Source organism: Chrysemys picta, chromosome 1, assembly GCF_011386835.1.
Source record: "Chrysemys picta bellii isolate R12L10 chromosome 1, ASM1138683v2, whole genome shotgun sequence".
Taxonomy (NCBI): Eukaryota; Metazoa; Chordata; order Testudines; family Emydidae; genus Chrysemys; species Chrysemys picta.
Genome location: NC_088791.1, coordinates 58,981,670 through 59,125,848, shown reverse-complemented (window position 1 = coordinate 59,125,848; position 144,179 = coordinate 58,981,670). Strand labels below are relative to the sequence as shown.

General features: G+C 41.8%; 2 protein-coding genes and 1 long non-coding RNA gene across 18 annotated transcripts; 2 read left to right on the top strand and 1 right to left on the bottom strand.

Annotated features, from left to right (window-relative positions):
- The first annotated feature begins 12,056 nt into the window (after positions 1–12,056).
- On the top strand, positions 12,057–15,385 carry LOC135983787 (uncharacterized). Its single transcript, XR_010601597.1, has 3 exons — positions 12,057–12,219; positions 12,879–13,012; positions 14,938–15,385. It is a non-coding gene; the product is annotated as an uncharacterized LOC135983787 (long non-coding RNA).
- A 66,965-nt stretch (positions 15,386–82,350) lies between these two features.
- On the bottom strand, positions 82,351–96,410 carry ATP23 (ATP23 metallopeptidase and ATP synthase assembly factor homolog). 7 transcript variants are annotated; one of them, XM_065557928.1, is made up of 8 exons: positions 96,134–96,410; positions 95,682–95,756; positions 94,726–94,895; positions 93,659–93,704; positions 93,472–93,553; positions 89,719–89,856; positions 87,554–87,637; positions 82,351–82,894 (listed from the first exon to the last, which is right to left on the bottom strand). In XM_065557928.1, exons 1-8 carry the CDS (start codon positions 96,337–96,339, stop codon positions 82,691–82,693), a joined length of 1,005 nt encoding a protein of 334 aa, XP_065414000.1. In that variant the 5' UTR covers positions 96,340–96,410; the 3' UTR covers positions 82,351–82,690. The 7 variants fall into 7 exon arrangements, with proteins under 7 accessions (XP_065414000.1, XP_023956384.1, XP_023956383.1 ...); XM_024100616.3 differs by lacking the exon at positions 94,726–94,895 and having other exon boundaries at positions 96,166–96,306; XM_024100615.3 differs by lacking the exon at positions 94,726–94,895 and having other exon boundaries at positions 96,138–96,277.
- RPAP3 (RNA polymerase II associated protein 3) lies at positions 96,402–134,989 on the top strand. 10 transcript variants are annotated; one of them, XM_005297966.5, is made up of 17 exons: positions 96,402–96,489; positions 103,306–103,464; positions 105,256–105,396; positions 108,208–108,330; positions 112,313–112,440; positions 113,700–113,821; positions 114,258–114,328; positions 115,688–115,822; positions 117,154–117,281; positions 118,547–118,668; positions 121,430–121,500; positions 121,628–121,744; positions 123,663–123,874; positions 126,057–126,252; positions 127,100–127,197; positions 131,091–131,191; positions 133,708–134,989. In XM_005297966.5, exons 2-17 carry the CDS (start codon positions 103,312–103,314, stop codon positions 133,797–133,799), a joined length of 2,010 nt encoding a protein of 669 aa, XP_005298023.2. In that variant the 5' UTR covers positions 96,402–96,489; positions 103,306–103,311; the 3' UTR covers positions 133,800–134,989. The 10 variants fall into 10 exon arrangements, with proteins under 10 accessions (XP_005298023.2, XP_065413984.1, XP_065413981.1 ...); XM_065557912.1 differs by having other exon boundaries at positions 96,437–96,473; positions 108,208–108,435; XM_065557909.1 differs by having other exon boundaries at positions 96,437–96,489; positions 108,208–108,435.
- Positions 134,990–144,179: the final 9,190 nt, after the last annotated feature.

Here is a 144,179-nt window from a genome sequence, read left to right as displayed (position 1 = left end):
CCTTTTCAGGACAGGGCGTTGCCTATCTTGTTCTGGTCTCCTGGGTGATAAGTAATGGTAAAATTAAAGCATGTGAAGAACAGGGTCCATTCAGCACTTTTGCCCTGTGGAGATACTCCAAATTTTGATGATCTGTGTACACCTGTATCAGGTGTTGGGTACCTTTGAGGTGGTGGTGCCATTCCTTAAAGTTAGCTTTAATTGCTAGAATCTCCTTGTCTGAAATCTCATAATTTTGTTCTGCCCACATGAGTTTGAGAATAATAGGCACAAAGGAGTGGTTGCTGTTGGGGTCCACATCCTTGGGAAAGTATTGCCCTGATTAAAACATTAGATACATCAGTCTTCACAACAAAGACCCATGTTGGGTTGAGTTGGATCAGGATTGGAGCACAGGTGAAGGCCATCTTGATTGGTCAAAGCCAACTGGCGACCATGTCAAGGAGACATGTTTGCAAAAGAGCACTGTCAATAGGGCTATTTGGTCCAAAATTCCAGGGATAAAGTGCCTATAAAAATTAGCAAACCCCAGGAAGTATTCCACTCCTTGATGTTCTAGAGGACCGCCCAGGTCTGAAGAATGTCCACCTTCCTGGGATCCATTCAGAGGCCCTTAGAGGACAAGATATAACCCAAGAACTCCATGGAACGCTGGTCAAAGCTGCACTTCTCAAGCTTTGAGCATAGGCCATGTCAGCAGAGCCAACCCAGGACTGACCAGATGTGTTGAGTGTGCTGCCAAGGGATCTCTGAGAAGACAAGTACATTGTCAAGATATACTATGATGTATTCATCTAGAATATCATGAAATACCTCATTCATGAAATGTTGGAATGTTGCTATGGTGTTTATAAGACCAAGGGCATCATCAAATATTCATAGTGGCCATACAAGGTTCAAAGTCTGTTTTCCACTCATCCCCTGCACAGATTCACATGAGGTGGTAGGATCCTCACAGGCTGAGCTTGGTAAACACCTGCGATGATTGTACAAGGTCCAGCAATTCCAGAATGAATGAGAGAGAGTACCAGTTTCTGATGGTTACTTGGTTGAGGCCCCAGTAATCCACACATAAACACACGATTCCATATTTCTCTTTAATGAAGAGAAGGGGAGGTGGAAGTGGAGATAAATCCCTTGGTCAGATTCTCCTAGATGTACAATTGCAGAGCAGCCAGCTCCAGCTCTGACATGGCATAGACATAGCTAAAAGGGATCTTTGCCCCAGGTTGCAGCTCAATTGGACAACCATAGTCACAGTGCAGTGGTAAAGCATCTGCAGTCTTCTTCTCAAAGACATCCACACAGTCATGGTACTTTGAAAGAAGAGCAGGAGTCAGTTCTGACGGGGATCCCAGCCTGGTCCCAGGGGTTTCTCTCATGCTGGAATGGTGCATCTTGAAGCCAGGAATCATCCAGTAGTGTGCACAGGCAAATTTATTGACAGAATTCAGATTTTCCTTTCAAGCCATAAGACACGTGGTTCATGAGTGGCCAGTCCTAAAATGACTAGAATTATGGTGAGGGGATCACTCAAAACCATGAGATCTCTTGATGGTCCTGGTTAACAGCTTCTAGTGGTACCATTTCCAGTGTTACCAAGCCTGAGCACAGGAGCAAGCCATCTATAGTCTCAGCGAGGTTGGGGCTGTTTTTTGCTGCAGCAGAATGCTTGTGTTATATTGGTGTCTATAAAATTGTCTGCAGCCTGAGTCCATCAGTGCCCACTCCGGTATTGTTGGTATATCCCTGGTACATGCAAGCAAATCTGGACTTGTAAGTGTGATAAGGGATCACCACATCTTGAATGTGCTTCAGTAAGAAGTAGGGGGCAGACTGCAGGATAGATATCCTGGAGTCTGCCCAGGCCAGTCCTCCTTGCATCAATGGCAGTCCTGCTCCTTAGGGGTCACATGGCAACAAGCTGTGTCAATTTTCATGGGTTCTGGAAGCAGGCTGGAGACAGGTATTGGGGAACATCAGCTAGGTGGCAGCACAGCCCCCTTCCTCTCTTTGCTTCACTCACGCAACCTGTTGTCAATGTGAATGGCAAGGTTGACAAAGGCATCTAGGTGGATCAGGGGTTTGGGGTTTTCACATAAGTTAGCTCATCTTTGATCTCTTTGCATAATCCCCAATGGAAATGACACAGCTGGGCCACTTCATTGCACTCTGTATCAAAGATAAGCCTCCTAAAGAGGATGGCATAGGAGGCATCCAGTCCCTACCCTAGATGTAGTTTTTGCAGGGCTGCTTCAGCCAAGTCTGAACAGTGAGGATCATCAAAAATAGAAAAGGTCTGGGGGGAAGGTGTGCCAACTGGACAGTGGCTGGCTCTGTTTTATTAGGGGTGAAACCCAATCCAATCCCTCTCATTTCAGGCGACTAATTACGAATCCGACTTTGGCCTGGTCAGTAGAGTAGAACTGGGGACAGGGCAGGAACAACAGGCAACACTGGTTGAAGAAACACCTAAATTTTTGGTGGTTTCTGTTGAAATGTTCCATGAGGGCGACTGTTGGTGTAATGGAATGCTAAACTGTATTGTACTGTTTAGCCAGTAGGTGGCACTGCATAAAATATCTTGCTTAATCTAACCTCAGCCATACCTGGCAGAATATTAAAGGATTTTATGATTAATACAACTGAGGTGTACCTCACTAAGAATGAAGCTTTCTAAGCAATCCATAGCTGATACAGGAACATGATCTAGTGTCAGAAGTAAACTAGTGCCAAAGGAAAACAGAAACAGAAGGAATGAAGCAACAAAGGTTATAGACAGAAGGAACAGCAACAAAAGTTGCAGGATCTCATCAACATGCCATTCTTTAATGTCCCACAAAACTTTAGCTTTGACAAACCTTCACAGTGGATAGAGTGGAAGCAGTGCTTTGCAAGATTTTGCATTGCAAACAAGTTTTACAAGGAAACTGGAGATACACAGGTATCTTCTTTAATTTATGCTATGGGGAAGCAGGCAGAGCATATCTTTAAATCCTTTGACTTTACTGAATTTAGTCACAAAGATGACTATGAAAGGGTTCTGGCTACATTTGGTGAATATATTATATTCAGATGTAATTGACAAAAGATCATGTTTTCACAAGATATTTCAAGAACTAGGGGAAATGTTGAATGTTTTATAAGAGCTCTGCATACACTGATTGAAAACTGATTTGGGGAATGCAAAACATGAAAATATCAGACAGGCTGGTTAGTGGGTTAACAGATGAAAATCTTTCACAGCAGCTACAACTGAAGATGGACTTAACCCTAGCCAAGGCAACAGAGAGAACAGAGTAGTCTGAACTAGTCAGACAACAAAACAAAAGACAGGAGCAACTTGAAAAACCTGAAACTAGTTTAGAAACTGTAAACAGCCACTGTGAGAATTAAAAGTCATTATCATAAAAACCCCAAGGCAAGGAGAGAGAACCACCAGGCTAATAGGGACAAATTCCAACCTACATGCACCAGGTGTGGAAAAAATCATATCTGAAGAGATGATGCATGTCCAGCCAGAGATTCAGTGTATAATAAATGCATGAAATATGGACATTTTGCAGCTGTTTGCTGTACCAAAGCAGTCAGGGAGTTGACTCATATTACAGAAAATCAAGAACCATTGTTTCTGGAATATATCATTTGTGATGACACAGAGCCTGGCTGGAGAGTGAAACTGAATATTCATGACAAGACTATTGACTTTAAAATTGACTCAGGAGCAAACACCAAAGTCATCTCAGAAGGGTCTTACAATCACCTTCAAACCCTCTTACAGCTGATGTCACCTGACACAGCTCTGACTAGCCCTGGAGGTATTCTGAACAGCATGGGCCAATTCATCACAGAAACAACTTACAAAGCAAAAGCTGAGTTCAGACTGTGATCAAAGGACCACAGACCAACAGCCTTCTCAGCTGCAGCATGGCAGCCATGATGGACCCAGTGAGAAAGGTGGAAGAATTTGATTGAATACTTGGTGATACTGGACTTTTGAAAGGAGAGCCAATACAATTAACCTTCAGACAATGCTGTACCATATAGGGTACATACACATCACAGGATTCCTATTCTATTGCTTCATAATGTGGAAAATGAATTAAAGGGAATGGAGCAGACCTGAAGTAATCGAGAATCTCTGAACCAACAGCATGGGTACCAGTTATAAATAAGTGGAAAAATATTGAAGCAATTGTGAGAAAAATATATCCTCCCAACACTGGTTGGCTTCCTCCCCGAAGTGAAATGAGCTACAGCATTCTCCAAGCCAAAAAAAGTGCTAAACTGGCTAGATGTATCACATCCTCCAGAAGAGAAGAGGTAGAGCCAGAGCCTCTTCCAGCCATGCTGCCTGGAATGCTGCCTGGTGCAGCACAGCATCCCGGCTGACAGAGTGCCTGGTTACTGCAGCAGGCTGACCCCCGCCCAGGCTCAACTTCTGGGGACAGTGGCCAAGTGAGCCGGAGTCCCCCCGCCCCCACCCCTCCGGCATGCTCAGAGTCGGCTCCTGTCCCCAGAAGTCAAGCCTGGGCAGGGAGCAGGCTGCTGCTGCCCCCTCCCCAGCCAGGCTTTCTCTCAGCCAGCTACCACTGCACACAGAGCAGGCCAGGGGGGATGGTAGGGTGGGGCTTCGACTTGCTCAGACACTATCCCAGAAGTCAAGCCCAGGTGGGAGGCCGCCCACTGCTGCCGCAGCCAGGCACTCTCCCAAGTCCCAGGCAGCTGCTATGCTGCACCAGGTAGCATCTTGGAGTGGCTCTGGTGCCTGGCTGCTACAGAGAGCACAGAATAGCTGAACATGGTGGGGGGAGCCGGCGCAGTGGGAGGACAGAGCCCCCAGGTAACGTGGGGTGAGGAGGGGACAGGGAGAGTCTGGAGGTCCCAGGTAGGGGGCAGGATGGGGAGGAGACACGTAAGGAGGTCACATGTCCTCCCCTTTAGCTGGTGCTCCCCCCCAGTATGGAGAGGCAGCAGTTGTCTCCTTGCCCTGAGAAAGTAAAAGCAATTTGAGAATTGACTGCATCAACTAATGTACCAGAACTGAGATGCACACTGGGGATGGTAAATTATCTTGGTCGATGGTCTCTTCCAAGGTCTTCTAAGTATCTGCAGATTTATGCAAATTCAGAGGACATCATTATCTGGCCATTATGGATTATTTTTCCAGGTATATAGAAATAACATACTTGAAAGACATAACATGTCACAGAGTTACTGAGAAACTGAAGTGCACTTTTGCTAGCTTGGGCATTCCATTACAACTAGTCACAAACAATGGACCACAATTCACTGCAGCAAAATTTCAGTCTGAACCAAATATGATTTTGATCATATTACTAACAACCCACATTACCCGCAAGCAAATGGAGAGGTTGAGAGAGCTGTACAAACAGCAAAGAAAATCCTATAACAGTTCTTCTGAGCTATAGATGAACATCAATAGGAGCCACGGAATATAGTCCAGAACAACTCCTAATGGGAAGACAATTCGGAACTACTGTTCCAACTTACATTCTTTTCCAGTCTTCAACATGGCCAGACATGAAGAGAATAGCCAAATCAGATTTAAAAATGCTAAAGGCGCTTATGAACACTTTTTAAACAGACGTCACTCAGAGTACTGCTGGGTCTAGAACTTGGTGACTGTTCATGTCCAATTGGACAGAGAAAAAGGCTGGATGGCTCCAGCTGTCGTAAAGAAAAAATTCAGCACCCAGAGCATATGTGATCGAGACTGACAGTGGAGAGTTCAACAGAAACAGTCAACATCTATTGTTTGTTCCTCAGAAAGAACAATTAATAAAGTGAACTCTACAGATGGCGGATGTAGAACAAGATGTCACCTCAAAGATTCTAGGACTGACCACAGTCAGGCATTGTGACCAACAGACAGTCAGATGACCAAGTTATACATGTTTGAGTCATGTAATTAGAAAAAAAATTACAATTCAGAGATACTTAAAGTAGTTACATGGTAGTGTAAATATTATAAATGGTAGGAATGCAGAACCTATGTATGTATGAATGTAACCTATGAATGTAGAAGGGGGAGATGTAATGGAATGCTGAACTGTATTATATTTAGCCACTAGGTATAAAATACCTAACCTCTGCCATACCTGGCAGAGCTAAAAGGATCTTATGGTGAACACATCTGGTGTTTACCTCATTAAGAAGGAAGCTTTGTGGCTAGTCCATATCTAGTACAGGAATATGACAATTGGCCTGGGTTCCAGGTGCTCAGTCATGGCGCATGGCTGGAGCACCATGTTCTCATTCTGCAACCAGGCAGTCTGCTCTCACAGTGTCTGGTTCTTGGTAACAGAAAGCATCAGTTTGGCCTGTAGTGCAGTGTCTGTGTTGAGCAGCTAGTGGCTTGCACTCACAGGGCCTGGTTCTCAGACAAGCTGTAGCACTTGTGTCCGCAACATGGGAAGTTCCTCCTGAGGACTGTCAATCCATTCAGGCATGTCTGATGCCCTTTGGGACATGCTGGGTAGGGGGCAACCTGCTGCCTCCATGTCCCACAGACCCCTTTCTCCATGTGTTAGGGGTGATCCAGGCAAACTGTCAGGATCTGGGTGAAGGTAGGCATGACTAGTGGCAAGAGCTTGGGAGCCGGGAACTGAAGCCGGTGTCAGAGTCAGTATCAGGTTTAAGCTGGAGTCAGACAGGAAAAAACCAAGGGTCAGAGACAGTCAGGAATCGCCAAGGGTCGATTCCAGGTATCAGGGTCCATGTTGGAATTCCAGGGGTCCATCAGGAGTCAGAATCCAAGTCAAAGTTGAGGTCAGTACTAGAAGTTCAGAAAGAAAGAAGCAAGACAGTCATGGCAGCTAGCGAGGGATCCACATAGGTACCTGGATACTTCCTGGTATGCTCCATTGGCTCCTAGATCTTATGTAAGCCTATCTGGGATCGCTAAGGCAACTGTCAATCAGATCACTCAAGGGGGAACTTCCATGGCATACAACCTCTGCAGATTGTGGGTTACAGGGAATGTCCAGGTTACAGCTGCTGCCAGATGACAATGTGAGGATGTTTGTTGCCTGGTAGCCCCATGGGCCAGGATTGAAGTCCCACTGATCCTTACACATGGTGCATCATATCCTTATTCTCCTCTATAGACCAGTCTCCCTGGCCCTATTATGTGGTATATTATTAGAGTCACTGGTCTGGGTGCATTATAGGAGATGTAGTCTGGCTTGGGACTCTGGCTCGTAGAAGGCAATGAAGACATGAGTCATCCATAGTACAATTCTGATGAGGTTCTGCAACAGCATTTACAAACTGAAAGCTAATGGTTCTGAAAAATGTTGGCTGAAAGCCAATTTCAGTTTTTGCTGTTCAGTTTTTCAACCAAAAGTTGAAATGTTCTGCAGAAAGCAGATCCTTTTCAAAATGTTCTTAGTCAAAAACCTAATATTCTATCACAAAACAGTTTAGATGGATAACTTGTGATCAGCCCTACTCAAAATCCCTTTGCTCTTTGCCCAGTCTTTCACACCTGGAATTTACAAAAGTAATCTGTACTTTATCCTTAGACTGATAACTCTAAAAAAAATACTAAATCCATTCCAGATAAATATAAATTAAATGTATAGGTTTGGATGTGAGCTCTAGTTGTCTGAGTAAAGTGAAAAGGTTGGGTTTTAGGAACATTATGGAGGAAGAAGTGGCAAGACTTGAGATTGCACAGACTTGTGAGCTGAGGAGGTGGAGGAGTTGAAAGTGAATCTCTGATTATGAGGCCAGCTGACAGGGAGGGCAGTAGAATTGCCAACTGTGAGATTGGAGAAGCTTTCTGAGCAAACATCCATAGTTCCATTTTGGCAGTGTTAAGTTTTAAGTGGATGATGAGGCATCCAATAGGAGATAGAAGCTGAGGTGCTGGATTGGATGAAGAGACCAGTGAGGTGTGGAGAGGTAGATTCTGACAGTCACCAGAATAAATCTGATTGAAGTCATGTGAGTGCTGAGGTCACCCAGAGGTTGAAAAGGAAGAAGAGGGCCAAGACCAGAGAGGAGAGGAAAAGAAAAGGCACTGCCACAAAAGATCATGTTCAAGGAACTTTATTATTAAACTGTTTAAAAAAGAAATAGATTTATAAGATTCCAAGCACCATATTCATGATATGACCATAATCTGATCCAAAATATTTCCATATGTAGGTTTTTGGTTATCTCTAGAATCCTGAAGCACACTGCCCCTGGAATTAACCAGAAAGGCCTTGTGACGTTGTGCAGTCTATATGGTTTTATAAAAACATGATAATAAGTGAATATAATTTAACTGGAATATGCTTCATGCAAAAGGTCTCTTGTAAGGTATCATTACAAAGCTTATCTACTGAGTGGGATCATCCTATTTGTGTAAATGTACCACTCTTGTATCTAAAATGAGAAATATAAAATATAACTCTGAGGGCCTATTGTAATTATGCAAAGTGTGGGCCATTAATGGTGGTTTGGAATCTTGATGACTCCCATTCTACAGGACCATTGTCTGTAGATGGCTCTGTTTTACCTGTGAGTCTTCCTGTATATGTGTGTGCTGGCAAGTGGGTAATGAAGTCTTGCAGTGACATGTGATCATGTCACCTGAACTGGAATCCATCTTTAACCTGGTGCTTTTCCAGTGGGGGGGGTGTGGAAACCCAGAGGGACAAAGGGTTCCCGCCTTATGCAAAAGATATATAAAGGGGTGGAACAGAAGAGAGGAGAACCATCTTGAAGAATCCCCTTGCTACCACCTAAGCTGGAACAAGAGCTGTACTAGGGGAAAGAATTGTGCCCAGGCCTGGAAGGTGTCCAGTCTGAGAAAAAAATTACTGAAGCATCTCTGAGGGTGAGATTATCTGTATTTAGTTTGATTAGACATAGATTTGCACATTTTATTTTTTGCTTGGTGACTTACTTTGTTCTGTCTGTTACTACTTGGAACCACTTAAATCCTACTTTCTGTATTTAATAAAATCACTTTACTTATTAATTAACTCAGAGTATGTATTAATACCTGTCAAGTATCAGAGGGGTAGCTGTGTTAGTCTGGATCTGTAAACCAGCAACCACACACCGCACCATAACAGCTCTAACTCAGGAACCAATCCATGCAACAAACCTCGATGCCAACTCTGCCCACATATCTACACCACCACCACCATCACAGGACATAACCAGATCAGCTACAACATCACTGGTTCATTCACCTGCACGTCCACCAATGTTATATATGCCATCATGTGCCTGCAATGCCCCTCTATGTACATTGGCCAAACTGGACAGTCACTACGTAAAAGGATAAATGGACACAAGTCAGATATCAGGAATGGCAATATACAAAAACCTGTAGGAGAACACTTCAACCTCCCTGGCCACACAATAGCAGATATAAAGGTAGCCATCTTACAGCAAAAAAACTTCAGGACCAGACTCCAAAGAGAAACTGCTGAGCTCCAGTTCATTTGCAAATTTGACACCATCAGATCAGGATTAAACAAAGATTGAATGGCTAGCCAACTACAGAAGCAGTTTCTCCTCCCTTAGTGTTCTCACTTCAACTTTTAGCAGAGGACCTCACCCTCCCTGATTGAACTAACCTCGTTATCTCCAGACTGATTCTTGCCAGCATATTTATACCTGCCCCTGGAAATTTCCATTACATGCATCTGACGAACTGGGCATTCACCCACGAAAGCTTATGCTCCAATACATCCCTTAGTCTTAGACTCTGTTGCTATAAATACCTGGGGGAGCAAACAACTGTGCTTATCTCTCTATCAGTGTTATAGAGGGCGAACAATTTGAGTTTACCCTGTATAAGCTTTATACGGGGTAGAATGGATTTATTTGAGTTTAGACCCCATTGGGAGTTGGGCATCTGAGTGCTAAAGACAAGTGCACTTCTGTGAGCTGTTTTCAGGTAAACCTTCAGCTTTGGGGCAAGTAATTCAGACCCTGGGTCTTTGTAGGAGCAGATGGGAGTGTCTGGCTCAGCAAGACAGGGTGCTGGAGTCCTGAGCTGGCAGGGAAAACAGGAGCAGGGGTAGTCTTGGCCCATCAGGTGGCAGCTCCCAAGGGGGTTTCTGTGATCCAACCTGTCACAGGCCTTACTAAAAGTTCAGCTGGTTTTGCACAGCAGCCTGCCTTTTGGAAAGACCAACAAGAACCCATCATCCCAGTGCTCCACACCTCTTTGTGGATTTGCTTCAAGATCATAGAGCATCAGGAGGTCATCTAGTCCAACCCCCTGCTCAAAGCAGGACCCATTTCCAGATAGATTTTTTTTTGCCCCAGATCCCTAAAGGGCCCCTTGAGGATTGAACTCGCAACCCTCACTTTAGCAGGCCAATGTTCAAACCTCTGAGCTACCCCTTCCCCCTCCGCCATGGTCATGATCTTGATCTTTAAAGCTTTGAATAGTTGTGTCACAGGATGCTCCACTTGCTAAAGGGTGGTGCCCCCTTCAGGTGAATATGGGGATTAGCTCCAGAGTTCATTTTCCCTTTTTCCCCCTCTTTCACTGTTACAGCTCTCCTCCCACTCATGGAGACTCACTATGGCTGCTTCATGACTCAGCCCTCCAGCCAGGTGACACCATGATTTCTCCTTCTGGGGGAATCTTTCAAAATCCTTCTACACCAGCAGTATCCGGCAGTCCTCACACCCTGTCCCCTGACTATGTCACTCCCTCAGTGATTCAGGCAGTCTTCCCATTCACTGCCCCATGCAAAACCACTCTGCAGTGGATGGTAGAGAATCCCAGGCCTTCCCTCTACTCAGGCGAGGCTCTATGCCTGCAGGCAGTCCGCTGCTCACGCAGATTCGGCGGCGTTTCTGCGGGTGATCTGCCAGTCTCGCGCCTTCGCCATACCTGCCACCAAAGCCACAGGACCAGCGGACCTCCCGCAGGCATGCCGCCAAAGCTGTCTCATTGCTGCCTTCACGACGAGTGGCAGGCCGCCCCTCCCCCCCAGCTTGCTGCCCCAGGCACGCGCTTGCTGTGTTGGTGCCTGGAGCCGCCCCTGCCTCTACTCTGGGTTTCAGTCTAGGGTCCTATAGCAAGCAGTTAAGGTCTGGGATTTCCCTAACCATGCTGCTCTCTTGCCTGGACTACTTCCTACCATGCTGCTTTAAGTTTCTCCATCAGCCTTCCTAGTCAGACCTCTCTCTTCTAGGCCTACTAAGTAAATCCTTGCTCATGAGTTCCTATCCCTTTCTCACTATTGACAGTCTCTTGGCTTTATAGAAGCCCCACCTGTTCCTTCACAGGTGAGCTTGCTTCTCCACTCATTCTAAATCTCCCCTGTTTGCCACTTATTAGGCTCACCTGGCCTAATTCAGCTCTTTCAGGAACAGAACAACCCATTAAATGCTGCCAAGGCTTAGCTGTGTTAGAGACAACAGTGTTATGTGCCAGTCACTCACAGTTGCCATCAGTGAGGATGTCACCGATAATGTTCCCCAGCAGGGCATCTGAGAGCCAGAGGCAGGAGGTTCCCAATGGATTGATCTCAGCTGAGGAATTCCTACCACTGCAGATCAGAATGAGACTGCTTTGCCATTTTAGAAGTCTTTACTGTAAATAAAACAATAGAAACCAACCCCACACTGGAACACAATAATGAGGTATGACATTGGGTCCATTAGCTGTATCAACTTAATTTTTATCTGACAAGTGATTTTCCCCCTTCACCTTGCATATGTATGAAGAATAGGTGTGCAGACTCTGAGAGACCATAATGTAGGACTATCAATCCTTCATGGGAACTTTTGTCTGGTCCTCACTGCAGCAAATCTATGCAGCTTTGTCCGTGTCTGAGACAATCCCTCATTATGAAGGATATTCCCTGTCCAATGCTCTAAATTTATTTCTAATGCACCACAAAGCTGGTATTATCTCACTTTCAGTATTGCAAATTCATGACATCAGAAGTGATGAATCGCAAAATAGAGGTCACATACAATGTAAGTGGTAAAAGGATGAATGTCAGATCATTTTCAGCTTCCTATATTAACTTCTCTTACACATTTCTCTTTAGGTATCTTCTTCAAAATTTGGACCAATTAGACTAAGGTCTGTTTTGGAGACCTGCACATAAATCATATTTCAAGAGACCAGACCAAAACTAGATACAACCATCCTTAGGTGGTCTGTGAAAGGCAGTATTTGAGGTCATCAAGCTTTTGAAAGACTGCTATTAATCATCGTTAAAGGTATTTTGGATCCTCAGTGGCCCATCTGCTAGAGAAAGCAATGAGTCCAAACCTGTGGGGGAGGGGGGGGGGAATCTTGTTTGGAAAGAAGGATTGAGGAGTCATATCTAGACATGCAAACTAACCCAGACTAGGAGTTTGATAAGTGGATTGGGGACAGCAGTGCTATCTGGACAAGAGTAGTTGACAAGCAGATGAGAGGGGTCAGAGGGGATTGTTTTCAGGAGATGTAAGCTACTGCTTTTTAAAAAAATCTGTAACTACTCTCAAAATGCTTTATCTAGATTCATACTTTTCATAAACTAAACTATGTTTGTTAAGCAAACCATTGCTTTTGTTATAATTTTATTTTCTGTTTTTACTACATTGGGTTCTTTAAGATTACTTTTATGTGCTTGAAATTATCCACATATCCCCAAATAAAAGACCACCTTGAAAAAAAAGGTGGTCTCAGCACATCTAACCACTTTAAGTGACAGGTGTGTCCCAGATTAACCTAATTAAGAGGGTGGGGCAGCATTTGGGGCTAATAAATAAGAGGAAGACTCCTATCCAGGAGAGGAGGTTCCTGGAGAGAGATTTCCAGACAAGAAGGCCTGGGTGTGGGCTGCTGTGGATAAAGAGACCACTGGAAAGGCTAACATGCTGACTTTTCCCAGGCAGAGGCTTGGAATCCTGGATAAAGCTGGAAAGGACTTCACCTGGAATGGTTGGAGTGACTCTTGTGATAAAGAACAGGTAGAGACCAAAGGAAGCCCAGGTATGGCAAAAGATGGTGGAACTGAAGTATGAGGTAAGTCATTGGACTGTGTCTTGGGATTTTTTTATAGACTATATACATGGTATGTGGGATAAGTGGACTGTGGCATTATCCCACTATGTGGGATAATAAACAGTCCTCAGATAAGGGGTAATATTGGACACAAGTGAATGTATGGTGGAGTCCTTAAGGAATGTGAGAGGGTCAACAGAGAGTAACTCCAGGGTTATTACACCCAGCCACAAGGGGGCACTTGGGGGAATCGTGACAAAGGTTCTGAAGGGAAAATAACTTCTGGAACCTACACTTCCATTGTCAGTTTCATCCAATGAAATGGTATGGATAAAGGTATCTGACCCCAGGAGTTCTGTTGCTATTGAGCTATGGCAGGTGAGCACCACGGAGACGACGAAAGACCAAGGAGTAAACAAGAGGTGATGGTGATGTTGGTCACAGGGTTGAAGCAGCACAGGCCGTAACAGAAAATCAATGGAGAGAGATTATGGTGGACAGCACTAATTGGGGAGGAAATGTAGTCAGTGGGTGACTTATTATTGTATCACCATAGCAGCCTCTACAGAACTTAAACCTGCCCTTGCCTCAAGGATGTGAGTTGGGGAAGGCAGCAGTTTCCTCAGCTGAAATACCACCCATCCTATTAGCCAAATGGCAAAAAGACTTCACTTAGCTCCACTTCCTCTTTTGTATTGAAATTGAATAAAGGCCAAATCTTTCCTGGCAAGATTTACTAGCCCTTCTCCTGAGCTACAATGTAATTAGATATACATACTGTGATGGAATACACCCCTCTATTCACACCCAACACACTACTGTAATAATCTTTGTACAAAGTATGCTTGTAAGGTGTCATTTGAAAACTCATAATTGGCTGGCCAGTATTGTCCTGATAAAATGTGTGGCTACATCATATGTAAAGTTATAAGAGTCCCCTGTATGATATTAACACATGTTCGAAACCCACAGCCTTACCCTGACAGAACTCAAGTCTGTCCTAAACAAAGGAAGGAATGTGTGCTTGTCTTGATTTGCATTTAAGCAATAAACAGGGCCATCAGGCAGTGAGGGAAAACAAAGGACGTTTGAACAGGTGACACAAAAAACAGCAGGAAATATCCTTCCACATAGACTTTTTGTCTCCAGGATCTCAGCTGGAAATGTTTTTCATGGGGGCGGGGGGAGACTGAAACTATAAAAAGGAGGGACAAACACATCCCTAGCTACTCCCCTCTGTCTCCGTACCCACCTCATTCTACGCACCTGAGAAGACAAAAATAAACAGCTGTTGGACTCTGGGGGAGGAGTCCTGACCTAAAAGTTTGGTCAGTAATCTGCTGGCACACATGGGAGAGAGTTTGCTTTGCAACTAAGATTGTATTTAAACGTATTAAGTGTGTTATCTTTATTTTTCTTGTAACCATTTGACTTACGCCTCATTATTTGTACTCAAATCTATTGTTTTGTAGTTAATCAATGTATTTTACTGTTTTATCTAATCCAGTTTGTTTAAACTAAAGTGTCTGGGCAACTACTTAAGGCAATAAATTGGTATTTATTCCCTTAAAGAAATAGGAATAATGGACTTAATATATTTGTACTGTCCAGGAGAGGGCTGGGCAGTACAGGACATACATTTCTGGGAGAAAATCCAGGACTAGGGGTGTATGGAGGTTGGTGAGAGCCAGGGTGTAGCTGACAGGCTGTAGTTACACACAGACACTCAGGGTGTGGCTTCCATGCTGGAAGGCTACTTGTGGGCAGTCCAGGTGAGAACAGTTACAGCAAGGCATTGTAAGGCACCCAAGGTTTCAGGGCAGCATGACGCAACCCCGCACTGGTCTGGAGTGTGCTCTGGAATATCATATATGCGTTAACTCATTTAAGAAAACAATAAAAACTGGAGTTTCTAATCAGATTTTCTTTCTCTCTCTTCTGCCTAGCTCCAGTGCTCTGCTTCTAAACCAGGCCTGCACGGCAGCACCACAGAGATTCCTCACTTTCAACACTGCATCATACATTTCCCCTGTCTATTTCCAGTGTTTTCTTTTCTCTTTAGTTCTTTCTTCCACAGGGCCGGCACTTCCACTAGGCAACCCTAGGCAGTTGCCTAGGGCGGCAGGATTTGGGGGGCGGCATTTTGCCGTCCTCAGCGACAATTCGGTGGCGGGAGTCCTTCCACTCCGCGTCTTCAGGGCACTTCACTCACTCCGGGACCTGCCGCCGAAGCGCCCCAAAGACGTGGAGCAGAAGGACCCCTGCCGCCGAATGCTCTGAGGAGGAGCGCTGCTGCCTAGGGCGGCAAAAACACTGGCGCCGCTCCTGTTCTTCCATCATGATGTCACTGTCATTCTTATTCTTCTTACTTAGCAGCATACACAACCAACTTGGTCTTAGTGATGTAATTATGTGATGTACTCATTTATACTGAAATTAAATATGATTATTCATAGAATTCTCTGGTCTCTCTCCCATTTTGTACTGATATTGGTGTAGTCAAAAGACACAAAGCATGTATGGCCTGATTCTAGTTTACACCAACGTAAATCAGTCAATGGATTTAAACTGTGTCTGAAATTGATAGTTTTACTAGGCTTCATTGATTTCTTTGTAGATAATCTTTGAGGTGAGTAACAGAGAGAGATGGAGTCTGCAATCTTGGGAAAACTTCATTTATGAGCCTGCTGTTGTTGTCTTTGCTGTTTGTCAGCAATTGAAATATGTTGTTTTCAATATCTTGGGCTGTGTCCACAGTGGCAAAAATGGATCCTGTAATTCACCACTGTTGCCCACGAGAGCAATTCTAAGGGAAACTGCAACCTAGACAAGGCTCAGGCAGGCTAACTTTTTTTACCATCATGTCGTCTAACTCTGCAAGCAGAATTAAAATGACAATGGTTAAACACCTGTGCCCAATCTACCATACAGCTTCCACTATTGCTACTGTCATGGTATCTGCATTTATGGTGAACTATGGGGCGCTTTTTTTTTTTTTTTTTTTCGGCCAGCTTTGACCTTGGGCTAGATTTACCATAAGCTGCTGCTTTCCACCACTCTGATGCAAAACAGTCGTAAACCCACTTTAACCAGCCTGTTAAGCCTGGTTTATGGCTACTTTGTATCATAGGCACAATGCAAAGCTTAGATGTAGTAATGAATTTGGTACTGGTTGATTCTTGAGCATGTTCCAAATTTAGTCATATCTACCAAGTCTGTTTCTAGAATGGGTTTTGTGATGCATATGATTTTTTTTTAAATCTAATTTTGTGTATCTAAAAACCCCTCCCTTCCTTTTTCAAATACAGGTTATTAGCTTTGATTGGCCAAGGTACAGTGGCTCTGCATATAGCATGCAACCCCACCTCAATTCAAGTGAGGGAGAACATAAACTCAGGTTAACAGAGTTCAAATCCTGGTTCTGTCACTGCTTTGGTAGTTAACTTGGGGCAAGTCACTTCCTTCTCTGTGCCTCCATTTCTCCATCTGTAAAATGGGGGTAATGATACTGATGTTCCTTTGTAAAGAGCTTTGAGGCCAACGGATGAAAAGCACTATACAAGAGCTCAGTATTGGTGGTAGTATTGCCTTTAAACAATCCTGAGAAACTGATGTTAGGGCTTATCTTCCCAGAGGAACTGACCAGAATAGCTCACTATGTAGATACACTCTGTTCTGGAATAAAAGTCACATTTATTCTGGAATAGCATCCACACAGGAAGTTATTGCAGAATAGTTTATTCCTCAATAGCCATTTCTGTCAATATACCTGTGTAGACAAGTCTTCGGTGAAAAAAGAATCAAACCTTTGGGTTTAATTAGTATGCCTCCTTCATAAATGAGTTGCTCCCAAAAAGTGAGGTTATTTCAGACTAAACCAATAAAGGAAGCCTGACTCATGTCATCTCATTTAGCAGTGAGTTTCCCAGAGAAAAAATAAAGGTGCTCAATCAGAGGGAAAGCCATACTCCCCTTTGTTCTCCCAGCATCCAGATGCCCTGATCACTAGAATATCCATGGCAGGTTTCTGGCTGCTATAAGGGATAGCATGTGGGGTTTGAGGTGACTAAGAGGAGTCTGTGACAAACCATAATGCTTTTTGGAAGAGCCTTTTACACACAGTTAGTTGCTATTGACAGAATCCTGGAAACACTTACACACCCACTTAATGTTATGAAAATGCTTAAGAACCTTCAGGATTGAGGTCTATGTTTATTATGCATAAGTAGTGAATAAACTTCCAGAATCACATTTGCAAGAGGATTACTAGCAAATATTAATGCAAAATGAAGAACAGCACAAAAGCCAGGCAATATAATACTGGTCATCTAACTGTAAATCAAACCATGTGCTATAAGGATTAGTGTTATGGTACAGAGGGAGAGTATAACTAATCCATAATTTGACTGTGGTTGAATCCCAGTAGTTCTGAGAAAGAAGTAGCCACAAGATTTTGTACCTTTAATAAAATGCATAAGTAACCAAAGGGTGAGGGAAGCTTTTGCTTCATTACCTCAGCAGTTGTGTTCTGACCCTGTGACTGCACTTTATAAAGGATTTTGATAGGGTTTTTTCTTTCCCCACACAACTGGAATTAACATTTCTCTAAACTCCATGAGTTTATACTATGTGAATGCCTAGTAGTTGGCAAATAGTTTTTCAATGTCACATTTCTATAACAGTGTTATGGAACAAAACTAATTGCTGTCTGTTATGGATGCAATTCTATTCACAGCAAGATAAATTGGATTTCTAAACTGTGATTTTCATTGTTACCTCCATGTATCATGAGTTATCCTGATGTGCACAGCAGGGGGCCTACTTACTTATACGGTGAGCTACAGCTTTATGCTGAATCTATCAACTTGCTGTGCTTTTAGGAAAAGAGAAAGAAACCTGAAGTATAATTGTAGGCTGCCATCTATTGGGAGGGGTTAATGAGGACACAGGCTTTCAGACAATTTCTACACCCAAGAGTAGAAAGTCAGTCTCCTGTTCAAGAACTTGGATATCACTCCAGACAATCCAACCAGTTGCTGGCTGTGTATTTTGGCTATGGGGGACTTTGCTTATCTGCAAACTTCTTTCAGTTTTGTTTCCTAAGTGGAAGAGCAGTATTTGTTCCAGAATGTTAGCACCTATCATTATAAAAATTAAGTGTCCAAGCTGAAATTTTTTTATTGAAGACTACCTTGTAATTATGAAAATAATGCATACTAAAATTAGAATGCAAGGTAAAATAGAAAAATAATAAAAGCTGCTACACTTGATTAAGTCATGAATTTAATTAAAGTACTATTTGTAAATTCCTCAAGACAACTGAAAAATATTTAAATTATGTTCATATTATCCAACTATTTTCAACTATTAAAGCCATGTAGGATTCTTATGAAAATAAGGGTCAAATGAATGAAATAAAACATTGCAAAAATATCTGAAATAAAAACATCAATGGATAGAACGCACTATTTAAAAACAAGTGTGGTTTCAAAAGGCTGGAAGAATGAATTATGGCCCTAATTTTAGAAGATTAGTAGAACAGTGAATCAGGAAAAAAGTATACTGCATGTAGTGAGGGGCATTTTGAGAGATTTGGCTTCAGTCCTGTGGTCTGAAAAATGTGTATCAACTTTTATACTTCAGACTATAATTTACAGTCAAGCTGTAAAGGTCCTGAGGGCTACAAGATTCCCTTTGAATTCAGAGCAAACTACTATGTCATGTTCAATAACAGAAATGCTATACTGAGTCTCAGCATTGAGAATGAAATGGTTGAGGGACTGGATGGCCCAAAGAATTAGCAATGAGGATAATAGACCTTTTTTGCTTCTAGGTTGTCCAGGGTGGTAGTGAATTAAAGTTGTCAATTTCATAGCTGTGTGCTCACCTATGAGGTGAATTGATAGTTTCATTCCACTTCCAAGTGGACAACTGTCCACATCACAGAACCATTGTGGGTGGGTGGCAAGGGTGCTGGAACTTTTGTAGAAGTGCAGGGGCTGAGGTCAAAGTATCTCTTCCCTCTCAGCCACTGACTGCTCAGGCGGTGACCCAGCTGCCCTCTCTTTTGCTGTCACAGCAGCCTGTGGTGGGCAAAAGGTGTAATTGCAGTGTCTCCCCAGCAGAATCTATGATTCTATAGAGAGAAATATGTGGGGGACATGAATTCTGCACTGAGGGTTCTTTTGTTAAAAAGGGGGAGCCACAGCCCCCTGCCTCCCCACCCATCACTGGTGCCAGAACTGGGGGAGGGGATATCTGGTGCAGGAATTGTAGCATTTACCTTTCTGCATGAATTAGGTAGTTACACAAATTGGGGGTGGGGGAGGGTAATATATTCAAAGAGACAGCACAAACTTGAAAATCTCGTCTGAAAACATTGTACTTGCTGTTACTTGTAACACATGCCTAAATCTGAAAAGTTTATATAAAAATATAAATCTCTCTATTTGTTTTACCCTGTTTTTCTGGATAATCAATTAGCAAGGAAGAAGCTGACTCACAGAAAAGACCCTAAAAACATGGGGAGCAGAGAAGCCCATGTCACTTTTTAAGGGTTTTTTTTTTTAATGGGGCACTATCAGTACCAGATTATTCCCCAGCTCTCCTGGTGGTGTAAAGTACCCCTTACTCCCTTGTGCTGGGTACCTGCAGGGAGCAGAGTAATTTCCATAGGGCTGCTATGTCCCCTTTATGTAAGCTAATGGTGTGGAAGTGGGATACAGCCTCGGGTCTACCTCGTGTCTACCTCCCTCCCTCCCCATTGAATCAACTAGCATAGTTTGCTGGGGCATTAGGTCTATCAATGGCTATTAGGATGGAATGGATGGTCAGGGATGGAATCCCATGCTCTGGGTGTCCCTAAACCTCTGACTGCAAGATGCTGGGACTGGCTGACAAAAAATTGCCCTGTTCTGTTCATTCCCTCTAAAGCATCTGGCACTGGCCAGTGCTGGAAGACAAGATAGTGGACTAGATGGACCATTCAAAAAAATGGTCTGACCCAGTATGGTCATTCTTATGTTCTTAATATACGCTGCCCCAGGTATAGAACTGATGCTGAGTAATTGCCCCATAGAGAGGGGGAAAGCAGAACAGATTATGATGGTCAGTCACAATCTGTCTTGTCCCTGCTACAGAGTTAGTACAACAACATGCTGCCCCTTGTTCTGGGTTCATGGCAAAGCCACAACAGAACCCTTAGAAAATAATTTATTTTTCTTAAATTGGTCAGCCTGAACTAAATATCCCTTTAACAATAGTCTTTATGGACCAGCTCTCCAGTTCATTTAAATCAGCATAATGTGAATGACTTCAATGGAGGATTTGGCCTGTATATTTCCAGACTTAAAAGAAAATGCGTTTTGTTTAAGTCTGGAAATATCATCTGGGCTATGGCTTTCTACTTCTGCATTCTTTCTTGTGACAAAAGTGTAGCTACATAACAGAGCCATGCAAATAGCTGACTTTTAGTGTGGTGGCTGAACTGAAAAATTGGGGTGAGGGGTGGGAAACACGGCAGTATTGTTTCATGTCAAACAATGTTTTTGTTTTCAGGTTTTTAAACTTTTTTTTTAAAACAAGTCTTTGAAGTAAAATTCTCAATGAAAAGGAATTTCAGAACAAAACCCCAAAATAGTGCAAATTTCAGTGCAAAACCCCAAAAGGTCAAAACAAAATATTTTGTGTGGGGTTTTTTTTCAGTCTTTTTAACAAATTTGACATGGATTCACAATATATTTTGGTCAACACAAATCTTTTTTTGGGGGGAAGGGGGTGAAATTATAAATCAGCACTTCCTTCATAGCAGGACACACATCCATGCCAACAGTTCTGACTGTTGATTTACCAACATTAAATTGGTTAGCCACTGACCGGTAGCAATCAGAGGTGACAAGTTTCCAGATGGTGATAGCCACATACCTCTCTATGCTGGGGAGAGCTCTCATAACAGTGTGGTGGAGTTGGGTAGAGTTCTGTGCAGATATTTGGGAAAATGTCCTTTGTCATCTGGAACTTCTGCCTCCACTGCTGGTCATCCCAGGACCACATCACTATCCTTTGTCACTTGTCAGTGCTAATTTCCCAATCCAAGAAATGCTATTTAGTCAAGTGAAGCTGCTCTGGGAAAACTTCCACAATTAGCTGCTCAATTTCTACCTCCACCTCTTTCTCTACTGAAATTGACTTAGCAGCACAGTGGCTGGCTTCTAAAGCCACCTAGGTGCATGGCTTCAAATACATGTGCAGCATCCTCTGTGTATTAAGGTTTCTGGACTGCAGTGTGAAGCTGTGTTCCACCCTTGCTTCTGACAGAAGTTTGAAAATGGCACTGACTCACAAAAGAATCATGAGGATGCCAGGAGAGGAAACATTGGAAACATTGGTATGACATTGGAATTTGCTATTTTGACCCCAAGTACCAGAATTCTAGCCACTTCTGGTAAGTATCCCTCAATGCACTGCAAGAAAATCTCAATGCATAGAAGCCAGCAGTATGCTAAACCACCAGGCGAAACCTGAATGCTGAATACTTACTCTGAAAAAAGTCACTCCTGTATGTCTGCACTGATTCAGAGGGAAGAACGTAAAAGCCAGCCGTGTGAATGCAATTATTTTGGAATAGTTATTCTCTGACAGTGCACACAAAGCTAATTCACAAAAGAAGTAAAAAGCCCTTAGTCTACAAGGTTAATCCAGAATGCCATCTAGATATATCCACCCTGAAGCCTTGGAGGAGAAGCATGTTTCCCTGAAGTCCTTTGCTATTATTTGAACACACTTTCCAGTCTTCTGTGCCAAAAATATATATTGTTTCTGGATTCTTTTCAGAGGTCAAAACTGCTGCCAGAGGAATTATGAATTCATTTTACTTTTATCCTATATCTGAGTTCTAAACAAAATTCAATCTGAGGTAGATTTACTGATCTAATCAAGAATTATCATTAGAATGACTGTCTCTGCTTGATGGAGAGAATGCTACCAAATGCCATTCCACAGGGTATTCTTGTTAATCTCTTCATTAATCTCCCTCAGATTTTTGCATCCTTAAACAGTTTTGTTATGCATATGAATGTCCTCTTCTAAAGAACCGTGAATATGTTTATAGATTCATAGATTCCCAGACCAGAAAGGACCACTGTGATAATCTTGTCTGACCTACTGTATAACACAGACCATAGAACTACCCCAAAATAATTCTTACAGCATAGCTTTCAGAAAAACATCTAATCTTGATTTTTAAAAAAATCAGTAATGGAGAATTCACCATGTAAATTGTTCCAGTGGGTAATTATCCTCACTGTCAAATGTACACCTTATTTCCAATCTGAATTTATCTAGCTTCAACTTCTAGCAATTGGATTGTGTTATATCTTTCTCTGCTAGACTGAAGAGCCCATTATTAAATATTTGTTCCCCATATAGATACATCTGGATTGTAATCAAGTCACCCCTTAACCTTTTCTTTGATAAATTAAATAGATTGACTCAAGGGGCTCAATCACTATAAGGCAGGTTTTCTAGTCCTTTCATCATTCTTGTGGCTCTTCTTTGAACCCTCTCCAATTTATCACCATCCCTTTTGAATTGTCAACACCAGAACTGGATGCAGTATTCCATCAGTGGACACACCAGTGCCAAATATAGAGGTAAAATAACCTCTCTACTACTACTTGAGATTCTCCTGTTTATGCATACTGGGATCGCATTAGCTCTTTTGGCCACAGTGTCACACTCGGAGGTCCTGGTCAGCTGATTATCCCTTCTTTCAGAGTCACTGCTTCCCAGCATAGAGTCCCTATACTGTATGTATGGCCTATTTTCTTTGTTCCTAGATGTATACATTTAGACGTAATAATATGCATATTGTTTGCTTGCACACAGCTTACCAAGCAATCCAGACTGCTTTGAATCAGTGGCCTGTCCTTTTGTTATTAACCCTGCCCCAATTTTGTCATCTGCACTTTTAATGATTTTTGTTTTCTTTTAAGTCACTGACCAAAATGTTAAATAGCATAAAGCTAAGAACCTGTAGGGCCTCACTGGAAGCAAACCTGCTTTGATTCCCCATATACGGTTACATTTTGAGTCCTATCAGTTAGCCATTCTTTAATCTGTTTAATATGTGCCATGTTAATTTTATATCATTCTAGTTTTTTAATCAAAATGTTGTGTGGTACCAAGTCAAACACCTGACATAAGTCTAAGTAATATTATGTCAACATTATTACCTTTGTCAACCAAACGTATAATCTCATCAAAAAGAGATCAAGTTAGACAGGATCTATTTTCCACAAACGCTTGTTGATTTGCATTACTTACCTTGCCCTACTTTTAATTCTTTATTAATTGAGTCCCATATCAGCCACTTCGTTATCTCACCTGGAATCAATGTCAAACTGTCAGGCCTATAATTATCTCGGTCATCCTGTTTACCCTTTTTAAAAAATGGCACAACATTAGCTTCCTTCCAGTCTTCTGGAACTTCCCCAGTGCTCCAAGACTTGTTCAAAATTAACATTAACAGTCCAGAATGTTCCTCAGCCAGCTCTGTTAAAACTCTTGGATGCAAGTCATCTGGATCTGCTGATTTTAAAAATATCCAATTTTAGTAGCTTCTATTTAGCATCCAAAAATATTAGTGGACTGGAAAAAGTTCTGTCCTCACCATATGATGAGACTATATTATCTGAGGTTTTTTCCCCAAACACCAAACAAATATTTATTGATCACTTCTGCTTGGTACCATAGAGTTGGCTTGTATTTTTTTGTTCTTAAAAATGTTTAAATCTCACCGCCAAGCCAGTAGTATTAATGAATTGGGATCTGTGCTAAAACACAAGTCACGTCAAAGGCTAAATCTGGTTCACCAAATTCATGGGGCTAGTCCCACTGAAGTAAATGCAATTTATATTTGTGACTAAGGCAAGTAGTATATGGATCAATTACTATTGTGAATTGTTGAGTGATTTTTTTGAAAGGTGTTGGACAGAAAGCCAGGGAGACTGACATCTTTTATTTGTCCATAGAATAAAACAAGGACAGCCTGATCAGAGGCAATGAAATCTACACCCTAAAACCTAATATGTGCAGAATTCACTACAGTCAATATGCTTTGGCAATTTTGGGCTAAAGGCAGGAGGAGAAAATCACAAGGTTGAGGGCCCTTGATTGACAATTTCCCACTGGCAACCTCACTCTCTTGTAAACCAAGGGGAGCTTAGCCTTGAGTGCCACCATCTAAGACTTCAGCTGTGGCAGTATCACACAAAGAGAGCTGGTCTCTTAAGAAGACTTTTCTAGGCCATTTAGGGTTTATTAAGGCAAATCCAACATATTAAATTCTACCCAGAATCCAACAGGCAGCCAATTGACCACTTAGAGATCCTGATTACCAAATGCATTACCCCAAGCTTCAACAGCTTCAGTTTTCAGATTGATTTAAGAAACCAGCCCAGTAATCTAGTCTCAAGGTGACAAAGGCATGGATGAAGGTAGCAAGTTCCACATCTAATATCAAGGAGAAAAATCTCCTGGCCAGCTACAGTTTAGAAGTTGGTCACTGCTGCTAGAGGCTATGGTGTTATAAACAGAAATAAAAGTCTGGTCAAATGAATCCCTGCCCTAAATGTAATCCACTAGACTATAGCTACCCCCAGACTAAATGCTGCCTTCCTTTTATTCATGGATGTTGCATATGTATTTGAATGGGAGTTGCAGATATGGATATGGTGGCAGAATTAGGTCTGTTGTTTGAATGTGCAATCTTATATGAAGGTAAAAACATTCAAAATCACTCCGATAGGAGACTGATTTTAAAAAAATCACCCTTATGTTCCACAGACTTCATTTACTATATCTTTTGTGCACCAGACTCAGGACTACTGAGAAAGAAAGTGCATATTTTCTATACTTACTGTTTTCAGATGCAAAGGTCCTTAGTTCAGTTTCTTGTAGGAATGGATTAGTCACATACAAAGAGAATCCTTCGTTTGATGTTTACTGACTTAGATGTCCTTCTATATATTGACTGTCTACATCTGAGTTTGTATTTTTATTTTTTGCCAGTATACATTTATTCATTAATCTTTATTATAGTTAGGGTTGAACTTCTTCTCTTGAAGCTTTAAATATATGCATTTGTTCTGGAAAGTTTTAAGACACTGAAAATTGGAGCATACTGTGGAAATGCCATTTCAAGTATGACCCTCAAACAACATTTAAATAAAAAGGTGCAAGATTCTTTTTACTTTTACAAAAATTTGTATTGACAGAGTGTGCACATTTATTTTTTCCCTCTTCTGGAAACTGAATATAAACATTGCCCCCTCACTCCATTTCTCCCACCCTCCAAACGAAAAGGAGAGGGGGAAAAAAAGCTGAAAAAGACACCAACAAAAATTAGTATCAGAGGGGTAGCTGTGTTAGTCTTTAAGGTGCCACTGGAATCCTCGTTTTATTTTATTTATTTTTTCAACAAAAATAAGGAAATGTTGAGTTAAGGTTACAGAACAATTTTAAATCTATAGCTCTTTGCTTTTATTGTTCAGGATATTATGCTATGGTTTCTCATTAGGGCCCTCGTGCAACTCCCGCCAGTGACTGGAAGTCTTTCCTTTGACTTCAGTGGGCGTTGAGTTACATAGTTTATGATCACGCAGGCCTTGACCTTTCAGCCAGGTGCCAATGGCAACAACAAGGGCCAACTTCAAACTATCGAAGGGTCCTTCTCTAAAATAAATAAAACATGGGCCAGAGCCAGCACCCAGAGCTGTGCTTCTACTTCTGGCTCTAGGAAATTAAATTAGAATTTCCCTGGTCAGCTTTGGGGGTGATTCTTCCCCACTTACAGGTACTCAGCAGTGCTTGGGAACATGAAACCACGAGTACCTTTCCCCTAAATACAAAAAACAAAACCAAATGAAAAACACTAACACTATATTTACATGCTCTGATTTGGTTTTATTGGATGGAGATTATGGCTAACATCACAGCTCCAATCTATTAATTGTCCAGCATGCTGTGTTCCAGAATTCTAAGCACATGTCTACATGGGGACACTTAGTAAAAATCAGGGCAAATCAAGGAAAGATGTGAAGACAATGTGCATAAGTTAAAGCATGTTAACCCCATCTGGATGCTCTCATTTAGGAGTAAAGTGGTTTTAGTTCAGTGTACCTTAATCCTCCAAAACTAGTTTTGGTTATGCAAGGTTCTGGGAGAGAGAACTGTGGGAGCAGCAGGGGAGTTTGCCCTCTTCATCTTTGGCTAGAGTCAATTCTTGCAATAGTTGCTCCCTGGGAACCAAGCACTGGTGTTGGGATGGGATTCTTGAAAAAAGGTATTGCCTGCAGGTTGTGGGTGTGTGTGTGTGTGTGTGTGAGAGAGAGAGAGAGATTTACACTTATGGCAGTGTGTAGAATGCAGTCACTACACATGTAGCTATATGCCACAGTGAAAGGTTCTGGAAGCGGGACACTACAAGTAGCGGTGTAGGCATGGGAGGCACTGCTTAGCTGTGTAGTGAGCCACAGAGTATATAGCCTAAGCGTTCAGGCTTGTAGGGCATTCTATTCTCCTCTCCATGGTGAAGTCATGCTACACTATCTACGCTACTATTTATACCCATGCCAACTGGACATGCAGTGGCTGTACTCTATGCACTGAAGTAAATGTAGATGTACCTTTAAAATACAGCCAGATCCCATGTCACTGATTTCTCTTCCACTGGGAATCCAATTTGCAAGCCCTGGATAACTAGGGAGGCAACATCAGTATTTTGAAGTCCTGGGTTTTTAAATTAAAACGGGGGGCAAAACAAAAGCCCTAAGAACTACAGATTTAAGAACATTTTAATAAAAGGAAAACCTAAAATACTTCAAATTTACAATTTCTGCACAGGGTACTGGCAGGCCTTCTTTTTGTGTTCATTGGGATCTCAGTCCTGGGAGCACAGCGCTCTATCAGATTCAAACACCCCTCTCAGAACAGTGCTAGGATTTCACCCCTCATATATCTGCTTTCATAAATATTCACCAGCATCTAGAACAATGGTCCTTTAAATGCTGCTACAATACAAATAAAATTAATGGTAAATTAATATGGTAAAATGGTGTGTACATAACCACATACCTACAGAGCTGAGAGCAGAAGATAAAGATGATTATTCACAGCAAGAGTACTAAATTGAGATACACTGCAGTATTATCCATAAAGAAATGAGCACTAATTTAATTAGAGTGTGAACTTTGTCTAAATACAAAGTAATTCAAGGTTATTAGAGGTTATGACTAATTGGGATGCATTAACAAACCTAAACCGAAGAGACATGTGACATTTCAGTTCCTCCCGGACTGTGTCCACAGGTGAACTGGATGTGATGGTTATGCTAATCATTTAATTAATATCATGCATAAAATTAGCAAATGAAGATTATCATTGGCAAACATTAATTACAAAGGGATAAATTGCAGTTGCCAAGCCCTGAAAGCTAACTACTCAGCCCTATTTCTTTGGGAGTACTTCTCTCATTTGTTTGCTAATTTATTAATACACAGTGGGGGAGAATACTAGGCAGTGAGTGCTTAGCTCATTATATAAATAATACCTTCATTATAATTTGACCTCATCATATCCTTGATAGTGCAGGTTTTTGGGGAAGTGTCTATTTATAACAGCCTCATGTGACCTATCTGAAGAAAGTTATGCAATTGTAAAGAGTAAATGACTCCCATTAAATGTGAATTGCACACAAGTTTTATTTTTCCCCTTTCTTAATAATTTTATTATGTATTTCTAATAGAGTAGCACCAAGAGGCTGCAATCAAAATTGGCCTCATTGTGCCAGGCACTGCACAAACATAGGAAGACACATTCCCTGCCCTTAAAAAGCTCATAATCTAAAACAAAAATATAAAGAACAGGGGAACAGGATAGAATCTACAGGCAAAGTAATCATGGTGGTCACTGGTACAAACCATGGTAGGTCCACTCCTTTTTTCATATTTTTTTGGGGGGGACAGATGTTGATACCTTTACCCATGTACTGCACAAGTGGTTTCATGGACTTCAGTGAACTTCTTGGATTATTCAACATGGGGAAGGGCCCATGTTTAGTTTATTTCTATTATGTTATTGGCATTTAGCTTTCCAGGGGCCATGCCCTCAGATGAAGTGAAAAACTAGAATGAGAGGGGAAGGGATAAAAGAGGGAAAGAGATGATGAGGCAGATAGTTAAAGGGCTGTAGTATTAGGGGAAGAGTGGGATGAGTAACGACCAACATCCAGGCATATAGAAATGAGGAGAAATATATATCCACACGTGCAAGGGGAGCCTTTAACACACAGAAATCCAAACCACATATTAAATACATATTGAAGGATGACCAAAGGAGAACGAGAAACATACAATAAGACTGAATTGGAACTGTAATTTACAAAATACAATGCTATTTATTTTTTTAAGTGATTTCTCTATTTTTTAAATTCCATAAATGGCATTAGAGGGATTCAGAGCAGTTTGGATGCTAGAACAAGGTACTGTTCTTGTACAGCCAGACCTACGCTTAACACAATTAATCGCTTCATAGGACTGGCCATAATGAATTAGGGTGTGACCCAGCAAAACAGAGGAATAACCCCATCCCTATTCAGCAAAGCACCTGTGCAGGGGAACTAATTCAATGTCAGAGCACTTATTTACATAAACTCTTGTAGAGTAACATGACATCACAGGGAAAAACAAGAAAAATACATGTAGAAACATCATGTGCAGTGATATCTAGGCCATAACAAATAGAAGATTGTGATTCATTGTTGGAATAAGCAGCAGAAGATGGACTGTATAACAGACACTGTTCAAAAGTTAGCATTTGTAGCCCAAAAGGCCAGTTTGCTAGCTTGCTAAATTGCATAATGTGTTTTCTTCTTTGGTCTGATTCATATTATTTTGTTATCATATCCTATTAGTGAATGATAATATTTTTGGGTAGTTTATGTTTAATTCCAGTTTATGGTATTCATAAGAGTTATTCAGAATAGTTGGTTGTAACGCAAGTAACCTACAGGCTTGTATGATTAGCTAGAGCAAGTCAGTCTGAGTGTTTGTAACCTTTGGCATAGATAAATGGACTACCGGTGGCCCCTCTTAACTTTCGGGGAACCGAACAAAGAACTGAATCTATTTACCTTAGGTCTGGAGCAGACCAGTAATCGCAGGGCACATTGCAGAACATGGAAGTCGTGAGTTAGGCCAAAGATAACTGTTTCAGGGATGAGATAATCAATATTAATACATGTCATAATATGTTAATTTATAGAGTAAGTGTACCCAAAGATTTGTGGGTAAGGAAATAAGATTTGGGCATGGTAGTTTGGGCCTAGATTCCAGCAGTCGGCAGTACTGGGAACCCTATAAGAGGGCAAATGGATATGCAGGAGGGGTTGCTTTTTCTTTATCTTCTATCAAGCTATCCGCTCATCTTTGCAATACAGCCTAGCTACTCAACACTCAAACCTAATCCCTACTGAGTTGGAAAGCCTGGTCCATCAGTTTCTCAGGCATGCCAGAGACAAGGCTGGTCTTCTGTCTCCTACTACCAGGTCTTCAGGGAAGGGTGTGAGTATGCTAGCTTAAATAGTCTTTTAGAATAGAAATGTTACCATTGGGTCATAGAATTGTACTTCTACTTTGTAACTCTGTGTTAAATAGCATTTATTGTTCTTTCATTCATATTAATAAAGATCTTATCAATTTGGCATTGTCCTCAGTGTAAGTGTCCTTGCCACATACCCCGAGAGTCCTCTCACGATATTGAACTCTGTGTTCTCTAACCCTGTAGTCTGAATTGGAACAAGAACCTAAAATATCTTCGGATCAGATCAGTGGCGAGCCATAATAAACTATCCCATAAATTCAGGTCAACACATCTCACATGATAAAGAACATTGCAGCAGAAGTACAGAAAACATAACATAGAAAGCTTTTTATCCCATATCTTTGTTAGGCATCAGCAGATTGTAAGCTCTTTAGAAGCTCTAAGGGACTTAATTGGTTTTGCTCTTTTTTTTTTTTTTTTTAAACAAGCAGCAGCAAGAAACTTATTAAGGGCTTAAGCATTACACAGATGCTGTGGCTTTGTCTCTCTTGACTCCCTTGTATCTATTTTTACCAACTCTGTGACCGTTCATGTGTAACCACAGCCTCTTGCCACTCTTCAAGTGTCAGAGTCCTGGGGACGTTAAATCCCTTCAAACAGGTCTCTCTTCATTTCCTTTCCCGATGCTCCTCCCTTCTTTGCTGCTTCTTCTCATTGCATAGGGGGAAAAAACAGTTAATTTAATACAAGCTACAGTCTGTCTGCTAAGGCATTAATGCTCTTGGCCTTCTGCCCTCCTTGGGAATTAGTGAAGAGCAGAATGTATTATTTTAAAAGCTGCAGAGAGGTTTTTGAAGCTCTGCCTGGTAGTTGTTTGGCAACATACATCTATACTGGGTATTAATCTGTCCTAGGTCCCATATAACAGATACCCATCAGTGTAAGAGATGAAGTCAGAATGTTATCTGACCCTTAGCAACATCTGAACAGCACAGATGACACCACAACATAAGAAGTAGGTGTGTGTGCAGCAGTGGCCTTTACCCAATTTGAGGGGTGTTGGGATGGTTCCCCAAGTCAGAGCAGCCTGATTTTTCTTCTTTAAAAAATTTGCTTTAGGGACCAAAACACATTTTAATGGCAAATTTAAAACAGATAACACTTCTTAAGAAGATATATAAAAATCCAGGGAACTTGCTGTCACAAAATATTAAAGGTTTTTGTTTTTTCTTTAAAAAAAAAAACATTATCTAGGTGCATAGGAATAGTGTCCACTAATACAGTCAGTGAGGACGAGACTACAATCATTATGCATCAGGTTGTAGACACAGCACCAGCTGGGTTCAGAATAATATACCTCCTCCCCAGGGCCAGTGCAACCTATTAGGCGACCTAGGCGGTGGCCTAGGGCACTAGCATTTGGGGGGCGACATTTCGGGTCCTTCAGCGGCGACCGTGGCAGCAGGATCATTGGCCGCCCCGGTCGTCATAGGCATTTAGGTGAAGGGAGCTGGGGCAGGGGGGCGTGGGAAGGGCCGCCTGCAGCAAGTAGGGGGGGGGCGGCATGCAGGGGAACTCCCTGCCCCAGCTCACCTCTGCTCCGCCTCCTCCCCTGAGCATGCCACCCCACTCTGCTTCTCTCCCTCCCAGGCTTGCGGCGCCGAACAGCTGATTGACGTCACAAGCCTGGGAGGCGGGAGAAGTGCAGTGGCAATGGCGTGCTCGGGGAGGAGGCGGAGCAGAGGTGAGCTGGAGCAGGGAGCTGCCGCACGGCTCCCCGGGACGGGGGGAGCTGCCACGGAGGGGGCACCTCAGGGCGGAGGGCGGGGGTGGAGAGCTGCCAGAGGGTTCGGGGAGGGGGGGCGCAAGGTGGAAGTTTCGCCTAGGGCGCAAAACATCCTTACACCTGCCCTGCTCCTCCCCCACCACCCCTCCTGGCCCTGCATGATTTACAGGTACATTACTGGGGATTTAGGAATTACTCTTGGAAAATTCACTGACAACTGTTGGAGACGTGACCGCATGGACCAATGAGCTGTTTCAGTATGGCAATCCTTATGGTCCCATTTTAAGCATTGTAGATTTGTAAACAGATAAGAAAATGGATAGGTCCAATTTTAATGGGTCTTTGATCATTTGTCGCATGTCATGCTGCTGCAGGGGATAGTCCATTTCACTCAGCACTTTTTGTTCTCTCAAATATAAAGCTTTGGGAGATGGTGTTGCTGAATCCACTCGATAGCTCCCAGACACTCCAGAAGCACTTTCTCCTCCCTCATCCTCCTGCCTTCCAGCTACTTCTAACCACTGTTTTGGAGTGTTGCTGAAGAGAAGACACTGATAGTTTAGCATTCCATTACCTCTCCCCCTTTAAGTTCTACATTCCTTCCATTTACAATATCAAGCTGTCTTTGAAGTTCAGTTTATTAAATGTCTGTGACATTCCCCTCTGGTGTTATCTGGACCGGTGATCTGCTAGGTCACTCCAATCCTTACCCTGCTCTGCTGTGAGAACCCCCACTCCCGGGCTGTTCACAGTAGCAGATCCTGTTCAATTCCCTTCTCCTCATTAGGCAGAGAGGGGACTTGAGCTGTCAGAGGAGTTTCCCACATCCTAGGGGAGTATCACAGACCACCTCTGGCATGTAAGCTGCTCCTTGTATTGTGCAAACATGACACTAGCAAATATCTCCGGCCCCAGACACAACCCTAGGAACCTCCATCTTTCAGTGTCCAGTTATGCCTGCTGGACACAGCAAGCTTATGAGTTCATCAATTCAACAAAAATGGATATGCACCAGGCTTGTTATCCCAAGGGGAATCTGACATGCTTTAAACCAAACTCACTGCTTCAGGTAGAACAAATAAATAGATTTAACTACAAAGATTAAGTGATTTCAAGTCAAAGCATAACGAGTTGGATTTGGTCAAAAGAAATAAAAGCAAAACACATTCTAATCTGATGTTAACACTTCCAGTGCCCTTATAAATTTAGATGCTTCTCACCACAGGCTGGCTGGTTCCCCTTCAGTCAGTCTCTCCCCTTTTGATCAGCGCTTCAGTTGCTTGGTGGTGGTGGTGGTGGTGGTGTCTGTAGAAGTAGGTGGAAGAGAGAGGAAGAGTAAGGCAAAAGTCTCTCCCTTTTATCATGTCCTTTCTTCCCTCTTGGCTTCCCCCCCCCCAACCCTTCAGAGTCAGGTGAGCATTACCTCATCGCAGTCCCAAACTAACCAAAGGAAGGGGGTGACTCACTCAAGTCCAACAGATCCTTTGTTGTTGCCTAGGCCAATGTCCTTTGTTCTTATGAGACTGGGCTGGGTTTGTCCCATACATGCCCTGATGAGGTGTGAACTGCTTCTGGAGAGTATTTGCCTGGGCTTGCTTTAAGCCATAAGGACACATTCTCAGCCTCATAACCATATACATGAAATTACAACCTATAACATTACTATAACAACAATGCTCAGTACATCATGAGCCTTCCGAAGACACCCAACATAACAAACTTTGCATTAGATACTACACCATCATATTATAAGGATGAACATGGGGGTGCTGGGTGTTCCCCCGAGGTACAGAACGTCAGTCTCTAAATCACATTTTCTAATTACATTACTTGAATGCATAACAACTTGGTCATCTGGCTGTCCATTAGTTGCAATGACTGGCTGTGGTCTGTCTTGAGTTGGAATTCTTAAGTCATCACTACTTCTGCATCTACCATCTGTGGAGATAGTTTGTTCTTTCTGAGGAACAACGTTGACAATTCCTGTTGAATTCTCCACTGTAAGTCTCAATTACATATCAGCTTGGCTCTGAATTCTCTCTTTATAACAGCTGGAGTTGTCCATCCTTTCTCTATCCAATTTGACATGATCTTGGTATCCAGGCTCTAGACCTGGCAGTTCTGAGTGAAGTGTTCATAAGCTCTTTAACCTTTATATCTGATTTGGCTATTCTTGTCATGTGTGGCCACTCTGTTTTCTTTTCCAAAGTTGGAAGAGTAGTTGAGTTGTCTTCCCATCAGGAGTTATACTGGAGTATATCCAATAGCTGCTATTGGTATTGATCTGTAACACAGAAGAGCAAGTAATGAATATTCCTGCTGTAGGATTTTCTTGGCTCTCTGTACAGCTCTTTCAATCTCTCTATTCACTTGCGGGTAATGTGGGTTGCTAGTAATATGATCAAAATCATATTTCATAGGGAATGATAAATTCTTCTGCAGTGACTTGCGATCCGTTGTCCATCACTAGTTCTGGAATACCAAAGTGAGCAAAAATGCACTTCAGTTTCTTGATGACACTGCAACATGTTAAGTCTTACATGTATATTATTTCTAAATAACTGGGAAAATATCCAGGATGACCAGGTCCTCTGAATTTGCATAAATCTGCAGTTAGTCTCTTCCTCTAGTCTGGGAGAGGTTTTGTTATTAAAGGTTTTTTGTGTTGTGTTGGTCTGTGTGTTTTGCAATGTTCACATGCGGATACTTCATTGTTTATGACCTTGCTCATGCCTGGCCTCTACACTGGCTGGTTGACCTTTTCACTGCATTTAGTTAATAACTTTCATGGATCAGGATTAGAATTTCTCCTCTTATTTTGTTTGGAATTACAATACAATTGCCTTTAATCAAGAGTCCATTTGACTCACTTAATTGTCCATGCACCATAAAAATAAACTTTTGTCACTCTTGGTGTCCTTTAGACACTTGTACCAGCTGCCCCCAAAGTAACATAGAACTGCCTGAAGTTGCATGTCTGTTAAGGCAGATTTTTTTTGGTATCTGAAGTAGTGAAAAAGTTATCTGTTAACCCAATAACCAACTTGTGATATTTTAATGTTTTTCATTCCCCTAATCAGTTTTCAGCCAAGGTATGTAGAGCTCGTATAAAACATTCAACATTTCCCCCTCATTCTTGAATTCTCTGGTGAAAACATGCTCTTTTGTAAATCATATTTCTGGGTATAAAGTATCCATCAAGCATAGCCAGAACCCTTTCATAGTCATCTTTGTGACTGTCTTCAGTAAAGTCAAAAGATTTAAAGATCTGCTCTGCCTGTGTCTCCATAACATAAATTAGAGATACCTGTATATTTCCAGTTTTCTTGTGAAGCTTGTTTGCAATTCAAAATCTTGCAAAATACTACTTCCAGTCTGCCTATTGTGAAGGTTTGTCAAAGCCAAAGTTCTGTGAGGCATTGAAGAGTGGCATGTTGATGCGAATCTATTACCTTTGTTGTTGTTTTCCTTCTGTTTATCATATTGTGTACTTCTGTTTCAGATAGGGACAGTTCCGATATTTGGGGCCTTTTCTTATATAGGCTTTTATTACTTTCTGGTCACCATAGTTTCAGATATGGACTGGTCACAGAGCTAGCTTATACACCCCAGATGTGTGTTCATCATAAGATCCTTTAAGGCTCTGCCAGGAATGGCTGAGGTTTATTTAAATAAAGTATTTTACAGACAGTGCCACCTAGTGGCTGAACAGTATGACAGTTTAGTATTCCATTACAGGGGCCAAGTTTGTTGAATTTCAGGAAATACTTCAGGGGGTCAGGTAGACTGTCCTGTTCACATTGGGTCAGTTTATATTCTTTGCATTTTTTTAAAAGTTGGATTGTACCTGCCTTAGAGCTACTAAACAAGTATATTTTAATAAAACTATAGTAATCAAACAAGAACTAACAATAGTGCAGACAGTGAAACAGTGAAAGTTTCCCTACCTCTGTCTGTTAATACAGTTAAGCTCTCTATTTACAGAAAAAAGAAGAACAGGAGTACTTGTGGCACCTTAGAGACTAACAAATTTATTAGAGCATAAGCTTTCGTGGACTACAGCCCACTTCTTCGGATGCATAAAGAAGAAGTGGGCTGTAGTCCACGAAAGCTTATGCTCTAATAAATTTGTTAGTCTCTAAGGTGCCACAAGTACTCCTGTTCTTCTTTTTGCGGATACAGACTAACACGGCTGCTACTCTGAAATCTATTTACAGAGCTGTTCAAAAAAAGAACATTTCAAAATTTAATACAGTAGTTTTGAAAGGAATGTTTTTCATTTTGAAATTTTTCACAAAATTTTTAATTGAAAATATCTAGTCTGTTTTTTTATTTCCCCACAATTTTCCCCCCCACCACCACTTTTTTTTAGTTCTCCCCACCCCATTAGTACATTTCCTCCCACTTTGCCACTATAATAATACACAGAGATTTACACCCATCTCCTAGAATTGGAAGGGACCCTGAAAGGTCATCAAGACCAGCCCCCTGCCTTCACTAGCAGGACCAAGTACTGATTTTTGCCCCAGATCCCTAAGTGGCCCCCTCAAGGATTGAATTCACAACCCTGGGTTTAGCAGGCCAATGCTCAAACCACAGAGCTATCCCTCCCCCAACTGAAACAGGTTAGGGCAGGAAAGGGTAAGTATAGGGGGAAATGTTTTGTTAACCACTAGGCTAAAAGCTATAAGTTAGGATACTCCTCTAGGATGTGGGAGACTCCCCTGACAGCTCAAGTCCCCTCTCTGCCTAATGAGGAGAAGGGAATTGAACAGGATCTGCTACAGTGCAGGTGAGAGCCCTAACCACTGGGCAATAGAGTCATTCTAACTCTGTGCCCCAATTAATATTTAATTATTCAACTATATAATTAAAATGGAAAAACTTCAATAGGAGAGATTGAGGGACCCTTTCCCTCCACCCTGTCAAACTATTCCATAGCCCAGGGGCTATGGCACAAGGTAGTAGATCACTATTCAAATCCTTTCTTCTCCTCTGGCAGAATGGGGAGTTGAATGGGGGCGGGGGGTCTCCTACATCTCAGCCAAGTGCTCTAACCACTGGGCTAATGGCTACTCTTTCTCCCCCACCCCTTGCTGCTTTGTGTGAACTCACCTGAGGGACCTGATGCACTAGGCAGCCTCTGAGCACATTTCCCCTGGTTTGTGAATCACTCTGGGGCTTAGGCGGGACATAGACATGAGGCTGCCTAGAGTGAGGCAGCAGTGTACATGTGCACAAACTGAAACTGAGGCTAGGTCTACACTACCCGCCTGAATCGGCGGGTAGAAATCGACCTCTCGGGGATCGATTTATCGCGTCCCATCGGGACGCGACAATCGATCCCCGAATCAACGCTCTTATTCCACCAGCAGAGGTGGGAGTAAGCGGCGTTGACAGAAAGCCGCAGAAGTCGATTTTGCCGCCGTCCTCACAGCGGGGTAAGTCGGCTGCGATACGTCGAATTCATCTACGCTATTCACGTAGCTGAATTTGCGTATCTTAAATCGAATCCCCCCTGTAGTGTAGATGTACCCTTAGGGAATGAGTGAGTTTAGGTGCAAGCCAGGTTAGGTGGCAGCTGGGCAGGAATTTTGTGGATCAGTTTTTGTGTACAAATGGCCACTATGAAATGGTGCGAGAGGATTAGGACTACATTAGGACCATGATCTGCTACTTTTTCCCTGTAGGCAGACCTCTGTTCCCATGAAGCCTCCCTCTCCCCCCTTAAAATCACTGAGGATCCATGCAGGTGTAGGGATCTATTCATGAAGAACAAGTTTTGCAGGAGTGAGGCACAAGGTCTCAATTCTGGTCTCTAGAGGTGAAGGTCTAGTGTGTTAATCCACCACTCTGAGTAACCCCCTAATGTAATTCTGTTAGTCAGAGAGTCAGAGTTTAAGATCAGAAGGAACCACTAGATTGTTTAGTCTGATCTCCGTATATCACAGGGGAACACCTCTGTGACGCTCTGTACCTCGGGAGAACATCCTACACCCCCATGTTCATCTTTATAAAATGATTGTGTGGTATCCAATGCAAATGTCATATTGGGTGTCTTCGGAAGGCTCATAATGCACTGAGCATGGTTGTTATAGTGATGTTACAGAAATTGTTACAGTAACATTATAGTAAGGTTATAGGTTATAATTTCATGTAAATAGTTATGAGGCCAGAAATGTATCCTCATTGCTTAAAGCAAGCGCATGCAAAAACTCTCCAAGAACAGAGAGGCAGTTCACACCTTGTCAGGGCATGGACGGGACAAACCCAGGCCAGCCTCACAGGAACAACAGACTCTAGCTTAGGCAGCACCAAAAGAATCTGTTAGACCCTCAAGGGAGTCACCCCCCTTCCTTTGGTCAGTTTGCGACTGTGATGAGGTAATGCTCACCCTGACTCTGAAGGGGCGGTGGGGCAAAGCCAAGAGGAAAGAAAGGACATGATAAAAGGGAGATATATTTTGCCATGCTCTCTCTCTCTCTCTTCCACCTACATCTACAGACACCACCACCGCCAAGTGATTGAAACGCTGATCAAGGGGGAGAGCCTGACTGAAAAGTAATCAGCCAGCCTGTGGTGAGAAGCATCTAAGTTTTTAAAGACATTGAAAGTGTTAAGATCAGCTTTTTGCTTTTATTTCATTTGACCAAATCTGACTTGTTACACTTTGACTTATAATCACTTCAAATCTATCTTTATAGCTAATAAATTTGTTTGTTTATTCTACCTGAAGCAGTCCGTTTGGTTTGCAGTGTGTCAGAGGCTCCCCTTGGGATAACAAGCCTGGTACATATCAATTTCTTTATTAAATTGATGAACTCATATAAGCTTGCAGCATCCAGCAGGCATAACTGGACACTGCAAGATGGAGGTTCCTAGGGTTGTGTCTGGGACCAGAGATATTGACTAGTATCATTCGGTTGCAAGTAGCTGGGAGCAGCTTACATGCCAGAGACCGTGTGTGAACAGCCCAGGAGTGGGGGTTCTCACAGCAGAGCAGGGTAAGGCTGGCTCCCAGAGTCAAGGATTGGAGTGGCCTAGCAGATCACCAGTCCAGATAACACCAGAGGGGAACGTTACAACCTCCCAGCACCTATACGCTAAATCCAACAACTGAAATGAGACCAAAGTATTACAGCCCATAGGAAACTAGACTGTTTTGTGCCACAAGCAGGGAACAGGAGGGACAGAGGGGCACCAGTGCTTGAGACGCCCCCACAGTGGCAGATAAATGATTAAGTGAGAGATGCCCAGATAATCCTGGCAAGTGACCAACACCCAAGTGCTGCAGAGGAAGATGAAACCCCCCCCATGTTACTGCCAATCTGACCTGGGAGAAAATCCCTTACTGATCCCACATGTGATGATCAGTTAGACCCTGAGCATGTGAGCAAAAATCAACCAGCCAAGCACCTGAGAGAGAGAGAGCATGCTTGATGCCACCTCAGAGACCTGACCCACCCTACCCAATATCCCATGTCCAGCCATGGTCATCCCTGGTGCTTCAGAGGAAGGAGATTTTTAAAAAAAAACCTCCTCTCACAATACATTGGGTTGAGACGGGAAATCCTGACTGGAACCCTGAAGCATGAGATTTAGGAACATAAGACAAACCAGAAGTGAGTCCCGGGGCTGTTGAGCCCTGCCCCCTACCATCACAAACAAGCCCATCATACAATTGCCCTCATAATTTTTTCCAGCTCTCTTCAAACTACCGTAGTTAAATTGTTTGCTCCCACAAATCCTATTGGGAGGCTGTTCCAGAACCTCATCCCTCTGACACTTAGAAACATTCTTCTAATTTCCAGCCTGAATTTGTCTGTGTACAGTTTATATCCATTTGTTCTTGTGCCAACATTGTCCTTGAGCTTGCATAATTCTTCACCCACCCCGCTATTTACCCCACCTAATTACTTGTTCACTAATAATTCTTCATTTTGCTCTTATTACTCCTGGGCTCAAACAATTACGAATATCAAGCTTTTCTCAATAAATGGTCTATTTTGTCTGCTCTATCACCCACTTGAGTCCTTCCTGACTATCAGTAAGCCTTACATAAACAAATAAAACTTCATGATAATTAAGCCTGGACACTAACATTGATTTTTTTCTTAGTGGAAGTAGTCTGATTTTGGTATAAATATGCATTAACAAAAGATGTTTGCATACCAATACTATTTAGCTCATGTTACTCTGGCATATCCTATTTGCTTTTTTGTTTGAGACTCATAATTCTTGAGGATAATAAAATATTAAGGAGATTAATACAAGGCAGCTTGCCTACTAAAGTTCATTCCTTTTTAGCATCTGTCAAATGAAGGCAAAGATCTGTGAGGAAAAATGTTTTTATGCCTGGATAACAGAGTACACTTATGATAAGCTGCTTGGTAAACCTTGCCAGAAATTAGTTTAGAAGTTTCTTTTCCCGGTTTGGCTATTCCACCATTCATTTGTGCCCTATACGTGAACTAACACCTTTTTGACATATCATTAAATAGCACAATGAACACGTACCAGATATTAGCCTTTCATCCTTTAAGGATCAAGCCTGCCTTTACTCCCAAGTAAAAGTAACTGTTGGTAGCCTTTACCTCATTCCTATTTATACAGATTCCCATTTTCTCAGAAGCAGAGTAGAAGTTTTGAAGCACTCATTTAGTGGATCAATAGAGGGCTTCACTTTCTAGGGCTGTCAATAGGACAGCTTTTACAAACAAATATACAGGTAAAAACTATGAACAGGATGTAATAACGGAATAATAAGTAAGTTGTTGCACTGGTGACTGGAAATCAAACAGATATTTGGTGTAATAATTAGTTTGTAAATAAGTAGCAGACGAGCCAACCTATAAACAGAGCTTATAATGACATTACTATAGATAAGTAGGCCCTGAAAGTGACTGGTGTGGCTGTTTCAGACTGCCCTGGAAAGTAAGAATGCTTATGTACTGGCATTATAGGATTTGATTTCATGGCCAAGGTTGTGTAGCCAAATATTAAAGGACATGGTACACCAGTTTACCATTTGCCAGCTTTCAAACCATCCACAATCCTCTAAATACTAGCTCTTGTCATAGAAAAAGAGATATGGTAAGAAAAAAAAATTCCTAGGATATTTCTAGCCTTTGCCCCACGTGGAGTCATGCAAAGCTATGACTCTAGAGAAACAGATAATATTAAGCAGATGCTGTCAGGAAATAAATGATTATTGTTAAGTTGGTGAGTTTATCATGGAGGTCATGGATTCCATGACTTTCCATGACTTCTGGAGTAGCCAGTGCCTCTGGTTCAGGGGCAGCTCAGGCAGCCCCTGTGCCAGGCGCACTGGCCACTGCTGGAGCAGTCTCAGGCCCCCGCCTCCTCTCCCCAGCAGCAGACTTTGGGCGTGGGAGGGGGCAGAGGCACCAGACGGGGTGAAGCGGGCTCTGGGCGGTGCTTACCTGAGGGGCTCCCCTGAAGTGGCGACATCCCCCTCGCTCAGCTGCTAGGCGGAGGCATGGCCAGGCAGCTCTGGAGGCTGCCTCCGCCCAGAGTGCTGGCTTCGCAGCTCCCATTGGCCAGGATCCGTGGCTAATGAGAGCTGTGGGGGCAGTGCCTGCAGGCAGAGGCAGCACACAGAGCTGCCTAACCACGCCTCTGCCTAGCTGCTGAGGCCGCCCCCCAGGTAAGTGTCACTCAAAGCCCGCCTCCCCCATCCAATGCCCCAACCCCCTGCCACACCCAAACTCTGCTGCTGCTGGGGGGGAGGCACAAAGCCAGGTAGGGGCAGCCCTCCCCCCCCCCAGGGCCAGCAGGGGGCCCTGGGCAGCCCCCCTCAAGTTTTATTCAGTGGTATTTTTAGTAAGTCATGGACAGGTCATAGGCCGTGAATTTTTGTTTGCTACCTGTGACCTGTCCCTGACTTTTACTAAAAATAAGCGTGACTAAAATGTAACTTTAATCATTGTAAATTAACATTGCCTTATTCACTCCCTTATCCCAATCAAGTTTAAAATCTTATCACATATACCAATATATTAGTTTCCATTATATTTCCTGCTGACACTTGATCATGCATTAGAGATCCTTGATATTAAGGGAAATGCCAATTCCAGTTTGAATGTTCTTTCCTAGCATATTAAGGACCAAATTATGGCTCTAAGAGCCAGTGAAGTGTAAAAGGGTGTATGGGAGAGCATCTTAAGAACCTGAATGGTGTTAAAGGGAGGAGTAACACCTGTGTAAGGCATTATGACTCCTTGGACACCAGGGGAAATCTGCTGAGCAGTGGTAATGCTACATCACCATAGTGTAGTGTAGAGTGTAGTGAACTTCTGTGACACTCTCCAGAGATACCCAGGGTTGTGAGGCACCTCCACCGCCACCTGCCCTTAGCATGAGGCAATCTCTTCTGTACTTGTTATGGGTCTGCTCCCTGAAATCCACAGCCTTGGGCAGCACAAGTACTACCTTCCAGCACCCCCTCTCCCGGCCTTGCTCTCTGTGTACAGGGAGTGATAGGCACATACCAGTCTCCAAGTACTTGGAGCATTCCCTACAGTGTCCAGGCCCTTATCCACTGAACACTCATGGAATTTCCATGCCTGCTGTTCCCAAAGGAACAATACATAGCAGCTTGTAGGATTCAACTTGGGATCGTCACTTTGCTTAACACCACAGCACTGAGTTACATTTATAGTGAAAACAAGAAAGTGTATTATCAAAGAACAGAGATTCAAGTGATAGTGAGTAAGAATATTGGAAACAAATGGTTACATATAAAACAAAATCATAACATACTTTCTAGAGACTAAACTTAACTAACAGATTAACCTCCTGTCTAAAAAAATTTTTCATCCAACATTCTCTCCAATATTTTCAGGTGAGCCTGATTGAGATCCCACTTTCATGCAGCAAATTTGCTGTCCATTTACTTCCTAGCTGATGGATGCCAGGGTATCTTATTTGACCCCCAAATAAGTAGAGCAAACCTTTGATGTGCACCTCAAGATAAGGTTCTCCCCTTCCACTCTTTTTTTCCCTTCCTTTCAAAGGTCTTACAATCCTTCATTTGCATGAGTTCAGCTGGTGATAGGAGGCCCATTGTGAATGAGAATACTCAATTTACATGTAAACAGATGGGTAAACAGAAAATTTGTTTTTACCTTTGCTGGTGACCAGTCTCCATATACTAGCTTTATGAATATATTTTATGTTTGTATACAAACACAGACACACATACCTCCTTACAGAATATCTGTGCCTACATTTCACAATCAGGGGGTAGCCGTGTTAGTCTGTATCTACAAAAACAACAAGGAGTCTGGTGGCACCTTAAAGACTAACAGATTTATTTGGGCATAAGCTTTCCGAAGAAGTGAGGTTTTAACTCACGAAAGCTTATGCCCAAATAAATCTGTTAGTCTTTAAGGTGCCACCAGACTCCTTGTTACATTTCACAATGACATTGATGACCATTGTGACACTAGCTTTTATTTAAGATGACATTTTGATTAATTAGAATGTACATACCAGACTGAGGATTCCTGTAACCTCTATGCACCCCCTCTGTGTCCCTTGTCAGATAATACTAAGAGGTTCCTGGATCACAGTTTCCTCTGTCACCTCCCTATGCTGCTGCCAGTGCTAGCTAGTATGCAAGGGGCCAGGGACATACCTGCACAGCATCAATGGTGGCACTGAGTGCCCCCCCCATTACAATCCAGGCTGCAGCATAATGGCTGCTTCCTCTGTGGGTTTGCTGCCCCCTCTTAATATACACCACCCAGCGTACCCATTCAGGGAAGTTAAAATAGGGCCTTAAGTATTTAGGTCTCTGTTGAGCTTTTAAGGCATTAGCTGGAGTGGGAATGGTGGGTTCTGCACTGCTCCATTAGCAACTCTGAGGCATGATGTTGCTAAGGGCAACATACCACATCCTGCTTCATTTCCACCAGTGGCTGGGCTCCCCCTCCACTACTCTATTCTCCTAATCCAAGCATTTTAATCATTCTTAATAGCTATAAAAGAGGAGGAGAGAACATCTTAAGCTTCATTCATGGCTTTGTTCCCATCTATGCTATTTAATACAAAGGAAGACACATGAGGTGGAATTTGTATAGGTGACATTAAAAATACCTGATGAATCCTTAGTGGCCAAATCATTTTTTGTGACACATGCCATGCCCATCAAACTAAGAGAAGCACAGTTCCCTGATGTGGTCTTTCCCCCACCCCCAATGCACATTAAGTAGATATATTAAACTGTCTCTGAAAGGTTTCATTTGATAAGAACATAAGAATGGCCTTACTGGCTCAGATCAATGGTCCATCTAGGTAAAATCCTTGCCCCATTGAAGTCAATGGTACACTGCCAAGATTTCACCCAAGATTCCTTCCTTTTGTTTTACACTCTACCCAACAGCTCACCTGACATAAGGGGACTCCATACTGGCCCAGAAGTCCACATTAGTGGCTCACATTACATGAGACACATTGTTTTAAAGCAAATAAGTTGCTCTTACAGCTCCACAATGCCTATTTCACCTGAGCTGAGCACTATAGAAAATGGCTTTTAAAACAACCTGCATGAAGCGGATCCATTGTACACCGAACTCAGAATTGAGCTTTTGACTACAGATTAACAACTCCTACATGGGTTCCTTCAATATGCATAGATGACAAACTTTTCTTTCAACACATATGAGAATATTTTGCAGCAGAGAAAATATTTGCTGTGCAAGAGCTACTCCCCACAAAAAATGTGTTAATCAAATTGGGAATAAAATAAATCATCCTCTTTTATGCAAAAACACTTGGGCTCCAATTCCAGTGTTTAGATCAATGGAAGCTGTGCACGTACATACCTTGGCAGAATTTGTCCCTAAGGTCCCAATCCTGCAATGAGCTCCACACAAAGCCCTAATAAAGTTGGTCCACTCATACAGAGCTCATTGCAGGATTGGGGCCTTAGGGACAAAGTCTGCATATACACAACTTCCATTGACTGCAACAGCGGGTTTATAATTTCCTACTGCACTGGGCAAAATATTTAAGCAAATAAAAACAGGTAATTAAAGGTAAAACTAAAACCAGAAAACATTAAAATAAGAGATCTAAAATACAGAGGAGGCTGTCCCTTGAAACAAGATCCTCGAAGTATTGGTGTGGAACTGAAACCAGTATTATTAGTTGATTGATAGGCTAATTTTTAATTCAGCTAGTCTTTCAATATGTCCATATATTTTATTCATTCTGTACATTACTGGTCTTTGCTTTAGGTTGATAATTGCCTTGTTCTGACCTGGGGTTGATTTTCCAAGCTGTGATTGAGGTTTTCAACTTGGTACGGTTTTGAAATGAGAGCCTAGCTGTAATACTCCAAAACACTGAGTCATAACTCACCCTTCATTAATACACAGATTATGGAGTCTCTAACTCAGTTTTCTGTCTTCTTCATTAGTAATGGCTTAGGGGCGACGGAGTCAGAGTGTGTGATCTATCTTCAGGTCCTCGTGCTTTGATGAGGAGGAGGAGGCATACAAAACCCCTTAGCTAGTTTGCATGTTAAAGGGCACTGCTGGCAGGTGGCTGGTTGAAGATCAGAAACCTTCTTTCCGGTGCCAGCAAGGGCAAACTCTTCTCAGTGACATGAATTGGTAATACAGAGCATATTAAATACACATAAATAGTCCCTTATTATTCTCTTAAACTCAATTTCAGAGTCTGTATTAGCCAAAATTGTGAGCACTGTATTTCTCATTGTGTCACTTTGTCCTGATTCCTCCAGTCCCCAGCAGCTTGAATGCCTTTGACACATCACTACTCTTTAATTCTAGCTAAGCACAGAAATCTTCAAGGTTTTTTTTTGCTAGGGGGAAGCTAGTTTTCTCTAAAATATTCAGTTTTAGATTGTACCTGCATATCACTTACCTACTGTATTTCCTGTGCAGAATGGAACAAAAGTGCTTGAATAATGCATAAAACCTCTTAAAATGCATTTTGGAATAAAGTGCTTTATATTAAGTATTGTAAAATTATTACTGCACATCACTTTTATTATGTAGCTCATCTTAAATGGGGCAGAATATTTTAATAGTCTGAGAAAAGTCATAGTTTATAGCTTAAAACTGCAGATATATCTAATTTTTTCCCCATAAAATATGCATACATGATTTTCAGCCCCATTTAACTAATGTGTTTTGGAAAGACTTTACAATAGTAAATGTAACAAACCTCAGTCAAGACAGAAAGTAATAGATAAGTATGATTAATAGTAACTGGTTTTTTTTTTCATTTTACACATTCAAATTTTGAAACATGAATCACTCTAGGTAGGTTGCCTCAGTATTATCATGCAGCGTTACAGAGCTGTGCCGGTTAAAGGGCTAGGTACAGAACTGCAAATTGTCAGAATTAAACCGTCAAAACATTATAAGCTATTCACAATGTATTTACCCCATAAATAAATAAATGAAAGAATTTTAAAAATTACATCCACTCTTGAATTGATTATTAGCTGCTGTATAGATACCTGCAGTATTGGAGTGTTTCTGTCACAATGTAAATTTACAGATCTGATTCACTCCTGAACAGAGATCTGTTAAGAGCCTAGTTCCTGAATAGGGGGGTAGGCTATCAGGAAGCCAGTTATGGCTCCCTGATTCTCTGTTGCAGTCCACACTGACCCATGCCTAAGTGCAAGTTAGAGCAGCCCTTAGTTTGCTAACAGTCCCAAAGGTCCATATGCCAATCAGGGGTGGGCAGGGTGCCTCATACTCTGACACCTAACAGGCTTCTTATGCCAGAGCTAGAGGGGAATGGGGACAGCACTGGAGCTTACACTAGCTGAGAGCTTCCCCATAGAGCTGGTCTTAACTGACCACATCTGGCTGCTTTCTGGACCCTTTTGGACATGCCAGAACACAGGAAAGAAACTGGCCCAGAGATACTATCTTGCTCTCATTGAAGTCACTGGAGATCGGAACAGACCCTAAAATTGAACAAACTGCAGCAAAAACAACACCTTTGCAAATCATTGATTAGACAGATTGAAAGTGTTCTGAAAAAGCTAACATTTCAAATTCATCTGATCAAAATGGCTAAGCTGTTAACACATTTTCACCTTGGAAGCAGATGGCTGAGGGTTCAAATCACAAATCAAGAGGTACTGTGGAGAAATCTCTTAACTGGTGTTAATGATGATAACTAGAACTCATGAACTGGGCAACTAATGCATTATTAAGAGTTGCCTTCTTATATAGCAGACATGGGGGGAAATGCTGCTCGTTTTTCTCAGGCTAGAACCACTGAGTTCAATTAAAATACCAATACATTTGGTCTATTATGATTCACTGGACAACACTTTTGCTACCAAAAATGCTACATAGCAAAATTATGCAAATCTGTAAATGTGGAAGATATGTATACATTTTTTTAAATGGTTGAAAGGCTGCCTTGATATATTCCGTTTATAATAAAAAACTGAAAACATGGTCTTGGAAACTTAATGTTATACTTCACATGATTGATCATACTGGAGTCAAAACATAGTTATGTAGTCATCTTACTTCATTTAAAAAAACTGAATATTACTATTCATGGAAAGATGGGATTGAAAGTAGGGGAAGTTGAAGTCCTGTATCTGTAGAAGAAATATAGCGCACACAGTGGCAGTGCAAGCTTACTTATTAAACTGCCCCATCAGCATGACTTTACAATGACCTTGATGTAGCACCCTAAAGGCAAAAGGGCAGTTCTATCTCCAGGCCTGTTCCATTCTTGCACTCCCTGAGGAGATTTGATGGTGCCAGTTACTATGGTGGTCATCTGACCACTAGGACTGGGTCTATTGAAACAAATCCATGAACACATACATACTTAGCTAATAACTATGCTGTGTGTAACACTGGAGAGAGGCCAAGTGGGAAGTATTTGAGTAGGTTTAGACTAGGGTTTGGGTCCAAAATTCCATTTTGTAGGATCAGGAGAATGGTTTGGGGATCAAAAGGATATAAATTCTACCAAATTCCTGTAATATGGGGGAAAGAATTCAAGATTTTTCTGCTCCTGTCAAGGCTGCTTCCCCACTTTGAACTTTAGGGTACAAATGTGAGGGCCTGCATGAAAACTTCTAAGCTTAACTACCAGCTTAGATCTGGTCTGCTGCCACCACTCCCAAAATGCTAATTCCCTTCCCTGGGTAGCCTTGAGAGACTCTTCACCAATTCCCTGGTGATTACAGATCCAAACCCCTTGGATCTTAAAACAAGGAGAAATTAACCATCCCCCTCCTTTCTCCCAACAACTCCTGGTGGATCAAGATCCAACCCCCTTGGATCTAAAAACAAGGAAAACAATCAATCAGGTTCTTAAAAAGAAGGCTTTTAATTAAAGAAAAAGGTAAAAATCATCTCTGTAAAATCAGGAGGGAAAATAACTTTACAGGGTAATCAAACTTAAAGAGCCCAGAGGAATCCCCTCTAGCCTTAGGTTCAAAGTTACAGCAAACAGAGATAAACACTCTAGCAAAAAGGTACATTTACAAGTTGAGAAAACAAAGATAAAAACTAACATGCCTTGCCTGGCTGTTTACTTACAAGTTTTAAATATGAGAGACTTGTTCAGAAAGATTTGGAGAGCCTGGATTGGATGTCTGGTCCCTCTCAGTCCCAAGAGCCAACAACCCCCAAAACAAAGAGCACAAACAAAAGCCTTCCCCCCACCAAGATTTGAAAGTATCTTGTCCCCTTATTGGTCCTTTGGGTCAGAGGTCAGCCAGGTTACCTGAGCTTCTTAATCCTTTACAGGTAAAAGGATTTTGGAGTCTCTGGCCAGGAGGGATTTTATAGCATTGTACACAGGAGGGCTGTTACCCTTCCCTTTATAGTTATGACAGCTCCAAAAGTACAGGTTTCTGCTACAAACTAAGCACTAGCTCTCTGTTACTAAAGAACTCAGATTGGGCTGGAAGGCACCAACATGGCATATCAGCACCTATTTCATGCTGCCTGCTTGTTCTCCAGAACCTAACCTTTATTTTTTTAAGTGAGTCTTTGGCTCCAGTGGTTATTGAGATACACTCCATCCACATTGACTTAATTGATGCGGTGACCTCTCCCCCATTGAGCATATTATTGACTTTAATGGGGGCCAAGATTTCACTCTTGATCTTTGCTACTAAAGTAATGCTTATCTGTAGTTATCATAGAGAGAGCATTTTTTTCAGTCAATGTATCGGAACATAACAGATTGATTATAACTGTGTATTTTGTCCTTTTCCCACCGCATTTTTAAATTTGAAAACTGAAAGTCCCTGATACTGCAAATAGCTATCCACATGAGTAATTTCCCTCAATCTCATGGTGTCCCATTTGCTACTGTTGATAAAGGGCATCTTGGGTCCAACAAGGGATTACAATAACACCAAGTTCTTAGGTAGTGCATTTCATCAGTAGATCTCAAAGCACTTTCCAAAGAGGTAGGTATAATTTTCCCCTTTTACAGATGGGGAAACTGAGGCACTGAGAGGAGACATGTGTCACAGCAGGTTAGTGGTAGATGTGGGAATACATCCCAGATCTGAGTCCCAGTTCAGTGCTCTGTCCGCTCAGCCACGTTGTTACAATGCTTAACAGCTAAGTGTTGTCCATGGTTTCTTGTCAAGTTATAATTGGCTTACTTCCATTGGAATAAACACCTTTAAAAATATTTTAACCTTTTCTTAAAGACACAGAAAAAAGAATAAAGCAGTTAAAGCACTTAAACTTAAAGCATCAAATAAGTCTTTCATTTTGGCAAATTTCCATATCTCCTTTCCCTGTAGCTAGAGAGTCTTTTCTAGGGACTGACTGTTTAAGATGCTCAACTGTCGTTTTGGAGGAAAAGAGTTTGTTTAAATAGTCTTGAGGTGTTTTTGATGTTTTTGAATCCAGCTGATTCCTTTAAGACAAAACAGAACAAACTTACATAAAAGTGGAGAAAAACAAATCACAAAGATAGAAAATACAGTTTCGGTCAGTGGTGCTGACTTTCATTTGAGGTGCACTTCAAAGGTTTGCTCTACTTATTTGGGGGTCAAATAAGATACCCTGGTGCTGCGGGGTGGGCATTGCTTTTTGCTGCCTCTTAGGGCACACACTCACATCAGTGTTGCAAAGGTAGAGTTGTCTTGGTGATTAAGCCAGACTCTTCTTAAACAGAAGGCAAAAAGAAAGCAAAGTGGAGAAAAAAGAGGAACAGGCAACTGATGTGAAAGAGGGGGGAAAACAACAGAAAAGTAAGGCCTGCAACCCAGGTGTTCAGGATTTAGCCCAAGCAACTGAAGGTAGTGGTGTCATCTGGTTCCTTTGTTCTGGCCCAGTCTGGTCAGGATGACTATCAAATGGTGCCATGGTAATCCCTGGTCTCTGCAGACAAAGGGGTAGCAACCATAATGGTTAAGCTTGCTTATTCCAGTCTAAGTGTCCCATTGTTCATCTGAGGGTCACTCAATGGGAGCAATGTCCAAGAAGTGTTAGCAACAGCATCTCATTAAAATTAATCAGTCAAAACACATTTTGGTAATTTCAACCAGAAACACTTCCCCCCTTTCCCCCATTTCTAGAATGTTCCAACTCATTCTCATGCCAACCCAGGACTTTAATAGGAGTCTTCAGGGGAATGTGCACAAGAGGGGTCAAGCAGGGGAATGCCCTGCCCCCCCAATTAGTGGGGACATGGAACTCCTCTGGGACCAAGATAGAGCTCCTCCAGCTCTGAGGCCATGGGGGGAGATCCTGCTCCTCCAGTTGCCATGGGAAAGCAAGCTCCTCTGGCCCCAGTGGGGGGAGATGACAGTCCTCCAGCCCTGGGGCCGCAGCGGGGAGAACCAGCTCCTTCAGCTGCTGGGAGACAGCGAGCTCCCCCAGCCGAAGGGGTGTGGGGAGAACCAGCTTCCCTGGCTACGGGGGGCTGGGGAGAGGGGGAGAGTCAGCTCCTCTGGCAGTGGGGGGTACAGGAGATGCCCCTCCGAAAGCAGCTAAATTTTTATTCCTGTGCACACCGCTGAGCCTTGAAGACCACTTATCACAGTTCTTTTAAACTTAAATAATCCAATTTGTACCAGTCTGTTTTCAACTTTTGGTGGCTTTCAAAACAATGGTATGTTAGGCTGAAAATTTGTTGCCTTGGACAACTTAAAATATAGGCTTCTGTACAACACCACTCACCAAAGTGTTTGGCGAGTATGAGCTGAAGTTTATTTAAAATTGGTTTTGCTCTGCCCTTTCAATTTTTTGGAATCTGAACTAGTATATAGAAACTAGTTATCCACAAATTTGCAGCTGACAAAGACTAAATCAGTTGAAACATTTATAATTCATAAAATTCCTAATTAAGTAAGCCGCCTTTCTAATGACCTAATTTTTGTCAGTATAATTTGCTATTAATAAAGCTATGCAGCTGACATTCAGTAACCAGGATTTGATTACATAGGCTTAATTGCAGATAGGTGGTTCAAGTTATTTATGAGATTTCACTTAATGTTACACTTTATTTTTGTGTTTACAAATGTTTTTTCCAGTAAATTAAGGAAGAAAGCTACATGGTGAACACACCAGTAAATTAAACCATTGCACTACAGGTTTCAGTGATAGCCATGTTAGTCTGTATCAGCAAAAAAAACGAGGAGTCCTTGTGGCACCTTAGAGACTAACAAATTTATTTGGGCATAAGCTTTCATGGGCTAGAACCCACTTCATCAGATGTATGAAGTAAAAGATACAGGAGCAGTTATAAATACATGAAAGGATGAGGGTTGCTTTACCAAGTGTTAAGTCAGTCTAACGAGACAAATCAATTAACAGCAGGATACCAAGGGAGGAGAAATAACTTTTGAAGTGGTCAGAGAGTGGCCCATTACAGACAGTTGACAAGAAGGTGTGAGTAACAGTAGGGAGAAATTAGTATTGGGGAAATTAAGTTTAGGTTTTGTAATGACCCAACCAGGGTCTTTATTCAGGCCTAATCTGATGGTATCTAGTTTGCAAATTAATTCCAGTTCTGCAGCTTCATGTTGGAGTCTGTTTTTGAAGTTTTTTGGTTGAAGAATTGCCACTTTGAAGTCTGTTGAGTGACCAGAGAGATTCAAGTGTTCTCCTACTGGTTTTTGAATGTTATGATTCCTGATGTCAGATTTGTGTCCATTTATTCTTTTGCGTACAGACTGTCCGGTTTGGCCAATGTACATGGCAGAGGGGCATTACTGGCACACGATGGCATAAATCACATTGGTAGATGTGCAAGTGAACGAGCCCCGGATAGTGTGGCTGATGTGATTAGGTCCTATGATGGTGTCCCTTGAATAGATATGTGGACAGAGTTGGCACCAGGGTTTGTAGCAGGGTTTGGTTCCTGGGTTGGTATTTTTGTTGTGTGGTGTGTAGTTGCTGATGAGTATTTGCTTCAGGTTGGGGGGCTGTCTGTAAGCGAGGACTGGCCTGTCTCCCAAGGTCTGTGAGAGTGAGGGATCGTCCTTCAGGATAGGTAAAAAAAAACATATATATATATTTTACTCTTGAATTTTGCACTCCTTATGCATTGGCAATTTTAGGGCCTACAGAATGTTCCTATTTAATTCTGCTTAAAATAGGAATTGCCTTTCATTTCACTTAGAACTTTTTTTTTTATTCCTGCTTAATGTCTAAATGGCCTGACAGCTCTCTGTTGGATGCAGATGCTTCATGTTTGAATCTTATCTCCACAGAGGTTTCAAGTTTAAGCATTTTGTAGCCACGTCACTATTCAAATTTCAAATTTTACCTTGTGTTAAACTGTTGTTTCCTAGGGCAGAGTATGTAATATGAGAACAGTATAAACCTTTACTGAGCCTTAGTAAGTATTTAAATAATGAACTTTTTAGGACTCACTAAACATAACCTATTCCCTTCTTTCATTATAGGACAGGAGAACCATGTTGACACTCATTTGCTCACAGGTTGTTAAGTTTGTTCTTTGATTACATTGCAAATTGCTTGGCACCAGTAGGACAGCAGTTACTGTGAAAGAAAATAAAAAGGGCTATTGCATCATCATGAAATATGCTCTTTGTGTTCTTTTATGTTGTAACGTTGCACAGTTAAAACATTACACTTAATTATCTCTAATTATAGAGTGGTTATTAAACCATGCCTAATATTTTTTTTAATTATTCATTCTTGATAAAAGAAAAATGTGTTCTCTGCAAGTGCACTTATCTAATAATTACACAGTTATTACCTGAATACACCATAGAGCAACCTTCATGCAAATACTGGATTTTTAAATAGCTTTGGGATAGCTTTACCCCCATATGCATTATCAATACATTTGCCTTTATACGTTGTTTAGCTGAATATTAGAATTATTTTGCTACATTATATCATGTTACATAAGCCCAGTACCCATTTACATCCTCCATGTGAAGCAATAAGGCTAAAGCAACCAAGTCTCAAAGTAGCATAGCAAAGAGTTCAAAAAGTCATGTTTCTTTCAAAACTTTTGGCAAATGGCTTTTAGGGACCGGGGGAGACACTGTTTTGAAAGATAAGATTTTCTTTCTATTACTAACTGACACTTTTCATCCATAAGTTGGATAAGTAACCTTATTCTCACTCTTTTTTAAAATAAAGAAAATGAGGACACTGCGGTGCAGAGAAGCTAACTTGACTTGTTTTGCAGTGCTGGGCACTAGTAGAACCAGGAATGAACTCCAGATCTCCTGGTACTTATCCCTTAAACAATGCTGCCTCCAGAATGTATTTTTCCAAGTAATTTGTTTGGAAAGGTATATATTGCACCTTTAGTCAGTTTGCCAGTAAGAGGATTGGTTTAGGTGATCTACAGTTTTTTTTTTTTTTTTTTTTATTATGGGCAAAATTCTCCCCTCTGGTATATGTGGGAAACATCCATTAAAGTTAATGAGATTTGCACAGGTCTAACTGAGGGCTGAATTTCTCTTGTATGCACTTACTTTGTAAACACACACCAAACTATATGTGCTGTAAGTAGGTGTTGCAAGGTATTCTGTCTGTCCCTTTAACGCACGGCTCAAGGGTGAGCATGTCCTGATCCTAGTTCTGTATGGAATATGGGAGATGTAGCTCCCTGAGGGATGCCTGGGAATTGTAGCCTCAGCTGCAATGCCAAATGTTAGCGGAAGCAAAATGTAAGAAGCTGCCTCTTCCTTAGAGTGGAAGAAGATCTGGGGAACAGTAACTTCTTGCTGCTTAAGATCCTTGAGGAGACCAGGACAAGTGAAACACTCAGCCCAGGAGGGTCTGTAGGAGAAAGCTATGAGGAGGCAGGACACAGAGGAGTGCAACAAGAGAAGGAAAAGGGACAGCATAGTACTGGGCAGGCCAGGGCCGTCCTTAGGCATAGGCAGACTATGCGGCTGCGTAGGGCACCTGAAAATTTGGGGCACCATTGGTTCTTAGTGCCCACCCTCCCAGCTCTTCCTATCCCTGTTCTGACCCTTTCTGCAGGCTCCTGCAGCTGGCTGCTGCAACCTGGTGACTCCTACTCCGGAGGGGATCTAGTAACTTAAAAGTGAAAAGAACAGGAGTACTTGTGGCACCTTAGAGTGCCAAAAATTTATAACAAATTTATTAGAGCATAAGCTTTCGTGGGCTACAGCCCACTTCTTCGGATGCTGTAGCCCACAAAAGCTTATGCTCTAATAAATTTGTTAGTCTCTAAGGTGCCACAAGTACTCCTGTTCTTTTTGCGGATACAGACTAACACGGCTGCTACTCTGAAACCTGTCTTAAAAGTGAAAAAGCCTCCAGCCTGCCAGACCTATTAGCACAACATTGAAACTGTTAAAGAGCCATTCAAGTGGTAATAAAGCCATTTAAAAGGCATTTGCCAACCCTCAGGTATATACTGTCAGTTTCTGAATTTACTGACAAAAACCGTTGTGCATGACTGTAATATTTACTCAGAACATGTTACTCTACAGGACCTTAGTTTAAAATTTGCTTTAAAAATATTTCAATGGTGAAGATTATAAAATCACATCTCTAAAAAATCCTTGCATAGATTTTTAGATGCACAATCATCTTTAGCCTTACATGCTTGGATCTTCAGACATATAGTTTTTTAAACAAATCCTTCAAAAGACCACCCTTATCTAAAATATACATTTTAATTTGAATTACTATAGGACAAAAAACTTGCTTCCAAAGTCTTCCTGCCCTTTCTGTCCATTCCTTTTTCCCTGGACCTCCCTTCCCGCCCCCTGTTGAAGAGACCTTTTAAAGGAACAACACCCCTTTCCTTCCAGATAGCTGGACAAAGAGTTTCCCTTTCTTTACATCTGACTATCTGATGAACTAGTTTTAAGAGAACCCTCCAGCAAAATCAGTTCCTAGTAAGATATAAAATCCTGTGTTATGCCTAAAATCTTTGGAAACATATTTTTTAAAGTTGGTGAAATTTCATAAACATGTCTATTGTTATGGAGATTACACAAAATAGTGTTCCCTTTTTCTAAAAGCAATGAACATTGTTATGAACACACTAAATCTCTGACTGATTAATTTAAAATCTTGTCTTGGTTTCAAAGAGTTAAATATGTAGTAATCTGGAATTATTACTTTATGAAGGTTTAAGAGTACATTTAAAATATAAAATCAGCTTAGTAATACTGATTAAGAAAATGTAAAACAGAGAAGAGCTGCATCATGTATTCCATAGTATTTAATGTTGTATTCAGCAAGACAGCTGATTGGCCCTTACTACAAAGATTTTGCAAATAAATCTCTGATAAACTTCAGGGCATATCAAAAAACCTGTGACTGACATTTTTTATTCCCAAATTTAGTGCTTTTAATTAGGTACCTTCTGCATGTCCAGTCTTTGCCCATCTGTCATATAGTGGAAAACATGCCCCATTTTCTTTAGAAAGAATTTGCAGAAAAATATTTTTTTCAAATTTCATTTGCTTCATTTGGGTTCATGGATTTCGCTGGAAAGGGGTGAGCAGGGTGGGGGAGGGAAGAGAGGAGGGAGACAATGGGGAGAGGGCGGAGCCTGGGTAGAGTGGGACGGGGCCAGGGGCAGAGCAGGAGTAGAGTATGGGTGGGGTCACAGGCAGAAGAGGTGGGCTGGGGAGCTAGCTTCCCCAAGTGGCAGCTACACCCACTGCCCATGACAGCAGGTAAGAGTGGGTTGGCTCCCGCACACCCAGCATGCAGTGCAGTCTCCTTAGGCAGGGGCTGTATTCACAGAGCCGAATGCGCCGGTGCCGTGCATTCTGCGTGAGGGAGAGGGTATGGGGATCTCTGCGGGGAACTGTGACTCTCCGCCGCCGTGAGGTGAGCCGGGTGTCTCAGTATCCTTTACAGCCTTGTGCCTTTCCATCCCCTCTCCCCCGCCCAGGTTGCAAGCCTGGGCTGTTGTCGGGCATAGGGGCACCAGTTTAATAATACTGCGAAGTCAGTGGTGTTTCGAAGATAGCTGGGAGTGCTGGTAGCGTAGGGCCTGAGGAGACAGTCCACATAGCCAGACAATCCTGGAACCTATCCTTGCAACAAAGCCCGATGCCAGCTCTGTCCACATATCTATTCAAGTGACACCATCATAGGACCTAACCACGTCAGCCATACCATTAGGGGCTCCTTCACCTGCACATCTACCAACGTGATATATGCCATCATGTGCCAGCAATGCCCCTCTGCCATGTACATTGGCCAAACTGGACAGTCTCTATGCAAAAGAATAAATGGACACAAATCTGACATCAGGAATCATAACATTCAAAAACCAGTGGGAGAACACTTCAACCTCTCTAATCACTCAGTGACAGACTTGAAGGTGTCAGTTTTGCAACAAAAAACCTTCAAAAACAGACTCCAAAGAGAGACTGCTGAACTTGAATTAATATGCAAATTAGACACAATTAACTTAAGCCTAAACAGAAACTGGGAATGGTTGGGTCATTACACTAATTGAATTTTTTCCCCCCCATGTTAAGTTCTCCTCACACCTTCTATGGGTCATCTCGATTATCACTTCAAAGTTTTTTCTTCTGCTGCTACTGATAGCTCATCTCAATTGATTGGCCTCTTACAATTGATATGCGTACTTCCACCTTTTCATGTTCTCTGTATATATAAATATCTTCTGTCTGTGTGTTCCACTCTATGCATCTGAAGAAGTGGGCTGTAGCCCACGAAAGCTTATACTGAAATAAATTCATTAGTCTCTAAGGTGCCACAAGTACTCCTGTTCTTTTTGTGGATACAGACTAATACGGCTCCAGCTGCTCTGCTCTGGCGGCGCAGGGTCCGGAGGCACAGGGGCTGCCCGAAGCAGGTAGCGCTGGCTCGGGCAGCTTGGCTCTTAAACAGAGCCGAAGTCTGAGTCCGGGGAGGAGCAGAGCAGCTGGAGCCGGGGAGGATAAGTGCCCGGCCGGCGGCTGGGATCCGGAGGCGCGGGGGCTGCCCGAAGCCGGTAGCGCTGGCTCGGGCAGCTTGGCTCTTAAACAGAGCCGAAGTCTGAGTCCGGGGAGGAGCAGAGCAGCCTCAGGAGAGGAAGTGCCCGGCCGGTATTTTTCCTGGACATGTTCGGCTTTTTGGCAATTCCCCCCGGATGGGGGTTTGATTGCCGAAAAGCCGGACATGTCCGGGAAAAAACGGACGTATGGTAACCCTACAGTTATAGTATATTGCTTGTATGCATGCTTGGCTCCTGCTATTGGCACTGCATGTACTCACCAAGAGTGCTTGTGTTGATACACAATGCAGTGCACCATGGACAGGAATCACAGTGTGCAACCCAACACCATCCAGCACACCGTCTTTTGGGAAGTTTTGGCAATGTATGGTAGGGGAGAAATGTGCCACGCTGGGATGATTGGGAGCAAGGGGCCCCAGTGTGCAACTCTCTCCATCTTATAATGTCATCTATATCCCATATTTTTCCCAACTTTCCCATCTCTGACAAAAGCATGGATCCTTCACAGCTCAGCACTGTAGATAGACCTGGCCTGACATGAGTATTTAAACACATGGGGGAGGCTTCATTCTTTGGAGGATGGGACTGAGGTAAATGAATGATCACGCTGAAAACAGGATGATTGTGCTAAATAAGTCAGTAGGGTAACGAGACAGAATGTCTGAGCCAGCTAAGATAAGAGGGAGAACACTCAGGGAACCACTTACAGTAACTCCTCACTTAAAGTCATCCCGGTTAACGTTGTTGCGTTGTTACGTCGCTGATCAATTAGGGAACATGCTCGTTTAAAGTTGCGCAATGCTCCCTTATAACGTCGTTTGGCAGCCGCCTGATTTGTCTACTGCTTGCAGGATTCTCTGGATGAGCAGGCCCTGCTTGTGGGGATTAGAATGGGGGGGGGGCAGCAGTCCCCCCCATCAGCTCCCCTAAATTCCCTGTAAGGTATGTGGCTCGGCAGCTGCCCAGCAGCAGTTCAGCTGTCCCTCCCCCACTGCAGTGCTGCTCCTGCCCTCTGCCTTGGAGCTGCTCCTGGGAGCTTCCTGCTTGCTGGGGGAGAGGTAAGAGGGGTGCTGATATCAGGATGTCCCCCAGCTCCTGCCCCTCGCTCTGTACCCCCTCTCCACAAAACAGAGGAGGGGGACAGGGCTCAGAGACAGAAAGGAGGAAGCTTGCTGGAAGTTGTTGCTTCCTGTCTGAATTGGCTGATCTGCTTAAAAGGGCATTGTACTTTAAGTGGGATCAGCATACTTAAAGGGGCAATGAATGTCTCTCTCTCTCTCACTCATGCATGCACCCCCCCCCCAGCACTTTGGAAAGTCAGCACCTGTGCAGCCGTGCTTGTGCTGTCAGGAGAAGCGAGTGGGGCGCTCCAGCTGGATAGCGTAGGCTCATCATCATGTTCAGTTTTTGCAGGGAAGTGTTTGCGGCTACTGCCCTGCATCTATTGTGTTTCCTCCCTCCTGCCTCAGTCCATGCTGCCTTGTAGAGTGTGAGGCTACATTAACAACAGCGTATTAACCCTTGAGGGCCCAGCTGAGTGCTAGTCATCATTTAGCAGCAAGGCATTCCCTGGGAAATATTCCAACCTCTAACTCCACCACCTCAACCAAGCTTCACATTCATTCATTGCTGTGTACAATATTAAACTGTTTTTTAGAATTGTTTAAAACTTATATTGTATATGTATATAATGTCTTTTGTCTGGCAAAAAAGATTTCCATGGAACCAAAGGCCCCCCCCATTTATATTAATTCTTATGGGGAAATTGGATTCGCTTAACATTTTTTCTCATAGATTCACATTTTTCAGGAATGTAACTACAACGTTAAGTGAGGAGTTACTGTTCTATGAACAAGATAACAACGGACAACAGAAATTAGGAATGTAGAGATGACAAAGTGTGTCAAATTTGGACAATGCATGGACGGAGCATGCGGTGCAAGGATTGATTCCTTCAAAGTAACCAGGCCAAGACAAAAATGTGTGATGCAACGTATAGTAAATGCAATGAGATGTATAACAAATATAAAGGGGGAGGGTTTCTGCATAGCTTTGGAGCTGTAGTGTGCTCTGCATCCAGCCCCATATGTTTGAGTGCTGAGATGGGGCTTGCTAGACTCACCAATCAGCAGCGCCTCCTTATGACTCATCTGGGGAATTAGCTCTGTCACCTGGTCTGACTCAGCCCGTTGTTCCATTCACTCCATGGCCTCTCATGTGCCTGGAACTGCTGAGCTTTCCTCTTCATGGCTTAAGCCTCCAGCTAATTCACATAAAAGTTCTCCTTTCTTTTGGGGTATCCTCAAAATCTGCATCTAGCCATCTGCAAATGGGCTATCCCTAGTGTGTCACACTGGCAGTGACTTGTCAGGGAACCCAGGCCCACTCTTTATACCAGTTTCCAGTCCAGGGACCCTCAGTCCAGCAGCTCTGGGCTTTTACTTTCCCAGCCCTTAGTGTTCCTTTCCTGGACTGCTTCCTGTTCTGTTATTACAATTTCCTGCTCTTCTCCCTTGTATCAGGGAGTATGGCTGCAAGTTTTCCCCCTTGCAGCCTGCCAGCTTCCCCTCTTTATAGATCTGCCTAGCTCTTCCCCAGCTGGAGTTCATCAACTATTAGGCCCTAGCATGCCTTGGGTTTCCTCTAGGTGCAGCCTAAGGTTAATTTGCCTAATTTACCCCTTCAGGCCTTGTGGGGGGGTGAACACCTCATTACAAGTCTGATCAACTCAGCATAGCATTGCTGTATGCCAAATAAAGATACCTGAGTGGTGATGTCTGTGGGAAGTCTAGATTGCTGTGGGACATAGCAAGAGCCAAGTCAAGGTGGTGTTCGCAGAGCATCTGCAGATGGTGGAGTGCCAATTCTGGGCCCAAGAAACAAGCACTGATTGGTGGGATCACATAGTAGTGCAGGTTTGGGATTTTCTGATGCACACAGCCACGTTTCTGGATCTGTGTGCCAAGCTCGCCCCAGCACTGGGACACCAGAATGAGAGCTGCAGTAACAGTGGAGATGCAAGTGCTGATCACACTGTGGAAATTTGCAGTGCCGGATTGATCCCGGTCAGTGGGAAATCATTTTGGAGTTGGAAAATCCAGTGCGGGGGCCATTAATCATCTCCTGCTACGCAGAACTGTGAATCTTGGAAACGTGCAGGACATCATGCATGGATTTGCAGCAATAGGGTTCCCAAACAGTAGTGGAGCAATAGATAACCATGTCCCTGTTATGGCACCAGACCACATTGCCACAGAGTATATCAACAGAAAGGGCTACTTTTCTAGGATTATGCAAGTGTTAGTGGATCACCAGGCATGTTTCCGCAACATCAATGTTCCTGGTCAGGGAAGATGCATGATATTTGCAACTTTAAGAACACAAGACTGTTCAGAAAGCTATAAGCAGAGACTTTTTTTCCCGACCAGTAGATTACCATTGGCAATGTTGAAATGCCAGTAGGGATCCTGGGGGACCCAACCTATCGCTTGTTCCCCTGGCTCAAGCATCAAGGAAAGATTCAACTACTGGCTCAGCAGCTGCAGAATGTACTTTGGATAGATTGAAAGGACACTGGCATTTTTTTATTCACAAGATTTGATGTCAGTGAAAACAACATCCTAATAGTAATAGCTGTCTGCTGGGTCCTGCTTAATATCTGTGAAGCAAAGGGGGAAAGTTGTCACTGAGGTGGACGTGGAGCAGCTGTCTGCTTAGTTGGAACTCCCAGACAAAAGGACTATTAGAAGAGCTCCACATGGAGATATATGTCCCGCCCCCAAGCGCAGAGTGGGCGGTGCACAGCCCCCACACCCATGAGTGCAGAGCGGGAGGCCTCTAGCCTTCCCCCCACCCCAGTGCTGGGTGGCCCCAGCCACCCCAAGTCCCAGCCACCCTAGCCCCAACAGCGCTGAAGAGGACTAGCCTGCCTGGGCTGGGGCCAAGGTGGAAGGGCAAGCAGGAGGGGGCTTTGGGAAGGAGCATGGGCAGGGCCAGAAGGGGCTGTTTGTTTGGGGAGGCACAGCCTTCTCCAGCCTATTGGATGTGCTGCCCATGACAACTGGTGTGGGAAAGCTCCCTACCACAGAGGAAGAAATAAGACTGCCATACCTAGAAACCTTTGGGAGAGGATTGCACAGTATGTCCATGGAAGTTTCATCAAGCTCTCTCAGGAGGATTAAAGGTACTGTAGGACTGGAATGGACCTCGAGAGGTCATCTAGTCCCCTGCACTCATGGCAGGACAAAGTATTATCTAGACCATCCCTAACCTGCTCTTAAAAATCTCCAATGATGGAGATTCCACAGCCTCCCTAGGCAATTTATTCCAGTGCTTAACTACCCTGACAGTTAGGAAGTTTTTCCTAATGTCCAACATTGCTGCAATTTAAGCCCATTTCTTCTTGTCCTATCCTCATTGGATAAGGAGAACATTTTTTCTCCCTCCTCTTTGTAACAACCTTTCATGCACTTGAAAACTGTTATCATGTCCCCTCTGTCTTCTCTTCTCCAGACTAAACAAACCCATTTTATTCTATCTTCCCTCACAGGTCATGTTTTCTAGATGTTTAATCATTTTTGTTGCTCTTCTCTGGACTTTCTCCAATTTGTCCACATCTTTCCAAAAATGTCGCGCCAAGAACTGGACACAGTACTCCAGTTGAGGCCTAATTAGCATGGAGTAGAGCGGAAGAATTACGTCTCCTGTCTTGCTTACAACACTCCTGCTAATACATCCCAGAATGATGTTTGCTTTTTTGGCAACAGTGTTACACTGTTCACTGATATCACTGGTCTACAATTTTTGAGAAGTCTTCCGCTTCAGAGATAAAATGTGCTATTTATTATGTATTTTGATGTGCTGAATTCAAATATGACAATTAAAACAACTGATTGGCTACAGTTTCTAAGATATTTAAGTTTTTACATTTTATGTCTATGTATATTGTGTAGATAGTAGAGTTTTAATCATAAATTGTAAACCTAGGTCTTTTCATGTGTTTATGGTTGCTTTACATGATAATATTTCACCTGTCCTGTTTATGTAACACTTTAAAATCAGCAAAAGGGTTATATAAATAAAATGTATTATGAAACAAAAGGCAAAAAACGATTATGTATCTAGTTTAGTCCTATTCAGTGTCTACTCGGCGCTTCTTGGCTTGTCTCTTGTATTCATTAAATGGAGCATCTCTTGTCACTGTCCAGCAATAGTCTGCAAGCATTGATGGGCTCCATTTGCCCTGATAGCATTTCTCCATTGTTGCAATGTCCTGGTGAAATCGCTCGCCGTGCTCGTCGCTCACTGCTCCGCAGTTCGGTGGAAAAAAATCTAGATGAGAGTGCAAAAAATGTATCTTTAGTGACATTTTGCAACCAAGGCTTTTGTATGCCTTGAGGAGGTTTTCCACCAACAACCTGTAATTGTCTGCCTTGTTGTTTCCGAGAAAATTTATTGCCACTAACTGGAAGGCTTTCCATGCCATCTTTTCCTTGCCACGCAGTGCATGGTCAAATGCATCATCTCGAAGAAGTTCACGAATCTGAGGACCAACAAAGACACCTTCCTTTATCTTAGCTTCACTTAACCTTGGAAATTTTCCATGGAGGTACTTGAAAGCTGCTTGTGTTTTGTCAATGGCCTCGACAAAGTTCTTCATCAGACCCAGCTTGATGTGTAAGGGTGGTAACAAAATCTTCCTTGATTCAACAAATGGTGGATGCTGAACACTTTTCCTCCCAGGCTCCAATGACTGTCGGAGTGGCCAATCTTTCTTGATGGAGTGGGAATCTCTTGCACGACTATCCCATTCGCAGAGAAAACAGCAGTACTTTGTGTATCCAGTCTGCAGACCAAGCAAGAGAGCAACAACCTTCAAATAGCCACAAAGCTGCCACTGATGTTGGTCATAGTTTATGCACCTCAAAAGTTGTTTCATGTTGTCATAGGTTTCCTTCATATGGACTGCATGACCAACTGGAATTGATGGCAAAACATTGCCATTATGCAGTAAAACAGCTTTAAGACTCGTCTTCAATGAATCGATGAACAGTCTCCACTCATCTGGATCGTGAACGATGTTGAGGGCTTCCATCACACCATCGACGTTGTTGCAGGCTATAAGATCACCTTCCATGAAGAAGAATGGGACAAGATCCTTTTGACAGTCACGGAACATGGAAACCCTAACATCACCTGCCAGGAGATTCCACTGCTGTAGTCTGGAGCCCAACAGCTCTGCCTTACTCTTGGGTAGTTCCAAATCCCTGACAAGGTCATTCAGTTCACCTTGTGTTATGAGGTGTGGTTCAGAGGAGGAGGATGGGAGAAAATGTGGGTCCTGTGACATTGATGGTTCAGGACCAGAAGTTTCATCCTCTTCCTCGTCTGACTCAAATGAGAATGATTCTGGTGCATCAGGAACCGGCAGTCCTTCTCCATGGGGTACTGGGCGTATAGCTGATGGAATGTTTGGATAATGCACAGTCCACTTTTTCTTCTTTGACACACCTTTCCCAACTGGAGGCACCATGCAGAAGTAACAATTGCTGGTATGATCTGTTGGCTCTCTCCAAATCATTGGCACTGCAAAAGGCAGAGATTTCCTTTTCCTGTTCAACCACTGGCGAAGATTTGTTGCACAAGTGTTGCAGCATATGTGTGGGGCCCACCTCTTGTCCTGATCTTCAGTTTTGCAGGCAAAATAAAGGTGATAGGCTTTCTTAACCATAGTGGTTATACTGTGCTTTTGTGATGCAAAAGTCACTTCATCACAAACATAGCAGAAGTTATCTGCACTGTTCACACAAGTATGAGGCATCTCTGCTCACTTTGGCTAAACTAGGGTTACCATCCGTCCGTATTTCCCCGGACATGTCCGGCTTTTGCGTCTCTAAATAGCCGTCCGGGAGGAATTGGTAACATGGTTAAAATGTCCGGGGTTTTTTTCTCCCTCGCCTCCCTCCCTCCCTTCCATGCAGAGTGTGGCTGCTGATTGGGCGGCTAGGCCGATTGACCCACTCCCATTGGCCTCCAGCAGCCAGAGCCCTCCCCTGCTTCCCCCTCCCTCTCTCTGTAGTCCTCTGTAACACACAAACCGACCCACGTGGAGCCAGAATGGTAAGAGGAGTGAGGGGGGGCAGTCAGGGAGTGGGGGAGTGTTGGATGGGTCCCCAGCCTCCACCTGCCACCCCCCCTCCGTGCATCCCCCCCTCGGTGGGTCCTCCCCGTCCCTGTCTGCCTCTCGCTTGTCTGCTGTGCTGGCTCTGGCAGTACACGCAGACAACTGCTGTCTGCTGCCCCCGGGTCCTAGTGCCCCCATCCACTAATGGGAAGACAGGCTGCCCTTACCCTGCCCTTCCACCCTAGCCCTGAGCCTCTCCAACACCCCAAACCCCCAAGCCTTCATCCCCACACACCCTAATCCTCTGCTCCATCCCTGAGCCCCCTCCTGCATCATGAACCCCTCATCCCCAGACCCACAGCCCTCATCCCTGCATCCCCTCCTATCCCCAAACTCCCTCCCAATCCCCCTCCCTCTTCCCACACACCCCCTCCTGCCCTCAAACTTCCTCCCAAAGCCTGCACCCCCTCCCTTTGCACCGCCTCTCACCCCCAAACTCCATCCCAGAGCCTGCACCCCTCACCTCCTCCTGCACACCCACCCCCTGCCCCAGCCCGGAGCCTGCACCCAGCACCCAAACTCTATCCCAGAACCTGCACCCCTCCTGCACCCTAATCCCCAGCCCAGGACCTGCACCCCAGACCTCCTCCCCCCACCCAACCCCCCTCCCAGAGCCTTAGGCAGGTGGGGTGGGGGGTTCTGGGCACCACCAAAATTTCTACAACCCTGCCACCCATGCGAGTGGATAAGGGTCAGGGCAGTCAGGGGACAGGTAGGGTCCTGGGGGGGGGGGCAGTTAGGGTAGGGGTTCTCAGCAGGGGACAGTCAGGGGACAAGAAGCAGGGGGGGTTGGGGTTCTGAGGGGAGCAGTCAGGGGGTGGGAAGTGGGAGGGAGTGGATGGGGCGGGGCGGGGCTAGGGCGGGGCTTCCCCCCCCGCCCAGTGTCCTCTTTTTTGTTTGTGGAAATATGGTAACCCTAGCTAAACAGAAATGTGTCCCTTTGCAAAATCAAACACTGACTAATAAGAGAGCACGACACTGTATGATTTCTAGAGCTGATATAGGGCAATTTGTTCAGCAGAGTGATGTAAGCTTCGTTATGATTGCATCATCCATGACTTCGAGGAATAACATGATGCAATTTATATCATGTATGACGCAATACCAGCTTCAGATTGCATCATTCATTGTTTTCCCTAAAAAGCAAGTACTGTCCAAACCCAGTCATAGATTTAGTCATAGATCCAGTCAAAGATGTGTATTAGTCATTTCTGGTTTAAAGTGAGATCCCTTCCCTTTATAACTCACTTATCCTCCGCCATTCCCAAGTCAAGGGTCGTATATACTGACCCAATAGCATATCTTGAAAACTAGAGCCAATCAACAATTTTAAGCATCATTTTCGTTCTCAGTGACCCAGAATTAGTAAAGTTTGACTATATTTATTTCAGAAGCATTTTGGCTGTAGAGCAGTGTATTTAGCTTGTGATCCACTATGACCTCCAGATCCCTTTCTGCAGTACTCCTTCCTAGGCAGTCATTTCCAATTTTGTATGTGTGCAACTGATTGTTCCTTCCTAAGTGGAGTACTTTGCATTTGTCCTTAATGAATTTCATCTGATTTACTTCAGACCATTTCTGCAATTTGTCCAGATCATTTTGAATGTTAATCCTACCTTCCAAAGCACTTGCAAACCCTCCCTGCTTGGTGTCGTCTGCAAACTTTATAAGTGTACTCCCTATGCCATTATCTAAATCATTGCAGATATTGACCAGAACCCGACCCAGAACTGATCCCTGCTCTATGTGACCCTCCTATCTCTTCTACTGCAAATAAATTAATGGAAAGTCAATAGCTGTGTCATGTTAAGTTGGGGATGCCATCAGTACATCATCTTAATGGGACCTACAATTACACACTTATCCAATATTCCTTCCCCTGCATCAGGCTCACCCATGCTCAACTGCTAGGACTAACTGGACTGCAGTGGAGTCTAAAACAGCTCCTGTATCATGGCATAGCTGGACCTTCTGGTTGCATACCCCTCTCCTCATCCTCACTGTTCACACCAGGGGCTTGTGACATGGGCTCCTTGGAGGTATCCATAGTGGTCTGCAGTGAGGTAGTGGGATTTCCGCCAAGTACAACATGGAACTCTTTATAAAAGTGGCAGGTCTGCAGCTCAGCACTGGATTGACTGTTGGCCTCCCTGGCCTTCTGATATGCCTGCTGCACATCCTTAGCTTTCACATGGCACTGCTGCTGATCCTTGTTGTACTGCTTCTGCCGCATCTCCCATGCAATCTGCTCATCGATGTCATTTCTACGGCTGGTCTGTAGCTGTGCTTGCACAGCCTGTTCTCCTCACAAGATCCAATGTCTCCTGTCTACTCCAAGCCAGAGCACATCTGGAGCATGTAGCCAGCATGGTCAGTTGGGCAGTTGCACACAATAATGTAGAGCTGCTAGTCTGCTCAGCAAGCTGGACAATCAGGAAAAGGCATTAAAAAAATTCATGGGGCTTTAAAGGAGACAGGGCCGGCTCTAACTTTTTTGCTGCCCCAAGCAGCAAAAAAAAGCACCGCCCTGCCGAGCCCCCCCCACCCCCGCCGAGCGCCGTGCTGCCAGAAACCCCCCCCCCCGAGCACCGCGCGCCGCGCCGCCCCCCCCCACCGAGCGCTGCGTGCCGGAGCACCCCCCGCCGAGCGCCGCGCCGCCAGAGCGCCCCTCCCCCCCGCGGAATGCCACGCCGCTCCGCACTGCCCCCCGCCACCCCAAGATTGGCCGCCCCTTACCAGGTGCCGCCCCAAGCATGTGCTTGGTTCCCTGGTGCCTGGAGCCGGCCCTGAAAGGAGAAGGGAACCTTCCAATCTCCATGACCCATGGACAGTGGAGTTCACAATTGTGACAAGAGCTGACAGTTTGGGGCATTGTGGGACAGCAGCTACTGACTGTTAGGGTTGACATAAGTAACACAGTGTCTACATACAGTACATCAACATACTGCATTGACCCCAGTACATTGACAATGTCTCAACTCCAGTGGTGGAGGTGGAGTTACTGCATCACTGTAATAGGGTTCTTACATAAGTGGGAGACAAATTTAAGTGTAGACCCATGCACAACTAGGTCTACACAAGACAGCTTATGTCAATCTAACTTTGTAGTGTAGACCAGGTTATAGTTATAAGTGTTTCACACTCTCTGTGTTTTCATAATCATTTCTGCCATTAAAAAAAAGGTAAGACATTTATTTTTCATTTGATTTCAAATACTATTTTTGATCATTATACTGTGAAATAAGCACTGTAAAAGGTCTGCATGTATTCATTTTCAGGCCTGATCTTGCAAGATGTAGAGCATCTAACCCCAATCAGAGTGAAGGGTGCTCAGCAATTCTTGGAAGTACTCAACATCTTGCAAGATCAGAGCCTTCTTATGTAAGAAATGTGAAAAATAAGTTTCTTGCTTAATAAGACATGGAAAATTCCAACTTGCATTTCTTGAATCATTTATTTCACATGCAGAGATTAGAACCAAATCATGTAATCCTACTGAAATTACTTGATATGACATTCCAAGTGCAATCCAGACCAGAGAGGGACTGTGTCACACCTGCCCTGCAAACTTGGGTCCCTCACAATGCTCTCCTGCTGTAGTTCCCACCTGGGCCACTCACAAACAGCTTTCCAGCATGCAGGTCATACGCTGAGAGTCTGTGTATAGCTGCAGCCTGCCAGCCACACATCCGTCACACTGTGGCTTCCATCAGCCTTGATTACCACTTGCAGGGTGACACCAACACACTCCCAATCCCAACTTCCCCCCCCCCCCCAATGTGTGTTCTGCACTGTCCAGCCCTCTCGTGGACAGTCCGTTGCCCCTCTAAGGGGATCAACATACAACAGTTGGCCACCCTTAATGGAGTTACCCACACAGTTCAAAACATTGGATTCGTTTTGATTAAAGAATAAAACAAGTTTATTTAACTACACGGAGATAGGGTTTAATACAAGTATAAGGCATTAAAGTTGGAAATGGTTAAAAAAGAAAAAAAGATAAAATGCTTCCTAGTACTAAAACTTAAGAAACTAGACTTGGTTCATGGTGAAGTCCCTTACCACATGTTTCCAGATTTTCAAGCCAGGATCAGCTCCCAAAGTCCAATGGCTGTTTCTATTGTGGTGTTATGTGAAAGAAAGAGAGATGGATAGAAAGAGATAATTTGAGGAGTTCTTGCCCCTCACTTTTATAGTTCAGTCACCCTTTGAAATTGTATTTTCCTGAGGGTTACCCTTAGAATAGATAAAGTTCATGTCCACTGTGAGGACAGAGATAAAGAGTCTGGTAGTGGAAAAAGGTTCCATGCTGTTGTTTGCTACAATGAAGATTTGTTTGTTCCTACATCCCTTTCTTGAAAATGAATGGAAACTTAATAGGTGTTATCTTGATAACTTTGATGACACCTGGCTAGTGGTGTCAACTTGTCCTTTGTTTTAAAGAAATAGGTTTACCCACTACCCAGACTTGTCTGGTAAACACACTTCAGTCATGATTTCAGCTTATGTTCATAACTTTACTAATAATATTGCTATACACATTTCATCATGATATTATTGACCAGCAAGTTAGTAGTTTTCAAATGATACCTCGCAAGCCATGTTTTGTACAAAGATTATTACAGTAGTGTGTAGGGTGTGAATACAGGGGTGCATTCGGTCACACTTGAGAACAGTGTTATTGTGTGATTGTTTTCTGACTAGGAGAGGTCGTGCACTCAAGACATGCCTGCCTATCCTATATGATTCCTACTGGGAGTATGAGTAATCTGTACAATGGGGATAGGCTCCAGTTCAGGAAAACACATGCCTAAATCCCATTGGCTTCAATGGAATTTAAGTACGTGTTAAAGCATGGTCGTGAATGGAGATATTTTCCTGAACTGGAACCTGGATCATGGGTGAGGAGCATAGGTCTGCAAATGTGCAGGCCATACCCCCAGACACCTACACTACATTGTGTAATGTTATCCTTAGCTCCTGTGTAAGGGGATCTGAGGAATAACCTCTCCAGGTTTTGTGAGCAGCAGGAATAGGGGAAGAAAACCTCGACTCTCACTTGCCTTCTGTCCATGGGTTTTATGTACACTTGTGGCCAGAATTTGGACCCTAGGATATAATTAAAGTTATAATATAAAACCATGTTACATATAGCCATGAATATTTGTTCCCATTTTGTACTACATTGAATGGTGGTTTGAGACAATCAATATATCAAAATCTGCATCTTTCGCTGAATTAATGTCTGGCTAAATTTACATGCCCTGGATTTCAACAGAGCTCATCTGATCAGTGTGTAAAGCATGTCCTGACCTAACACATCTCCTTGCTGCCAAGAGCCCTCCCCTGGCTCCAGCATGCCTTCGCCAAGTGACCTGCCTCCCAGCTGCCAGTTCACAGCCCATCAATTGGAGCTGGAAATCAGCAAATGGAAGAGGGCACAGACACTCCCAGCTGACCCACACGGGCTTAGGAAAGGAACTGACATGGAATAAAGAAAGAGACAGACCTACCTGAGACAGGGAATAGCAGCAGTTATAGGGTGAAATTGTGGGAGGGTTAGGAGGTAGGCGAGGGTCTGATCTCCTATAGGGAAGAAGAGGGAGAGATCAGCAGCTGGAAAGAAGCCTGTTGCATAGTGGGAGGACTGACAAATTTAGAATGAGTAGCATACTTGTCGTTAGTTCCACAGGGTACCTCACAGTGAAAAGTATAGGATTAATTTAGGCACCAGCTGCCTGGATAATATTTCTTTGAATTACTAGATGAAATGTCAGATTTTGTATTAACAGTAACAGTAACAAACTTGAAAGATCTGCCCAAAACTTGAAATGTAACAGCTATCCCCTTGCTAGCACCATCCTACCTTAATTATTCTTGATACTGGTGAATTTTAAAAATGCATTTACATTCACTGTTAAAAGTGTCATGGTGTAATAAATTCACATTAGAATTATCAGGATCAGGTAACTACTTATGAATAGTATTCTATGGGTATTGCTGAAACAATTCATAGTTTACAATGGTCCAACAAATGGAATGAGACACTGTGCCTGTGGACCATAAAGATGAAGTAAAAACCTGAGATTGCTACTGTCAATTTGAAATATCAATATCAAATCAATCTCAAGGTTAGCACCATTTAGAAAAGTGACTGTAACATACACTTATTAGGAAATCTGGATTTAGAGAAAGTTTTGTGTACTTTCTGAACTCTGATAGCTTCAAGTGAAAAATAGACCCTTGCCCATCTCAGTGATTTTTAGTGTAAAACAAAAATGTTGTTCAGAGTGAACACGAGTAGTATATCCGTTTTTAAAACCAGTTATCAATGGTAGCCGTTTATTTAATTGCTATTTAGACAAAGAACTGCAAAGCTACCTGTAAATCAAATTACAATCTCAACACATGACAAGGCAAACACGTATAATGGAACCCAGGTGTTAGACTAATTTCTAATTTAGCCATAAATGAAGAAAAGAGAAATATTAATCCTCAATACAAGTTGTTGTGGTATTACAGAATCCATCATAATGAAGAAGTGACCCCACTTTGCATAAAGGTTAACTGTACAAATGGTACTGCATTGACAAAAATGTTAATGAGTTTATGTGTGGCAGCAGGTAAGCAAGAGATGGCAGAAGGAAGCTATTGTGATAGGCAGATAATTACAATGGAAGTCATGTCTTGGATAATGACTAGGATTCACATCACATATCTTTTCAGTCACAGTACAATTTCTCTAGCTCTGTTTATGGTAATCTATGGGATTATTTGACAGCAAGGTGACATTTTGACTTTGGAACAAATTTCTTTCATAGACAGCGCAATTACTCACTGATATTGTGACATTCAATTAGACACAGCCCTGCTGTGTAATTTAGATTTTAGAAAATATACAAATATTTAGTATATTTTTTCATTAATACATTGAGGTCCTTTTGGGTTTTAACATTTTGATCTTTTTATTCTAAATGCTTTGGTTTTACTACTATGCGGTAGTTGAGAGAAATTAAACAATTGTGAATATTTAACCATTGGAATGCTAGGACTTTAAAAAAAAAGGAAAATATTATGTTTCCAATACTTAGACAGCTTAAGAACAAGGAATATGGACTCCCAAGTAAGGCTTATCTGTATTTTAAACTATACTGGGTAACAGCAAGTGTGCTTTTTCAAAGAGTATAAGGTATTCAGTCTGTTTTTAGGATACAGTGGGCCAGATTCTTGGCCTTAGACCCTGCACTCCCAAGCACCCAAAAAACAGCTCTAACTGAGCAAGCAAGGATTATCCCTGACACAGGGAATATTCAGATGGTGTTGTAAGTCTATTCCACTGACTATTCTCCACGTAGGGGGTATTTCAGGAGCAGGGAGAGGGCATCGAGGGCAGGAAAGGAGGTGTGGACCTCCTGATGCTCCACTAGATCCTTGATCTTCTGGGACCACAGCAGAGCTGGTATAATTTAGAGCAGACATTGCGGGGGACTGTGTGCGTTTTGATGCAGAGTCAAAGCCAAACAGTGAGCCTCAATGGTGAACAGTCAGTATGTTAAAGGGTAAGTAATGTTAAACCTAGTTCAGTGAATTGTTCATAAGTGATAAACGATTTACTTGGCAAACAGATTGCAATTTTTAAGAATTATGTTTGCTGTTTGAAATTGTTCAAGGAATGCATTTTGCAAACCAAATTTCAGCCTCTGAGTTGCTCATGAACTGTTCCCTACAAATATTCCTGTAAGTGTTTGTTTGATATTTATGATTCAATATCTGAACTGTGTGATTGGTCACCTAAATCACATTGTATTGCTTTTCTTCCTTTATTGGATGACCTAACCTTCCAACACCGCTTCTACTCAAAATGTGTCTTGTTTCATAGTGTTACAGGCCTGAAATTCACTTTCCACAAACTATATGAATAAAATATTGTTTGCAAAAAGAGTACAAAAGGGGGTGTGAACACAGTCAAAGCAAAAATCTATTTAGAAATCACCAAAATGTCTGCAAATATCTTTTCTTACTATTGGTCCAGCTCTTGTCATTCTACTGATTTTTTAAATATATTCTACAGTCTAAAATTCACATATCTATCATTTTTGTAACTATGGATCTTTTGGAAATGTCCATTATTTTAAGATACCCAAAGCGTAAATCAGTAATCAGCATAATGAGAAGGTAACCATTCTTAATAATGCCTGCATTATTCCTTCCACTGAGTTTAGGTTTAAACTGTTATACTGAAATTGGCTTCAGAAAAGTTGACTTAGGTAACTTATTTATAGTCATGATGTGGAAAAAACAATTTGCTACCAGTAGCCTATTATTTCCTCTTCTGCTCAGTAATTTGTGACCTGAATGAATAAAGCCTATGGCTTTAATAGGATGAGGAAGTTGCTAAGATTTGTGAGAGCAGTGAGACTGTCACTTTATTTCTCCTTACAAGTAGATAAGTTACAGTGATGATGATCTTACATTTATATAGTAGCTTTCATGCCAAAGGATCCCAAGTGCTTTACAAATGTTACAAATTATGCAATGATCTTTTCATCCACTACTGAAATTCAGCAACCTCTGTTGTGAATCAGTATTTAACAGTGCACAGCAAAACTCGGCGTCTCTTTAGGACAGGAAATGAATTCCTCCTCCAAAATGCAGGGAGAATATAGGAAGACAGATTTAACTATTCAAGTGGGAATTCAGCCAGGACATGAAGATTAACACCCCTCTTCTTAGAAAATGCGTCACGGGTTATTTAATGATGTTGCTTTTATGCTTCATCACAAGGACAGAGAGTTCAATAGTTCAGTGCAATGACTGCTACCTACTGAAGCACTTAGGGTTCAGTCCTACACGATGCTGAGTATTCCGGCTCCGATCCAGCAAAGCACTGGAAAATCATTCTAATGAGGTGCTTAAACTTAAGCATGTGGTTAAGATCTCAGCCAGAGTACTTGACACCTTGCAAATTCAAGCCTCATGCCTCTGACCAATGGAAATATAACAGACTGTCCTAAAATAAGAGCCTTTTATCTTTTAAGGCTTATGAGGTCTAACTCCCCCTGTAGCAGTGGCTTAACAACTACCTCCCTAGAGCTGGGAGCTCCAGTCAGAGTGAGAGGCACTGACAGAAACCACAGGGGAGTTTGATCTGAGTGAAAGTTTGGCAGAAAGAAAGAGAGAGAATGCAACTTAATTAGTTGAATATAGTTTGTAAAAAATATGGTAAATTATATCAACAGCTAAGATACCATAGCTTCTAACTTAAAAGGAAACATAGTACAGCTTAATAAGCAATCAATCAGAGAAAAACCTGTTGCACCATAGAGAAAGTCAGCAGATTAATTTGGTGGAGAATACCCAATTTATTGCACAAAGTGCAGAATGTGCGGCTACCTATGCACCTGATGAAAGCTTCTTGAGCAGCTTATATAGACGTAATTATGTCGATGTCTACACTACAGCCTTTCTCCCGCTGATGTCAGTGCCCTACTACACTGACATACTAGCTCCACCTCCACAACAGGCGTAAGGCTTATGTCAGTGTAGTTAGGGCAACACGTCTGTGTAGACACAGTGTCCGTTACATGTGCTGTTGACTGTCTTGTCAATTTTCATGGCAGCGCAGGACCATGACCAACCCTCCAACAGAGGTAGATGAGTCTACTCCATCCTCACCCATTAATCAGGTCATGCCACGAGATGGGGTTACAGCTGTGAAATGTAGAAAACTGTGATGATAGGAGATTTGGTCATTGGAGCTATTGATAGCTGAGTAAGCTGTGACAGTGAGAAGCATTGGGTTATTTGCAAAGGTTGCAGGATTTCATGAATATGTTTTTAGGCAATTTTCTAGTGAGTTTTGGGGAGGAGTCCATAATCATGGTACATAGTAATATAAATGATATAGAGAGGACCTGGAAGTTAAATTTATATGACTAGCTAAAGACATAGGTCTTTATGGTAGCTTTCTTTTAGATGTTTTTAGTTCCATGTGCAGAGCCAGCTAGACAGTAGGAACTTCAGTCTCAATGCATTGATGAGAAGATGGTGTAAAGAAAGGATATTTAAATATATTAAGCACTGGGGAAAGGGAGAGCAAATACATAAGGGATGAGGTAAATTCCAGAAAAAGTAGGAGGGTATCAGACTAAAGAGTAAAATAAAAATTGCCACATAGCAAAACATAAACCTATAAATGGCTATATACAAATGTGAGAATGGTAAAAGCAAAACTAGAATGCCTGACAATGAAATAGGACTTTGCATAATAGATATTACTGGAATATGCTGGAGTGACATATTAATACGATGCTATAACATCTGCTCATAAACTATACAGGTAGGCCAAATTGGATGCGAGGAAGTAGCACTATGTTTAAAAGATTCCATGGAGTCTAATGAGATATTTCTGAGTGGAGAGGTCTAGACAGTAGAATCTGTATGGGTACAAATCCCAAGTCATAAGAATACAAATATACTAGAAGGATTATGCTACCGGCCTCCTGATGAGGAAAGGCTATTGAGTGCACAACGTTGACGCAGAGGAAAGCATTAGCGAAGTCTAACGAAACAGTAATTACAGCTTATTTCTACTATTCACATCTAATTGATGTTTGTGTTGGTGTTGTAGCCATGTTGGTCCTGGGATATTACAGAGACAAGGTGGGTGAGGTGATATCTTTTATTGGTTCATCTCTCTCACCAACAGAAGTTGGTCCAGTGAAAGATATTACCTCACCCCCTTGTCTCTCTATTCATATCTAAATTAGTCAAACATCAAAATGGGACAAGGTTTAGAGAAGCACTTTTTTGACACTTTAAATGATTACTTTCTGGGTCAGCTAGTTGTAGAAGAGAAGCTATTCTCTGCTTAGGCCTAAGTAACACACAGGAGTTGGTCTAGAAATAACTGAAGTTGAGCCACTAAGTAAGAATGACCATAATATACTTACGTTTCACGCATCCAGAGGTGAAGGAGGAAATCATATAAAAAACTAGCATAATGACACTAAACGTCAGAAAGGGGGATTATTAAAAAAACAAAAAGGAAGCTAGTCAAAAAGATCCTGAAGTCCAAAGTGAGGAAAATTAAAATCCTTAGCCCCAGCATGGGGCTACTTAAGCTTGCCATGACGGATTCACAGAAGGTATGTGTATGACTAAACATCATAAAAGGTTAAATGGCAAAGCCCAGGAAGTTTCAGCCAAGCAGGTAGGTATCCTTCAGAAAACAGAAATCCAACCACAGTGAGGCAGGTAGAAAGGAGCATGTAATGTAGATTCAGGTCACAGCAGAAGTAGAGAGCTTGGAGCTAAAACACCCCCCACAAGCAGGAGGTTCTGATGGCCTTATGCATTTCCCACCATCAACATTTGCACAGAACCAGCTGTGCTGGCCAGTGCAGGAGGGGATATCCCCAGCCACTCTCTGGGAAATCTAGTGCCAGCAGCAACACTAGCTTGAAGCAATCCTTGCACTCAGGGAAGGACAATGTGTGCTTAGTTTCTGCCTGGGTTCAATAGGTGGGGAGGCACCATGGGTGCCCTGCTTCCATTGTGCTTCTCACAGGACCAGACATAATCAAGCCCTTTAACCTTGAGTAACCTGAAGTAACTTACCAAAGTGCAATAAAGGACTGGGGGGGGTGGGGACACATAGTCCCCTTGAACAAACACTGTCGTTAATAGACAAGTGTCTTTTTAAAAAAATCTTTTTTAGTATTTTTTTTGTTTGCAACTGACTTTTGTTACTTACACTTGCAGTCACTCTCTTCTACAAAATAACCTTGGTGGAACCCCCCACCACCACCACCTTCTTATGGTATCTCTGATATGTCCCCTCCAGTAATGCATTTTTGCAAGAGAAATGTCAGTGAGCTATATGTCAGAGCTATCACTCCGTCTTTACAAAGCAACATAAAACTGCTCACAAAATTATTCTTTAGACCCCTGGCTATTTGAACAAATACTGTCTCAAGACATCCTTTCTTTGTTTTTGTTCACCTAGCAAGTGAATGAATGAAATAGCGTGTGCAGGTGTGTTTCAAAAAGAAGAATGCCAGTTACCTCAGCACAGAGATGTAGGAGGTTCATATGCTTTTACATGGAGTTTAGTCCTAATAAAATCTGTATATGCTTGAAACTTTTTATCCCAAAATCCTGAATCATTCAAAAATGAGAGGAAAAAGTAATAATGTAATTGCTTTTTAGTCAGGATGAATAAGGGATTAAGTAAAATGTGACGTGAACTCATAGATCGGTGATTCTCAGCAACAGATTTGTGTAACCAGAGGGTTTAGTCCTGCAATTCCCATCCCAGTAGTTCCCCTACTTCTTTCACTGCCCCCTCAAACACATTCACACTCCAAAATGCTACAGATGGCAAAATATATTCCATTTGCATCCTCCACATGATTCGGGGAAAGTAAATATTCCATTTTGAACCATATAGGAGCTGAACAATGTCAGGGAAATGTGTTTAATTTCTCATCTATTTTAACATTAGAGTTATGTAAATTTGATTAAAATAGAGATTTAAATAAAAATGGAATTGCACAATGAACTACATATCTTTGCCATTCTACTTCCATCTGCCTGTGTGCATCATGGTACTCCAGCTCCCTCTGCTGTTTAGTTGATTGCTTTAATATTTCAAATTTGCAATGAGTTTTACTGTATTTTTAATCATCTCTGTGTTTTGCTGAGAAAAAAATGATGCAGATTAAAATTGCACCTAAAGCAATGAAATGATTGCTTGAATTGATAAACAGAGTGTTTAAAGTTTCATATAATTACTGTCCCTCGTCTTTTCAGGGACTAGCAAAAAGCCCCAGTCTTCTGATTGCTTTTCAATGACTTTGCAGTGCATATTTTGTCATTATATTTTGAGTCTGATTTGGTGTAACAGGAATTTATCAGTAGCTTAGGCTGGCATCACGTTACCTTGTTATGTAAATTCTCACTAATTGTTCCTTCCTGTACTTTGTACTATTTTATTCCCAAGTGTCACTTTCAGCTGTATCTCTGGAATATTTTACCTCTTAATGCTTTACAGTGTACAGCCACGAAAAATGCTAAATAAAATCAAATGAGCAGTTTGCATACCTGTCTGTCATTGTTTCTGCATTTCTAAATAGGTTCTCTACAGCTTCCCCTATGCCAGCCCGCCATCAGAATACAGCAGTAGACACTCAAAACAATGTATGTTGCTGTCAAAGTGCAATATTAAAATATACTTATCACAACAGAACTATGTTAAATAAGGTGTAAAAGGAAGGGAAGGAATTACTGGAATTAATACATGTTATATGCATTATGAAAAATGCAGCATCACATCACACTGAGTAAAATGGGAATTTGAAAAAGAAGCAAAGGTTAAGGGAGTATTAACACACAAGATTATGCTGTACCAAGGCATCTGTGATCCACAGGGGATTTTAGAAAATGCAGAAGGTCTAGTTAGATTACATCAAAGAAGGAAAGCTTAGAATTCAATGTGTAATTTTCTCCATAGGAGTATACGTATTATGTCCTTTCTTTAACCATTTTATTCTGCTGGATATTCAACCACTATGCAACCTGTGGCTATGCAACAGCAAGTCACTGATAGAATTACTCGAAGAAAATAAGATTAGTAGCTCTCCACATGAAATTCTGAAAAATTATTGAAAACACAGGTTTTGGGGAGTCTTGGACTAGATTATACCATCTCCAAGAGAGCTAGGATGTAATCGTGAAAGGACTGCATCAATGGGCAACGCCAGCAGCAATGTTACCAACTAACCACATATGCTGTCTTTGAGAATGTGGGGCAGCTTCTCATCATACTTGCATAGAACAAAAAACTTAAATAAAATCTCTTGACATTCCAATGCCATTTTAACCTGCTCCATTGTTCCTCTGGATCAGCACTGACCATGTCTGTGGCCACAATCTCTGAATCCTGCCCTCCAAATGCTTTGTTGCTGAGGTTTAAAAAAAAAAAAAAAGCCTATATGATACAGAATCTGCTCCTGCTAACTGGTGAAGTTGCTGTCTTCTCTAAATGCTTATTACTGCAACCTTTTCTCACACTGAGTAATACTTGTGGGAGTAGTCCCACTGAAGGTGATGGGACTACTCACACAAGTGAATGTTACTCAATGTAAAAGTTGTAGAATTAGTCCATAAGTGATTCACTGGATGATTAATGGTGAGCTTTCTAATTTGAAGTGAATTAGGATCTGTAGCACAGATTTGATTCTTAGCAGTTCATCTGAAGAGTTTTCTGTGGAGAACACATTTGACCAACTGGTCAATAGCCTTGCATCCTACATCAATCTGGAGACTGATTCTCCACTGCCTTGCCCCTGTGTAGTCTTTTACATCTATGAAGCGTGTGCAAAACAGGCATCAAACACTACTAAGACCTCTACTTTGCATAAGTGTAAATGACTAAACTGATTGGAAGGCAGCAGGGAATCAAGCCCAAGGTATGATGGTCCACATAGACTACAGTGATGGCATCTCTCTTCTTGTTGAAAAAAAAATGCTATTTTTAAATTTAAGAGGTTATTACTCTGTGTGTGTCATACCTACTGCAAGAAAACTAGTTTGCAGAGATATTTTCAATTTAGTTTTAAATACTGTGAAACCTGTGGTCTTTCTCACCTCTTGTGGCAGAGAGTTCCATGCCTAGGTCCAGATCCTGCGAAAATTCTGTAGTTGCTGCTCATGAATCTCTTACTATCAAGCAATAGTGTCACTAGCTGTGGTAGTACAGAGAAGTGATCTTTCAGGCCCTGATTCAGGACAGCACTTAAACATATGCTTGACTCCCATTGATGCTTTCCTGAATTGAGGCCTTAAGTAATCTGAGTTTATTCCACACAGGACTTGAAAGCCAGGATGAAGACCAGGACTCCTAACAGATCAAGATCGGCCAGTGGCTCAAAGGGAGTAAATACAATAACCCCTTCTAATGGTTAAGGCCCCAAAATTGAGAGTTATTATTACTTAAGAACTGTGTTGGCATCGAGGCTTTATAGAAAAGACAAGACAGAAAGCTCAGAGAATAAAAAAACAATTCTTAATGGCAAGGTTTCTTCACTTTCCAAATAGCCTAAGGAAACTCATAGTTTCAGCAGCCTTTCACAAGAGTACTGTTGACACAGCTAAAGAGACTTCCTTTTCCCCCCATGTGTGAAATAATGAATTGGAATATAGCTATCAAATATTAAGATACTATAGTATATTGCCATATAAAATAGTGGGGAGGGGGAATAGGGAATCAGATTGAATCGACTATTGTGATTACATAAAAGTTATATGTTTTAAAATGGAAGTTGGCTACAAGGGATACAGCTTGGGGCAAAATATTGCAAACTTTAATGACAGGGTTTACCTCTTGGGCAATCCTGTTAAGGAGAGAAGCAGGTTGCATTCATATTGAGTTCTTTTAGTTTAGTGATAAAGTGAAGAAACAAGGCTAATATTTGCAATCAAGCATGTTTATGCTATCAAGTTGGTGAAATACACATGTGCTGAAAAAAGCAATAAATAAAAAGGACTGAAACCAAATAGCATCTTATAAAGACACAATGAGAGTGGAATAATCAATCAATAATGTAGAGCTCTAGCTCAGCTATGCATAAAAAGGTTCCTAGAATTATTAAAACAAGGAGCACAGAAATGGAAAATTTATACACCTGTTCCAGTTTGCTGGAGAACAGTTCTTGAAGTGACTTTGAATTGTACAATGGACTGTTTAAGACCAGTTTAAAGAACATCAAAGAATGCATTGGGACTTTATAAATTATATGAACTTGAAACTTCACATGTCAGCAGCTAGTAGAGTGCTGATGGAAAAACTGCACCTTGAACAAGCACAGCCTGTAAAGTTTGCCAAGGAATGCACCACAGAGCAGCCCACGGAAAGCGAATTGCAGAAGTAAGTTACTGACTAGAGCAACCCAACCCATGCTCAATGTTTGTCCCAAGATGGTTGTACCAACAGCTATGGCCTAACTTGTCTTACACAAGCTGGTATGACAAGATGTTTTGTATGAAGAGACTGGAAAATTTTCAACCCCAGTTGCAAAAGCCCAAAGATGATGTCTCATTCCCTGATTAGATGATGAGAGGACAACTCTCATTTTGACTGAATATTTCAAATCTTTGGCAGAAGTATGGGTCATCATCTAATTGGTCCACAGCAGCACTCCAACCAGAGGAGCCAAGTTGGACCACCCGACAGGAATGGGATAAAATGGCTCCTTCAACACATCACTTCCTGAAAGCTGAAGACACCTGGAAGGGAGAAGACAGAGCTGGCCACCTAAGTACTTGATGTCATCGGCTATCTTGGATAGGCACATTTAACTGTCTTTTATTTTTCAGGAATTCAGATGTCCTGATGTGCTAGCAGGCAAAGACTATAGTCATGTCCATTCTTTGCTCCGCCTGTATTTGCGGCATCAACTCCTGTGGTGAATAGTGACTGAGCTGAAAACTGACAGCTGAGCAAAGATCTGTTGATAAGTAACACACACTTTCTTTTGGTGACAACCCAAATCACTCAATTGATTACTTCCTGAAACTGGGTACTTAATTAGTAAGGGCATGTCCATGTTTGTGTATGTGCTTTAAAGACTGTCACAGACTGTTAAAGACTGTTAGGCTTTGTCTCCACTGACAATTGAATGACAAACTTTTTGTCTTTCAGAGGTGTTACCCTGAAAGACAAAAGTTTTGCCACAAGTGCCAGTGTGAACAGCGCGTTGTCAGCAGGAGAACACTCCTGCCGACAACACAAACGCTGCTCGTTGGGGATGGGAGTTTTTTGTCAGCAGGAGAGCCGACAAACAGCAGCTACACTGCTCGACTTTTAGCGGCACGGCAGTGGCGACACAGCCATGTCGCTAAAAGCTGTGTAATGTAGACAAAGCATTAGTATGTGTTCTTGTTTTGTAATAGGTTCCAATCAAAATAGTTGTAAAATAGCTTTGAAATTGAACAAGTTACTGTTGCTAAGTAGGATTGTGAAACAGTTTGCATGTGTATATTATAGTTAGCTTTGGAAAAGATTAGATTTGTATTTGTATAGCTATCTTCTCTTAGCATTGCAGTGTCTACATTGGTGGTTATGCTGGCATAGCTATGTCTCTAGAGGGCGTGGGGTTTCTCACACCCCTGACTGACACAGTTATGCCATAAGAAGTTTTAAGTGTAGGACCAACCTTTAGGTTGCGATTCAGTAATTTAATATGGGCAGATAGATTCCTACATCCGAGAAGAGCCCCAAAAGTCACGGCATGGAGCACTCTGCATGGGAGAAGGGCCAAAACTGTATATTTGTAAAGCAATCCCCTGAGATGAAAGAGTATCTTGTTGGCCTCTTTAAAAAATGTAGAAGAAAAAGTCACTATTTTAAACAACCACTAACAGCATAAAACAGACTAAGATTTGTAGAAGTGGGTGCCTAAACTTAAGTTAAATACATGGTTAAATGTTCAAAAACTGAATGCCTAGAAATTCCCCTTGACTTCAGTGTGAGCTTTTGTGCTCATTTGAAAATCTAGTCATTTATTTAGGGCTTGGATCTTCAAAGGAGTCTAAGGGTTTGTCTACATAGTACATTATTGCCCACCAGCTAGGGTGTAAATTCTAGCATGCATAAGTGAGTTGTGCACTAACTGACACATGTGGACCCTGCTGCGTGTTGACATAGTCGTGTTTCAAGTAGGACTCTGTCAATGTGCTCTAGATAACTTTTAGTGCACACAGCAGGGTCCAAACAGACAGTTTGTGTGCAACATGCTGGTGCACACTAGAATTTACAAGCTTGCTGGTTCTACACTAATGTGCCGTGTAGACAAGCCCTAAAGGGAAGATTCACAAAGGAGACTTAGGCTCAGTGTTGCAACACCCATGTTTGGAATCACACCACCACCACCACCACCAGCTGTGTTTTGTATGGAGCCCAATCTCGTAGGCATCCTCTAAGGACTACCACTGCATCAGCGAGTTAGGCAGGGGAATGCCTAGTTTGTGAATCCTGCCAGGGCTTAGGTGTTGAGTGTCAAAATTTGAGCATGGGCACTGCTGCCTACCAGCAAAAATGTAGGTGCCTAGCAAATTTAGGCACCTACAGGGTTTGGCAGCAGCTAAGCAGAGGTTTTGAGGATCTAAATATTGGACTTAGGTACCTGAAGCAGCAGTTAAGCACCTAAATCCCTTTGTGGATCTAGCCTTAAGTGCCCATATGTGGATTTAAGATCCTGACTTTAGGTACCCACTTTGAAAAAGGAATGCTCAATTATCACTATCATATGCAGACATAGCTACACAACACAATTTGTAAAAATCTGAACATCTTAAATCACTTTATTCAGTAAAGATAAGACATTTTGAAACGTTCTTAATTGGACTGAGCAGATTTACACATGAATTGAAGTGTGTGGATTAAAAATTTGATATGTCAAAAGAAACATTGAAAAACAAGCGAGGAAATATACGGTTTACAGCTTTGTTCATTTACACCAATTATTTATAACTCATCAGTGGAACTTGGCTTTTGTGTAAGCTTTCCATACAAAATTGTAGTTTACTTGCCAGAATTTCCTCTCTCCACCAGCACCAGGTATATGCGCTATGTTTTCAGTGTGACAGCACTGCTAATGGTTAACAGTCACCTTTACAAATTTGCATAATATCGATCCCGGTTCTGAAAGTTTCTGTAAGCATACTTGGCATCTGATTTACTATGTGGGACTCTTCCAAATGGTTCATGATCATTGAAACAGGAGTCAAAAACTCCATCCACAGCTTTTTCTGCTGTTTCTTTGCTAACTTTTCTAACAGCCAAAATGGAGCGAATGGCTCTGTCTCGTACACAGGTCTAAGAGAAATGGAGAAAAAAATTGTAGTTACAATTTGAGGATTTAAGGTCACAAGTTACAAACCCTTTTGTACAGATCTATCCAAATGTTAGTTCCTACTGCACGTGTATCAACATAAAGGTTACAGTTAATTATGTATCACAGAAAACTGACACCATTCCAAATACAGTAACTCCCCACTTAACGTCCTCTCGCTTAACGTTGTTTCGATCTTGCGTCCCTGCTCAATTACAGAACATGCTCCATTTAAAGTTGTTCAATGCTTCGCTATAATGTCGTTTGGCTGCCTGCTTTGTCCACAGCTGGCAGCCCCGCCCCCCCCCCCCCCATCAGCTCCCCTACGCCCCCCCCCCCCCCCCAACGCCTCCTGCCTGCCAGCAGACCCTGCAGATCAGCGCTTTCCCCCCCCTTCTCCCCCTGCCTCCTGCCCGCAGCAATCAGCTGGCTTGAGGCGTTCAGGAGGGAGGGGGAAGGAGCGAGGACTCGGCACATAGGCTCCCCCTCCCTCCTCTGCCTCCCGAACGCTGCAAACCAGCTGATTGCAGTGGGCAGGAGGCAGGGGAGGGAAGGGGGAGCCTGCACTCCAAGTCCTCGCTCCTCCCCACTCCCTCCTGAACGCTGCAAGCGAGCTGATTGCTGCAGGCAGGAGGCAGGGGAGTGAGGGGGGAGGAGCGAGGACGCGGCATGTGGAGTAAAAGGGGAGGAGGAGGCAGGTTAAGGGTGGGGGTTTGGGGAAAGGGGTGGCATGGGCGTGGGCGGGCCGAGGGTTGAGCTCCCCGCCCCTGGTGCTTGCAGAGTAGGGAAAGCTGCCACTGCTGCTGCGCAACGTGCTTCTCCTATCCTACAGCATCTTCAGCCTCCTTGCCTGCCTCATTGTCTCCAGTGCCAGTGGGCTGTGCCTGTGTGGGGTAAGGTGGGGGCACCTCCCAACTATAGTACTGTACTGTATGGCAAAAAAAAATTTCCATGGAACCTAACCCCCCAATTTACATTAATTCTTATGGGGAAATTGGATTCGCTTAACATAGTTTCCCTTAAAGTCGCATTTTTCAGGAACATAACTACAATGTTAAGTGAGGAGTTACTGTAGACAGATCTTAAAAACAAACTTGTGATCATTTAAATGTATTTTTCTTCAATCTAAAATTAACTATTTAATTTTCATTATGCATCTAAATCTTCATATAATAAGAAGAAATGCTATTTTTCTTTGACTAGCAATAATTCAAATGCAGTTTAAAACTCTGGCTTTATGTAAAAAAAATTGTAAAACTTAGACATTCACACACGAGAAAATCTGCTCAAAGTTGAACAGCCCTTTTTCAACTATCATAACATAGAAGATGTAAAGGAATCGACTCCTCTGCCATCGCTCTCCTCTCACGTGCTTCTTTTCCTTGATCCCACCTTTCTGTAGCAACTGCTACCTATTAGGCTTTTCCTCTTAAAAAAAAGAAAAGGATACACAAGATCCTTAAGCCACAGTCAGTAACTGCTGCTCTAGGTCAGCCAGGAATAGATTATTCAAATTCAGTCCAGTAATCTGTACTTAAGTAAAAGTCCCACTGAAGTCTAGGGGAGCCTTTCCTGAGTAAGGGGAGGCATGTCTGATTCTATACTAAATTTATATTCTGAACTGGCTTTAATTTATTTTTAATCCTTTTGAGTCTTTCCATACATAGCAACTCAAAAGACACTTCTGGTCAACCCTAGTCATTCTTGTTCTGTTCTTACTGACTACCCACTGTAATTAATGTATTAAGCAGTAATTGGAGCTGGAAGAACCATAAGCCCCTAATTTAGCCTTTTTTTAAAAAATGCATTGGCTCTACCAATGCAAATATCTTTTTTTTTTTTTTTGGGTGGGAATTTTTCTTCTAAAAAATGTAACCCTTTTAAAAGTGTGTTCTCCTTTCAGTTTTGTCCTTCATTGAGAGCCCTTCCATCTTCAATGGCACAGCTCTGGAATCTGTTTTCAGGGCCAGAGGCTTCCTACCCAAATTAGAATGATAGAGGAAAACAAAAGCTGGTAGAAAACGGACAGAGACAATGCAAAGGTTGCTGAGGGAAGGGAGCAAATCCCTGGTATGTTCCCAACCTCTGACCCAGAGAAGCCTCTTGCACAATCACTGAGTGGTCAGGCCTCCACGGCTCAGGGCATTCCAGGGACTGGAGTAGAGACACAGTAGTATTCCATGCCAGTGAATGTAAAAGGATACCAAATGAGAATGCTATAACTTTGCACAGGTGTAAATGACTAGACAAAGAGTTGAACAACAGAATCCAGGCTTAATTATAGGGACAACCTGTCCCTGGAAGCTCTCAAAGTAGGATGGAGGGAATCAACAACATATTTGTCTCCCAAACTTTTGGCTGGCTAGAAAGGGAAGGAGCAAGGATAGCAGGATGGACAGAAAGCAGTCAGGCTGCTGCTTTGTGCAGCAGCATTCAGCCATCTCTCCTCTTCCTGCCAGCTGCCATTTAGCTCTTGGACAGAGTAGGAGTCTCACAGGAGCCTACTGCCAGAAGGCGCTGCTCTATCCTGACCAGGCAGGAGAGGCTGCAGCCAGCTCAGCTCCATCCCTGCCTGCCTCTGCCCCTCCCCTGGGAGCAATAGAAGCAGGGGACAAAGAGGAGTTGGGATGTTGCACCCCATAATGCTTTATGAGATATGCTTATGAATGTATATATGACATATCTGGAATATGTTTTATGCTACATATGCCATGTAACATATTTCTGTAAAGGTTATGAATATATTCATCCTAGTTGCATGCATGTGTCATTTTTGTACTTGAAGTTATGAATATGTACTGTATGCTTGTTTAATTTTAAAATAGCTTCAGTGAAGCAGTTGGTCAGCTTCCTGAGAAAAGACTATTCTCGGTAAGTGCCCAATCAAGACGCCAATCCACATCCCAGCTTTCACAGGAATGTGGCTTGGCTGTTAAGGAACTCAGTCATGCATGGACATGTGACTCCAAAACTCCATTTTGTAGCTGGATTCTACACAGGGGGAGGGAGGGGTGTCCACCCACAAGAGAAAGTCTATTTAAACCCCAGGAGACCCCTCCATTTTGTCTTCAGCTGGCTCAAGAGATAGCCTTTCCACCCCCAAGGATACCTGAAAGAAACTGGAACAAAGGACAGTAACCACAGGGGGGGTCTGAGTAATTGCTAGACCCAGACTAGAAGGAGACTAGTCTGCAAAAGGCAGCTAACTGGAACACCTCTGAGGGTGAGGTTTTATCTGTCTTCAGTTTCATGTATCATGTATTAGGTTTAGACTTGCATGTTTTATTTTATTTTGCTTGGTAATTCACTTTGTTCTGTTTGTTATCACCTGGAATACTTAAATCCTACTTTCTGTATGTAATAAAATCACTTTTTACTTATTAATTAACCCAGAGTATATATTAATACCTATGGGAGGCAAAGTGCATAGCTCTCTCTATCAGTGTTATAGAGGGCGAACAATTTATGAGCTTTATACAGGGTAAAACGGATTTATTTGGGGTTTGGACCCCATTGGGAGTTGGGCATTTGAGTGTTAAAGACAGGAACACTTCTTAAGTTGCTTTCAGTTAAGCCTGAAGTTTGTGGGATGTGGTTCAGACCTGGGTCTGTGTTTGTGCTGCTAAGTGTGTCTGGCACATCCACGCAGGGCTCTGGAATCCCAAGCTGACAGGGAAAGCAGGGGCAGAAGTAGTCTTGGCACATCAGTTGGCAGCCCCAAGGGGGTTTTTGTGATCCAACCTGTCACAGGAGTCATTACCAATCAGGCTTCCATCCAATAGCAATTTCTTCTCTCCCTCCTCCTTAGGAGACATATATAAGGAAGGAGAGGAGCCAGGTACAAGGAGAAACTGTAAAGAGGACAATGGATGGAGGAGACACTGGAGGCATGTCTGTATTAAAAACTTAAGTCAACCTATGTTAGGTCGACTTATAGCCACTGCAGTAACTACTGTTGTGGCTCATGTACACACAATCCTCCTTCCGTCAGTGGTGTGCATCCTCACAAGGAGTGCTTGCACTTACTTCTTAAGAAGGGCAGTGTGCGTATGGGGTGAGGTGGGCTCTCAGCTCCGCATGCAGCTCCCCGCCAGGAGCCCAGCTGCCTCCCACCAGCTCCCCGGCTCCCCGCCTGGGATCTCAGCTCCCTGTGCTCTTGGCTCCCCACCAGGGCACCCTCCTCCCCATGGCTCTCAGCTCCCCACTCCTCCGTGCAGTCAGGCTCCCCCAGCGGAACCATGAAATTGACAAGAATGACAGCCAACACCTCAGATACAGGAGTGAGCTAAGGGAGGTGGGTGGGGAGTTGGGGAGTGTGGGACAGTGGTACGGAGGCAACTTAGACAAACAGATGTAGGGATGGCTTGAGGAAGGGGAAGCTAGGAGAGGCAGAGAGGAAAAGGACTGAAGCCGAGGGGAAAGTCAGATATGAATGGGTGGATGGGTAGGTGGGCAATATAAAGTTATACAAAAGATTAAAATGATTTCCAGTCATCTACTCGCTTTCCTGTGGTAAGATTGTGGCTAGGAATTTAATAGGAGGTGGTATATTGCTTGATGGACTACAATAATAAAGTCCAAAGCCATGCAGTACTGTTCCTTAACGTAAGTCAGCATTATCTACAAGGCACAGTCTTCTTTACCTGATGGTGTTGTTTTAATCCAAATTTAAATCTGGTCATTTCATTTATGAGTGAGCAGTCTCCACTTAGATTAGCAGCTCGAATCTATCATGAAAACAAAAGACCACAGAAAATAAATGGAACAGTCAGAGCATTACAGTAATTCTTAATATAATGAAGTAGTTTCCAGTATTTTTCTCGTGGATTCTCCCTCATTGTGCTGAACTGGGAAAGACTGAACCCTTCTTTGCCCTCTTGGTGTCAGCTATGCCAGGGCACGGTTCATTGACCACCATCTTTTCCCCTGATTTTGCTTTCTCCTGTACTTTTTTGCCTTTTTTTCTTTTCACAGTAACCCCTCCCCGCCCTCATTTCTATACAAGGCTACATATTGTTCTGGAGGGAATATCCACTGGTGACTCCGGGGGGCCAAGTCACACATGCTCTTGCAGCTGAAATGAGTGATCAGGGAGTAGAGAAGAAAAAATTAGCTCTGTGAGCCATTGCTTGAACTTGAAAACCCTGTGAAATGCTCCTGTTGCCATGTGCATTAGGGGCTGCTATAAGAGCAAGGAAGGCAGGCAAGTGGCTTTCAAAGAACCACTTGCTGCATTTTCCAGTAGCAGGAACACAGCTGCATTAAGAGAAGTACAGACTTAGAGACATGCACATTTCTCTACCCCTCAATGTTCTCTTCCTCTGCTTTGCACTTTCCCTCCCTCCTCCAGTCTAGTCTGGGGCTTCCCTGGTATAGCCTACCTTCTGGGATGGGAAACACTGCTCTAGTAGGTTTAAAAGATTATAGAAATCAGGTGTAGAAAAAAATAAATCATTGTTTCATAAGAGGAAAAAGCTAGTATTTGTACTGGTGAATTTAAAAAAAAAAGATTGAAATGGCAAAAGTTGTTTGGATACAAAAAAATGGGCCAAAAAGTACAAGCAAGCAATTCCCAGAAAAGCATGAGCCCAATCTTGTGTTAAATCTTAAGTTCTAATTTTTTACATTCAGCACGTAGACACTTTGATTGGCACTCTATAATTCCCTTAGAGACAAAAAGCAGGTATGCAGATAATGCAATTTCTGAATTCCAGGGTGGCTTTAATGATTTTGTATATGTGGCTACTAAACCAAATTCATTTCTAAGAAGAATTAAATAAATCACAGCTGACTTCCACTTAAAGTGCATCTTCTCCAGGTAAAACAAATGCAAACATGATATACAATTTCATGTACCTTTATAAAAATCTGACCTTTTTGTAGCAATTACGTTACGTTACTTCTCTCATTAGGGCAGATCACGGAATCTGCAGTTTTACAATGAAACCTGTAAGTTTCTGCTATCAACTCTAGATATCATTCTTTACAGTTCTTGGAAAGTATTCCTAAATGTTTTAAACTAAAATGACAGACACCATTTAGCTCTATATATTTACATTATCTTTATTGGCATAGAATAATTTTTTGTGTTACAGTGAGGAAATTTTCTACTTTATCAAAATGACAGAGATGACATTTACATGGAAATATACTTCACATATTTCTAGTTCATATTCCAAAATCAACTATTAGTAACCTGTGTAAGTAGCTTAGTTTCGTTTCATAATCCATCAAGTTCTCCATGCTACACAAGCAACTATGTGCCACTCAATAATGATCTGGTAATAACCACTCTCCAGGAAAGGATTAGTGTCATGAACAGAGGTTTATGATTATTAAGGCTACAGTCAATAAAATAATAAGTACATATTTTTACAGGAAGAGTCACTTTTGTTAATAACCTTACTTTTGAATTCTAACATACTACTATGAAGATTATGCAAAATATCAATATTTGTAGAAAAAGGAACTTTATAAATACTGTACTATCATCTACACGTTTTTATTCTGTAGCTATTGAAACGTGATTAAATGAACATTATTACGTATCAGAAGCAGATAAATATGTATTACATTTGTTGGTTAAACTCCAAAACATAGTATTTCAACTTGTACTTTGAACAAATCTGGTCTCTAGTTTGAACCAACAGAAGAACAAAAAAAAAAAAGGAAGAAGGGAGTTATACTGAATTATGTTTGGATAGAACAGAATGTTTGGCTTAGCACCAAAACCTCTAATAACCACCAGTAAGTAACACTCAGACTCAAGAAAGAAGCCTACTCATGTGTGACAAGCACGTTGACTTACCTCTGAACAGGCTAAATGTTTGACATTGCTGAACCAGTCAACATGTGCACGACAGTGATCAAAAGCATGAATCAGTTCATGTGTAACTACTCGGTTCATATGGGATTGTTGATGAATATTGTTCTGGCATAGAACAATCTGTAGAACAAAAATATAGGAAGTCTTTAGAAAAAAGTTAAAGGAATTTTCATTGCAAGAGTATATTAGCTTTGAACAGTATTACTGGCTTTCAATTTCTCCCTATCCTGTTGGAATTATTTATGCAGGCAACCACAACAACACTAACTTAACCATAATTCCTTTATTAAATTCAAAGGTCAAATAGTATTTATATAATTGCTCTAAACATGCCTGAAAGCCTAACTAATAAGCCCTTTACTATATCCCTATAGTAAAAACAAAAACAAACAAAAAAACATTTTACAAGCATTTGATCAAGATACTTACAAATGGGCTAAACCCAGGGGTTCTTAGATCCATAGTCATTGAACCATACATGTGGAGGACTGAAAGAGACCTCAGTAGGTTATCTAGTCCAGTCCCCTGTACTTAAAGCAAGACTAAGTAATAACCAGACCATTCCTGACAGATATTCATCTAACCTTAAAAACCTCCAATGATGGATATTGCATAACCTCCCTAGGCAATCTGTTGCAGTGCTTAACTATCCTGATAGTTTGAAACAACCTTTTATGTACCTGAAAAAACTGTTATCATATTCCCGCCCCCCCCCCCCCAACTTCTTTTCTCCAGACTAAACTAACACAATATTTTCATTCTTCATTCATAGGTCATGTTTTCTAGACCTTTAATCATTTTTGTTGCACTCCTCTGGACTTTCTCCAATTTGTCCACATCTTTCCTGAAACGTGACACCAGAACGGGACACAATACTCCAGTTGAAGCCTTATCAGCACAGAATAGAGTCGAAGAATTACTTCTTGTGTCTTCATTAGATAGAACACCCTTGCTGTTAAATCCCAGTATGTTTTCTTCTTCTGCAACAGTGTTACACCGTTGACTCATATTTAGCTTGTAATCCACCTTTCTGCAATACTCATTCCTAGGCAGCCATTTCCCATTTTGTATGTGTGCAACTGATTGCTGCTTCTTAAATGAAGTACTGCAAACTTTAGAACTGTACTCTCTATGTCATTATCTAAATCATTTATGAAGATATTGAACAGAACTAGATCCAGGAATAATCCCTGTAGGATCGCACTCGATATGCCCTTCCAGCTCGACTGCGAGCCACTGATAACTACTCTCTTGGAAAGGTTTTCCAACCAGTTATGCACCCACCTTATAATAGCTCCATCTAGGTCAGGGGTGGGCAAACTACAGCCCGCAGGCCACATCCAGCCTGCCAGCCGATTTAATCAGGCCCTCAAGCTTCTGCTGGGGAGTGGGGTCTGAGGCTTGCTCCGCTCCTGCACTCCAGGCGGGCAGGAGGATCAGGGGCCACTCCACGTGTGCGTCACAGCTCCCGGAAGCAGCAGCATGTCCCCCCTCCAGCTCCTACATTTAGGGGCAGCCAGGGGGCTCCGCGCGCTTCCCCTGCCCCAAGCACTGCTTCCATAGCTCCCATTGGCCGGGAACTGCAGTCAATGGGAGCTGCAGGGGCGGCACCTGAGGACAAGGCAGCACACAGAGCTTCCTGGCCGCGCCTTTGCATAGGAGCCAGAGGTGAGACATGCTGCTGCTTTTGGGAGCTGTTTGAGATAAACACCGCCCAGAGGCTGCACCCTTGAGCCCCTCCCGTGCCGCAAGCCCCTGCCCTGATCCCCCTCCCGCCCTCCGAACCTCTCAATCCCAGCCCAGAGCACCCTCCTGCACCCCTCATCCCCAGCCCCACCCCAGAGCCTGCACCCCCAGACGGAGCCCTCATCCCCCATGTCCCAGCCTGGAACCCCTCCCGCACCCTGAACTCCTCATTTATGGCCCCACCCCAGAGTACGCACCCCCAGCCAGAGCCCTCACCCCGTCCTGCTCCCCAACCCCAATTTCATAAGCATTCATGGCCCGACATACAATTTCCATACCAAGATGTGGCCCTCGGCCCAAAAAGTTTGCCCACCCCTGATCTAGGTTGTATTTCCCTAGTTTGTTTATGAGGTCATGCGGGACAGTATCAAAAGCATTACTAAAGTCAAGATATACCACATCTTCTACTCACTCTGTCAAAGAAAGCTATTAGATTGGTTTGACGTGGTTTGTTCTTGACAAACCCATGCTGACTGTTGCAAACCTCTAAAAGATAATAAGTAAATTGACTGCTTGATTATTTGCTCCATTATCTTTCCGAGTACTGAACGTAAGCCGACCAGTCTGTAATTCCCCAGGTTGTCCTTATTTTCCTTTTTATAGATTGGCACCACAGTAGAATCTCAGAGTTACAAACACCAGAGTTATAAACTGACCAGTCACCCACACACCTCATTGGGAACTGAAGTACATAATCAGGCAGCAGCAGAGACCAAAAAAACAAAAAACAAAACAAACAAAAGCAAGTACAGTACTATATTAAACGTAAACTACTAAAAAAATAAAGGGAAAGTTTAAAAAAAAAGATTTGACAAAGTAAAGTAACTTTCTGTGCTTGTTTCATTTAAATTAAAATGGTTAAAAGCAGCATTTTTCTTCTGCATAGTAAAGTTTTAAGCTGTATTAAGTCAACGTTCAGTTGTAAACTTTTGAAAGAACAACCATAACATTTTGTGCAGAGTTACGAACAACCTCCATTCCCAAGGTGTTCGTAAGTCTGAGGTTCTACTGTATATTTGCCCCCTTCCAATCCTCTGGAATCTCTTCCATCTTTTTTCTAATGGCTCAGATATCGCCTCAGTCAGCTCCTTGAGTATTGGATGTATTCCATCACATTGGTTGGCTCCAACATGGTCAGGCAAGTATTAGCAATGAACCCATTAAAAGTTTACTTTTTATACCCTTTAACAATCAAGAGATGTCATTGCCAATTACTGACATCAGCTAAAAAACAACTTGAGACAGTGCACACTTATTTCCAGTCTTAATCCAGATAAGATTTACAATCTCTTCCCCTTCTTCTTGCTGATCAATGGTTTTTCCTTTGCATCTAGGTTTACATAGGCCCTAATTTTTAGGTAACACTGGTATGTGGAGTTGTTAAGGCCATGCTAGCTCATTTTAAGACAGATTCTCTTTCTTATTTAAAACCATCTGCAGTCACCCCTGTCGATTAGAGGCCTTCTTTTCAGAAACTCTCTTTTATTTTATTAGTTATTCTTTGAACCAGACATCCTCCCTTAGCAAGTAGAAAAAAGGCCTTGAAAATACTAGCCAGGGTCTTTCTTTATAACTCATATTTCCTTAAACAAATTTAAGCTAATCCTAATTCTTTCATTTTATATTTATCCTATAGTCCCTCAAAGATCCCGGGCAGGTCATCTGCATCACTGAGGACTTTGAGGATCCCACTATTTTTCTCCATTAACCATCACTTCAACCTGCGGTGTACTAATATTAGTGGCGTTATCTCCAAATAATAACTCTTACATAGTGCTTTTCATCAGCAGAGCTCAAAGCACTTTACAAAGAAGCATCAGTATCTAAGCACAAGCATGGATCTACCGATTTTAAAGTTAACTTTCTTTTATGGATTTAAACAAACTTCCAACATTATTTAAAAATCTGATTTTGATTATAAAATACATGTTCTTGCAAGCTTCTTTTTCACTTTGTAGGGTATTAAAACAGTCAAAAATCAACGCCCACCTGTGATGTTGCAGAATCAAAACCTCCACTGACACACCCATCACAGTCTTCACAGGCAAAGTGCCGATCTTCATGAACAGTGCTGAAAGGTCAAGAAGTATGAAGTTATAGAGGCAAGTTTTAAATAAGATTGCTAAGGATCACTATAGAAGTCAATACAGAACACACAAGTCAGAGGTTGACCTACCAGCCAGACTGCTTCATAGCATCAAGAAGAAGTTGAGCATATGGACCTAGAAAAACAGTGCTGCAATCAATTTCTCTACACAAAATTTTGTGCAACAAGTAAAGTTCAGTTTTTTATTATATAAGAGAATTACGAAGTGAGATTTATGCAATTAATAATTATATGGTGACGAAGTGACACTGCATCTTAAACTAAGTGCATTGTGACTTTGGAAAAGCACTGGATGAAAAAGTCAATTTACAATTGTCCCAATTCAGATTAATAAAAAATGACATTCAAAGCCATACAATGCTCAATTCACTGCAGGGCACGCACAGACATTATTTAAATAGCAAATGTTTGTGTAGAGGCCACTACTTCTGACTCCTGTATAGAACTTAAGTGGAGGTCTGGTCTGACATTACGCTAAAACGTTGGTCGACCTAGTGGTGGCCTCTCAGAGAGGTGGATTTACGACGACGAGAAAAGTCCCTTTCCGATACTGTAGTGAGTGTCTACACTACAGTGCTGTAGCACTTGTACTGTACACTCAGCCTCAGTGTAGAACAACAGCGACTAAATGTAGAGTTAGTATATGCCCTCAATCTACAGAAAAAGGCCTTCTGGGTAAAAAACATATAGCAGCCACTTCTGGAAGGTTATTTTCTTAATTTACTTAACCAGAATTAGTGCAGATATGGAAGATGAATAAGGAACGTTACATAGCAAGACAAAAGCCCAAGAACAATGAAGAGGCTTTTAAGAGGTTATCACTTAAACAGAAACATCCAGTTACTCACAATTAAACCAATTCCTACATCTTCACAGATGCCAAAAAATCCAAATGTCCCTCCATCTCCGCCCACTGCACTGCCAAAATCAATATAGTAAAAGCTCTTTTACCCAGCACTTCACCAGCCGGCAAGCTCTATAAACTGGCATTTCTGATCTGCGCTGAAAGTCCAATTTATAGTGCGTGGTGTGGGGCCAGCAGGGGGCTGGGGCGTGGGAGGGACTGTGGGGCACGCTCTGGGAGGGAGTTTGGGGCAGGGAGTTGGGGCACAGGGTGCCAGATGGGGGGCACTCACCTCCGGCGGCTCCCCGCAAGCAGCTCCCCACCCCAGCTGTTACTAGCGGAGGCGCGGCCAGATGGCTCTGCAGGCACACTGCCTCTGTCCTCCATCCCCGAGTGTTGACTCCATGGCTTCCAGCCCATTGACCAGGAACTGCGACCAATGGGAGCTGCAGGGGGCGCCGCCTGCAGACAGAGGCAGTGTGGCACATGCCTGCTTGCAGAGCTGCCTGGCCGCGCCTTCCGTCAGGAGCAGCAGGGACGGAGAGCCACTGGCTGTGAGCGCCCCGCCCATGAGGCACCCTGAGGCCTGGCTGCGCCTCCATGTAGGAGCCGGAGGGGGGGACATACTGCTGCTTCCGAGAGCTGCTTGAGATAAGCACCGCCCAGAGCCTACATCCTTGAGCCCCTCCCGTGCCCCCAGCCCCTGCCCTGATCCATCTCCCGCCCTCCAAACCCCTCGATCCCTCCTGCACCCCAACCCCAGGCCCACCCCAGAGCCTGCACCCCCAGCCAACCCACCCCTCCCCCATGTCCCAGCCCTGATCCCCCTCCCACCCTCCGAACCCCTCAGTCTCAGCCTAGAGCGCCCTCCTACACCCCAAATCCCTCATCCCCAGCCCCACCCCAGAGCCCACACCGCCAGCCGGAGCCCTCATGCCCCCCTGCACCCCAACCCCCTACCACAGCCTGGAGCCCACTCCCGTGCCCTGAACGCCTCATTTCTGGCCCCACCACAGAGTCCACACCCCGGCCAGGGACCTCACCCCCTCCTGCACCCCAACCCCAATTTTGTGAGCATTCATGGCCCGCCACACAATTTCCATACCCAGATGTGGCCCTTGGGCCAAAAAGTTTGCCCACCAATCTTAGCACTTCATCATTTACCTTAGTTACTGTGCAGATGCTTGTCACTGTGATATTTAATTTATATTTTAATAACAAATACTTATTGAAAATACGTATACATACTTGCTAGTAGTTTTAGCAATGACATCTGTGTTTCTAGTATTGCACTTGCTATGTTTTGTCACACAGTAAATGAAGCTGCAAAATAAATGATGTTTAAATGACCTCACTCTATAAAGAAGTAATTGATACTTATTATGTACACCAGGCAGGGTCATTTGGAAGCTGAAGACTTTGCTTCCATCCCACCCCAAGCTCAGGTTTGAGCAAATCAGGACAAGTCAGCAAATAAGAACAACCTCACCGCTCAGGAACTGCTACTGGCTACAGTTCGCTACCCCGTCCCAGTAGCAGATTAGGTCAGACAGCAGTTTAATACCAGTAACTGCTACTGGTAGCAAATTACACACGGCCCCTGGAGGAAAAGCTCTGCGCCCCCGGCCTGGCAGCCCCTCAAACCCCACACTCAGAGCCGACCCCGCCGCGGCCACAGGGCCCGAGCGCCCCCTCGGTGCCTACTTGTGTTCAGGGCGATCTTCAGCATCACCTGGCACTTGTGGTTGAAGGTGAGGAGGCTGGTGGCCAGGAAGCTGCGCTGCGGCTTGGCCTCGCTGCGCCGCTCCGGGAAGAGCCGGTAACCGAAATCCTCCCCTTCGGCCCCCTCCTGCGGCGGCGGCCGCGGCTCGCTCCGATCCATGGGCTCGCTTCCCCGGGCGCTCATGGGCGGGTTCGAGACATGCCCCCGGCAGCGACCGTTCCCGGGCAAAGGTCAACTCCCGCCCCGCCAATCACAGGGTGGGCTGCGCACCACGTGCTGCGAGCCGAGGGGCGGCGCTGTCAGCCATGACACCAGAGGTAACGGTCGCTCGGGGTGAGTGGTCGCGGAGCGGTGCTGCGCGGGCGGCAGCTGGGCCGAGGCCCCGTCACGGCCGCCGGCACTAGACGCGCGGGGGACTGTTTCCAGCCCCAGCCGCGGTGCGCTCTGGGAAGGGCCGGCCGCGGTTTGCGGCGCTAGCGGCGGCAGGAGGAGGCGGCGCAAGGTGGGGTCTGCAGGGCGCGGGGCGGCGGGTTCAACCTGTCCGGGGGCGGGGCGGTTGGGTCCCTGGTCTCCTTGCGGGGCGGGGGGCGAGTGTCGGGGCATGAGCTCGAGCAGCCACGTTTGCTGAGGGCACGTGAGGCGCCAGGCCCCTGGACTGTCCCTTTTCCCGCCCTCATCAGGGCAGCGTCTGGCCCCTCGGGGCACCAGCGGGCTGTGAGCAGCGCTGCTGGCCAGGCTGTATGTAGCTGGGGAACTGAGGTGGGGCCTGGCGTCAACAAAGGCAGGTAGGCGTCGCAACGCCGAGCGTCCTAGGAACAGCCCTGGGAGCCACTGGGCCCGAGTCAGGAGCCTAGACGCCGCTACGATGCCTGGGAGAGTTAGACACCTTAAACTGTGAGCTACACCAGGGGTCCGCGGAGGTCTTCCAGGGGTACATCAACTCATCTAGAGATTTGTCTTGTTTAACAAGAGGCTACATAAAAAGCACTAGCTAAGTCAGTACAAAGTAAGTGACTTGTTTATACTGCTCTCTATACCATACCCTGAAGTGTCAGTATAAATTTTATATTCCAGTTGATTTATTTTATAATTAGATGATAGAAACAAGAGAGTGAGCAATTTTTCAGTAATAGAGTGCTGTGACAGTTTTGTATTTTTGTGTCTGATTTTGTAAGCAAGTAGTTTTTAAATGAGGTGAAACTTGGGTTTCAAAGACAAATCAGACTTCTGAATGGGGTTGTTTGGAAAAGGTTGAGAGCTACAGAGCCAGCATGCTAGGAAGGTGAAACCTGCCTGAAATAGCCAGGGGTGTGTGTGTCCTAAGCTTAGTTGCTCTCACAGGGGTAGGTTCCTCAGTTTGGGCAGTGAGAAGGCACCTGTCTCTGCTAGTGATCTGTAGCCAAGAACCCATCTTTTGGAATAATAAGATGAGTGCTCTTAGTCTTCTCTGTTGAAGCTGCTCCACTTCGAATCAATGGTTAAATAGCCACTGGGCCACAGAGAAAATGGACTGACTCTGTAAACTGGTAGGGCACCCTAGGAGACCTCAGGTCCAGCCTCCCTGCTCCAATGATTATTTAAGTATTTATCCAAAGCTGAGCAGCTACCACAGCAGAGATTGAGGGTGCCTCATGTGACATGGCGTGCCTATGGTAGCCCTCACTGAAAATGCCAAAGTCAGGGCAGGCTGCGAAAAGGAGAGCAGATGCTCTCAAAAATGGTGGTGAACACTGACGTTAGACTCACCAACCAGGCTTCTGATTCCCCACACTGGTTATCAAGAAACTGGAGGGGGGAAATCACACAGCTCCCTTTATTGTATTCCAGTAAGGTGAGGAGTTATTTAAAAACTCTGCTCACTATACAAAATGTTCTTCTGAACCCCAAAGGGCTAGCCACATTACCAGGCCAATATTGGTTTGGATCTTATCCAAAATACCACGTTGCCAGGCAATCTTTCAGTATCTAAAACTAAAGGTTTATTAGAAAAGAAAAGAACAAGAAGAGAGTTGCTAAATGGTCCAAGTCAGATACATACATAAGACTTCGAAGTCCATATATCAGGTCTTTAGCAATATTGGTGAGTTGGCTGGCTTGAAAGTCCCTCTGGAACTAGGGATATAAAATATTAAATGGTTAAACGGTAAACCAATAAGTATTAGTTTTACAGTTAATCCTCCATCGTTCACCCATCTCCTTCCGATCAGCTGGTAGAAGTCCTTGCTGAGGGCTGGGGCCTGCATGCAGATCTCAAACAGGTTCTTCTGCAGCAGAGGTGCCATTTGGGAAGCTGGTAAGAGGTGGCTTTGGCATCAGGAAGGGGCAGGCATCATGAGAGATCACTGGGAGCCCAGCCCCCTAATAAAGGGGCCACGTTGATATTAACGCTCTAGCCCAGCGGGGTCTTCGCCCCAGCAGTGAGGAGGGTCCTGTTTTAGTTTGTAAAAACAATCCCTCCAGCCCCACAGACCTGAGGGGAAATACTTGCACAGACCTAGGGGTGAGGACCCTTGCGGAAGGATGCCGCTCGCTAGGCCAAGAAACTCCTGGCAGTGCAGGTAAGCAGGACGAGTAAACTGCCAGCCTGGCAGGGGGAGTGTATTTAGGCTGGGGGGGGCAGGGGCTGCAGGCCCCATTGGGGGTAAAGTAGGCCCCGGCATCCCCCCTGTGCCACTGGAAGGAGTTCGGAGGCGGACGACGCACTGGTCGGTGCTGCGGTTTTGGCTGATAATTGACGGGAAAGGAAGCTGCTGCTGGGGTGGCATGGAGCATCTGTGGAGGCCAATCGGGACAAACTAGATACCTGGGGCTCCTCTCCCTTTTCCTGGTTAGTGAGGATGTAAGGGGTATGCTGGGCCCCCTCAACTGCCCCAAGCTCTCCTGGCTAGGCCTGTTGTGTCCTGCATCCCACTGCCCTTTCCCATCTGTCCGGGGCAAGCGGGAGGGGAGACATGCCATCCTAGGCATTGTGAGGCCCAAATTGGTTAACCGGTTAAATGGTTAACCAATATAATTTTTATAGTTTAAACGGGTACTTTTAAAAATGATACACCTCTACCCTGATATAACACGACCCGATATAACACAAATTCGGATATAACGCGGTAAAGCAGTGCTCAGAGGGGGCGGGGCTGCGCACTCCGGTGGATCAAAGCAAGTTCGATATAACGCGGTAAGATTTTTTGGCTCTTGAGGACAGCGTTATATCGAGGTAGAGATGTATTTATATCCCTCTCTGGAACACATCCAAAGCTTGGCTGGGTCATTCAGTCCTTTGTTCAGAACTTCAGTTTGCAAAGAACTTACTCCAGAGGTAAGAAGCAGGATTGAAGATAAAATGGAGATGCTGCAGCTGCTTTTTATATCGTTTGGCATGTGGCTTGCATACAGTGTCACACCTCATATCAAAATATCCCATTGCTCAGTGATTAGGGCATCTTCCTGAGATGTCAGATCCTACCTCCCAATCTGGCAGAGCGGGGAATTGAACCTGGATTGTTCACATCCCAGGTGACCACTGGGCTAAATATTGTAAGAAAACTCCTTCGAGCAGATTTTGAATGGGACCTGATCTGATAGGTACCCTGAGTCCACCTTCCGGATTGGTCTCTGCGCATAAGATAGGCAGATGAATGCCTATCTTTTCCTGGTTTGTGCATCATTAGGCATCTAGATGCCTAGAGTGAAGCAGCAGTGTAAGTGCCCAGAGGTAGAAATTTAGGTGCAGAGGGAACCTGTAAACTTAGGCACCAAGTGCGTTTAGGCACCTGTGGGCTTTGGTGGGAGTTTTATGGATCATGGTGGAGTTTAAAACTGGGTTTTAGGTGCCTAAAGCTGAATTTTAGGTGCACTCAAGTACCTTTGTGGATCAAGGTTTAAGTGACTTGCCCAAGATTGCACAGGAAGTCTGTGGCAGAGCTATGAATTGAATCTAGGTCTCCTGACTAGATAACAGGGAGGGAGATGAGTCATTTTAATTAAGTGCCAATGTGGACACAAGAACAAATGGATATAACCTGGCCATCAACAAGTTTAGGCAAAGGCAATTATGCAAAGATTTCTAACTATCAGAGGAGTGAAGTTCTGGAACAGCTCAGGGGAGCAGTGGGGGCAAAAAACATAACTGGCTTCAAGACTGAGTTTGATAAGTTTATGGAGAGGCTTGTATCACAGGACTGCCTACAATGGCACATGGCCCATGGGTTTTTTTTGATACTGGCAGTCGCCCAATGGCTGGAGATAGGACACTAGATGGCGTGGGTTCTGAGTTAATACAGATCATTCTTTTGTGGGTATCTGCTTGGTGGGTCTTGCCCATATGCTCAGGGTCTAACTGCTTGCCATATTTCGGGTTGGGAATTTTCTCTTGGCTCAGATTACCAGAGATCCTGGGGGTTTTCGCCTTCCTCTGCAGCATGGGGTACAGGTCACTTGCAGGTTTAAACTAGTGTAAATGGTGAACTCTCTGTAACTTCAAGTCTTTAAATCAGGGGTCGGCAACCTTTCAGGAGCGGTGTGCCGAGTCTTCATTTATTCACTCTAATTTAAGGTTTCACATGCTAGTAATACATTTTAACATTTTTAGAAGGTTTCTTTCTATAAGTCTATAATATATAACTAAACTATTTTGTATGTAAAGTAAATAAGGTTTTAAAAATGTTTAAGAATCTTCATTTAAAATTAAATTAAAATGCAGAGCTCTCCGGACCGGTGGCTAGGACCCGGGCAGTGTGAGTGCCACTGAAAATCAGCTCGCGTGCCACTTTTGGCACGCATGCCATAGGTTGTCTACCCCTGCTTTAAACTATGATTTGAGGATTTCAGTAACTCAGCCAGAGGGTAGGGGGATCTATTTCAGTGGGTGGGTGAGGTTCTGTGGCCTGCAATGTGCAGGAGGTCATCACGATAAAATTATCATCACGATGGTCCCATCTGACCTTAAAGTCTATGATACTCCCAATCCAGTGATTGGTCCACCATAAACCATCCTTTCCTCCCCACTTCCCTTATGTATGTAAGTGTATACATTAATTTTAGCAGCAATTCTTTTCAGCACATGCCTGAGGAATAACAAGCCAAAATATCATAATTTGGTCAGAAAGGACCCTTACTGTGTTCACCTGGTTAAAGGCTTCCCTAATTAATATCTCTTATTGTCCTCTGTGTTGAGAGGTATAAATAGAGAGACTTTAATATGCAATGGAATTCCAAGTTTTTTGCTTAGGCTCCTATCCTCCAAACTCTTAAACATGCTAGTACACTTTACAGGGTTCAAAATTAACAGGATCAATGCTAGAAAGGGACCCGAGCATTGGTGTGCTCATCTCAATGAAGACCTCTGCTCATTTGCAACAAACAAGATGTTAGGAAGCATAAGGAACAGGCTATAGAATAGCAAGAACAAGAGAAACAGAAGGGTGCCAAATTTCAGTACTAAGAGATTTTTTTTCACACAACACGTAATTAGATTATAGACCTCATTGTCACAGGATGTCACTTAGGCCAAGAAATTAGCAGGATTCAAAGATATTTATACAGATAGCAAGAATATTCAGAGTTGTTATAGTTAATGGTTACCAAAAAAATAAGAGATGATATAACACTTCATTTGTATAGGTTTAAAACAATCTAATTTTTACAGATTAGGATAAAACCTTCATGGAAGACAGATTATCCCACATCTGTGTCTATTGCTGGGTTTCTTGCAGTTCCTCTGAAACATCTGGTGCCAGTCACTTTGGAGACAGGATAGGAGACCATGGGTCTGATCCAATGCTGCAATTCCTATGTTCCACTGAGTTCTAAATTCATTGTAACAATTTAGGAAAATTACCTTGGCATCATTCAGGATAGCTCCAGGAGAGCATCTGTTCAGTGTGCAGCAGAGGTAAAAAAAAGCAAGCAAAAAGTTACACTGTATAAAGAATGTGGGTTAATGATCATGAAAATATTATCTTTGTTTTAAGTAAGGCTATCTAATGTTAAATTCTGGTCATCCTGTCTCAAAACAGATATACCAGAAATAGGAGTCTAGGACTCTGAAAATTTGAAGGCGTGGAAAGAGTAAAGAGATAGTATAAAAATAACAGGGGACATAACGTTAATATACAAAATAGTGACTGGAATCAGAGACAGTGAATTGGATATTTCTGTTTACCTTCTATCACAATGCAGGACCAAAGGGCATATAAAATTAAATGTAAAGAAAACAGAATTAAAATGGATAAAAATAAGTACTTTTTTACATAGCAGTTGAACAATAATCAACTATTTGTTTTGCATCACCACAAACTAAGACCTGGAATTTAGCAGGGTTCAAAAATATTGAACATCCACAGTGATGTTGGATAGGGTAAACAATATTTTTTTTTTCTGTAAGTGATAAAACCACATTTCAGGGCATAAACCAGCTGCTAACTGACAAGGGTGTGGTGGCAGTGGTGGGCAACCTGCGGTCCGTCAGGGTAATCTGATGGCGGGCTGTGAGACATTTTGCTGATGTTGACCGTCTGCAGGCATGGCCCCCAGCAGCTACCAGTGGCCGCGGTTCACCTCTGGGAGCCTCCCCCTTCCTGGTAGTTAAAATGAATGTGCATATTTAAACCTACCTAAATATATTAAATTGGTCAAATTTCTACCCATACACAGACACGAGGTAACATCTATAGAATGAGTACATTTTATAGTTGCAGATTTTTTGTTAAATGTTAACTTTAAAAAGCCAATTTCCTTGTTTTTTCACACAAGATGGTGTGACTACAATGTATTGAAAAATTATTGAAGACACATTTCCTTTAATACAAGATCACATAGTTGTCACCTTCTGGATACCTCCTTGACTTGCTCCTTAAAGAGGCACTACACCTTATTCACAATAATTGAAAAACATGACTTGTTTCTTTCTTTTGAAATGTTGCGGTATGTCAGAAAAGTTATAACTTTTTTTCATTTTAATAACTTGTTCTCTTCTCGTCTCCTTACTTTTTCTCACAGTGTCTTTGCTCATACTGGTGGGAAGATTCAGTCATGCATGCAAAGTAGTTCAGTCGAGTTCAGACATGATTTTTTTTTCTCATTTTACTGAAACTAGTTTTCTTCAGTAAATGCTTTTGATTCTCATTAAAAACCTATTTCCCCCAAATTCAACAGGTAACAATGACTTCACCAAATAAAGCACTGGAGCTACAGCTGCAAATGAAGCAAAATGCTGAAGAGCTGCATGATTTTGTGAGAGAATTAGAAAGCTGGGAAAAAGATATTAAGCAGATGGATTCTGATTTGAGGAAACAGAGTGGTGCCCCAGAAGAGGTAAATTCAAGAGTCCAATCTCAATATTAACACAGCTATTAATAAAAAGTGGTGGTATTTGTTTAATAATTTATCATTTAGTTTTGTTTTTCTTTGCACAGATTAATATTCAAAGCGATTCTCATTTTAATTGTCTAGGGACACATTACTGCTGCTCCTCAAGGATATTTCATAAAGACTAAGGATCAGTATCTCCTAACCCCCTCCCCCCGGCTTTCTTTTCTTTCTCTCTCTCTCTCTTTTTTTTTTTTTTTTTTTACCAGCAGCATGTATGATCAAAGTACATGCAATGCTACCCTGCTATATGTTTAAAGTATTTCTTTATGCCAAATCCTCTTTGATGTACTCTTCTGAGAAGTCCTGTTGGTATCACAGGGCTCCCTGCATAATAAGTAAGGCAAATAGGATTTGGCCCTCTACAAGGAAGGAAAGTGATGCTTCAGTATAAAACTGTAAAAATTTAACAACCACTAACATGTGTGGTTTATTTCTATGCAGAGTAACTTTGTGTGGCATCCTGGCTCCATTGAAATAAATGGCATAACTCCCATTGATGTCAGTGAGGACAGAGTTTCACCCTCTGCACTCACGTGGATAATTAATATTGGTATGAAACGCACCACTGGCTTTTAAAATGTTTTATGTTTCAGAGGCAAGAAAACACATGGAGATGTACAGAATCAGCACATTTCCCAGTCAAACATGCATATTACCATTTTTTTGCTCCTCTTTCCTTTTTATCCAAAATATTATACACTTATTTATGTCTGAAATTCAAATCCAAAAATGAACTGAATCTTGTTTTACATAGTCACAAAAAGGTTCCACCATGGTAAACATCTTTAATGTGTGTATTTTTGATATTGCATTTTAACACATCCTATTAGATTTATATTATCCATAAGGAGAATCTTTGTCAGCTTTTAGAGGAGCATCAGCTTGAACATTATTTGAGTGGAGCTGCAAAGCTGGGTGACAAACAGTTTTCTTCAAAATGTTTTGGATTCAGGGAAACCTAATCTAAAACTAAACTTGAGTCTGTCTTACTTCAGAATTGTGATACTGTAAAGTCTTTCATTTACATTTATTTGCAAAGATTTTCATTTTTCAAAATACTTTAAGTATTAAAGTTTACAGATTCTCTTAGAACAGGTGGCCAACCTGTGGCTCCGGAGCCACATGCGGCTCTTCAGAAGTTAATATGCGGTTCCCAGTATAGGCACCGACTCCGGGGCTGAAGCTACAGGTGCCAACTTTCCCAATGTGCTGGGGGGTGGTCACTGCTCAACCCCTGGCCCTGCCCCCACTCCACCCCTTCCTTCCCCTTAGCCTGTTATGCCCTTGCTTCTCCCACTCTTTCCTCCCCCCTTCCCCCAAGCCTACTGCACGCCAGGAAACAGCTGATCGGGAGGGAGGGGGAGGCGCTGTTCGGTGGGGCTGCTGGTGGGCTGGAGGCTCTGGGAGTGCGGGGGGGTGGGGGAGGAAGCTGATGCGGGGGCTGTTGACGTATTACTGTGGCTCTTTGGCAGTGTACATTGATATATTCTGTCTCCTTCTCCGGCTCAGGTTGGCCACTCCTGTCTTAGAAGATAAAGCCAGTCATGTGTTGCTAGTATCAAAAGCTGTACCACCTTAAATCTGCCTTCATCTTTAAGACATGCAGTTTTCAATCATTCTTTGTTTAAAAAAAAGTATTTTACTGTAAACGTTATCCTGTCTTATCTGAAAAAAAATCTCATAACTATTTCTCTAAGTTAAAACTACACTGAAATAACTGTTTGTTCTACCTAGAATTTACCACCAATTCGAAATGAGGCATATAGGAAAAAAAAGAAGAGCAAAGCTAAAGTACCTTCTAAGAAAACCACTGAGGAAAACAAAAAAAACAAGATAAAATCTTATGACTATGAAGCATGGGGAAAGCTTGATGTGGTACGTTATTCCAGGCATATGGTATACTTATCTCATGTGTCATACCTAATTGATGCTATTGCTTAATATTATATTGCATTAGTGCCTAGAGGCCTGGTAGGTTGGTTCCCAGTTGCACTAGGTATTGTAAAAGCAGAAAATAACACTCCTTCCCCCAAATAGCTTACATTTTGGTCCTTGAAAAGATGTGAAATAGGATACTATAATTTATTTAAAATACATTAGGTGTGAATTATTCCACAGTGGTTACGCCCTGCTCTGGCTCATATGATGAATTTTTGTCTTTAAGAAAAAATGGTTTTAAAAATAGTGTTTTGTTTTTTAAATGTAAAATAATTCTACAAGAAGTGGCTCAGAATAGGAGAAGAGCGTGTGAGGTAAATATTTAACATATATGTTGTAACTTTTTATGGAAGTATTTGTTAAAGGTGGCGTACATATACACCTCTACCTCGATATAATGTTGTTCTCGGGAGCCAAAAAATCTTACCGTGTTATAGGTGAAACTGCGTTATATTGAACTTGCTTTGATCCACCGGAGTGCACAGCCCCGCCCCCCCGGAGCACTGTTTTACTGCGTTATATCCAAATTCGTGTTATATCGGGTCGCATTATATCGAGGTAGAGGTGTATTTTTAAAACATTTTTGGCATCTCAGTTTATTACTACACCTCTACCCCAATATAACACAAATTCGGATATAATGCGGTAAAGCAGCGCTCCAGGGGGGCGGAGCTGCACGCTCCGTCTGATCAAAGCAAGTTCGATATAACGCGGTAAGATTTTTTGGCTCCCGAGGACAGCGTTATATCGGGGTAGAGGTGTAGTATGTGTGAATAAGCTTTGTGATTAATATGTTTTTAAAACAAAATATTCGGAAAATAGTTTCTTGAAGTAACTGCCAAACCCTGAGTTCATGAGCTCATGCTGCTTGTGCTGCTATTGACATTGTAAGCATCCAGACCAATGCAAGAAGTGTATTGAATTAAGCTGTTGTGTAAAGGCTGAATACGTTCTGTTAATTATTTGGAATCAAACAAATTTAATCTGTGAAAGTTTTGGAGCTGAAGTCTTACTACTGAAGTGTCTCTTAACTAGGTTCCTGAAGTGAAAGCAGCATGGTGTTTAAAAGGAATGGAAACCTTCAGGATACCAATAGGATGATGCCTCTTATGAATTTTAGTCTCAGGTTTCTCATTGGATATGTCTGACTAATGCTACACAGTTAGGTTTACTCAAGGAGATAACAGCTTACAGAAGCTGGAGATTTGAGGATGGCTATTTTTTAAAAATTAACTTTGATTACAATTTTTTAATGTTTCTGTAGCTTTGAGGTAGATAATGCTATTTTTTAAAAATACACCTCTACCCTGATATAACGCGACCCGATATAACACAAATTCGGATATAACGCGGTAAAGCAGTGCTGGGTGTGTGTGTGGTGGGGGGGGGGGGGAGAGCGCACTCCGGTGGATCAAAGCAAGTTCAATATAACGCGGTTTCATCTATAACGCGGTAAGATATTTTGGCTCCTGAGGACAGCGTTATATCGAGGTAGAGGTGTAACTGATTAACTGTCTTATGATGGGAGTCCAGTATTTAAGGTCTTTTAAAACTTTGATCTAAAAAATAAAATACTCAGTAGAATAAGTATTAAGATACTAAGCTCATCCCACTTTTATTTACATTCAGAAAAGGGTAGAATCTGTGAGGTTTAGCCATGTTATTAGCGATTAAAATGTTTAAATAAGCATTGGGCGTGGGGTGGGTTTTGGGGATGACAAATATTTCCCTGTAAAAGTGAACTTTTTCTTTGCTGTGTGGTGGGTTTAACATGGCTGTACATATACTAAATTAGACATGGTAAGTGCAGAGACATCTTGTTTGTATATTAATACATTTTTCCAAGTACAAAATTGTAAACTGAGATTCACTAAAACTAAGTGCAGTGAATACACTGAAATGCTGTGAAACAAATCACGATTTCATAATCAAAACTGAGTGTGAAAGCTTTTCATTTAGTTATGACTTATTGTGCCACTTACAAATTTAAAAATGATCATGAAAAACCTATACGACTGTCAATTTAAATGTTACAGTTTGGATTACGGATTACAAATTGAGTGGTCTCCAAAACATGCATTGCAAGCCCTGCTGCAAAAATCTGTGCAATTCATTAAGGCCTGAATTCAGAAAAGCACTAAAGCATGTGCTTAAATGTTTTCTTGAGTAGAGAAACCTGAATAGGAATCTAAAATCCCTGATGTAGAATGGACATTCAGGTAGTTCAGGGTTTTTTGTGAACTTCGTGGAGTATGGCTATGTTCTAGTCACAGAAAATAATTCTGTATTTCAAACATTTATGGTGTATGTTTTCAAATTTATGCAATTTTATACTGCAAGCACAGCTGTTACTAAGCCCCATCCATAGCACCATTATCAGTGTTTAAATATCTGTAATAACAGTTAGCATTTTATAAGAATCCAAGTAGAATAACTTAGTTTTATTATTTTTTAATGTGTGTTGTCAGGAAGTTGTTTTATTACCTTTGTCAATATTTCAAAATCAGCTTACAAATTTATAAGTCATACATTCTTAGGCTTCAATGCTGTATAGAGATCTGCACAAGTGGACCCCCGTGTCTGAGCAGCATTGCAACCTTAGTACTTTGTTTTGTCTTTATTTAACTATCAGTAGTATTTGTAATAATTGACAGATATATTTTTAAAAATCCTATATCTAGTTATAATTTGTATAGAGTCATGGATTATAATGAACATTATATACGTGAATTTATTTTATGTTTTTAGGACAAAATACTTGAAGAACTTGACAAAGAAGATAGTACCCATGATTCCTTATCTCCAGAATCGGACTCTGAAGAAGATGGAATTCATATAGATGCAGAAAAAGCTCTTGCTGAGAAAGAAAAGGTTATTGCAGCATTAAATGACCATTTAAAAAAAACAAAAAAGTGACCGAGACATTTGAACATTGGCTGCTTCTTCAAGTCATTGTCCACATGGATTCCACTTCTGGTGAGCATGTGCCCAATAACAGATTCTTTTAGACAGCAGTGTCCGTTGGGACCATGACCATGCCCACATACACTTGAACTGCACCACCCTCTCCACACTCATACTCCCTTTCGGAAAGGACATAAAGGGAGCAATGGGCCCAGTTATCCCTCACTTCTTTCTTACTGCTCCTGACAACAAGAGAGAACGCTTGCAGTGTCTGCATACTCTGTGCACTAACCTGTTAGTTGTCAGGATAATTAGAATTGTTTATTAGTGTAGTTAGTTAATAGTTACTTTGTTACACCATTTGGCTAAAAAAAAATTAGATTAGATTTGGAGTTTATCTGGTACTTAGTTGATATGGCTAAAACTAAATCCCTGGGATTTAAAACTTGTCCTTTTTTGAGAGGCTGCTACGTTGTTTAATGGTGGATGGTCTTGGTGTTTCTTCTGCCTTGGTGAGGGACAGAATCCTGATAAGTGTTCAGTCTGTTCCTTTTCCAAGAGGATGCACACTGAGCTGTGGCCCTACACCAAGGTCCTAGGCACTTTCTTAATCTAAGACTACTGCATCTGGCAGGACAAACAAGAACTCCTCTACCCAGTCATTGTCTGAAAGTGATTGGAAGCAGCGCCACTCCAGGGTCAAGCACAAACATGGTCACCCATCATGGTGCCCAATAAAAACAGACAAAAGACCTACCGTGACTGAAGCTGATGCCCCTTAGCCAAAAAGCAGTTGGTAACCGAGACTGAGTCCCTCTGATGCCTTAGTACAGTTAGTCGCCAGGAACTCCTGGCACCATCTGAAACCAGGGTCGTCTTTTCCCTCAGTACTGCCATTGGAACTGCCAGCCTTGAGCCTCAGTGCCCATGACTCAGACTTCACCTCCGCAGCGCAGATGTTTCCAGCACTGACTTCTTAGGTACCCATTCGTCTTATGGTCACCAGACTACTGGAGTCACCCCAGCTATCTGCATCCTTTAGCAGAGGTGCTTCTGCCTCACTGCCAACTTCTGATGTGGCCATGGTAGTGATGAACTCACCTATTAAATCCTGTCACTTGGTTGTGGGAGGATCCTAGGACACCTGACAAGATAGCTCCCCCATTAAAGGAAGCATATTCATTTTCTTCCTGCCCTTTAGAGCATAGCAGGAAGATATCTCCACATACACCTCACTCTGCCTTGTATAAATCTTACTGGCCAGATAGATTCCAGAGAGTGCCATTATAGGCACAGACATCAGGAAACTTGAGGAGAACATTCTTTGTGGCTTCACCCCCATGGCCTCCACCCTGTGTCATTCCAGGACACCTTGTGCTGCCCTTACCCTTACTCTTCCCCTGCTCTGTAGTTCTATCTCCTACAAGACACCGTGGATTTACTCAGCAGGGTCAGTTAGTACAATCTCATAGTCTGCAACAACAAGACCATGACAATGAAGAATAGCAGCTGAAGATGGAAGAACACTTATTGCAACAGCAATTCCTTCTCTTCACCAGATGAGGCAATCACTTCTATTCTTAGCTAGACAGATGATTTCAGGACCTTCTGAGAGCTTTTAAGGCACACAGCAGATACGTTAGAAATTCCGGTAGAGGTAGTATAGGAAAAGCCACACAAATTACACACATGCATCTGACGAAATGGGTATTCGCCCACGAAAGCTTATGCTCCAATACATCTGTTAGTCTGTAAGGTGCCACAGGACTCTTTGTTGCTTTTTACAGATCCAGACTAACATGGCTACCCCTCTGATACTTGACACAAATTACTAGGTATCCTGCACTCTTCATGCCTTCAAGTAGCCTTACCATGCCTGTTAATGAAGGCTTGTTAGAATAGCTAAGATCTTGTGGCAGACCCCAGCACCAATGGCACCGACTTCCAAAAAAGCCGACAAGCAATATCAGATTTCCACTGAGGGATCGTTGAGCCCATTCTGCCTTTGATGTCCTTGGGTGGGTGGGAACATCACAAAGGTATCTAAGGCATATATGTGGCCCCAATGGATGAGGCTGAAAGGATCTGATCTCACATGCATGGGACACATGCACACCAGAAGCAGAATTTGGGTGGACAACACAGCTCAAAAAACCACAGTTACTGTAGGTTAAGTAACCATTCTTTTTTCTCTCCCCTCCAATTTCAGCTAGAATGTATGATGTCTTCATTTTGCCAAAGGTCCATGATTCATTATATTCTTCTGAGGTGAGAAGATTCCCTCCTGATCTTCGCACACCATTTAAGTTAACTTTCTGCTTGTTAAAGGGGCTAGGTTGTTGAGACTGAGCTTCCCTATCTTAAATATAGCACAGCCCTGGAAATACTGTTGTCTTCCCTTCCTCCACCACCTTGCCAGTATTCCTCATCCTGGATCTAAAGTAGCTAAATCTAGGCATGAGAGTAGTTCAGTCGTTGTCCATAGGTCTCAACCTTGGTCTTTCTGTTGACTTCGAAGAAGGGTGCCAATTCTGATGGGAGTTTTTTTTGTTTGTTTTTTCATTTGACTATCTGTTCATCAGGATTTGAGGTGGGAACTCCAACTCACTATATATGACTGTGCAGAACTCAGATGGTACAGTACTAACTCTTTGTCACTATCAACTTTGGCTGGACTTGAAAGTCTTCATATCCTGTTGTCAGTCTCCTGACCTTTCCATTTCTTTTATGAAGTATACGTTTTTGATTCACTCTCTCAGTTCTGAGCTTCCAGCTTACCTGTATGAGTCTGTTGCCTTGTACAGCTGCTGATCACTGGGCTCATTCTGTAGCTTGCAGAATTGGTAGTCTTGTGAGGCAGCAGCAGGCTGTTAAGAGTAAAAAAGTGTGATGCGTATGTCATCCTCCTTCCTAGAGATTGTGTTCCCACAACTGTCCTAGATCCAACCATCTGGAAGAAAAAAAAAAAAGGGGGGGTTTCCATTACTTCTGAATTTCTCTTGTACGCTGTCCTGTATTATCTTAGTTGCTGTCATTTATGAGTTAACCTTATGATCACTGTTTTTATTTGTAGGACACTTTGTTCTTCCAGTATAGATTGGACAGTTCATCTTGACTGATGGGCTGGACAAATATTCCTCACAAGATTTTACATTGGCTTCTTTCCCATAGTACTATTATTTTTCTAGAAGATTTTGTTTGAAGATGCTATGTAAATTATTATTGGAGTAATATTGGCAGAAAACAGATTAATGTAGAAAATATACACAACTCTCAGGGTGTATCTCAATTCAAAATGGTGTCAATTGTGTCTTAAATGTTCCTTTAAAATCTAACCCAGACTGACTTTTCTGAATGCCAATAGAAAGCTGCTTCCATAACTGTGGAAACAATTCCAAAACAATAAGTTCTTTTTTCCCATCGCTTCTCCAAATATCTCCAAATTATACTTGGGCAAGCCAATATTCTGGCCTCAGAATAACTTGTAACATAAAAGGAAAATACAAAATGTACTATGGCATGATGTCATAGCTTTCTTGGAAAGCTAAAATACTGTGATATTTGGTTGGATTTTCATTGGCAACATATGAAGAGATTTTAATAATTATGGAAATTCAAACAGCAGTGGTCTGTATTAAGTTGAGTCTTTTAACAAGCTGGATGACCTTGAAATAATAGCGTATGACAAAGTAAACCATTTTTATTACAGGGATAATAAAAATTGACTGTAGAAAGGTGAGAAACATTTTAGAAATGTTTTGTAAGTAACAGACTAATGATAGCAATGTTTGGAGACTTTAAACTGGAATGTTTAACCCAACGTTTAAAATGTTTGTTCTCTTTGCACCACAAAATTAAGAGACTGAACTGAAGTGAGTACAAAATGTTTATTTAGCAAAAGACTGTACTGTGACAAATTGACAGCTGCCTTTTTTTTTTTAATAAACAGGGCAATATGTACTTTCAACAAGGAAAGTATGATGAAGCAATAAAATGTTACACAAAGGGAATGAATGCTGATCCATACAATCCAGTCCTCCCCACAAACAGAGCATCTGCTTTCTTTAGAATGAAAAAGTAAGACTTGTTATCAAATTTTTTCTTTGGAATACTATTTTGCTTTGAATTGTGGTCATAAATATATTGTTTGTCATGCAAAGATCCACAGGTCTGTTTATGTGCATTTTCAGCCTGCTTGCAGCTTTGGAGGTAGAATTTGATTTGCCAGGATGGAAAGTGTCTTTCTGAAGTTATCAGTTTCAGTCTGCCTCCACAGCTTTAGACTGAAATCCCAACCTCCCTGTTGTAGAATATTTGAGTAAAGATACTCTCTTTTTTTGCCCTCTAAAATAGCCCCAAATTTTCACAGTGCTTCCCGGACTTCCCATTTTTGGCAGAGGGAGATTGCTTTTCTCCCTATTGCTGAGGTACTGTGGTGTCTAGAGACCCTGCACACCTATTATATTGGAGTGCATCATAACAAAGAAAAGGAAAAAATATTTCTCTCTTAGGGATCGTCTACACAAACACTTAGATTGCAGCAAGCTGGGGTGTAACTAGCCTGCCGCACACTAAGTGTCCATGTGGACCCTGCTGCTGCACATTAGAAGTTTCCTAGTGCGCTTTAATCTACCCTGTTTGGGAGTAGATTAAAGCGCACATGGGAATTTCTAGTATGTGGCTTCATACGCACAAAGTTCCCTAGCGCACTTCAGTCTGTTCCCATTTCAAAGCAGACTAGGTTAAAGCTCACTAGGCAACTTTTAGTGCGCAGCTGCAGTGTCCGCATGGGCACTTAGTGCACAACAGTTTAGTCTGGGGTTGATTTACACCCGAGCTTGTTGTGAACTAAGTGTTCATGTATACAAGCCCTTACTGCTCCCTTTATCAGGTACCTCAACTGAGATCTAAACCTCATTTCTGGGCATGATCCAGGCCCTTTATTGGGAATTCAGTCTTTATTGGGCATCAGGTATTGCTCTAGCCTCCTCCAGATGTCAGGAAAAGTCCCAGGTGGCCCTGGGGCAGAGAGAGTAAGCTGTTTGTTTTTTGCCTTTTTACTCCCAAAGGGGATTACCATCAGAATAGTGCTGAAAATACTTTGAGGAATAGTACACCTAAAATTGTCAGAGTTCATGTCAACAGCTAATGCTGAATACCGCCTCTACGCACTGTCTTTATCTAGAGGGTTAATGTCACTGAAACCCCCCAAAATGGACTCTCTCTAATGTTCTGTCATACTTCGGATAAATCCAGTTAGCTTAATCTGGAGCCATACTTATGTTTCTCTTTAATCTAAATGTATTCAAAATAACTAATTTGCAGTATTGTTATAGGTTTTCTGTTGCTGAATCTGACTGCAATTTAGCACTTGCACTAAATAAGAATTATACAAAGGCTTATTCCAGGAGAGGAGCTGCTCGCTTTTCTTTGCAAAATCTTGAGGGGGCCAAAGAAGGTTAGTTGTTTTTTTAATTATTTAAAACAATCCTTATTGTAAATGCAAACTCTTTTATACACTAAAGCTTCTTTTGGTAGATTTTTTGTTTGTTTGTTTTTATCCCTGTTGATAAAGAACTCTTGATTTCCATTTTCAAGAAGAAATCAAATGGGTGCCAGATCAAGTTTATCTGGCAAGTTGAAAAGGGAGAGTAAGTCTAAGAAGAGTAGTTACAAGTAGTATATGAAATAATTGGATTTTAAATGGCTTAGAATAGTAAACTCTGTGTCACATCTTAAGCCAGCTAGTCATTATTTTGGTAGTACCACAAAATGACTTGATAGAAGCTGTCAGTTCACATTTTGGTAATAGTTAAATATGCGAGTTTCTAATTTCTCACCTGTAATGTTGTTATATAAAAATATGGAATTTTGATGTCCTGTCTACTGTTTAGATTATGAAAAGGTTTTAGAACTGGATCCAGATAACTTTGAAGCAAAAAATGAACTCCAGAAAATCCATCAGGTAAGAGAGATGAATCGTTGCTAACAGTCTAATAAACACCTTTTTTTATATTTAACTTGATTCATGATGCCAAGAAACCTTTGTTTATTTTATATTTATGCTTTTAGTACATGCCATATTTTCCATCAGGATTTTAAGAAAAATTTTAATCTACTTCTTGGAAATTAATAAGCATTGACCAAAGAAATGGTAGCTCATTGGCCTACAGTGGACTAAACCATATAAATCTTGGTGGGAAAAAAACAGTGGATACCAATATTCTGACCATGTTATGTTTCTAACCTGTTTTTGATTTCGCAAACGATTTTCATCCTCCCATCTGTTCTTTTGTTTTTGTTTTTATGTTTGTGATCAGTCTAGCATAAGTCACATAGTAGCACTGTATATAAGTGGAAGAACGTAGTGTTCCGTTAGCTACAGAGTAATTCTGGCTGATCCTATGTTTGAGTGCGCTCTACTTATGCCTCAGACTAATTTTTGTAGTTGATACAAATTGGGAAGCGTGGTGAGTGGGTGTAAGCATGGCAGGAGATCAAAAATCGATGTGGATTAAAATCTATGGTAGGTCCACCACGCAAGCAGTGTACTGAGAGAGAATGTTGATTTTAATTAGCTGTGGTAAATACAAGTTACTCAGAGTCCAAAAATAATACCCCTGTTATTTTGGAAACATTTGGAAAAGTTACTTTTAAAACAAATCTTTGCCTTTTAAACATTGTAATGAACTCTAAAATGATTTGCCAGCTGGAGCTAATCATTGTACAGACTGTGCTGGGAATAAGCTACAAGCATTCTTCAGAAACTGGAACATCAGAATTTTACTGCCCTCTGCTAAATATTTTAACAAAAATCAAAGTTGTGCTTCACAGAGACGCTGTGATGGAAGCATGTGGTAGGTAGACACTTCAACACAATGACGAGCTCTAGTCCCTTTTCAAGAGCTAGTCCCTTTAAATGTTTTTATTTCTAACCGTGAGAAATTGTATGCATCCAAGTTATAACAAAGTAGCTTCCTTAAAAATAAATAAAATGCTTTCCAAGATAGAGTTTTGATTAGACTACAAATTGTGATATATTCCAGTTGAAGAAAAGTGTGTGTGTGTAGACTTGTCTACATGGTGCCTTAGTCCACACCAGGAGGAGTGTAAATGCTAATGTGCGCCAGCATGTTGCACATTAAATGGCCTGTGTGGATCCTGCTGGCACACACTAAAAGATACCTACTCAACTTAGTGAGTGACATGTTAGTGCACATTAGAATTTACACTTCTGCCTGGTGTGGACAAAGCCACCATATAGACAAGCTCTGTGTGTGAGAGAAAATGAGTTGAATAATATTGCTGATGCTATCTATCCCAGGCTCTAACATCAAAAGAAAATTCACAACAAAACGAAGCTGAAGAAGTTGGAAAGAATCTTGAATTAACAGAAGAAGAAAAGAAGCAAATAGAAGAGCAGCAGCTCAAGCAGAAGGCTATTGCAGAGAAAGATTTGGTAAATCACATAACCTTTACCCATGAGGGGAAAATAAACAAAATATTTACTCAAGTTAAGTAATAGTATACTATAATTTTACTGTGCAAGCAACAGTGGTGCCAGGTATATTTTTTTCAGAATAGCCATAATAACTAGAGATACAGACTTCCATAGTCAGGGGGAGAAATTGTGCATTGACAAAGCATTTTGCAATCTGAAGAAGATGAGTTAGAGGGCCTACCTAGAGAAAGAGGAACTCTTGGCTTTTCTTACAGCTAAGTCATAATAAACTATTGCTAAGGATTCCTTATGCTGAAATCTGTCTGCTTTTGTTTTTCCTCTGTGCTTATAAATTTCCTTCCTTCTCACTTATTTCTGCAACAGGTGGTACTATAGGTTACAGTTGGGTTATATGGAGCCATATAATCTTGAAGTAACTCCGTAAGCTTTTCTATGACTGATGTCCTATAACTATCTGAAAAAAAATGCATCATAGATGTAGATTTCTACTGTAATGCAATAGAATGTTTTGCCATATGCATTATTTTTGATTCTAGATTTTATTTCTTCTAGTCTTCTTCCGAAGAGCAGGAATCTGACAAATAAACTGCACACCACCACCCTTATCTGAGCAGTGATTGAGTCCTTTTTTTAATAGGGCTGAATCAGTTGAATCTCCTATCAGACATGGGTTTTAAAAAAAAAAAAAAAGAAGTTTATACTCTTTTTAAAGAACTTTCTATATGAAGTGTAGTAATGTAAATGTAGTAAAACATTTTTTTAATTGCAACTTAGAATAGTATCACTACATCACTTATTTTTCATTTTTATTTATATTTATATAAAAAACTACTATTAGTGTGTGTGTGTATATATGTGTGTGTGTGTGTATTCTATTAAATATGATCATCTCATCCCATGGCGCTGGTCTGTTGTGAGAAATTAATTTTGTGAAGAATATTTGAGTAGTGGTAAGGTTAAAAAGTTAATCCATGTTTGACAGTTTTTCCAGTGTGTTATTTCTATATATGAAAACTAAGTAGGCATCATAAATGTCAAATCTCTAATTTTTTGCATTGGTAGGCCAAATTGAATATTTATTTCACCTACCACCCCTTATTCATTTGAACAGATAAAATTATCTCTCTAAAATTGCAATGGAATGTAATCTGGTTACAAAACGTCTTCCATTTAATGTAGTAAAGTACTTCTCATTTCTAGCAAATTTTAAAATGCATCACTTATTAATGTGACTCGCCTTATTAGTATTTTTTAAATGCTCACCAGTATATGTAATGTCTATCAGAACTTCCTTAATATTGCACAATTTTTCCATCCAAATATATCAGGGAAATGGATATTTCAAAGAGGGAAAATATGAAGCAGCAATTGAATGTTATACACGTGGTATAGCAGCAGATGGCACCAATGCACTTCTGCCAGCTAACAGAGCTATGGCCTATCTAAAGATTCAGAAGTAAGTGGTGTTGAGTGTATGCTTCTCTATTCTTTGTAAATTGGGAACAAAAAATGATACATCAGTTTCATTTAAATTCAAACTGTTACTGCCATTCATTCTACACTCTTCTTAGAATTCAGTATAAAATAGATTCAAACAAATGTTCAGTTTTTCTTTTCAATGTCTCCTTTAATATATGCATATGTCATCTTGTGATTAATTTTTAATGAAAACATTTTGAAAGAGAGAAAAATTGGGTTAGGTTGAAACCACAATGAACCTTGAATCATTTTCTCACAATTTAACCAGTCCAATTTTTCTTACTTTTTAAAGTTCTGTGCAACTATACTCGTCTCTTCAAAGGACCCGGATCAATGCTGCTTATGTATGACAAAAAGATAGCAAGTTGCTAGATGTCTCGTATAGGATGGAAGAGAGCTAATTTTGCTAAAGAAATTGATTCAGATTTCAAACTTCTTAAGGAATGGTTATAAGCAGTCTATAAAAACAAATATTTTTTTAACCATACAAACTCTTTTCAGTAATGGACGTAGAAAGGTAGTTGGGTTTTTGTTGTTGTTTGCTGTTTGAGTAAACCAAGAAGTCTCAGTAACCATAGACACGCATACTTGTCTCTGGAATTGAATTTTACAGTCAAATGAGACAAAAGTTTCTACCATTTGTAAAGGCTCTTTCCATATAGTATCTGTTCTTCTGTGTGGCTGTCACAAAATTCAGGTACAGAACCAATATATTAAAGTATATAATATAAATGTTTTTAATAAGTCTGTTAGATTACGCTTATTTGGAAAAATATTGCTTTCTAAAAACTCTGTAGTTTGTTGTATTTAAAAGAAAAAAAAGTCTAGAAATAAACTAATATTGTAGACAGGCTCTGACAAAAGCTGGGAATTTAGATCTGTGTTGCGTCACTGGATGTAACAAAAACTAAGGCTAACATTTTCAAACCTAGGTGCATAAAATTAAACCCTTAGATTGATATTTAATCACTTAATAAAAGAGGACTGACTTTCAAAGGTGTACTGAGCTCCTGAACCTCCCATTGACTTAACTGAAGCTGGGGATGCTCAACACTTCTAAAAACTAGGCCACTTCTATTGGTGTCTAAATATGGATTTAAGGACTTAATTTTAGGCATCCGGATATTAAGCCTTTGGTCCAAATGTTTATACCTTGGAGAAACCTTTTTTTTTTAATATTGAAAACTGTGTTTTCATTACATGATTAGTATAATAATCTTTTAAAAATTATTTCCTGCTGAGATATGAGGAGGCAGAAGCAGACTGCACACAAGCTGTATTACTAGATGTTTCCTATTCTAAAGCTTTTGCCAGAAGAGGGACTGCCAGAGCAGCACTAGGAAAGCTAAAAGAAGCTATGCAAGGTGAGACTTTCTATGCAAGCAAATATTTGTGATGGGTTAGGTACTATATGTAGATTTATTTAGTCCTGATTCTTTAAACACCCAATAAACAATTACACCAATTTATTGGCATTTCCAGTATATTGGGGCACAACTTCTAGGAAGACCACTTTTTTGGTACCATGAATGTCAAATCTCTAATTTTTTTGCATTGGTATGCCAAATTGAAGATTTATTTCACCTTCCACCCCTTACTCATTTGAACAGATAAAATTATCTCTCAAAAGATTGCAATGGAATGTATTATTTAAAAAGTGTTGTAGAAGGATTCTAGGTTTGGATTCCTGGTTTGGATTCCTGCAAGAAATTAGGGCTCAACTGCATGGGATGTGAATATTGGGAGAGTGGGAGATATGAAGACTGATACCATAGTGGTCATTAAACCAACCTAATTTTCAAGCTTCAGCCTGTGTTTTTAGTATTATCTCTAGCCAAAAACTACATTAAGATGGAGTCTAGTTTGAGAATAATAATTTAGAGGAAAATACATCACAGGAATAGTGTAACTGTTCCAGAAACAAATATGATAAAACTAGGTAATTCAGAGTTAAGATTAAATTTAAAAGAAATCCAAACATGTTAAAGGTATGGAAATGCACAGTTAAGGCACCTAAACAACTTTAAGTCTCTGTACTGACACCATGCAATAACCACATAATTATAAGTAAAGTATTTTAGTATTTATAGTTCCATTTTAGGTAAAAATAATTTTCTTTAAAGATGCACTTTTTTTTTTCTCAGCCCTGCTGCTTTGTGGTATCACTACAGGACAGAGTTATGGCTGTTTGGGTGCACTAATTATGCATTTGTAGTTCCTGTTTAAGTATAACATGCCAATCAATCTTAAATATGGAACTGTTACTGATGCTTTCATAATAAGTCTTATTTTAACCTAAAATGTCTTTTTCCCACCTAGTTATACAAATTTTCTTATATTACATATTATTAGCTACTAGGAAATAGTCTAGCTTTATATTTTTCTAATTTAAATTCAAACAGTTAACCCACACGATTAACTCAAAAAAGTTAATCGCGATTAATCGCACTGGTAAACAATAGAATACCCACTGAATTTTTTTGGATTTTTTCTACATTTTCAAATATATTCATTTCTGTTACAACATAGAATACAAAGTGTACAGTGCTCACTTTATATTATTATTTTTATTATAAATATTTGCACTGTAAAAATGATAAAATAAATGGTATTTTTCAATTCACATCATACAAGTACTGTAGTGCAATCTCTTTAGCCTGAAAGTGTAACTTACAAATAAAGATTTTTTTGTTACATAGTTGCACTCAAAAACAAAACAATATAAAACTTTAGAACCTACAAGTCCACTCAGTCCTTCTCCTTGTTCAGCCAATCGCAAAGAGAAACAAGTTTGTTTACATTTACGAGAGATGCTGCTGCTCGCTTCTTATTTACAATATTACCTGAAGGTGAGAACAGACGTTCGCATGGCGCTTTTGTAGCTGGCATTGCAAGGTATTTACGTGCCAGATATGCTAAACATTTGTATGCCCTTTCATGCTTCGTCTACCATTCCAGAGGACATGCTTCCATGCTGATGATGCTAGTTAAAAAAAAAGAAGTGTTCATTAAATTTGTGACTGAACTCCTTGGGGGAGAATTGTATGTCTCCTGTTCTGTTTTACCTGCGTTCTGCCATATATTTCATGTTATAGCAGTCTTGGATGATGACCCACAACATGTTGTTTTAAGAACATTTTAACAGTAGATTTGACAAAACACAAAGAAGGTACCAATGTGAGATTTATAAAAATAGCTACAGCACTCGACCAAAGGTTTAAGAATCTGAAGTGCCGTCTGCAATCTGAGAAGGATGAGGTGTGGAGCATGCTTTCAGAAGTCTTAAAAGAGCAACACTCCGATGCAGAAACTATAGAACCCAAACTACCAAAAAAGAAAATCAACCTTCTGCTGGTGGCATCTGATACAGATGATGAATATGAACATGCGTTGGTCCGCTCTGCTTTGGTTCATTATCGAGCTGAACCCATCATCAGCATGGACACATGTCCTCTGGAATGGTGGTTGAAGCATGAAGGGACATGTGAATCTGTAGCGCATCTGGCACGTAAATGTCTTGACGCTGGCTACAACAGTGCCATGCAAACACCTGATCTCATTTTCAGGTGACCTTGTAAGCAAGAAGCAGGCAGCATTATCGCCTGTAAACTTCTTTGTCTGAGCGATTGGCTGAAGTAGGACTCAGTGGACTTATAGGCTCTAAAGTTTTACGTTGTTTTATTTTTGAATGCGATTATTTTTTTGTACATAATTCTACATTTGTAAGTTCAACTTGCATGATAAAGAGATTGCACTACAGTACTTGTATTAGGTGAATTGAAAAAGACTATTTTGTTTTTTACAGTGCAAATATTTGTAATCAAAAATAAATAAATATAAAGTGAGCACTGTACACTTTGTATTCTGTGTTGTAATTGAAATCAATATATTTGAAAATGTAGAAAACATCCAAAAATATTGAAATAAATGGTAGTCTATTATTGTTTAACAACGCTATTAATTTTTTTTAATAGCCTGACAGCCCTAATTTACTTGTAAACTAATTATTTTGGAGGCGGTTACCTTTGGGGAAAAACAGATAGTTTAATAAAAAAAAGAAAAAGACCAGAAATACTTCAACTTGAAACTTATACATTTTTTTCTCATGTTTTTTTATTCACTTAGATTTTGAAACAGTTTTGAAGTTGGAACCTGGCAATAAACAAGCAATAAATGAACTAACCAAAATACAGAATGTATGTATATTTGTGACAATATGTTGCAGTTTATTAACAGAATATTTCTGTGCTTAGATTATATGTATAAATGTAACGAATTTCATAACTAACCTTAATTTTAATTATCTGAACAATTATCTTTAAGGAATTAGTTGAAAAAGGGCTGTGGACTTACCAGGAATGTCCTGAACCATCCGCAGAAGAAACAGAAATACGAAACCTGGTGCAGCCCATTGATAAACCCTTACATCTTAGATCAACTGTAAGTGAGAGAGAATGGGGAAAACATCTTGAAAATAAAGAGGGGCATGGAGAAATAGTGGAGTTCAACATTTAACTCCTTTCTTACCTTTTGTGTTGTAAATGTAAACTGATATTTGGCATGAACGCTTTTAGTGTAAAAATGCCTTATTTAAATATATATTAAGATAATAAATATAGTTTGCAGATACAGATTTCAGAATGCATTAGACTTGCACTATTCATACATTTTAATTCTTTTCTTTTTCTTATAAATATAAGGTAAATTCCCTGGGACACAGAGTATTTACTGTATCTTGTACAGTGCAAAGCATACTAATGTTTAACAAATACATTTTCTCTTAATTTAATAAATAACTTCCAAACAGTTTTGTTTCTTGAGTCCATTAATTGTAATATAAACCAAAATTGGTAACAGACTAAAGTTAGGTAGAAAATAATGTCCTTTACTTTAAATTTTAAAAATAAGCATTGGATTAATTATATCCAATTAAAAGATATTGTATAATACAAATGTAATAGAATATATCCTCTATAATGTTAAATTACACTTGGTTATATCAGCTGCATTATTGACATGCTAATTTTCAGCTTAAAAGCTGCACTAACTGGAGATACTAAATATAGATTAATTTGTCCTTCATGGTTCTATTAATGTTAGACATTTACTGACACTTACAAATGTACTGTCCTACTCGGCTCTCTTTTCACTGATCTTGCAGTACAAAGAGAACAGAAACCACCTGTATCTCCCCAGTGGAGACCCTACACCGTTCCTGACATGGGGCAGGATGGGTTGTGTCCATAATGGATTGCACTCTGCCTATCCCAAGATGGAGGACTGTTCTTTGGAGATTGTTGCTAGCTAGCATAGCTGTTAGAGCAACTCACACTGTTCTAACCTAAGGTGTGGCTGGGCCGCAGCTGGGGGCTGGAAAGTCATAACTGGTTCCCTGATGGCCTCTTCACTGTGCTAAGCAGATCTCAGTCATGACAGAGAATCTGCCCCAGATTGCATTCTTCTGTTCTTCCCTTTAACAGATTAATTGGTTGTTTGAACTTGAGTCACATTACTAATAATTGTATATAGCCTTGCAAATATGCATAACACACTCTGCTCCCAAAAGATTACATTCAGTGGATGGAATTCATCCTTCATTTGGGTGGCTGGTAAAAGACCCTGAGGTCCTGTGGAGGGCCTGTAATATGATGCCTGCAATCGTTGGAGATCAGGCAGGGATCAAAGTAATTATTAACAAAACAGGAACAAATAAAACAAATTATTTCAGTAACAATGGGTAGGTAAACTATGGAATTCAATGCCTCCGGATGTCATTTAGTCAAATAGTATGGCTGGATTTTAAATGTGACCACAGACCCATTTGTAGTTATTTATATTTTATTTATGTTGTAGTATATTTATATAGCAAAATAAAGCTAGTCAAATCTCATTGCTACATCTTTCTTTTGAAGTCAGGATACAAAATTTGATTGACTAATGGACTGACCAAATATCCTAGATCCTAAATTGAAAGACTAAAGGGCCTCTCAGAAGAAGTGTTGTTGTTGTTGTTGGGTTTTTTTATCTTTTAGTTGTCTGGGAGAACAGAATATAGAAATGGAATGACTTTGAGGTGAGAATGCCCCATGATACAGATGAATAAAGTAAAATGGTAGCAGGGAAAAGGCCAAATGAGAGAGAATATTTTTCATTTTATGATGAGTTTTGAAGTCACAAATTATAATAAATATGTAAACACTGTATATTTTTATTGTAAAGTATCTGCAGTGGACACCAGCACACACTAACATGGTGGCTCTGGGGTTCTAGTCCATTGTAAACAATAATCTTTTATTTGTAGTCTTTACAAAGAATAAAGTAGAGGATCCCACTAACCTTAAGTGTTTGTTCTATTCAGAAACCTTTGAGAAGAATATTCATTGAAGAAGTAGATGATGAGATGCAGAATATTGATGTGCCTAACACTACTACTCTAGTCAATAATTGGATTAATTCTACAAGTGTAGAAACAACAAAGAATCTAAGTCAAGATGACCTCTTAACCACATCTGATATTCCTAGAGCAAAACAGTTGAAAATTGAAGAAATCAGTGATATACCAGCCTTCCAGTGAGTATAATAAATTCTTTGGTGTTCTTGGATTTGATAAGCAAATGTGGGTGTGTATGTAATCCTTCTCAAATTATTATATGTTTGGAATATTGTACCAAAAAACCTTGCTTAAATGTAGTTGTAATTGAAATTTGAAAATGTAACTACTGTATTGTTTTTATTAAATAGTCTTGTAGCTGTATACACCTTGTTTGAAGATTTACTTTAGAAACATAGGTTCACAGAATGTATGTGTGTGAGAGAGGGAGAGAGACTTCTGAAACAGAATATCGGGGTTGCAAGGGACCACAGGAGGTCATCTAGTCCAACCCCCTGCTCAAAGCAGGACCAATCCCCAGACAGATTCTTACCCCAGTTCCCTAAATGGCCCCCTCAAGGATTGAACTCACAATCCTGGGTTTAGCATGCCAATTCTCAAACCACTGAGCTATTCTCTCCCCTCCTCCCCCCCCCCAACAAATATGAGCCTTTTAGATACAGTTGGACAAATTGTTAACTTGGATTGTTTTTTTGCTCAAGTATTCCAAATAGCTGAGGAAAGTTATGTAATCTTGATGTAGAAAATATGCTACATTTTCCTATGCACTACATCTTATCTCAATTATAGAAGGTCAGTTGGGAATTTTAGGGCAAATTCTCAGGAGTGCTAGAGGTGTGCTCTGCACACCCAGGGAGTGGAGGCAACAAAGATGGTACTAAAGCATTTTACCACCACTTGTCCAATTGTGGAGGCAGCCAGGAGCCTCGTGTCTGCTCTAAGCTCTGTTGACTGGTAAGAGCTCCCAAGGAGTCTGTGGCAGGGTCAGACACCACAGCACCCCCTTGTGGCCCACCACAGCACTATTCACCATGCCTCAGTTTTCTCCCAGGGAGTAGTCTTCATCAGCCTTACCCGGCAAGGTACTGGTAACGAATGTAAACAGTAACCCCAAGTGCAGCATAACAGAAGGGTTCTCCACCCTTCTTGGCCTATGCTCTCAGGTCTTTCCACTCTCCACAGAGCTCTGACTTTCAGGGCGCTTCCCTGCTTCCAGGGTCAGTCATAGGAGCCAGTCTCCTTCCTGAAACTCTCAGTCCACCAGGCTGTCTGTCTGGGAGCTACCCTTCTCCAGAGTCTACTAGAGGAATCAGCCCGCCTCCCCCAACCAAGCTCTTGCAACCCTTTGGGGTGATCCCGTAACCCCTTCTCAGCTGGGACTAATAATTAAACAGGACTATTTGCTCCCTAGCTGATCAGGATCAGCTGGAGGGAGAGGGTAGCTGACCTGTCTCGACTAGGCTGAGCCCAACTCCCCTTAAAACGCCAGTGAGCCTGTGACAAGAGTCATTACGTTGGCTGGAATCATCCCTGGGATGACTCCTAAAATGGGTGTGTGCTGGGCTGGGTGATATAGAACCAGTGGAGATAGCTCCCTACACCTAGGTGTTGGGAATCCTTGATTGGCTGTTTAAGCTAATTTCCCAGGCTCTTCGAACTGTCAGAGAATATTAATATGGTATTCCTTGCCTTTTTAACATGTTTTTACTAACTGGAAAAATTTAGTTCTTTTTTTCCTCCCCTGAACAGCTGAATGGATTCAGTTTGTAGTGTTTTTAGGGCAAAAGTACATTTTTACAGCCATGTTCTAACCTCTAAAAATATACTGATTGAAATGACAAATAAATTATAGGAGAACAAATGGCTGCACTGTAATCAGTGTTGAAAATGTTTTCACATTTGACATGCTTATTGTTTTGCATTATGAAATTGCAAAGAAAACTTATTTTCTTATTCTTGCAGCTGTGGGCAAAAGAATTTCTGTAATGCTGATATATATTGAATGGTAGAAGTTTTTTGTGCTCTAAAAACAGTTGTTTCTGGAAATATAGTAAATATGTAGCATATACTTTTTTACAGGACTGGAAAATCATTTACATTGACCAGTAAAATCATATTTTAAAAAAAACATTTAATTAGCTCCATTTAAATATGTTTGCTTTTATTTCAAAGTTTAGGAATATTTTTGTCTGAAGAAAATAATTGCTTTTTATACAAAATATTACTAAAACCTTGAAAGTGAGGATATTTATTAAGGCTCAGGTTTGCAAAAGAGATGGCACCCAATAGCTCCAATTAAGACTCCTTTATGAAATGGCCAGAATTTTTATTTTAAAATGTATAATTAAACACATGTTTTAGACCTCCTACCAGTATGAAAGATATGCCATCAGCTACACCTCAGTCGTCCAGTCTGAGAAATCATCTAGAAAAAGAAAAAACATTACTTCCTGCATCTACATCTGATGTCCCTGCAATCCCTGCAAATTCATTCCAGCTTGAATCTGATTTCAGAAAAATGAAAGGCTGCCCAGATAAGATGTACATGTACCTAAAGGTAAGAGAAGTAGTATTCTGTGACTGCAACTGTAGAAATAATTAAAGAAATAGTGCCCTTTTATGTTGGATTGGGTAATTTAGTGTCTGGAATGATTTAACAGTGCACAAATGGCCGTATCTTTATTTTAATTTAAACCCCTTTCCCATGAAACTAGGAGCTTTGACTCCATGTGAAAATAATTTTCATTCTGTGCTTGATTTTGTTTTATTTGACATTTACAGTATAAGTCTAGGAAAGGTGCCCTATTTTTTTTTTTTTTTTTTAAATCCCTTCCTTCTAATTTAGGCCCAAATTATGTAAACACACATCTTGGTATCCACATTGAACTCCAGTTACTCACATGTGTGTTTACTGGATTGGAGCTGTAGCATTGAAGAATACAGCATTCTTATTCCTGTATAGGCTGTATAGATATTTTAAAGTGCCTCAAACTACTTTAATGTATATTTTAATTCAATATTTTTGAAGGAAAAAAGTAATTTTAGTTCCTCCCTTGTTACCAAGGGTTAATTTAATTTTTTTTTAAAAACCTTTAACAATCACTTGCAAAAAGGTACAAGTAAATAAAATAAAATGAGTAGCTCTAAGAAGAAAAATATATTTCCTTGTAACTACAGCTATCTTTTCAACAGAATGTAGAAGGCCATATGCATAATAGACCAAAACCTATTCTTGTAATTTTTTTTAACTTATTTCCAGGAGTACCCATGATGTTGGTAGGCACTATAAAAATATGTGGAAGGGAATGGATCCTGCTAGGAGAACTTAAAATTACTAGTTTCAGTTTTCACAATTGAATAATATTTTTTGTCTGTAAATAACATTGTTTTTTATTCTTCCAAAGCAAATAGAGCCTTCACTTTACCCTAAGCTGTTCCAAAAATCCTTAGATCCAGATGTATTTAACCAGATTTTGAAAATTCTGCAAGACTTTTACATTGAGTAAGTTCATTTCCTCACTAATTATCCTAGGGTTTTATATTGCTTGCTGCCAACAGAGGCTTTTTCTGTTTAGTTTACTGAACAAACTGTCTATAGTATATAACACTGGCGTATCAGGATGTAGTTATCTAAATGTATTCCTCAAGAAATTAATTCTTAGTACAGAAGAATATTTCAGAAGGGTTAACTAGGAGAAAATTGGTAATGAAATAAAAAGCCTTTTGCATTAAGTCATTGGTTTAAATTCAGATTGTGTCATTACTGGCTACTGATTGACTACTTGGTGGCCTATGTGAAGTGATTTGTTTCTATTGGAAAGATAGCACATTCCATGAGCACAGAATTCATTTTTAAAACAATGAAATGTAGCTCAAAGAAGAGCAAACAACTAAGAAATTCCATTATTTTATGCTATCTTCATTGTGATGCCTTCAGTGTCCTTGGTTTTTATTTTTTTCCCCTTTAATTATATGCTTGTATTCTGTAACAGAACACTTAAAAGTAGCAAGCATGTGTATGGGAATTGAAATCTTAATATTAAGAAAATAGAAAGCACTTGGCAGTTATTTCTGAGATATTTCAGTGCTGCATTATTTGAAGCTAAAATTCTGCTCATTATGAACAGCGTATTTAATTAATCTGAGCTCTAAAAATATGTTATGGTTTTTTATTATGCAGAATAGCATATGTAAATTAAAGGGGCCAGGCCATAGGCCGGTAGCAAGTATTGTCCAAACAATAACAAATCATAAGGGTGAATCACCATACCCGAAGAGGCATGTCCTACATTCAGTGTTACTATGTGCATGGCTTCTAGAGAGTGAATTTGATGAGAGCAGAAAGTTAAACCAGTTTTAAAAAGGAGGGGAATGTGAGATATAAAGAAAAAAGATCATTTGTAGTCCTTGGTAGTGAAAGAGAAAGGCAGGTGGTCTCACATGCTCTCACTGTCAAAAAAAAAAAATCATGAGATTTTTCCATACTGCTGAAAATGACAGCAATCATGCATCACTATGTAAATCCTCGCAATCAAATTACTAGGTTCCCATTAAAAATATCTCTCATTACTTTCATCCTGAAACCCTCTGGATTTGCATACACTAATCCAGGGATGGGCAACCTTTCAGAAGTGGTGTGCCGAGTCTTCATGTATTCACTTTAATTTAAGGTTTCACATGCCGGTAATACATTTAAACGTTTTTAGAAGGTCTCTCTCTATAAGTCTATATATAACATAACTAAACTACTGTTGTATGTAAAGTAAACAGGGTTTTCAAAATGTTTAAGAAGCTTCATTTAAAATTAAATTAAAATGCTGATCTTAAGCCGCCGGTGTGCTCAGCCCGCTGCGGGCGTGGGGTTCCGTTCACCCAGATCGGCAGCGGGCTGAGCGGGGCCGGGACCCCAGATCGGCAGCGGGCTGAGCGGGGCCGGGACCCCAGACCGGCAGCGGGCCGAGCAGCTCAGCCCGCTGCCAGTCTGGGGTTCCGTCCACTGGCTCCTGACAGCCAGGGTCCCCGCTGCCTGCCCCGCTCAGCCTGTTGCCGGTCTGGGGTTCTGGCTGCCAGCCCCTTGCCAGCTGGGGTCCTAGCCGCCGGCCCTGCTCAGCCCGCTGCCAACCTGCTGCTCAGGGTGGGGATGTGGGGGATGCAAGAGTTAGGGAATGGGGTATGGGGGGCTGGGTATGTGTGGAGGGTGCAGGAGTCGGGGCAGAGGGCTGGGGGCATGTGAAGGGGTGCAGGAGTCAGGGCATGGGGAGTGAGGGGGAAGGGTATGTGTGGAGGGTGCAGGAATCAGGGATGAGGTCGTGGGGGAATGCAGGGGGCTGGGGTGCAGGGATCAGGGCAGAGGGCTGGGTGGGGTGGGGGGGTGGGCTGGGATCACGGGGGTGCTCCCAGCCCCCTGCCCTGAGCGGCTCACGGAGGGGGCTGGAGGGATACGTCCTGCTCCTGCCTCCCTTCCCCAAGGCCCTGCTCCTGCCTCCCTTCCCTGCCTCCTTACCAGTCTGAGCAGTGAGGGCACTGGGGCTGCTCTTCTCCCCTCCCTCGCAAGGGCCATCGGCGGCAGGGAGGAAGAGGAGGCGGGACTCCACGCAGCACGCTGGGGGAAGAGGCGGGGGAGGGGGAAGCTTGGCTGCCGGCGGAGCCTGCGGTACAGCAGCAGCCGGCAGGAGCAAGCTTGCTTCTGCCCCCTACCCCCGCCAGAGAGAGCAGGGGGCGGAGAAGAGCGGGCTGGGTCGGACAGGATTTTTAATGGCACGCTGCTGCCTGCCGGGGTCCGGCTCAGCCCGCTGCTGGGGTTCGGCAGCGGGCTGAGCCGGACCCCGGGAGGCAGCATCATGCCATTAAAAATCAGCTCGTGTGCCAGAGGTTGCCGACCCCTGCACTAATCAATAGATCAGGGGTAGGCAACCTTTCAGAAGTGGTGTGCCGAATCTTCATTTATTCACTCTAATTTAAGGTTTCACATGCCGGTAATACATTTTAATGTTTTTAGGTCTCTTTCTATAAGTCTCTATTGTATAACTAAACTATTGTATGTAAAGTAAACAAGGTTTTCAAAATGTTTAAGAAGCATCATTTAAAATTAAATTAAAATGCTGATCTTACACCACCAGCCTGCTCAGCTCGTTGCCAGCCTGGGGTACTGTTAACCTAGGCCGGCAGCGGGCTGAGTAGGGCCTGCAGCCGGGACCCCAGACCTGGGGGGGGGGTGTTTCAGGGGTCAGGGCAGAGGGCTGGGGGAGGGGGTATAGGGCAGAGGGCTGGGTGTGTGTTGGAGTGTGGGGGGTTCCAGGCAGAGGGCTGGGGGTATAGAGGTGCAGGGCAGAAGACTGAGTGTGGGGGGGGTTCAGGGCAGAGGGATGGGGCTACAGGGGTGGAGGGCAGAAGGCTGGGTGTGTGTTGGGGTGTGTGGGGTTCAGGGCAGAGGGATGGGGTGCTCGGCTCGTGGGGGTGCTCCCAGCCCCCTGCCCTGAGCGGCTCATGGCAGGGGGCTGGAAGAGATATGCCCTGTTCCACCCCCTTCCCCCAGGCTCCGTCCCTACCTCTCTCTGCCTCCTCAGTGGAGCTGTGTGCAGGCTGCCGCTCTTCCCCCTCCCCCTCGCTAGGGCCATCAGCTGATTGGCCCGGGACGGAGAGGAGGCGGGGCAGGAAAGCACCATGCTGGGGGAAGAAGTGGGGGAGGTGGGAAGCTTGGCTGCTGCAGAACCAAGCTTCTGCCTCCTGCCCCCGCAGGGGAGAGCAGTGGGGCTGGGGGCTGGGACCTTGGCATGGAATTGCGTGCCACTCAAAATTGCCTCACATGCCGTGTTTGGCACGTGTGCAGTAGGTTGCGGACCCCTGCAATAGATCATGATCTGTAGATGTCAAAAGTGGCGAATCAAATGGATTTCTTACTACTAAGGCAGTTTATTTGACATAGTTTGTATGAACATGTGCTTCCTTAGGAAAGCCAGAGGTGGTGTTTTTAAGTGACATTATCTGTTGCTTCCATTTTTGGTTGGAAACGAGGAATTTGAAGAGAAAAATCATTATTATGAGCTAAGAATAATAACTCAGAAAGGTGTTGTGGTTATGGAAAGGTTATAAAAGAAACACACACCACAAGCACCAACCTTTTGGGTACTGAAAAGTATGATTTGATATTTAGAATAGCAATAACTAGTGCATGATTAAATGTTTTGCACCTTGTCAACTTTCCTCCTCCTTTCTGTATTTTTTTACCTTTGTTCTCTAGTACTAAAAATATTTGTATACAGACTGTTTGTTTGTTTGAGTTCATCTGTTCCTGTTGCTTGAATTTCCTGAATTCCATAATCCTGCTTGTTGCTATTGGATCTTTCTAATCAGAGGTAGTTATTTTCATATATATTTAATAATCTGCTATTTTAGGAAAGAGAAACCATCTCTCATCCTTGAAATTCTCCAGAGGCTATCTGAATTAAAAAGATTTGATATGGCAGTGATGTTTATGTCAGACTTGGAGAAAAAAAGTAAGTACAAAGTAAAGCTGGATCATTTTTTATTTTATTTTTTCAAACTTGGATCTTGGCATAGGTCTCATTTCAGTCAGATACAATGAACTTCAGTATCAACTCAGTTTGCAACCAGTAATGGAAATACACATGAAATCTTATTTATTTACACTTCAGAGGCTGCTTTAACTAAGTGCTTCTAAAAAGGTCTCCAGTTTGATACTTTTTTGAGAGGTTGGGGGTGGGTGGTGGAGGGGGAGATATGTGGATCAGAGTGGTTGAGCAGTGAACTCAACCACTCTGAGAAGGGAAATTTTCCACCACTGTATAGTGAGCATTCTTGCCTGTGCAATTGTGGAGCTGACAGGTTCCAGGCAAATCATATCCTCCTTGGCTGGGAGATCCAGTTTATTTAGGGCTTTTGTAAGTGGGGAAAATAAAGGAAGAAATGGGGACAAATCCTTGGGGTACTGTGCAGGGCTTGAAGGACACTCCCAAAACAAATTATTCTTCATAGATTTTTAAGCCTGGAAAGAACCACTGTGATCATCTAGTCTGACCTTCGGTATAACACAGGCCATGGAACTTCCCCAAAATAATTCCTAGAGCATATCTTTTAGGACAACATTTTGAATATCATTGAAATGTAAATGATTTATTATAGATTACTTGAAATTCCATCTAGATGATTTTAAATTACATGAACACTGGCTCAAATCAGCTGTTTTAAATGTGCTGCTCAGAGACTTTGTTTTTAGGATCTCCTTCAAACTCAAACTAACAGCCAGAAAAGACATGCTGGTTATAACTACCTTTTTCAATAGCAATGTTGTGTACAAACCCTAGTAGCTGCAATTATAATTGAGCACAATATAGTACCAAAATGCATGATGTCATATCTGATTCTCACTAAATCAAATTTGGGAAGAAAATTTTCAAAATGTTGTAGAGTCAAACTCAGGTTCTAATGCTGCTACCTTTGCATTTTACCCATCACTGTAATATCAAGGCACTAAAGGCTTGATTCTGTCTTGGCACAGGAGAAGGTTGGTGGGTTGAAACAGCTCCCTGATTTGCATGGCTGGCCCCAGCTCTGATGCAACTTAGAGCTGCTTCGTGGCAGTTTTAACTTGTGCCATTGGAAAAAAGTCACTAATATGATATACCCTCCTCCGTGCCCCTGACGCACTTCTGTTCTCCCATCATTTTAGACCCTCTAGGTTCTGCTGTGGGATGTATGGTGCAGGGCCTCTGAAGGCACACATACTCCAACAGAGTTTCTGTACTTCTGGGACATCTCTGGGCATGTGCAGCTACATTATGATCCCTCTGCACCACTTGAGTGGTGCAAAGGGCTGTGACCTACCTTGAGAATTTTGCCCTAATACTCTTGTTAGTAAATTTATTTTTTTTAATATTGGTTGTTTTCACACTTGCTACATGATTCAGATTCTGTTGGATCCCTCTTAACATCTTTTGAACATTCGTCATATGTTGTAATTGTTTTGACATCTATTTTTTCAGTTGATTTTTTATTTTTAATTAGTGTTCATGTATGTGCTAAATTTCTCAGTCCTAGAGATTGACCTCTTCTGTTTACCACAGAACACATTTAAGCAGAGACAATGCAAGCTTCTCTAAAGTGTTCTGCCAGTATGTGTCAGCACGGTTCTTGAAGGACCACCACAGTTAGTTCACAGGAGTTTTATTCTTTGTGCCTAGACCCTCCTTTCATACGGCCCATTGAGGTGTGTGTTTCTCATTTGAATGTTTGTCTACTTCAGACCTGGATTGAGACCACCAGTTTTGTGCGCACAAGCTGTTTGGTGCCCTACGACATCTATCGCTGCTAAATGGACATTTTAAAAAATAAATTTGGAAATTACTGCATATAGCTGAGCTTCACTACAGCTACCACTCTTTCTTTATAATAAAAAACAAATATGAGCCTCTTGGACAAATAGTTTAGTTGTAAAAGACATTTTCATGTTTTGAAACTATTCACTTTTTTCTACTTTTTTACTTCAGTATATTTTTCTTCATTACAGCTTATAAATTTGAATAAACAACTTTATTGTTATGCCAATTTTGTCTGATATCTGGCACAAACTTTTTAAACTTCTCTTTTTAATAGCATAAAGACAAGATAATTTGTGTCTTGTTTGTTTTTCTGTTTTTGTCATCAGGAATATGCACCTGAGGAATTATGGGGTTTTTTTGGCTAACTACTTGCTGTAAAAGGACCTTTATTCATTGTATAAAACACCAAAACAAAAATGGTGGCTGTTGCCATTTATGGACTTTTGTTTTGTTTTCAGTTTCTTATAGACAGAATATTGAGTTTTAACTAATTATTATTGAGATTTCTTCTTCTATCAAATCCAAATGATATATTAAATGTATTGACAGTTTTAAGACAGGACATATTTATGTTCTATAACAGTTTGTCTGTAACCTTAAAATCACACATTTAAAAAAGTGTGTCTGAAAGTCTGAAAATGGAAAGTCATGTTAATTTTTATCTTCTCTTACAGCTGCACATGTATTGTTCAGTCACATGAACCAGTCAGGATTGGAGGATAATTCTGTTGAAGAGTTGAAGAAGAAATATGGTGTTCAGTATTAATGAGATTACTGATGTTATGTATTTATATATGTAAATTAGTCTGATTCCGCACCTCTTCTCTGAGCTACTTGTACTGAAGTCCGTGAAAGAGTTACATCCATAAAGTTGCATTTATGTAGATAATGAAATCCTTATACCAGACAAAACCAAATGGCAAGTGCCTAGAAAGGATAATGACTTATGCCGCAATTGTGCCCGTTATTTCAGAACCTTGGGGCACCAGGAGGACTCTCTCCAGTTTTAAGAGTCCACTTGAGTAGATTGAGTTGCAGGCTAACGGCTGTAGGCAGACAGTTATTCAGAAATAAAGTTAATTATTTATAAACATGGGTTTTGGTAAGAATAATTTGGTAACTTGATGATTATTAAAAGATCAGCATTAATTTTATTTTGGGAAATAAACTTAACAGTGTTTAATTCAAAATATCAAAATTGTCTGGTATAATTTATTTTAACATAAAATGTACTACTTAATGAACTTGCATTTCTCAGATAAGCTAAATTGTTACTTATCTGTAAATAGATTCCACTCAGGACAATATGAAAACTTCATCTGATGCTCAGCAAACTTGGGGTCTGATGGCCAGTAAATTCCTAATTTCTTTAGCTGAGATTGCCCTAAAGCTGAGTTCTAGGCACTGACAGCTGAGATACCCCAGTGAACCTCAACCATTGCAGTAGTACAAAAGGAATCTCTCAAATAACTAGGTTCCAGATAATGTAAGATTTTTAAAATAGTCATGAAGACCCTGAATTGCACCTGTGGCAGAATGAAAATATATAAAAATATGAATGTATATTGCATCACACAGAGAGCACAATTCTTAACAGTCCTATTAATCCATCTCCTTTACAAGCTGGTAGCTATGCAGTATTTCTTTTTATATTGAGTTTTAACTAATTATTATTGAGATTTCTTCTTCTATTGAAAAAAGGTCTTATTTGCCACACCCTTTCAATGGGACTTGTGCTCTTAAGTCACTTAGATGCTTTCGAAAATCCCACCCTTTATCCTAATGGCTGCACACAAGAGGTCCACATTCAGGTTGTACAGGCAAACTTAATTCTGGCGATTTCTAACTTTTGAGCGCTTGATTTTTCAACCTCAGTGTTTTAAGTTACTTTTTGTAAAAATGCAAAACAGCTTACAAACCAATAAAACCTAAGAACAACAAGATGGATAGAGCTGAGATGTGGAGTTTTGCTTCTTTCTTTGTGAGGGTTTTTTGTTCTTTTTTGCTGCATTCTTGCTACCTACTAGATATTCAGGTTATAGTAATAGATCAAAAGCATTAACTGGAATCTGTCACACCAATGTCTTCATGGTGTACTGTAGCTGTACAACCCTTTAACTTTACAAGGAGTCCTGTTGCCAGGGTTGGTCAAGCTTTGGCAAATGGTGTTTTTCGTTTTGTGAAAGAAATGTGGGCAACATTGTGGGCTTGTCTATTGTGAAATAAGCTAGAGTATGAATTTAAAACAATTGCTATTCCTCAACTCCCTGTGTGGACACTCTTATTTGTCACTAAAATGGATTGAGTTAAATTGCACAAAGGCATTCTTAGGACAGAATAAGAGTCCATATGAGGAGCTATTGTGAAATATCTATTCCAGGCCATTTCCCCCTGTAGACAAGCCCTGGGGAAATAATATTGCTGTATTCTATGTAAGAAATGCTGGACAATGTATCATTATGTAGTATAATGTACTAGAGATAGACTAGCAGGTAACAGCTGGGGTATGGTGTTGTGGTGGTGACCCACTTCACAGGGAGGAGGAAAAAACCCTAGCCCTGTGGCAGAAGGTTGCCTTGCTGGGTCTTAACTGGAGGTATAGGTTCTCTCTCATCTTCTTTCTGGCTTAGTTCAATTTCTAAGCTATGTGACATCAATAAAATTTCATCCCTGACTGAATGGCATCAGTCAGCCTAGGAAGACTTCAGTCCCACTATGTGGCCACTCCTAAAGGTGAAGTTCCCTGCTGAAATTGCAAGAAGCCTCTGCAGCTGCATAGGCTAGAACGTTCATGCACCTTCCATAAATCAGCAACCATGAAGACAATTTGGGGCTGGATAAAGGTTATTTAATTAGCCCTGGGATAGTCATGCGGTTACCTGGGGTCTTCAGAACCCCCAACACGGGCAACTTAACTATTTCACTCCAGGCAGTGTTAGGAATAAATCAATAGGAACACAGCAATTCTATCTGATAAGATTCATGCAAGTAAGCGTACTCTATCTAAAACTGCAGTTTATTAGATTCAAGCACACACAAACATAAGCAATAGGTTTAGAATATCCCAGATATTTACCTAATATCTGGAGTAATTAACAGCAGGTTCGTAGTGGCCAATTGCTCACCCACTGGGAAGAAAGTGTCAGGAAAAACCTCTCAAGTTGGCTTCCGAGGACTGATCCAAAGTACTCTATTAGCTAATCTTTTATAACTAACTTCTATAAAACACATAGGTCATAATAATCCCTACTATGTCATCACTTTTCTAAAACTTTCAATAAACTTTTAATATCCAAGGTGTCTAGACTCAAGGTTTTCCAACCACCAAAGTTTTCAGTCTCAGTTGTTTTTCTTGTCTGTCACCTCCCGTTCTGATTAGCAGAAAACTGCCAGCTAGATATGACCTTGCTTCTGAAAGCCAGTCTCCAAATTAACCCTTAACTATGTGGTGTTCTATTTCATTATTGTAGGGTGGCTGAATGCATGTAATATGCTTCCAGTTTGCTTAACAACATTCTGGGGCATACACACCCCTCAAATACAGCACAACATTCCTCTCCTTAAAGGTGATATATTTTTAATATTAAGGCCTTTACATATATGAGCAAAAATCTTCTCGCTGACACTCTCCGGTTTCACTCCTGACTTTGCCTCGTTAAGGATCCAACTTCATGTCCATCTCTTCAGGGCATACCTGTGGTCTATAGAACCGCTGGCTTTGCAACCGATCGATCTTCCTCCGAATCCAGTATATCAGTACTGGATGCACAACAACCAATGCCACCTGAAATATTAGAATCACCACAATTAAATGTAAGGCCAAATTAACTCTCCAGTGCTGTGGGGGACCATCTCAATAACGTCTCCCACCAATTTTGTTCCAAATCTGCTAACCATCGCAATCACTTATTTAATTTAATTAGAAGCGTGGTGGATGGTAACCATGATGCTGCGTGCTTCCTGCCTAGCAACTTACCAATAATTCCTTAAATAGGAATGCTTAATTAACATTTTAAAAACAATCAAATTCATTTCAATAAATACAGGCATATTCTCTCTCTTCTAAACATACATCTTGTAGCTATAAGATATTTGTGGTACATTCATATTCAATCCCAAATTCTTTTAAGCAGGCTCCTAATTTCCAATGTGAGTATCCCACTCATACCATCTCAAATCATGTTCTTTACCATATCAGTAACCCACATCTGCATTTGCAAGCATGTCAGGGCCAAGGAAACATTACTCTGGAGGGCACCAATAGCCTGCAAGAGGTAGAGGTGGTCCTTTTCTTGGGATTGCTCCCATTTCTCTAAATCCTGTTCCACCCCATCCTGTATGCAGCTTAGCTGATCTAAAAATACCCTCGGGGGCATTGCTAAATCCTTTACGTATTGATCTATTATCATATTATTCACCTCCTCATTCATACTGTTTCATTGTCTGTATTGTACATCCACACACTCACCATAATTCACCTTACTCTTTATCTTCATCTCTACATACTTCTTCCCATTGATTTGAACCACATATGCTCCAATCAAATCAATTCTAGGTGGTTACAGAATTCACACTTCTATTCCTTTTAACCATTTAACCATCCTATTATTCAGATATCCTTTATCCCTCTTACAAATTTCCTGATGACCTAGGGCCTCCCAAGTGCAAGGCAAAAGAGCCTCCCATTCCCCTCCTGGTGTCCTTATCTGTAATCTTGCCTCTCCCCAAACTTTTCTGCCCAATGTTTGGGTATACAAATGAGTGTTTCAGCCTAAAATGAATTCTCTTCCCCTGATGCTGTCCAGTTGAGGATATCAATTCATAAATGAACACAAAGGTGGAAAAAGAACTAAAATTTAAACTAGCATTTGTCACCAATTTACAGTCCCAAAATAGTATTGCTTTTTTTTCTGTCCACCAAAGCAGATAGCCCTTCATTATGGCATCTGGAGATGAATCATGGGTAGGATCACTTCTGTCCCATTGACATCTGACCACTTCCAGGAGGCATTGACAGCACTGCTCGAGACTTTTCCAGTCACTATGGTGATATCAGTTTCCACTGAGTCATTCACTTTGCACGGCACGGTCATCCACAGGAAGTTTTCCCATGCTGCAGGCACACCAAGTTCTAGATTCAGACCATCAGAGGAGTAGGCCTGTGATCCAAATGCCAGCCAAAAAGCACACAGGAATGCATCATCTCCAAGGTCTTCCATCATCTACATAATTAATATTCTAAAACAAAGCATCTGCCCTCCCTATATTGCAGGAGGTATACATTTAAAAGTAACTTAACCAGGTAACTAACTTATTAAGGCCATTTTGGACCTAAGTCCCTCTTTCCCATCTCCCTGGGAGGGGCTCTTTAATTAATAATTATTTTTTTTAATTAATGGAGATATCCTATCTCCTAGAACTGGAAGGGACCTTGAAAGGTCATTGAGTCCAGCCCCCTGCCTTCACTAGCAGGACCAAGTACTGATTTTGTCCCAGATCCCTAAGTGGCCCCCTCAAGGATTGAACTCACAACCCTGGGTTTAGCAGGCCAATGCTCAAACTACTGAACTATCCGTCTCCCCCCTCTTAACTCTTAACTGTGCTTTGAGCACCCACTTGGGGCTCAGCAAATTAATCAGCTCTAATTTGCTTAGGGCTTGCTGGAGCTGAAGACATGACCATTATTAGTCTTGCCAGTAAGCACATATTTTACTGGGGAATGGGCAGTTTTCAATAACACAGGGCACAATCCCACCAGGTATTCCCAATGCTGCAAAACCCAAACTAGTGCCCAAACCTCCTTTTTCACAGGGAGTAACCCCCCCCTCTCTATTTAACGTATAGTTTTGGAGGCTTAAACCACAGGACAGAGGCCTGTTCCATGGTTCTGATTTAGCACTGCTCCCAATCTCCTTTCTGTAGTTGCCAGCAGTAGCACAAATGGTGGTCGCACCTGGGGTACTAAAGCTGGAGCCTAAACTAAGGCTTGCTTTAACTTGATCATGGCTTCCTGCTGCACAGGGCCCCAGTTCATAGACTCATAGACTCTAAGGTCAGAAGGGACCATTATGATCATCTAGTCTGACCTCCCGCATGATGTGGGCCACAAAAGCTGACCCACCCACTCCTGGAAGAATTCTCTCCCTTGACTCAGCTGTTGAAGTCCCCAAATCATGATTTAAAGACTTCAAATCGCTGAGAATCCTCCAACAAGCGACCCCTGCCCCGTGCTGTGGAGGAAGGCGAAAAACCTCCAGGGCCTCTGCCAATCTACCCTGGAGGAAAATTCCTTCCCGACCCCAAATATAGCAATCAACTGAACCCCGGGCATGCGGGCAAGATTCTCTAGCCAGACCCTCTGGAAAAAGTTCTCTGTAGTAACTTTTAATATCCCATCATTGACCATTGTTACTAATTACCAGCGATGGCACGTTATTGACCTATTGACTAAAATCACTTTATCCCATCAAACCATCCCCTCCATAAACTTATCAAGCTTAATCTTAAAGCCAGAGAGGTCTTTCGCCCCCACTGTTTCCCTCAGAAGGCTGTTCCAAAACTTCACCCCTCTAATGGTTAGAAACCTTCGTCTAATTTCAAGCCTAAACTTCCCAACGGCCAGTTTATATCCATTCGTTCTCATGTCCACATTAGTACTGAGCTGAAATAATTCCTCTCCCTCCCTGGTATTTATCCCTCTGATATATTTAAAGAGAGCAATCATATCCCCCCTCAGCCTTCTTTTGGTTAAGGTAAACAAAACCGAGCTCCTCGAGTCTCCTTTCATACGACAGATTTTCCATTCCTCGGATCATCCTAGTGGCCCTTCTCTGTACCCGTTCCAGTTTGATTTCATCCTTTTTAAACGTGGGAGACCAGAACTGCACACACTACTCCAAATGAGGTCTCACCAGTGCCTTGTATAACGGAACCAGCACCTCCTTATCCCTACTAGAAATACCTCGCCTAATGCATCCCAAGACCGCATTAGCTTTTTTCACGGCCACGTCAGATTGCCGACTCATAGTCATCCTGCGGTCAACCAGGACTCCGAGGTCCTTCTCCTCTTCAGTTTCTTCCAACTGATACGTCCCCAGCTTATAACTAAAATTCTTGTTAGTTATCTCTAAATGCATAACCTTACACTTCTCACTATTAAATTTCATCCTATTACTATTACTTCAGTTTACAAGATCATCCAAATCTCCCTGCAGGATATCCCGATCCTTCTCCGAATTGGCAATACCTCCCAACTTTGTGTCATCCGCAAACTTTATCAGCCCACTCCTACATTTGGTTCCGAGGTCAGTAATGAATAGATTAAATAAAATCAGACCCAAAACCGAACCTTGAGGAACTCCACTGATAACCTCCCTCCAACCTGACAGTTCACCTTTTAGTACGACCCGCTGCAGTCTCCCCTTTAACCAGTTCTTTATCCACCTCTGGATTTTCATATCGATCCCCATCTTTTCCAATTTAACGAATAATTCCTCATGCGGTACCGTATCAAACGCTTTACTGAAATCGAGGTATATTAGATCCACCACATTTCCTTTATCTAAAAAATCTGTTACTTTCTCAAAGAAGGAGATCAGGTTGGTTTAGCATGATCTACCTTTCGTAAAACCGTGTTGTAATTTGTCCCAATTGGCATTGACCTCAAGGTCCTTAACTACTTTCTCCTTCAAAATTTTTTCCAAGACCTTGCATATTACAGATATTAAACTAACAGGCCTGTAGTTATCCGGGTCACTTTTTTCCCCCTTCTTGAAAATAGGAACCACATTAGCTATTCTCCAGTCAAATGGTACCACCCCCGAGTTTACAGATTCATTAAAAATTATCGCTAATGGGCTTGCAATTTCTCACGCCAGTTCCTTTAATATTCTTGGATGAAGATCATCCGGTCCACCCGATTTAGTCCCATTAAGCTGTTCGAGTTTGGCTTCTACCTCGGATATGGTAATGTCAATCCCCACTCCTTTATTCCCATCTGTCTCGCTTCCACTATTCCTCAGTCTTTCATTAGCCTCATTAAATACCGATGCAAAATATTCATTTAGATATTGTGCCATGCCTAGATTATCCTTAATCTCCACTCCATCTACAGTCTTAAGCGGTCCCACTTCTTCTTTCTTTGTTTTCTTCCTATTTATATGGCTATAAAAGCTCTTACTATTGGTTTTAATTCCCCTTGCAAGGTCCAACTCTACACGGCTTTTGGCTTTTCTCACTCCATCTCTACATGCTCGGACCTTAATAAGGTAGGTTTCTTTGCTGATCCCTCCCATCTTCCACTCCCTGTACGCTTTCTGTTTTTTCTTAATGACCCCTCTGAGACGCTTGCTCATCCAGCTCGGTCTAAATCTCCTGCCTACGAACCGTTTTCCCTTTCTCGGGATACAGGCCTCCGACAGCTCCTGCAACTTCAACTTGATAATTCCATCCCCTCCTTTAACAATTCATGCAGTAGGGCTGCCATCTTTAACAATCCTTGGGAGAAATTAACCATTCCCAGGAAGAATCTAAGAGTTGTAACATCTGTGGGAGCTGGTAATTTAGGAATCAGCACCACTCTGTTGATCAGGAAACGCCCTTTCTGTCCCCAAATCACTCCAAAATAATATACCTGCTGGGAACACAACTAGGCTTTCTTTGGGCTTACTTTAAACCAGTTTTTGAATCTTTCGTAACACCCTATCCAATACTTCCAAACTCTCTTCTCTGATCTAAATACAAACCAGGATGTTACCCATATAAAAAAAATCACACTGTCTCTTTCATTCATCCCATTCACATCTTGATTACAGGGGGACCCTGGCAAAACACAACTACTTCCCTTGAAAGGTAAAGCAAATTTGTAATAGCTGCCCCGATATAAAGGGATAGCAAAGAAAGCATTGGCCAAATCCAAAACTGAAAACCACTGTACTCCTGCCCCCCAATGGAAACCATCATGTCCTGATACTTAGCCACTATGGCAGCCATCAGTGGTATCACCCAATCAAGGGGGTGAAAATTAACTACCAGCATCCAGGTCTTGCCATCGCTTTTCAGGACTGGCCAGAGAGCAGCATTATTGGGTCTTGACTAAAATCCCTTGGCTTAAAAGCCCATCAATTGTTCCTCTCAGGCTGCCTTCTTTGGATACCTGTACAGTTTCTGGGGTGGGGGATCAGGGCCTGTAACTAGGATTTCTGCTTCAATTTTACTATATTCTATGTTATTCTTGGCCCCCACCTCCTAGTGTTTCTCTACAATTGCCAAAATTTCTGGAGTATACGTGGGCCACTCCAATTCTTCAGATGCCTTAAGGGCTGCTATCTGGTCACTTGCTAAAATCTCCACTGGTTCCTAGGATATGCCAGGAGGCATTTCCCATAGAACCCTGTTAGCAAAATCAGCTAACACTCTTAATTCTCTTAAAACATCAATTCCCAAAATTCCCTGTCCCCTCAAATTCATTGAGTCAAATTGCTCTTTATTTCTCCTCCTCCACATCTAATACAAAATATTTCTGCAAAATTTATCGGCTGCCTTTATCGGCTACCATCATTACCATATGCTTACAGAGCTACAGGAACGTTCTGGGATCGGTAATGCTCCCGGGCTTCCAAAAACCATTATCATGCATCTGCATGAAATCTGCCAAGTTAGTATCCAAATCTACTTCTAGCTTTTCTTTCTCTCCAGGAGGTCCCCTGCGCAAGACAAATCAGACTCCTGAAAGGGGTACAGTAGTCTGGAAAGGTTGAGCCACTGCTATAGGCAGAGTAATAATTCAAAGAGCTGCAGTGCAGGCTTAGTTTCTTCCAGGAGATGTCAGTATTTTTCCTTCTTCTGAATTACAGCTTCTCTCTCTCTCCCTCCCTCCGCCCCCACTCCCCCAATTAAGAACTTGATGTACTGTGGGGAAACTTGTTATACCTCCTGGTACTGCAGTAAAATTCACCACACAGTAATGAATTCATTTGCATTAAGTACAAATTTTAAATTTGAAACAATGGACCAGATCCTTCACCATGACAGAATAGTAAACTGGGATAGTTGGTGGGGTGAGAGGTAGCACAATGCAGAGAGGTGAATAACAGGGTTTCCCGAGGATCTGTACTGTTCAACATAGTCATAAATGATCTGGAAAAGGGGCTGAATGGTGAGGAAGCAAAATTTACAAACAATACAAAATTACTCCAAATAGTCAAGTCCAAAGCTGATTCTGAAGAGTTACAGAGGGCTCTCACTAAAGTGGATGACTGGGCAACAAAATGGCTGATTAAAGTCAATGTTGAGAAGTGAAAAGTATAGCACATTAGAAAAAAATAATTCCAAGTATACATACAAAATGGAGTCTAAATTAGCTGTTAAATGAAAAGAGAAATAGAAAGAGATCTTGGAGTCAATGTGGATAGTTCACTGAAAACATCCTCTCAGTGTTCCATGGCCCACACTTGGAATACTGCATGCAGTTCTGGTCACTCCAACTCGAAAAAATATATTAGAATTGGAAAAGGGCAACAAAAATGATTAATGGAACAGCTTCCATAGGAGGAGAGATTAAAAAGACTGGGACTATTCAATTTAGAAAAAAAAGGATTAGAGGTATATGATAGAAGTCTATAAAATCATATGATGTGGAGAAAGTGAATAGGGAAGTGGTATTTGCCCCTTCACATAACACAGGAACTAGCGGTCACCTGATGACATGAATAGGCAACAGGTTTAAAACAAGCAAAAGGAAGTACTTCACACAACACACAGTCACCCTGTTACCAGCAGATGTTATGAAGGCCAAAAATATAACGGGGTTCAAAAAGAATTAGATAAGTTCATGGTTGTTAAGGTCCATCAATGGCTATTAGCCGAGATGGGCAAGGATGCCACTCCATCCATGCTCTGGGTATTGTAGTAGGTCTTAGCCGGGGCTCGACCCTTCCGGGCAGGAGGGGAGCCACACCGACTCACTACTGTGGGAACAAGCAGTCAGTTAGTCCCGAAGATCCGGCTCTTTGGTGCAGGGCCGGAGCAACCACAGTGAAGCTCAGACCCTTGACTGTAGGGACTGCGCGAGCCAACAGTTCAGAGCCCAGGCCCTGGATCAGGGCGGGGCAAACACAGTTAAGCTCAGGCCCTTGTTGGCAGGGAC

What these genes read in the sequence shown, in the direction of transcription:
- RPAP3 (XM_005297966.5), top strand. Translation starts at nt 103,312, where the DNA reads ATGACTTCACCAAATAAAGCACTGGAGCTACAGCTGCAAATGAAGCAA. An exon ending in CTATTGCAGAGAAAGATTTG is followed by an intron (nt 115,823 to 117,153) that starts GTAAATCACATA and finishes CAAATATATCAG; the next exon opens with GGAAATGGATATTTCAAAGA. An exon ending in CTGCAAGACTTTTACATTGA is followed by an intron (nt 127,198 to 131,090) that starts GTAAGTTCATTT and finishes CTGCTATTTTAG; the next exon opens with GAAAGAGAAACCATCTCTCA.
- ATP23 (XM_065557928.1), bottom strand. Translation starts at nt 96,339, where the DNA reads ATGAGCGCCCGGGGAAGCGAGCCCATGGATCGGAGCGAGCCGCGGCCG. An exon ending in GCTATGAAGCAGTCTGGCTG is followed by an intron (nt 93,554 to 93,658) that starts GTAGGTCAACCT and finishes TTGACCTTTCAG; the next exon opens with CACTGTTCATGAAGATCGGC. An exon ending in TTGATTCTGCAACATCACAG is followed by an intron (nt 89,857 to 93,471) that starts GTGGGCGTTGAT and finishes TTTGTTCTACAG; the next exon opens with ATTGTTCTATGCCAGAACAA.